Below are 144,179 nucleotides of genomic sequence, written 5' to 3' on the forward strand. Positions count from 1 at the left end.
TGATCAGTGCCTTCCACTTTCGAATCTCACACTACTTCTGCATATTCCCGTTCCGTAATGCAAGCAGATGCAAACATAAGTTCGCTTTCATATCCTTCCGCATAACCTATCTTCGGTCCCCGGTTCCTTGCACCTTCTAGGAAATTCACTTATGCCGAAACACCGCAACACGAGGCGAACGTGCCAGCATAGCGGTGTTAGGCGAAAAAATGCAAAACTATAATGAATGTATGGTGGTGTGACAGCCGATTCCTATTCCTCTTTTTTTTAATGAAGATGAGTGAATAGAACTGATTACATGCTCGCGCTGTGCCGCTGAGTCGCTGTTTCAAACCTTCTAATATGACGTTTAATGGGGCACAGTGTTGTTCGCTTCTGTTTTTAGTGTGCGAGTTTTGTTTGCATGCTTCTAATCATTCTGTTTTTTTTTTCTCGTATGGGATCATTTAGGTTGGCGGTCTGCCTTGCAGACGACGAGGCACTGCACGTTATCTTTCCTTTAACTATTTTGCAGAGACCCATCGTTCACCTTAAACGGCTTCGCAGAATGCTCGCGTGGTGCTCGCGGGTAAAAAAACTTCGTGGATGTCTGCGTAGTACCATTGATTAGTTCAGTTTTGAAGGAAAACAAGTGATTGACTTAAAGCAGCTTCTCTCAGACTGGTTGACGAAATGATACCCAGAATTCTGTTGAGGCGTATGAGTACTAGGCGGTTTTTTTCCCCGGGGTGAGAAGGGGGCTCGGAAAAAGATTTCGCTGCGGGGAAATTTTAGCGGAGAGCCATGGTGATCTTTACAGAGAGAGCGGTTCACGCTGCCTACTCTCGGCCATTTGTTTTGACCCGTGTGATTTTAATAGTTGGCACAGTGTTGAAGACGTAATCTATAGCCCTTTCTTTCAAAATGCCGTGGGTTCACCGTGTCACCGGAGAATTCCCAGAATTTCGAAACTATTACCATCGCCCCCTGGAGGGAAGTGGCGGAAACAGGGGAGGGTCTTGACCTCCCAGGAACATCAACAACATCATTCTTAATTATTAGCGGCAGGTATTCCTATTTTACCATACAATCATTGTATTCGGTTGCTGGGCAATGTACAACATTTAATCAATATGCTGGCAACTTTCAATTTGGTAGCGGTATATCAGACTCCCCCAGGCTCATAAGGATACACTGTTAGCATCATCATCATCGCCATCACCTCGAGAGTCAAAGGCATGTGTCGTTGCATGATCTTTGCAGTACGTCATACATGAGAACTGGCGCGTTTACCTGCTGAACAATCGGAATGTCATTAATGTGGACCGGGTTGTGGGCACTCTTTGTTATGCGTCATGCGCGCATGTGTAGTAATGTGGGATCCATATGGATCCATATGGATTAAACCGTTGTCACGTGAGTAGGTGTGATGTCATATTGCAGCGTCGTCACGTGACTAGGTTTGATGACACATTACATTGCTGTCATGTGACCTGGTATGACGTCACACTCACATGATGTCATCACTAATTAGAGTAATTAGGCGTAGCATTACTGAACTGCATTAATAGCATTGATTAATTAGGTGACGTCATCGTCTTCGTCGCGTGACTCGTCGGCTCATGGCGTCGCATGCTGCCGTTTCTTGCGGACACTTTTTTGCTGGATATGACCTTGAAAGTGAGCCATCTAATGCTTTCGTATTAACAAAAGAAGCCGCTCGCTTCTGCACAGGCATAAATAAAACGTGGCTCTGTTGGTGCACTGCTGTCGCAGCTCGTTAAGTGTTTTCGAAGGCAGCATACAGAGGACTGAAAAGAGCATTCTCGCTATGCCGGATGGAGCTGGAAAATCGAAATATACTGATATGCGTCTGCATAACCGTCGCATTGGAAAGTACATCGGCGACCAGTTTCTCTATATTCGGTAACTACTCTAAAGCCTGAAAAGAGCATCGTGAAAACCTCCCCCCTCCTCTCAATTTCTGGCAGATGTTGTATAAGGGCTCTGTTCGTCAATCGCCGGTTCGTGCGTGAATGAGCGAGATGCTTCCAATACGAACTAGTATACGGGAAGCAGGTTGCCAAATATTGGCACATATAAGGCACTCACCGACGTACTGGTGGTAACCCTGCCCGCAGGCCATATACTCTCTGGGTGTTCATCCCAGATTATAAGCTTCTCCTATTGCGTGCACATCAATAGTGTCTTTACGCACCTAATTAAATAATACCATCATAATTTTGGCTTTCCTGTCTCACAGGATTCTCAGAATTGTTTTTAACTGAAAAAATTCTTAATCGCTTTTTGTTTTGTTTTTCGTTTGTTTTCTGAGGTTGAGCAGCCGCCAACCTCAACCTCACAATTTGAGGTTGAGGGGAGGTTGAGTGAGGTCAGCATTGGCCTCAGGAAAAGTGAGGTGAAAGCGTCTAAGGAGACCTCAACCTCAACTGATGAGGTTTAGGTTGAGTGAGGTCGGCAAATTCTTTTTGATGTTCAGGTGAGGTCCAGATTTTTGAGGTTAAATGCCCACCTCTGCTGTTGACTTCTTTCTCATCTCTTACACTTACCTGTTTATACGTAGGAAAAGGGAGTTTTGGAACGTTAAACCTCCACACACCATATCCCCACCACCCTCACAAGATTCTACCTTCTTTCACGAGATATGTTGCGACAATCTCCTTTTACAGCGGTAGTTGTGTTAGGGACTGTGCCCGGTGTAAACAACGTCGCCACTGTGCCTCGCAACCGAACACTCAGGATTAAGGCAGGGTCGTCCTCTGTCACCGCTGCTGTTCGTGGTATATGTGATAAATGTGGCAATAAAGCTACAAGAAAGTGATCTATAGGTTATAATCTATCATACAGAATAGGGGGAAAGGTTTATAGTTTATAGGGTTTAACGTCTCAAAGCTACTCAGGCTATGAAGGACGCTGTGGTGGAGGTCTCCGGAAAATTTCGACCACCTGGGGATATTTAACGTGCACTGACATCGCACAGTACACGAGCCTCTAACATTTCGCCTCTATTGAAATGCTTCTTTCCGGCCAGCAGCCGAGCACCATAACCACTGAGCCACCGCGGCGGCTTAATTAGGCGGAAGGGTCGTAGAGCAGCTACTCCCCCGTTTAATGTATGCGCACGATAATGTACTACTAGTGATGATGATGATGACGGATTTTTATGGCGCAAGGGCATCTATGGCCAAAGAGCGCCATGACACAAGGTATTTTCAAATTCTCAAGGTGGGGTCGAAGACCGATTTCCAGAGCATTTCACCCTAAAATACGCCGAGCACCAGACCAGGGGAAAGCTTGTACCCACTGTATCACCGGTGGGTACCCGGCGGTACTGGGGATCGAACCCCGCACCTCCCGCATGCGAGACGGATGCTGAACCACTTGGCCACCGCTGCGGTATTGTACTATTAGTGATAGCCATCGAAGATTTGCAGACTCTGGTTATTTCTTGTGGATATGAAGCATACGCTCTAGGCTTCACTTCTAGCGCACTTAAGTCAGGTCTGGTAATTTTCAACGATTCCACTGATCAGGTGCTTGCGATACAAGGCCGTGAATTACCCATACTGGCGGAATACAGATACCTCTAGGTACGGGTAAGCGAAGGACAGATCGTGGTTGAATAACAATATTGGGTGACAAATTCGTAATTATTTTTTTCTATGTTCTTAGCTTTGTCATTTCGTACATGAATATTCTTTAGGCCCGTGTACTGTGCGATGTCAGTGCACGTTAAAGAACCCCAGGTGGTCGAAATTATTCCGGAGCCCTTGACTACGGCGTCTCTCATAGCCTGAGTCGCTTTGGGACGTTAAACCCCCATAAACCAAACCATAAACCAAGATATATGGCACGAACAGACTATCTGGCAAAAGGGCGAATAGATGCCGCGATAATGAAACATAGGGAATTTGAGGGGCACAACAAGTACGCAGTACTGAGAGATCTTTTGAAAGGAATAATGGTGCCAGGGCTTACTTTTGGGAATGTGGTTTTGTGAATAAGTGCACAAGTTCAGTCGGATTTAGAAATAAATCAAAGAGCTGTTGGAAGATAAGCGCTATAGGTGCCCACAGGAAAACCACCAACGAGGCAGTACAGGGGGATATGGGCTGGGCATCGGGATATGGGCTGGGCAGAGTAAAATTCTATATGAAGAACGCCTTAGGAAATTGGACGATAACAGGTGGGCAGCTAAGGTGTTTAAATACTTATACAGAAAAAGCGTTGGCTCAGAGTGGCGGAAAAGGGCTAGGAAACTAACCAGTAAGAATGCAGGAAACAGAGGCGGAAAAATAAAGACCTCTAAGCTACATGTAAAACAGGCAGAAGGCCAAAACTGGATTAATTGGAAAAGAAGCAGATTGTAGAACTATATATAGATTGGAAAAGATAAGTCAGGAAGGAATCGTTCTATAATAACTCGAGAGGCAGTGACCACTTTGAAGCGAGATCAGCTAGGATGTCTTGCGAAGCTACAGAAAGAAATTTAACCAAGAAGATGACACATGTGCAATGTGTGGTGAATCTGTAGAGACAATGAAACATATCTTACTAGATGGTGGTATCCATCCAGATGTGGATACAGGCCGAGTAACTCTCTCCGAGGCTCAAGGGTTTAGAGATAACAAAGGTAATTAACGCAAATTAATCTGCGCTAGATATCAGCAAAAGGGATTAGAAGATATTTGGCTCGAAAGCCGGGCGGTGACGTAAGTATACAAGAGCAGGATTAAAAATTGGTCATACGAAAAAGTCAATAAAATTTATATTAAAAAATCGCGAGTTTATAGATTATACCTCTAAATTTGGCAGATTGGTAAGATAATTATACAGAAAAGATACACCGGGCGTGGATGCACCTGAAACTGCCCCGTTTCAAAGGGGACACTCCTAACATCATTCATTTGTCCATGCAGCCAAAAACATCCTTGCTAAAAATTGATTTGAATGTTTTTCACAGCAAGTTCAGTGGCCTTCCTTTTGCAACTATTGTTGCTCCTAGAACGTTCTAAATTCAAGGTCTTCCACCGCTTGAAGGGTCCGATAATCTTTTCAAGGCCATTATCACATGACTTACGCCCCAGAGCCTTCAGATTACAGCGAAAATGAAACTCTTATGTTGGTCAGTACGGAATACAAGAAGGATATGGCGAATGCGTTTCTTTATTAAAATGTCCCGGCAATTCAACAAATTGTCAACGCGTAAACGAAAACACGATTGGCAAAAGTGGCCCCTCTGAAAGCAAAACACAAAAAAAACAAGCACGAAGAAAGTATTTCACTGCCTTAAAAAATTCGAAAGCGATATCTAGGTCACTCCGACTTCCTCAGACCATAATAATTATTCACAAGAAAGCCAAACAATCTCGGTCATGAAAGCTTTAAAGATCAGCTCCCTTCCCCCTTTTCTTTCTTTTCTGAGATTTCTCGAAGTTTTCACAACTATAAATTCTGAGTTTTAACGTCCCGAAGCAACACATGAGCAATGAGGGGCGCCGTAGTGGAGGACTCCGGATTAGTTTGGAACGCCTGGGTTTTTTTTTTAACGTGCACTGACATCGCATAGCGCATGGGCGTTTTTGTATTTCGCCTCCATCTAAATGCGGTCACAGCGGCCGGGATCGAAACCGCGAATTTGGGATCAGCAGCCGAACGCTAAAGCCACCGAGCCACCTCGCCGGCGCATAATTTGCAAAATGGTCACACTTTTGCGCCAACAGAGCAACATCATTCTAGTACGCAAAAACATCACGATGTTGTGGCAGATGTTACGTGTAATAAGGTAATATCGAGTGTATGTTGACTCTGTTGTCAAAGGCTCTACAAGCTGTTTGATTTTGTGCCCGAGAACTTGCTTGCACACCTTGAACACTACTAGAACACTTTTAAATTTACCGCGCAGCGAGCGCGCCACCTATTTTGGCTAAAACACGTACGCTATGAACTGAAAGTTTTATTGAAGAAAAGTAACAAAAGAACTAAAAATGCTTTTAAGAAATAAAATTTACATGCGCACGTTTGAGACCTTGGTGGTACGACACTATGGCGTGTTCGAATCAAAACAAAAACTCTTGGAGAACGAAGCTTGCCGCGGCATTTCGTGAACAAGCCGTACACTGCGTTGAGGCTTTGCACGAGCTCAGTGTAGCTGGCTAAATTTATTTATAAGGTTTCCTAATCACCTTGTGTAATCGGTACAAATTTTGAAGCAGCCAGCGGCCTGAGAATGACTTCAAATCGCGGATTTGCTTTTCCGAAATTTGAAATTGAAGGGACACACTGCGGGTTGACTGACGTCAACAGAGCCATCCAATGAACTCGCTCCTCCGCCGTGAGCAGCGAACGGGGCGCCTCCGCTGCCGTCCCGAGCCGCGATTGGTCCTCTCAGTCTGCGCGCAAAATTATGCGCAATGCAGCATGCAAACAGGAGTTTGTTGTTTACGCCATTTGTGGCCGTCGTAGTGTTGTGTGATCTTTCTTTATCGCAGTGATATACTTGTCATCCGTATGTGTTTCGTGTAACGTGAACACCTAGGATTATTAACATGTCGGCGAATAACGCGAAAATACCAACGACGGAACGTGTCGTAAAAAGTAAGTCGTTTTTATCTACCCTACTCACGGGCGTCCATGGTCTCGGCCGAGGATTTTTGCAGAGTCCGGCGCCATTTTTGTCGGGTCCAGCTCTTTAAATATGCACTGCGTATCCGATTGACCGTTCAGTGATCGAATTCGTGAACCTTCTGGACGAATTTGATCCGGACGCATGATCTGTGCGCACGGAATACGTCCGGAAGGGCGCTTTGCGAATGCAGGCCGGTCGTCGGGCATTTAAGCCTAACGTTCCCGGTCTCGACCCTTTAAACAAGCTCAGCTGATCGAAAGCCGCAGCCGCCGTAGCGCTGTTTTTGCACCGACATTCGCGTCCGACTCGGTCCACATTGTTGCCTGTTGCCCCCTCGCCGTGCCGCGCCCTAGATCCGCCCGTGCGGCGGCCTTTGGCGGAGGGCTGTCCGTGTTTGGGATCGCGCTACGTCAGTTTCTGGTGACCATCGCCAGGGCATCTTCGCTGTCCTCGGCCTCTCGGCTTGTCACATAGCTGGTTTCATGTCGCGGCTTCGGGTGCGATTCTATTTAGGCCGGCACTGAGGTGTCTGCTTGTAGTATGTGTACTTACAGCGGCATTGGATTTGGGTGTCGGGAGCGCTTCGGAGTCGGCTTGAGCTGGCCGTACGCGTCGGCTGCCTGTGCTCTCCGCGAGGTGCCCCGAAGAAGCGCTTTGCTAGCGTCTGCCTTCCGAACGCATCTCGCGCTCTTGAGAGAAGCTTGGGTTTCCCCTGAGCCTGAGCTTCTCTCAAGCGGCGTCGTTTCGCAGCCAGAGGGGCTCAAGCGCAGTGCCTCATGGGTCGACCTCGGGCGTTTTTAGCAACCGGTCCCAGTTCAGGCTGCAATTGGACGTCGCGGTCATGTTTTCCGTCGCGACCTCCATTGTCCGCTCGCCGCAGGAACACAATGCCGCGTTTTCGCCTGCTTTCCGAGATCTCTTCGGGGGGAGTCTCTCGACGGGGGTTTGGCCGAACGAAGGGGGAGGGGATGACGATGGGTTGCCATTTTGGACCCGTGCTACCGCGATCGTCGTCGATGTGTGCTACAAACGTCGCCGGGGCCGGGTCGTTAGTACGAAACAAGGAAAAAGAGCGTTCAAGGTCGTTGTCGGCGCATTGCGCGCGCGATTTCGCCGCCGGCCGTGCCTGTACAGATGAGCAGATCCTCGGTCGGTATGTTCGTGCGACTAGACCAGTGGGAGCGCACATCCACAGACCCGATCGGGCGAACATTTTCCCAGCGACGGCAGCGCTCGCGGCGGCCTAAGTGTGGCATACGATCGCCTAAAACTGCGCCTTACTGAGGTTTTAATATTCAGTTACATTTACGTGTACTTTAGTTACATTTACGTGTACTTTACGGGTGTGCCCTATTTAACCAGAGACATCACCAGTGCAATGGTGGCTTGTGTGAAGCCATGTCAAAACCAACATGGCCTCGCACATACGCCACGCCGGTAGCTCAGAGCTCGCACATTTTTTTTTACGCCAACCAGAAAGAGTTATTGATTATAGGGTGGCCGTTATTGAGCACAATTCAATTGAGACGCGATGCGAGCCTCTCACTTGTGTTGGAAGTAAGAGTGGCTTATCGCAAAGAATGCGCACATTCGCTCGTTGCATGTCAGTCAAGAAGTTCACGATAGATGTGGCGTTGAACAGCTGTGATGATGTGTTACAGACGGTAGCTGTTCACAAATCGACAAGGAATGCTTTATTGATCCCTCCGGGCCGTATGTACTCGTTGTTTGATATTTCAGTTCTTCCTAGTGGCCCACGAGAAGCGGGACTCGTTCCGCAAGATTTGCATACCGAACGCATCGAGTTACGCTCCGCGCGGTGCGAATAAACTGCATGGGGTTCTGCTCGAACTGTCGCTTGATAGCTGCTAACCATCTGCGCAGCAGGATGCTGCTGCGGTGTGGCTCCGGGCTAGAACTGTCATCGACTGTGAACCCTCCGCTGCCGCCCGATACTCGGTGATCAAATCCGATTGCGCGCACATCTACGCGTGCTGGCAATGCTCGGGCTCTCTTTCGGCGGCCACTGACGATTCCGGCCCCAGCCGGTGCACCGGCTCGGGCGACTGAGTTGTGGTCGTTGGCTGGGCCGCAGTTTCACCTCGGGCAGCACACAGACAAGCCGGCTTGTGTGTGCACTTGCTACTGCTTGCCACGGTGGCGCTCTTGTCGGCCGCGAGACTCCACTTCAGCCCGCGGCCTGGCCCCAGCGACTGAAGGGAGTCTGGCGGCTTAGAGCCTTCCTTGCCCGGTCGATGACGCTGCGGCGCCTCGCTTTTGCCGCGTGTGCTATAAAGTACGCCTACGGGGTGCGTGGGAAAGCGCGTGGTTATGAAGCCATGGGAATGCGCCGTTTCCCCACCAGTCGTGCGGCGTGGGCAGCGCACAGCTGGTGTCGCGGCCAGACTAGGCATTCCGATCGGCCGTGCAGAGGCGCACGATGGAGGACAGATGGTGCCCAATGGCCCGCGCCGTGCATCATTCGCAGCACGGGCAGTGCAGGACTGTGCATACCTTAAGTGGACTTGTTTCTACTAGCATAGCTGGACTGCTTGGTCTGGTTTTCCACAATAAATAAGAAAAAAAAAGGATTCAGAAGTTGCATTTGTAGTCTACAGTGTAGGACAAGCACAGTAATGAGTAGATTGAATAAAATACAGAGTAGATCACACTTGTCTAGAGCGCTCGTGCAGTGTGCTGCGGAGTAGATGAAGTGAAATGTTTTCGCAGCTGCTTTGCTAGCGGTAAGGTGCTGGTGCCTGTGCAGTTCACGTGTCTATTCTGCTGCTCTCCAGCGCAACCATTATCAGTGAAGGTCAATACCTGCTTTCGAATTCCACTTTATTTCCCCCGGATGGCACCTCTCAAGCACTCTAGGCAAGTGTGATGGAGTCTGTACGCATACTTTGGGAGCTATGAGCGATAATTGGGATTGAAGCCGATGATGACATGTTTCTACAAATTGCTTTCTTTTCAATTAATTTTCTCAAGCAAAAGCGTTAAGCTTAGCAGTATCATGTAGCTGTAAATTTGTCAATTTATGGGCACATCACGCACCAGCAGTTTCAGAACTTATCAGGCTGCATTATCACGTAGACCCTTTCGGGCTTCATTTGACAAAGTATAGAGGAGAGGCTGACGTTCCTAAGAGGTGCTGGTACTGTAAACATTATCCATAACTGTAAAAGGCAGGATCTGAAATAAAGAGGGCTATTTGTTTGTCTTCAGATGTTAATAAAAAAAATTAAGACGTGGGCCACTTCATACTTCTCATTCACCAGCATGTTTTCCATCAGATCTATGAGTTACAGCAGAATCAAAAAAAAAATATGTGGAACTCGTGAGTGCTTTAACGGGTATATACTAGTCAGAACTGTAAATGCCTACTTGTGCGGTAGTTCAGGACTAGGCCATGAAAAAAAAATCCGAGGGCAGGGTGTATACTGGGAAGGGCCATGTAAGCTGCATAGTAGAATTTCACAGGCTGCCTGTTCAAGATTCCTGGCTTGCATAGTGACTGCAGTTTACACTGCACAAGTAAAGTATGCTGCCTGCATTAAAGCTGGGCAGCTGTGTGAATGCAAGCAGGAGTGTGCTATAATGCTATACAAAACTGTTCTACAATAATTGCATAGCTTATTCTTTGTCACAATAGTTGTTTGGTTTGCTTTGCACACGTGAAGGATTTGGGTCAAATATGTCGCTGAAAACCGTGCCAGGAAAGCGTTATGGCCAGGCTAAGTGGTAGCCGAAAGAATTCGTACGTACTGCCTCTTATAGTGAAAACTGTGGAAACAATGAAAACTTGACAAAGGTTTATGGTTCTCATTGTTTTCCAGTGAACAGAGCCACAATGAAGACTAAAGCAGGTGTATTATTGCTATCTTTGTTTTTATTTCCTCAGGGTTTCAGCTGGCACGGGCACATGAGTTTTGGATAGGCATATCTTGCTAATGTTAGTGGCAGTGTTCGTGTTCCTTAGCACAGCTCCATTGGCAAGTGTAATTTTGCTTAGGCCGTGATGTTTATAAAAGGCTGATCTTGCGTTTCTTCCTTTAATTCAGATGCCATCTGTACAGTCGAGCAGTTGTGTTGGCAGTGGTTGCAGCACCTGCTTGGTCAGCTCTGGCCAAACAGAGCCTCAACTTTAATACGTGTGGTGCATGAATATCAATTTAAATTACCTTTGCTGTAGACTTCTCTCTTGGCTTAAACTTTGGTTGAGTAGTGTGTGCAGGGACTATGTGCAGCTGTCTCTCAGTGCTGGGCACACCTGCACACCTCGGGGCTTTGTTTGAAGTGCAAGGAATCTTGCGCTCATCCCGTGTGCTTCTTCTCTCTTGTCCCGTGCTTTTGCGCACTCCTTGTTTTTTATAATCTGCATACCTTGTCAGTTTCAATTTTTCGGAATGATTGCACAGTCAAGAGAAGTTTACACAATGTAGATTCAAGTGAAGTAATTTATTTCTGCATTGTTTCTCCAGCCAATCGGCTGCTATTCAGAGGGAGCACACCTGTCCTCTCATTCTTCTTGCTTTTCATGGACTTGCTTTGCTCAGCCATGCAGAAAAAAAAAAGGAATTCTTTCCGCAAACCCACATCCCATAAAGTTTTGTCCATGACCGTACATTCTTTTTGCAGGCACATCCAAGCTACTCAGTTTAGTACTGTGCCACATGATGGGTCCTGTTTTTAGCAGCCTTGAACTCTTGAACTTCGGAGGGGTGACAACAGTTTCTCTTACCGTTGAAAAATTGGGAGCTCTGGTGGTGCAAAGTGAGGCACAATGCCGGGTCAGAAAGCAAACCTGGTGGCCTGTGACAGCTGAGATGACTAGTCATAAAATTCGTCACTTTTTTTTTTTTAATGCAGCGCACAGCGTCAGTAACATGCTGTATTATTCACCAATGCGTTGTGCAGTTTAGTACCATGTAGCTTCTGCATAGTGCTATTGGTTTTAATTTCTGCTAGCTGTGGTCACAGTAACATGTCATTGCTTGGGAAAACACAACAGGGCTGCTTTTGCTTTCGCATCAAAGTGGCCTCTTTATGTGCTGCGCCACACCGTCTGCATCTGTATGGTACCAGGTATATTTTTGGACCCCTTTCTTGAATCAGGTTGATGCCACTTGCATTAGGTTCTAAAGGTCTATCACTCTCAGTCCTGCTTACTTCAGCATCAAAATCAAATATATTTTATGCATAGCTTGCCTTTGGTACTTTCCTGTGTATCTATCTCTTGATATGCATAAAAAGCCTTCAGCAACCTTTTTGTCTTTAAAAGTTGGTGTCTACTTCTTGAAATGACAGTATAGCAAAAGAACTGTGAAAGTCTCCTTTCATTTATAGTCCACAAAAACCCTGTGCATGGCCCTTGTAGACTGGCATGACAGGCATGCCATTCGGTGGATGTGGGGAGAATTGAAGGGGGGCCTATGCCACACATAGAAGATTTGCTCATTGTGATGCAAAAGACTGGCAGTAGCTCGTACATTGGTACCCAGGATACAGCACTGCCTAGTGATGGTGGTGATGGTTGCACATTAGCACGTTCACTGCATTGTTGGTCCCCAGCATGTCACGTCTTTTTTTTTATGCTGTGCAGCCCTGAATACTGGGTTGTGTCATGAAGCCATGGGTCAGATCTTAATTGTGAGGTCTAATGAGGAGGGCCTTGCTATAAAATCTGCCCCACAGCTTCTTTGTGGGCCCCAATATTTGTGGCCGCACAGCATAAAAAAAAATGTGATCCACCAGTGACCCACTACGCACCAGATATGTTAAATGAAAGAGCTGCTTTCATATGCCACCAAATTGTTCCTTGGCTTGTTGATGAGGGAATGCTTAGTGCTGCCATAGAAAGGGTGGAGTGGCTGCACGAAATTGATGCTGTGCTGAATTTTATGCCATCCTTTTTTTTTCTTCATTACTGGCATAACTTGAGTTAAAATCTGTAATGTCTAAAATCCCAACCATTACAACCTTTGTTCTTGTTCAGGTCTGAAAAACACACACACTGGTGTAGAATGATTGCTATATATGTAGGCAGGATGGGGGAGATACAGCCCTTGTAGTCACTATTACCAGTTTTCTTTAGTTGCAATTATACTGTGCGATGTCAGTGCACGTTAAAGAACCCCAGGTGGTCGAAATTCCCGGAGCCCTTCCTACGGCGTCTCTCATAGCCTGAGTCGCTTTAGCACGTTAAACCCCCATAAACCATTTAGTTGCAATTAGGCTGTGATGTGACTTCGATGTGGATATTATGGATGTATCGAAATAGCTATTTTGCTGTTCTTGTTCAGGAAATTAGTGGTAACTGTCAGCAGTGGACTGTCATGGGGCACAGTGGTACCTTTCCTTGGATATTTGTGTCCTAAATAAAGTTACTTACTACTGCTACTACTGCTGCTTTGCCTTGCTTTGGCTTCAACAGGAACACCAGTGTTGTTAACTAGTAAACCTGGTTTCAAGAACGCATCATTACTGTTGCTCCTTTGCTGCCGAGAGCAGTTTCATCTCTCGCCTGTTTCTCTTCTCATCTCACCCACCCATATAATTAAAAAAAAAAAAAAGGCTGCTAAAATAAAGTTTTCATTGGTGGGAGGTGCAAAATTTGGTGATAATGCTTGTAGTTTTATATGGATGGGGAATCTCTACTTAAGAAACACTAGCTTGTCTGTTCTTTGCTCGTGTGGCACACTGTTCTGATTAAGGTTCTGGTTCTTACCCATTTGTGTTTCTTATGGCATTTTCCAGTCTTCGATCTGGAGCAGCTCTCCGAATCCGCGAAGGAGCAAAATATCTGTCGCAGTCCAGCAAGAACTCTGGATCTGAATCCAAACTGCCCATTGAAACGTGGTCTAGCGGTGGCCTAGTGGTTTGAGCATCCGCCTCGCATGCGGGAGGTGCGGGGTTCGATCCCTAGTGCCGCCAGGTACCCACGGGTGATACAATGGGTACAAGCTTTCCCCTGCCTGGTGCTCGGCTTCTTTAGGGTGAATAGCTTGGGAAATGGGTCTCTGACCCCACCTTGTGCAATGAAAAAACTACCTTGTGCCATGGCATTCTCTGGGCAAAGCTGCTCTTGTGCCATAAAAATTCTCATTCATCATCAAAAGTGGTCTTCACTTTTGCAGAGCAAGAAAACTTGTTCCAGATTGCCGATTGGAATGTGCCATATGCATCCTTTTCATCCCTTTTGCTCTGTTCATGTTCAGTAAGGAGGTTTTGAAAGTGTAGGAAGGGTAAGGTTTTCCTTTTTGAGTTGCAAAACGAGTGTTGATGTTCTGACCTCCTTCAGCTTCCTTTTGCAACTTCTTTGGGGCTTGGCCAGTGGCCCGCTGTGTGTAACTTTACAGCTATGCTTGCTTATGAAATCAATGCAATAGGGGCACTTTTCATTTTAGATCACAGGAAAAGCATTTGTAATAGATGAGTTCCGCATTAAGTAATGGCTGGGATTGGGCCTCAAAGAGCATAGGTAAAGTGAACTATGAAGACTATCACAGCCTATAGTGTATCCAGGGGAAGCAACCATGAAATGATTTCATACATCCGCTGCATTGCATGCACGTTTCATTGCACTCATGTTATGTACTGATTGGCATAATCTTCTTACTCTTGCACAGTCCAAGCATTTTCTTTGTACTTAGGCAAGCACCACCTGCTACCCCAGCTAGGTCATCCCATTGCATGCTGGTGTCTGGCTTGTGGCCTATGTCAGCAGGAGGCCACTAGCAGTGACAGAAGACCGGAAGGAAGGAAAACAATGTTACAAAATGTGGCCCCCTGATATTTTTCTCAGTTAAGGCCAGCATCTGTCCTGTTTATTTAAATCGCAGGCACTTTACAGTGATACTGATTTGGAAAAGTCTCTACTCATGACTGCTGCATCCTAGACGGAGGTTCTTTACTGCGTACGATGGGTGTTCAAGTCAGTCTTTTAGTCTTTTGCAACAGTAAAACGTTTTTAGATGCGAGAAATGGGTTTTATTTCTTGATGTATTCCCTAGCTACGCTGATACTTCTAGCGTTTTACCGCTGCTCCGATGCCAGCAGTGTAGAATAGAAAGCTTTGTCAATGCAGCTTCACCTCGTCATCAGAGCTGAAATGCCGGTCCCCGAGGAACTCTTTCGGTCACCCAAAATTTGGAAATCACTTGAGGCGAGGTCTGATCTGTAATGGGCCATAAGGGGGGTGGGGGGGGGGGGGGGGGTGCGGCGATATCTCCCATTCTAGTTCCCGTAATGTGCATGTTGTGTGATGCACATTATGCGGGTGAACAGGACTCCCTTGCTAAAGTCCAGCTGCTGTTTCTTCAGCTTTTATGCACGTCTCTGAGGGGCCTGGCAATAGCAGGTACTGGTGATCTTCACAGCAGTCGGCAGAAAAACCACACGAACTGTGCAAGCACTCTCTCAGAAAAATGTGGCCATGATTTTTCCAGCTGACAGAATGCTTCGCTTCTTTTTAGGAGGTGGCGAGTTGACATGCGTCCGTTGTTTTATGCATGTTTCGACTCTGAGGTGAAATGATGCTCTGCTTCATTGCATGTGATTGTCGGATCAAGGAATGGCTGGCCTTCAGTGTTGAAACAGTCATTTAGCTCTTGGGAGGTATGCAGTTTTCTGAGCTGGTTGAACACAGAGCTGCCTCGGCACACAACGAGCACTGACTTTCTGGAACTGAAGGTGTTCATGAATGATAGTGTTCAAAGGTCCCAGAGAAAGATCAGTCTTATGAGTAAGTTTGCAGCATGTAATAGTAAGCCTGTTTTCTAGGATCAGGTGCTCCACGCATTCAGTGCTCTTGGTAACAGTGGCACTGGGCTCCAAGCCGCTGCTGCCATGGTCGTCCTGCAGCTACGTACAACCCCCTGAATTGTCTGCACCATTAAAATGTTTTGCTGCGGCAGAGCATATCTGGGCTATACTGAACCTGAAGCGTTCACACAATTTCACACCTTCGTTCACAAGAAATTTCATCATAACTACCTGTTTGAAGTGCATGCTCACCGTCTGCTCTACTGTCTTGTTCAGCACACGACTTCAGTTTCAAACAGACTTTGTTTGGGCCACCATGCTGTGAGAGTGAATACATGTCCATGTGTAAGTGATGAACAATAAGTGGCAGAATCCCTTTTAACGTTGAAAAGGAAGAAAAGTCCTGGTTTGACTTGAATGTCCCTTGTATATATAATGGGCATAGGCCATACGCAGCCAGAGTAGGTTACTATGAATAGACTGAGCAGTTTTAGGGGAACTGTTTCCTGGCATTTCTATTAAAGTGAGGTGAAGCCATATCATGTTAATGAAATGTGAGCATTGGGAAGTGCTACTTTTAGCTAAATTATTTTGCAAATTAATTAAGGGAAAGTGTGAAACATTACATATTCATGCATAAAATCATAACAATTTGCTGTTACTTGCGCAACGAACCCTGGGCACCTAATTACAGCTGGCATCAAAAGTACATATTGACTTCTAAGGAAGTCGAGGCTAAGCAGCTGGATAAAAAAATGGCTGGCGGTTTAGCATTGCTAAGCATAAAATATTGTGCAAAAGCATGGTTTTTTGCACAAGGACACTACTGCCGCATACCTCAAAGTGTGATTCAGATGTCCATTGACCCAGGGAGCCACATATGCGCCTTTCCTTTCCTTAAAATCAACTGACTCTAAACATTCCGCTGGTTTTGCCAAAAGGAGAAGTGTACAACTGCCTGAATTTGTAGGTGAATGCTACCACCTACTCACAGCACGATTGAGGTGTCCACTGACCTAGTGAGCCAGATACACTTGCTACTCAGCTCTACACGCATATGCAGACACACACCACTGAAACCCGGGCAGTGCGCCTAGAAGTGCTTTCACACTGTCTTGCTTGCACTAAGCCTCCAGCTTAGCATGGGAAAAATATTCAAAAGCTCAAAAGTATTGAGGAAACGTTTTGCTTAGCCAAAATCTGCTGCTCGTAAGGTTGGAGCTCACTCGCAGATGTAACTTGGCATGGGGAAGAAATTTGAATGGTGGAAGCATCCATGCTTCTGAGCTAGCTAGGTGTTAGTGAGGTGCAACAGTTCTGCTTAAGTTAGTGATGGTTATGTTGTTTTTAGTCTCCCTTTGTTCTCGATAAAATTAGAATACTTCAGGTTTCTGCTTTCATCTTACACCCTAGACTATGTATGTTATGGAATGATACATGTTGATGGCCTAGGGATTGCATTTTGCTTGAAGTGCAGTAAATTTTGGATAGCGCTTTCATTTATGGCAATACTTTTAGCTAGCTGCCTGCCGAGGTGGTGGAGTGACTGTCACAACTTGTCTTCACTACTGTGGAAGCTGCGAATATGTGAGAACAGCTCACTTTTAGATGATGGTCGGTGACATGCTTTTGCTGGCCCAATGAGACCTTGTAAGTTTTTTGAATAAGTGTGATGTTGCAAGTTATTTCAAGTGAATATAGTCAGTCATGTGGTAGCTGCTTAACCTCAGTTTAGAGATGCTGTAGTAGCCCTCGTGCACTCTTCAGTGATCAGTTGGCTGATGTTTTTGTGTAACTGGCGGCATTGATATTCTTCAAGGCACTTAAATGGGCTAGTTGGATCTTCAACAAGGTTAGCGCAGAGACAATGGGACAAAAGAAAGTGCCAGTGTTGTATAAAATGTTGCTTTCTTTTGTCCCATTATGTTTGCGCTAACCTTGATAAAAAATTGATATTCTGCTTGCTAGAGTGGTTTTGTAGCTGGGCTACTTTTTATTTTCGCAAAATAGGATATATTCTTAAGTTCGGCAGTTTTTCAGAAATTGTTTACTCAGATTTTCTCGACACGTAGCTGTGACCACTCCATGTTTGCTGGTGTGCACTGCTGTCACTTGAGAGCGCTTGAAATCTCGATAGTGCTCTTTACTATGGTGCTCTCGGTAGTCTACTCGGTGGCCATTGAAGCTGCGTGTAGGCTGCCGTGGTGGCTCGGTGGTTATGGTGCTCGGCTGCTGACCTGAAAGACCTGGGTTCGATCCCAGCCACGGTGGTCACATTTCAGTGGTGAAATGCTGGAGGCCCGTGTACTGGCAATGTCAGTGCATGTTAAAGTTCCCGGGGTGGTTGAAATTATCCGGAGCTCTGCACTGCGGCTTCTCTCATAGCCTGAGTCGCTTTGGGACATTAAGCACTGTAAACCAAAACCAATTCTTCACTGTTGTGTGGTTATTTTGAAACGTTTATTTTGTTTTTGGTGGGAGACTTGGAAAACATGCGCAAGGCTGTTTGGGCCACGTATTTACACATATTTGCTACAGATAGTGATGCCTATTGCATGCTATGTTCGAAAGACTGCGGCACTGCGGACTAAAGTCAAATGATGAATGAGCCTTTTGTATGTGAATACTTGTCCAGATCAGTTTGTTCTTCATGCCAAGTCTGTTTTCCACCGACTAGCACGGCTGCAACTTCTCAATAGGTGTCTCCACAAACGAACCCAAAATGCCTGCAAGTCATTTAAGCATGTAGCTTGGAAGCACACGCCAAAGAAGTGCATTCGAAGGAAGGCATTCTCTGTTCTTAGACACAGCACTCAAATTCAGTGATTGCAGAATGGTCATAGTTAACAGGCTTTGATATTCTTAATGACATTCCAAGGCATTTGGCATTTTGCCGGGATGCTACATCGTGATACGATTGTGTGTGGTGGACCGTCATCAAAAGAACTCTGAGTGATGTGCAGAACATATCTGAGGCTACAGTAGCAAACTGAGAAGTAAAGGAGCGTAAAATTCACACTAGGTACTGACTACATGGCTAGTGGCTACTAATAAGTTTTGGTGCATGCTGTTCCTGCCAAAAAAATTCAAGTAAATATTTTTTTTTGTCTTTTGCCCTATATATCTCAAGTCATCATTATTTGTTACGTTTGACACATTCTCGGAAAAACCAGGGAAGATAAAAGGCTGATCTTTTCTCCAGTTTGATCTTCACAGTGATGAAAAGCTACTGAATTAGAATGGTACATATCTATGCAGTAGGCCTTTTTCTAGGAGCTTTATTATATGAAAAGACACAAGAAATGTGTGCTTTTAAAAAAGAAATTTCAAAGAGGTAAATATTTGCTGCAAAACAATTGTTCAAGTTACTGTGACAACTTTCCTGTGGAAAATGCACATTATCTTTTGTGGAATCTTGAAGTGATAAAAAATATGAACGGTGATAGTATATTGCTTGGTATTGATAAACTGACATGTGCATTTCTGCATGCTCTATGGTGGCTCTTTACAAGTGCTTGACCGAATATAGTGTACTGTAGTAGACATATAGTAGGCTATAGTAGACATTTGGGGGCTCAAGCCTGGATGGGCACCGTTGTAATGGTCCATTTTCTTTCGTGTCCCAGGTGGCTCTACTGTTGCAAGGATTTGCTTTATGTTCTTATCATGGAAGGTTCTTGCATTAGGCCTGCATGGGATGGTGGGCATGGTTTTTTTTCTCAGGATTTAGTGTACCAACTATCTGCTGTCAGTTGTAAGCACTTTCAGGGCATGTAATAATGACCGAAAAGGGTGTGCATGTGCTGATCAGAAGTGGAAAGTACGTAGGCGTTTAACTGTTTTCTTCAGATCAAGCAGTGAGCTTGCACTTGGTTTACAATGAAATTCAAGGAGTGCATACATTGTTGCCACTTAATCGTGAACTAGGAGCTGGCTCTGGAGCCACTGCTCATATCTGTAACACACTGCAACCTTTGAGCTTTAAATTAAAATTCATAAAATTTCGGATTGGGCAGTGGTGCAAAATGGTTGGTAAGCCTGGTGCGTATGGGGCGCAGACCTTTGGTGCTGAGCACGAGCCCTGACCAGTGCTTCTGTTTGGACACTTGCAGGTGTGCCGTTTCCGCCGAGCCACAAGCTGACTCTGAGCGAGGTGTTTGAAGCAAAGAGTGGCAAGCCACGGATCGAGGCCCTGAAGCAACACTTTGTGCTCGAGGGGCGCATTGAGGAAGCAGCCGCCTTGCGCATCATCAATGAAGGGGCTGCGCTTCTGCGCCAGGAGAAGACCATGATCGACATTGAAGCCCCCGTTACGGGTATGGCCTCTGCGGCTGCTGCCATTTCTGTTCATGCCTGCTTGCTCAGTGGAGACATTGCGAGCAGTTAGCAACTAGTGGACAGTCAGTGGTACAGTGTTGTAGTTTGGCAGCTTCTTCCACATCCAAAGGTACAAGAACAGCTTCATATTCTTAGCACTTTTTGTTTGCGTGCTTTCTTTTTTGGCGTAACTAGTGCTTAATGTGGAGGCTCATTTTTGTGGCTTTTTATTGGAACGGCAGCAATGAAATGAACTGCTGTGCAGGGATGTTTTGGTATGCATGGTAGAGTAAACCACCATGTAAATGTACAAACGCCAGAATGCTTTCCTATCCAAAGGTTAGTATTTGAAATTATTGTATGTGTCAAACAGTGCATGTCCTTTCAAAAGTGTAACTGGAAAGTGTACGAGTGTTGCACACTCCTGCACATTTATACTAATTCACAGAATACTGATGCGTTGAGAAGCATGCCACACTACACCCTCACAAAGTGGACTCTTTTTAAACTGTGGTGTTTTGTCATTTTTGGATGCTTTAGTTGTCTTTTCATGTTTTCTCATGTGTTAGGAGCTGTCTTTTTACTTAATTTAATTTTCAAAATGTTTATTGATGCGAAAACTATCTTTAACAAGCTTATTTATTGTTTTAATATTTCAACACTTACCGGAAACCAGTCAACAGTTCATATACTCTAAGAAAACGTGATAGAAATATTGAAATCAATTGAATAATAGTTGGCCAGTGCTGCATTCGATACAGAACTTCAACTTGTACTGCACCATTCGTTTACTTCTAGTACATTGAGTGGTTTCAGATTTGTATTACAGATTGTGTGAGTTGTGGACAGCACACTTGCTGAGAAGATTTATTGAAAGCTATAGGCTCAGAAGATGACATGAATGTTGAAAACAACACGTGATTTGCTTTATACTTTTCCTAATTTTATAACGTAGAGAGAAAGATTTCCTCTCTACCACGCTTCCCGTTGCAGTCGCCTTCCATATATATAGGCGTATGTGTGAAATTAAATTGCTCCTAGTGGCAATTTCACTGCCTTCTTATAGCAGAACTTACAGGCCTTCAACCATAGTGCATATTGGCACTGTGTTAATGTGATCATAGTCCTAACCTGTTCACATTTTTTTCAGTAAAGGAAAAGCATTGTTCTTGTGGTTTTGGTTTTGCATAGTCCCAGCATGTGCCGAATTCACCAAATAGACCACAGTGTCAACTTAGGAGCAGACTCTACTTTCCCTTATGATTGCTTCTCATCCTAATGGCTGTGAGAAAAATCAAGTAGCAGCGAAGCAGGCAGCATCTGGAGCACATTGTCTGTGTAGCTTGGTGTAGTTTAGTCCATCAGCTCTGTCACATGTTGGTGTAATGTTTGACTAACTTTGAAAATATATGAAATAATTATTTCCTTTAATTTTGCTTTTAATTAAAACATTGCAGTTTGTGCATCTCTAATGCTTACAAAGACATGTTTTCAAGTCATGTCTGTCACATGCTGCTGCACTTTAGAAAACATACATCAGTCTTATCTTTCTTTGGGGCACATATTGAGTACGAACCAAATACTTTGAGTATTTGATTCGAATTCGATCGAGCCCCTTGAAAATTTGGGCTCTTTCTTAAGTTACCGTTTGCACACCTCTTAGTCATGTGCTTAATTTTGAGCCATTGTAGAGTGGCTTTCTGGTGGTGCATTTTGTGTCTGTTTTTGTTGATGGCTTGGGAAAAAAAGGCAGTGATCTGTGCTCCTGCTAACAGTGACTGTTGTCTGTGGGCAGAATTGCTACTTAAGGGGGGAGAGGGGTGTGCCTGTAACAGTGGTTAACTTCTGAATCATTTGGCATTCCAATTAGGAGTGAATAGCAAGTGCAGCCCACCTTCATCCCGAGCCTGAAGCCCTGGAACTTTTGTTTTAGCTCTGTCTTGGCTGATTCATATTCGCAGTACTACTGGCTGCCATCGCCATGATTGATGAGCGTGTCTTGTGTGGATAACAAAGCAGGAGCGCATACACGCAGAGCTGCCCTTGTCACTCCTAGGGCTCTTGAGCCGTCCTGTCTAGTCGGGGGTCGTGACGCATCCAGTGAATCACTGACTCGGATGCCTGCAGTTGCGTGGCTAAGGGGGTGTGTGTTATGGGCAGTGTCAGTGCAAAAATGAATGTACTAGGGGGCGCCTTGGAGCTTCTCTTAAAGGTTAATGCTTTAACAAAAATTGCCCATCTTCTGAGCAGTGCAGTCAACATGTTTGGCTTACCTGGGGTAGATACAGGGTTGAGAGATCAAATAGGTCTGCTGGGACAAACCTGTGTTTCCGTAGTCTCTAGTTGTACAAACTTTCTCTGTCTTAATGCATCTTTTTGCTTTGATGTCCTGTTCATCAGGCAGCTTTCTCTGAAATTATGGATTTTTTTCAGGCTAATCATGACCAATTGTGAGCCTTGCTCGATCAAGCCATACTTGTTTTCGTGAGGCTGCTTGACTGCCCTTCTGAGCACTGGAGGTCTTGGGCTTCACTTGTAGGCACTCTACCCTTATTTGTTTGCAAAGCACATTACATTACTGATATTGCTCAAGGTTTCCTTTATTTTTCATGTTTGACTAAATTGGCCCTGGTTCATTGAAAAGAGCAGTACTGTATTTGTGTGTGGAAGCCAAACGTGGATGTGTGGTGTTAATCCTTTTTGGTCATCTGTCAGGCCTCGTCCGGCAGAAGAAAAGTGTGCGTCCAGTCAATTCTTGGCAACGGCCCGACACAGCTTTTTGCCTGCAATTTCTGTAGGGAAAACTGCGTGCCATATGGTTGAAGTTATTGTAGCCTGCAAATTGGTTATTTGGCTTTCCTTCCGTGGATAGCAGCACCATACTGATGCAAAAATGTTTTTTGATCATATACTTTTAGAAAATTGCAGCATGACTTCCATTCCAGCAGGAGCGCGTTATGGAAAGTTCTCTAATGACTTTGTAGAAATTGAAGATGACTTCAGTGACGAAGACAGCTAGGTGCCTCCTTCGACAAGGGTTGCGCGCTGTTTGCAGTGACAGAATGATAAAAGGGAAATGTATTTTTTTTTTTGCAAGACATGCGAGAGGAAGCCTGGCCTCCATTCAGGAGAGTGCTTCGAGAGGTACCACACTCTTAAGAAGTTCCGCTGAGGCCGTAGCAAAGCTGAAAAAAAAAATGCTTTAAATAAGTGTTTATAATAAAATCATGATGTGGCACCCCCCCCCCCCCCCCCCCCCCCCCTTTTTTTTTGCGAGGGGCAAGAAGGCCTTAAGGAATGCTGACTGGTGCACTAGTCACTAAGGAAAGTACGCCTGACTGGAAAGGGTTAAGGGGGGACCCAGCCCAACTTTTATATTAATTGCATGCATGCAGTTGCCCCACATGAATAATTGCCGCAATCAGATCGATAAGGTTTCTTGGAACTTATTTACCACATACTGGAAAGTGAGAGCTAAGGATCACGGCATGCTATAGCTTACTGGTAGGGTGGATTTTCTTTGCCGGCCACTTGAAGTTGCGTTTCTGTTGAGTTTGATGTGAGTATTACTGAATACTTGTTCACTCCATGGCTGGTGAATTGCTTATTCCTTCATTTGCATTAATTATGACCTTATCTAGTTGTGTAAGGCGTCTGTGAAAGACCTGGAGTCAATTGCTGCATGCGTTTTGTCAAGTTATGCGCGTTTCTTAAGCTGTTGCTTTCTTGTTGTTCTTCAGTTAGTAGTTAAGCATGCCGTGAAAGCAGGAAGGCCCTAGGGAACAATATGTGGAAAGTACTATTCTCGGGGCATATAGGTTGCTGCCGAGCTGGGCTGCAAACCATTGCAAAAATGACTTCTGTCAGAGAGCATCGAGATTAGCTTAGGCACTTGAATTGTTTGTCTATAATTTAACAATGGCTGTTTTCATTCTGGGGTGCAGTTGCTATGCTGCTCATTGTTTGAAAAAGTATTTAACATGGCTACAGGACTACACAGCAACAACTTCAGAGAACAGCTGCACAATCTTCAAAAATGAACAGCCTTCAATGGCTCAGTGGTTTGGGTGCTCGGCTACCGAGCCGGAGTTCCCGGATTTGAACCTGGTCGCAGCGGCTGCGTTTCGATGGAGGCGGAATACGAAAGGTGCCCGTGTGCTGTGTGATGTCAGTGCACATTGAAGATCCCCGGGTGGTCAGAATTATTCTGGAGCCTTCCACTATGGCACCTCTTTCTCTCTCTTCTTCCACTGTCGCCTTCCTTCTCTTTAGCACGGTTCAGGTGTCTGCCAAGACAATTACTGCGCTGTTTACTTTCCTCAGTAACCAATTTTCCAACTTTCCCAGCTTCCCATCCCAATACGATATTTGTTGTTTGAGGTCCAGTTCACAGTTGAGAAAATTTATTGCGTTCACCTTTTTGTATCCTATTTCATACCCATACTTTTAACAGCGATGCAGAAGTGTGAGTGAACTGGCATGAAGCATGCAGAAAACAATGTTTTTTTTTTCCTCGACAGTAGTCGGGTGGCAGGTACGTAGACCTCAAGCATGAGATTTTTTTTAAGGGTGCAGGCAAGGAAAGTCCCGTAAAGCCTAAGATTGGGAGTGGTAGAAATGGTCAGAGGTTTATTTTTTTTTTAACCATTTCCTGCTTTATGCAAGCATCTTATACCTTTGTAAGTGCATCAGTGAAACGTAAGGCTGTCTGTCACAGCGGTTTGTTCTATACATGGGCAGATACCAGGTGTCATGTTGGATTTGCTTTTGTAAATGATGCTAGCTGGCTCAAAATCGATGCAAAAGCTTTCAGACGAAAAATATGCTGTTTTGCCAGTAGGAAGGCAAACTGCGGGCTGGATGTGTTTGTTTTCAGAGCTGTCTGGCACTCACTGGCAGTAAGCAGAATTTCGGATTTGTAGCTTTAATTTAAAGGCTTGGGATGCTGTCAGGCAAAACTTGGAAAAGGTGCCCATGTTATGTGAAGGGAGATCAGCAGGATGTATTTATATTGTCTGCCCTTGGGACCTGCCTTGTCCTTCAGTGAATATTTGATAGTCTGAAAGTCAATCTGTATGGTGTGTCCATGACAGCTATGGCTGGGCATTGTGGCATCTTCCATTGCTGCATGAGTTTTGAGGTACAAAAAAAAAAGCCAAGGTTATCGTCAGCAACTGCCTCTAAAGTACATTATCACTGGCATAATGTTTTGCTTAATATGTTTGCTGTTTTAGGGCAGTAACATCATGGGTGCATCAGGGTGGGTGTTTGTTTGCGAAGCAGTTGACACCCAGCACAGGGCTTGGCGAGCTTCCAAATGAGCGTGTCTGATAAAGGGGCACGTTGGCATGGCCTAGAAGCATCGGGCCACCATGAGCGTGCGGTGCCCAGAGCCTATTTCTGACCTGGCAGTCTGTGGAGGCACCCAAAATCTGCAACCACGACAGCAGTCTGCCGGGCATCAGTTTAACTTGTTGCCTGTGGAGTCTTACACTGTGGGGGCATAGGGTTCAAGGGAAGTGCCGATGGTGTGTGCATTTTGGGTATTCCATTTCAGACCTCACCCAAACACTAGTTGCAGGCGTAATTTTTGTCGTGGGTTTATTCATATTGTTGCTGTTACATTTTGTGCCGTTGAAAGCTTAGTCGGAGGGAATAAATGGTGCCTAAGGCATCATTTAGGTGTTGGAGGTGCTGCTCTGCTTATATGGACAACCATAATGTTAAATTTATTACTAAGTTCGTTATATGTAGGGGTCGGACTTTTCGGTTTGAACAAAAAAAAAAAATATAAAAGTATGCTGTATTCAGTTTCCGAAATTCTGTTTTAACCAAAAAAGGTTAGTATTTTTGGCTTGCAAGGCATAGCTATGTGGCTGCAGAATGCGAGACACTCACTTAAAGTTGAAAATTAACTAAGTAGGAAAGCCAGGGGCATGATGCGACGATGGCATTGTAGGATAAGCAGCGCTGTTGTGCGATTTGAGCTATTGCTCCGCTAGCTTACATGCCTCTGCAGACCAGGAAGCATCATCTCTTCACCGTCTTCTAGCTAAGCACTGTTTCTTCACTATCATCACCTGCTTAGAGCAGTTGGTTGGTTAATTAGATTAATCAAATGCATGTAGGACATTCACACGAAACCGCAAGGGGTGTCACGAAAAAGTATGTTTTGGCTATCGCGATGACTGAGTGGCAGTTGCATCACTGCCATCAACACACACACACCACGTGATGCCCCACCCTCGCGCTCAATGAAGTGTGACAACTATGTGATAAGCCAATGATAACCTAGTTCTTAGAAGTAAACTTCCACTTCCATTTTTTTTCTGCCAGCTATCTCATTTAACTTGAGTTGCTTTTTTAATGAGGTTAGCAATTTTTTCAAGCACAGTTCTATGTATTACCATTTGCATGCTAATTACTGGTAAATAGTTCAGTATAACAAAAATACCGAGATAGACTTTAAATGACTTTTGACCACACAGAATTGCTACATTAGTTACCGAAAAAAGTCGGTTCTTCAGTCGTCGAAAATAATATTCCCCCGAAAAAAAAAAGAACGAAAGTAGCCAAAAAATCCAAACGCTAGTTATAGGGAACTGCAGTCTGTTCTGCGAGGCATGATTTTTTGTGCCATTAAAGGTGCTTGGTATTGAAGTTGTCAGAGGGGCAGCTTATATGGCCAGAGGCTAAATGACTAGATGAATAAACCAAATAATTTGAGTGCGCTCTCTTTTAGTGCCTGTGAGTGCTGCTGCCATCTTGCTGTCATTATCAGCTAACAAAACGTGGCCTAGGCACGGTGGCCAAAAAGTGCATCTAAGATAAAGGGAAAAGCTTGGTTAGATGTTCACACAGCTTGTGTGCATGACCTTCTACAGCATAGAAGCTTGCTTGTGTTGTGAAAGCTGTGATGCTATTATGAGTTGGCTATGTGCTACAATGCTCTCAAAACACTTCTTTGAAGGACAGTCAGGAATATTGGGAATGGATGTTTAGTGCCTGTTTTGTTCAACAAGCTGCTCCTATTTTTTGCTAAAACTTTGGAGCAAATGGAATTGAGCCCAATAGCAAATGGAAATGAGCCCAGCATTGATAACTGTTGCCAGAATAATAGAGTACACTTTGGCAATCAAACTGCTCTCATGCATTGAGTAGTGAAAATTGAGGGGTGTTCGATACTTATCTAGTAAATGCTGCTTGTACAGAAATTTAGCAAGTGTGGTCTGTATTATTCTGGGAACAGCAGTACCCAGAATACAAATTGCGCCCAAAAGTTTTGTGGTTGGCTCTGGTAGTTGGCCGTTTTCACAAATTGTTACATTCCTTGGTGTGCACCAGCAAAAAACTGCAGCAAACAGTATTCCTGAATGCAGGAAAAGGAAAAAAGTTCAATAACCAGTTTATTGTGTTGCCCTCAATTATTATTAGGCATTTTCTGTATTCACTGGAATTAGTAAAAAAAATCCTTAGAAAAATTAGGGATGCTGATCAGGTACTTTGTAATTATGGGAGTGGTTTTTCTTCTGCATTCCATCTGCTTGACAATAGCCATACTATTGCTGGGTATCATGGCATCTATACAATACTTCCAATGCCTGCCTTTCGCATTTTGCCCGAAAGGTGGGCTCACCTTAGCTCGGATTTTGTTAAATGGCATGGTGAAATCTGTTCTTTTTAAGGCAATTGACACTTGCTTTAATCTCGTTTTTTGCTTTTTAATTGGCCAGGCAAGATACATTCCTTTTGCGGTGGCGGCTGTCATACCTTCTGCCGACAGGCCCAACATGTGCGAACTGCTCATAAAAATGTCAGCGGCATTCAAGTAATCCTTTTTGGCTTTCAGTAAGCTTTGGTATAGTCTTAGTGGAAATAGGAAATGTAGATTGTGCTGTGGGCTTTTGCAACATGGCTTGCTGCTCTGCACTTGCAGTTTGAGGTACATGATGAGTGCTTGCAGTGGTCATATTTTTTGCCTCGGGGATGAAAATTGACTTTGAAAAGAGACCTGCAAGGCCTGAGTGTATGTGGCTTCATTTGTTGTATATTACACTGGAGCTTAGTATTATGAGGCTGTGCCATTTACTTCAGTCAACCATGAATATTACTAGTCCGCGGATATGGTGTACTACCATTGAGTGTAGTTTGTTGTCTGTATTGTTAGGCTGTTTTACAAGTGAGCATGTAAATGATATTCCTGTTGAAATTATACGAGTGGTTAGATGGCTATGCTGCTTCAGCTCTTCTGTGTCTTAAATGAAACTAAACAGGGACTCCTAGCGCTAATGTACGATGGATTATTTCTAGCAAACACCTTCGGTCCGCACCTTATTTGCTTGTTATCATTGAGTCATGATTACCATTACTGTGGCCATATGAGGATCTTTCATTTTCATCTTTTTTTGCTGAATTTTTTTGGAGGAAAATTCGGCTTTGGAAGGAACAATTTCATAGTATGGATTTTTCAGGTTATCTTTGACAATGGTAACAATTTACTGGTAGTGGTCATTGTGATATGGTGCCTAAATGTTCTACTTTAGCTTATTTTTATAAGTAATAAGTAGCAGCTACTTTCTGCCAAAAACCTGTTTGCCAAATGAGATGTGTTCTTATTTGTTATAACTGTTGCATGAGATACATTATTGGCCTATGCACAAACATCTGCAAATACTGCGGAAACATCAAACATTGCAGTGGCCATTTGAAGCAAACAACAGCATCTGAACAGGGCATCATTAGTATGGGTAACACTTCATACAATGATGCAAATAAGATGCCAGGCTATTACTTGCATTCTGGTCACTCGCTCCTAATGCCTACTGCTCAGTCTTATCCCGAGTTGAAGCCATGCTTTGGATAAGAAGTGGGAAAAGAGGTTTAAAAGCAGCAACAAATGGTAATAGGAAACATCATTCTAGATTAGGTTCGACATACTCACTGGTGTCCGTGCAGTGCCTTTAGCTTTTTAACGTGGCCAAGTACACTTTCTTCGCAACTTTTCAGGTAGAATTTGGGTTAAAGGGATACATTTGAAATCTGCTTGGTGTTTGAAGTCAGGTTCAGTTGGGCTTTACCCATAAAAATGTAGGGCTCTGGTACTAGTCTAATCTCAGCTGAGACCTGGCTGCCATTTACGAGCCATAAGGGCTTAGCCTGTAAATGTACTTTATTCAGTTTCAGAGTAAAAAAAAAAAACCTATGTATGTAATGCTGGCAGAAGATTGTGAAACCATTCATTTGAGAAATGCTTGAAGACTCTTTGAAGGCAGTTAACATTTTCAAATTTGCATAATTTGTACAGTGACTAACTTGTGCCTCATAATCACTTGTGGTATTTTGAAGGACATTATCACATTGACATCTACATTCTTCTGCAAAAGGGGTTGTTGTGTTTGTATATAATGTACTTCAGCAGTGTTACTTCCATTTTTATGTTCCCACATTGCATGTCCAATTCTTCTGTACAAAAGGTAGTGCACTACTGGAGTTCATTACACCCCTCTCAAATGTGCAAGTTCAACACACACATTGGGAGTTCACTGCAGCACCCCAGGTGATGCTTCAGACTACCCGGTGCTGAACGGGGAAGTAGAGTGTCATTCAAAGCAACAAAAATGGTGGCTGACAACCAGCAAAAGTAGATGGACAAGCAAGACCTTCTGAAAATTGATTGACTTTGTAACACAGGTAAAGCAAACTTAAATAATTAACAAAAAATAAAAGAAAAGCCGGGCCGAGCCAAGATGAGTTCCTAGCCTGTCCAGAATTCTGACATGGTGACGTGTAGAGGAGTTGCATTTGATCTCATTCCTTTGTTGCGTTGGTTTTGTTTGTTGCTATAACAATGATCTTTTAGAAACAGTGTTTGAAAAGGTAAAATAAACTTGTGAGTGCTTTTTTTTTTATTCATGACATTTTCTGCCTCTTGAGTCTGCTGGCAAGGCTACACACTCGGCCAACGAAGTGTGTTCCGTGGGCGCACTCGACTTGGAATGCACTCTTCTGCCAGTGGCACTCACTTGCGGTCTTTGGCTTTGCCAGCTTTTGTAGTGAGTGACACTCCCCATAAGTGCACTTAACACTTGCTAGGGGTATAAGCAATATTATTCTTAGTTCCAGAGGCTTTTACTAAGGAGGTGCAGAAGCTGCCCTACAAGACTTTCTTAAACATGAACAGGAATTCTGTTATGTGAAGTGACAGAAATGATGCTTTAAATATGGACAAGTGCTGTTTCTGTCGCTTAACATCGTGCACCAACTAGGCTGCCCTATTGGAACAGGAATTCTAATTGTTAACTTGTAGTCCGTGGTATTGGTGCTTACTTCACATGGTTAGCATTGCAGGGTGCTTTGTCACATTCTGCCGTATTCCAGGACAGTATGGTATCTTGGATTTTTGATCAGAAGGTACCTGAAGCTAGATATAAAAGTTTTCGATTTTGAGGAAGAACTTGTTGCAAAAAAGTCTTCAACAGTGGTGCAGTACAATTACAAAGGAAGAGATCACCTATGAATTCTATTTTTTTTTTGTCGTCATCCGATAACATTTGGTTGATCTCACACCTGAAACCAAGGCTTGTAGACTTCATCTAAACATAAAAATGGTTGTGTCATCTGGGTCAAGTCTCCAGTTACTACTATAACAGCTGTGATCTGCAAGAAACTGTGCAGTACAGTGCAGTGTAATCTTCTGCATATATGGTAATTCTCATGTGATATATTTGAGGCTTTTTGCTTGTCTAGGAAAAGGAATTTGCATGCAGTGTGGCCATCCAATGCATCAAGTGATAAAAAGCTTGCTTATCAAAGCAGTATATGTAAAAAATTCATTTCGTTTTTTAAACCTGGATAAGTGTGTCCTGTGTTTGCTTCCCTGTAAGTTTTTTTTACTCTTGTCCTCTTTTTAAAAACATTTGTGGTTTGGCTTTTGGTGTGTAGCTCCATGAGGTGGATTTATATATATACTTTCTGGAAAGGTTTAGCTGCAAGAAAGTCCCTATTGTGGGCTTCTTGTAGTATAGTTATTGTCTGCATTTCAGAAATGAAAGCAATATGTAGGGAAGTATATGTGCCAGCATGACCATGTTGTTCATTGAAGAGAGACTTCTGTCTTATCTTCAAATTGATTTCAGCTGAAAATGGGGAAGCTTGTGTGAGATAGATATGTGTCATGTGGTTCTCTGGGTGTTCGTGGTCATTTCAGAGTTCTGTAGGTAGGACAACTTTAGACTGGCAGGGCAAAAAGAACCATGAACTGGTGTCTTGTTAGATTATGATTTTGTGTGTCGTGTTTATGCATGTTGACAGTGTGTGGCGACATCCATGGCCAGTTCTACGACCTGATGAAACTGTTCGAGGTGGGTGGACCACCTGCCACCACCAAGTACCTCTTCCTCGGGGACTATGTGGATCGGGGGTACTTCAGCATTGAGGCAAGTAGCTGCTAGCCTTTGTACTACTGCATCACTCATTCTGGGCACATATGCAAGGAAAATAAAGTGCCTTACCACTACCGCTGTGCAATGGTATTGCTGCCTGTGGCTACAAATGTGGGGGCCTTCTGATAGGTTCTGTTGCGTTGGTGCATGATGATTTGATTTTAATGTTGCAAGGGCAGCTTACACCATGGCTAAAACATTGATGCAGAATGCAAGCGTAGAAAATAAAATGCACTGAAATTGGTTCCCTGACTATTTCTGCAAATAATTGCTGTTGTGTAAGTACTATAGCTGACAAATGGACAAGTAACAAGGCTGAAAATTGAGCGAGTTGGTACACATTCATAATGGAAAATTCAAGCACTACAAGCACTCCCCCTATGTGTCGTTCTTGTAGCGCTTGAATTTTCCACTATAAATGGGCAAGTAGCATATCTGATCTGAATATGATTGTATTCTTCAGTTTCTCAATGCCCTTTTCGGAAGGTTTCACTGCACATTGGGTTCCTTAAGGGTTCATTGTTTCCATTAAGTTTCATTTCCTGGTCACCTCCAATTCCCTGACAAAACCTCCAATTTTATTATCTGAATACAAAGGGATTGCATAAATTTATGAGGAAACCAGTGAGCTTTCTAAAAGCATATGAAGGAGCTTTCGAGTGGAACCTGGATTATACGACACTCCTTCATGTGACTCATAATTAGTACAGTCCTGGCAAACTCTTTTTTAGAGGTAATGCATCAAAAGTCTGCATTACATGGCATGCAATTGTACATGTTCCACCTCTTACAACACTCCATAGTTACGAAGTGCCCGTCTAAGCAGCTTTTTAGTAACAAACCGAATGCGACGAGACCCCTTATCCTCTGTTTTGAAGAAATTTTCCAGGAATTGGGTATTCTGGACACATTACCTGATGTCACCCAGAGACCCGAACCACTGCCACCTTGGTACACCTTTCCCGCTGTAGGGGACTACACAATGACACAATTTGAGAAAAAAGCAAACTTCACGTGAATACATACAAGAATTTTTGGCACTAGAGGAAAAGTACAAAGAACACACAGCATTTTATACAGACGGTTCTAAAACATCACTTTACGTCGGAAGTGCTGTGGTGCAAGACAAATGGGAAAAGGTAGTTCAGTTACCTCAGTGCGCGTCAATTTTCTCAGCTGAATGTTATGCCATTTCGGTGGCTGTATCAAAAATAGTCGAAAAGAACATTCAAAACAGCATTATCTACACGGACTCGCTGAGTGCAATCACAGCACTGAAAAGCAGAAACGTAAGGGAACCTTTAATGGGAAATATAATACATGACATAATAACTGCTGAAACACAAGGACATGAAATTAAGCTCTGTTGGATACCAAGCGATCTCGGAATTCGTGGCAATGAGAGAGCTGACACGTGCGCTGCTCAAGCTCGCCATAAGGAAGTCCAGACTGTAAATATACCCTATGCAGATTGCATGAAGTTAGTAAAAAATAAACTTACAGAAAAATGGCAGTGTACATGGAATAGTGAAGAAAATAACAAACTACATTTAGTAAAACCTATTCTGGGAGAATGGAGATCATGCAGGCATCAGGAACGTTTTATAGAAATAATTTTATGCCGCCTGCGCATCGGACACACACACCTAACACACAGCGTTCTACTGACAAAACAAGACAAACCCTTATGTGAGAAATGTGGAGATGAGCTGACAGTTAATCACATTTTATTCTCGTGCTCACAACTTGAACGGCTAAGAAAAAATATTTTATTGTTTTTTACGATGAATGCATTCCCTTCCACCCCAATTTACTTTTAGGAGATAATCCACTTGTAAGAACTTCATCTGTTTTTAATTTTCTGAAAGACGCGGCCATCTTAAACAAAATATGATATCAAATATCGCAGAACTATTAACTCTAAAAATTTTTTACCCCGTGCTTTCGCGCATTTTATGACGCACCTCATCCTTTTTCTCAGTCCTGAGAAGACGGCTGATGTCTGCATTCGATTTGATGGGCTCCTCAGTGTCCTTGTCTGGACAAGGACTTTCGCTGAGGACACCCAATTTTTGAAATAAATTATACCATGTGTTTGGCGCATGACAGCCTAAGTTGCTTATGCGCCATAAAACCCAATACAGTACAATACAATATTCAGAAGAAAACATCTTAGTAAAAGACTATATTGGCAGACTTCATGTCACCCCAGGTTATTCCTAATCAGAATTAAGGCAGGGATGTGTGCATGCCAGTGTGCTACTACGTACAGCTGACCACAGTGACTGTTAGCCGACGGTTCAGAGCGACATTCCACGGCTGTCGTTAGAAGGTGGCTCTCGCCTGGTTGCCTTTCACTGGCTTTGCTGCTTTCAGACATGCAAATCAGTTGCGCCTTTACTTTAATGGGGCATTATTGCTTTCATCATTTAAACTGGCTGCAAAATTAGATTTTACGTGATGAGGTTTACCCAATTCCAAAGTACCTTGCACTGTGGCTGCGATGCAAAGCACGCTAAGCCCTAGCGGCGCCGAGCAAACTGCGCACCACCAGTCTTCTGCCACCTGTCATGCTTGTGGGTGGCAAGTCGCTGTGAACAAGTAGGCCATTGGTGGGAGTATGCCTCAGTCTCACTTTTGTGTACCAGGAGAGTGTTATTAACATGCTGTTGTCCTTTCTAGTGCAAATTTCTAGCTCATAGCTAAACAGCATACCTGCCAACTCTTGCGATTCTTAGTAAAATGTGCAAAATTCGACCCGTATTACGATTTTACGAATCTTGCCTGAAATATTACGGAATCTAAAATTTATTTGCGATAAACGTTTAAAATTCTGTAAAAAAAAAAAAACTCTGTTGCCGGTGGTAACCTTCCGCTGCCACGAGAGAGGGATATGTATACCATCTGTGAAATGAGCACCTGGAATACTGTAGAGTAAAACTTCATCAATTCGAATTAAATAACCATTTATCCCTACTCCTCAACCTCCGTTAATTCAGATAATCTGCCGTCACAGTCCTGCCAAACGTCTCTAAGACTGTGGCGACGGGGGCTCGTTTATTCGGACGCCCAGGGGCTGGCATCGGTCAATACTGACAGGCTCCCAAAAAGTGGTGCCATGTCATGCTGTGATGACATGCACGACTAACCGATCACCCAAACATTTGTCCCCAGGCCTGAACTGCATGTTACATTTCTTATTGGCACCCCTCTGACATGCGCACAACTGCAGGTGTGTTCAGGATCAGCAGGCCCCCGCCGGTAGGCTGATAGTCTGGCCGCGTAGTTTCGTTTTTGGAGCTTCGCCGCCAGCCCTAAGCGTCGGCAGCTATCGGCTCCGCTTATCAGTCAGCCGAGCTATGCGTCATTTAGAACGACAATTGCATTGTCGCGGACATTTTTGTATGCTTACTTGTTTGTCGAAAGCATCTTAATGGCCGCTGCGGGAAGACTGAAACAGCTGCGAACGGCCCTCAATTCAGTCCGCGTGATACTTGCGTTCTTCCAGTGTGCTGAAATTCCGCGCTCGTCACGTGCTGTTCGCAGTTTGTGTGTTCCCTCACGTGCGACGCCACGTGTGAAGAAGCTTTAGCGCTGTCGCGTCGTGGACTGGCGACGAAACGCGACGTTTAAGAAAAAAATGTGTGCTGGCTTGGCTACACCCCCCCCTGGTCACCAGGGTTTTGCGAATTTGAAAGCCTTGAGGTGGGCAGGTATGAAACAGTGATGGAGCTCTGCTGCCCATTTTCGTGATGCTTCGTCGAAAGCATCAGGTTTTGACACTCATGATCCTTGCTTAATATGCTGTAACGTGTGTGCATGCATACCTCATTCACACCAAAACCCCGCCTTGCTGGTCAATTTCAGCATGAATCCTTGCAGGACAAATGCAGGGGTGCATTTATTATGTGAGGGGGAAATAAGTGCACAATTTGGCGGCTAGAATAGTAGGTGTGTTCATTACGCAAGTGTCCATCACATGGGTAAAGTAGAATTAGTTTTCCTATTACAGTCATAGCTCATTATAGGGAACAGGTTGAAATCCTACAGTAGTTCGATATAGCCGAAATTTATAATGTAAAACTTCGTCAAAAATGCATGCAAGTCTAGTGCAGTTCAGGTGGTGAAGGGACGGCAACTGAGGGGATCGTCACCAGAGAAACGGGGAGACCTTTTCCGAAGGTTTAGTGACTTACTAGTGTAAGATGACCAACTACTCCTTTGCATATGGCATTTGTCATGGCCAGGTTGATGCTTCGGGACTTTAGACTTGCTGGCCTGGGTTCAACTCATACGTTGCTTTTGTGCGCAAGTCTCGATGTTGCCGTTATTTTCTTTTTGTAGAATTGCTGGTAATTTTTCTTGGTTTTTATCTTTCTTCCCCTGTGCAGTGTGTATTATACCTCTGGGCTCTAAAGATCTGCTACTCCAACACACTTTTCCTGCTACGTGGCAATCACGAGTGTAGGCACTTAACGGAGTACTTCACTTTCAAGACTGAGTGCAAGATAAAGTATTCAGAGCGTGTGTACGATGCCTGCATGGAAGCCTTTGACTGCTTGCCCCTGGCTGCCCTCATGAACCAGCAGTTTCTCTGCGTCCACGGGGGGCTCTCCCCAGAGATCCACAACCTCGACGACATTAAGAAGGTGCGTGCTGTCATGATTTGATCAGTGGTCCACATTCTTTGCGCTGACCAGGTGTCCTCTAGCTTCATTCATTCAGTGAAGGGAGTTTGGGTGCGTTTAAAGGTTTGCGCTGCTGTGTGTCTATACATCGAGCATCTATGAGTGATGGAATCTATGCCACTGGTAGTTGCCAAAGGACACAACGAGTGCATGTATAACTTGAAATTTGTATTGAAAACACGGGTGTGATTGTCGTGTTTACCTGATAGAGTGGGGCACTTGCCTCAATTATAAAACACAAGCTCAGCATGGTCTTCGCTGCTTCAGTAGAAGGGCTGTGAGTGGGACTGACTGTGAAAGATAGTGTATGACGTGTGAGGGGCTTCTCCTACATGCTCTTGCATTCTGATGGGCATGCACAAGTACAAAAAGTGCAGCATATCTTACATTGATGTTAAGCCTGTAGGGCTCTGACATGCACAGCCACAACATGTTGAGGTGAAGAACTTGGTGCGTTGCATTAACTTACACTGAAAATGGGCTCTGTCTCTTCGGAATGGTCACGTGACCATGGTACTTTACTTGCAGTGGTGGTACCTACTTCGCTGGATCTTTACTGAAAAGATGTGGTGGTAGAACGGGCAGATTGTGCTTCTCTTTCTGCCACTGCGTTTTGTTGCCTTTGCGGTTTTTTCCCATGCAGTTAGTCTCTGGTAATTTAAAGACACTGCAGGCTTGTGGTTTCATTCATGCAGGCAAGGGTGCGAACATTTATGTGGTAAATGCTCTTTGCAGCATTGTTTGACTTGTAGTCGTATACATGTTTGTCCGAGACTGGTTTCATGCCCATGGCTGTTTGAGTGTGACACTGTGCTATTGCCCAGAAACGTAGTGGTATGGTTCAGCAGGCTTTTTCCTGGCACTCAACTGTTAGCTGTGCCTGAGCCCAGTGTAGGTAGGTTTGATTTTATATTGTACTAGCAGCCCTGGTAATATTGGTGTTACGTCTTGATGCAGCACTTGTTAAAGTTTATGCCCTTGTGCATTTGCACCACTAATCAAGTATTGCAGTGATGTGTGACATAGGAAAAGGAAGTTTTTCATATTTGCTATTTATTGTTACTGGTGTTACTGGAGCCTAATGATCCCCCCCCCCCTGCACATTACTGCTTTTATGCATGTGTACATTACACAGCTGGAACCACATAGCTGCTCTTTTATTTTTCTAGTATTGCAAGGGGGAAGATATGTGTCATCATCTCAGAATCCCTGCCACTTTTGCTGGACAAAGACCACCAATACTGAAAGCATTCCTGGAAGGTGTGGCAATATATTTATGTAGTTTTACCTCATTTTCCTAAAGGATGCAGGAAAACAAGTCTGGGAAAAGATGGTTCAGAGCTACTACTATTCAACAAACATGTGGCTCACAAATGAAGTACAAAGCATTGACTTTTATTTGCTAAAAATGGTGGCCAGCATTTGTTGAAGCTAGGCCTGGAGAGCTCCTTCTCTAGTGCTTGCAGGCTTGTGTCTGCATTTGTATAGCCCTTAGTGTGAAAGAAACTTTGCTCTACGTCCGGTCCAGTGATGGCAAGGACGAAAGTAGCCAGGGACTCCTTTTGTCATTGCTGTCGGTTTTGCCTGCCTTCCTGCTTAGGTTGCTTGTGTTTTAGTGCACCATTGTTGTTTTTGGATGCTTTGCCTACTTGTGTGCACGCACTCCAGAAAAGCTGCCGTGGCAACTGACTGCCACTGTGCTCCTGCTTTTCATGTTGCGTGTGCCCAGGCTTGACCTATGCATATGTTAGTGCATCTTGGGATGGTAGCTATTGCACAGATAGAATTTGGGGAAAATACGAGCGTATTAGCTGGAAGAAAAAGTGCAACACTGTGTGGCATTTTTATCTCTCACAATTTTGAGCAAATGAACCAGAATTTGAACTTGCTTTTCAACTTCCTCTGCTACTTGTAAAGACTTCAAGCAGCGCATAATTGTAATTGTCCTTACTCTTTGTGGTTGCGTGCTGGTTTCTAGTGGCATGAATTGGAAGAGGATGAAAAGGAGTCCAAGGCAAAAACAATTAAAGAACAACAGGCAACGCAGGTTCTGGGCAAGCGCTTTGTTTGTATGCCAGACATAGCTGATCCCAGGCATCGCGAAGTAGTGCCATATATTGAAAATTCGATATGTAAAAAAATGGCAATAGATAAGCTTGTCTGTAACTTAGAAGCAAGAATATTGCGCACCCATGCTAGTGATGGACTTCTTGCAGTGACATGTCTCTCGCCGACGTATTGACAGCGCATTGCTCTCTAGGAGTGGCTAGGCCTAGCCTGCTTCACATCAAACCGCGCAAGTTGTGCACTGAATGCTGCCTTTCCCTGCATGACAGCAGTGTCGCACGAAAAGTAAATAAGTACGAGAGACCAAATAGACTGAAAGCCACCCTCATGCACTTCCCATGTTAACCTCATCACTCTGCTTTACAGCGCTAGTGCTGCCAGTAGGTTCTGAATGCTGTGCAGTTGACCCGTTTCCACATGCGAATACAGTAAAAGCTCGTTACTTCGAACTCGAAGGGGACTGGAAAATTGTTCGAATTGAGCAAAGTTCGAGTTATTGAATGGGCGCTAGAATGAGCGGTGCCGCGTGGGCAGAACCCAAAGCGGTCCCATCTAGACCCCTTATCGCGAGCTAGTCGCTGCTACACGTTTGTGGCGGGCACATTCTGAGAATTAAATTCATCCGGTCCTAGTGGGAAATGAAAAAACTGATCGGGCATCTATGTGCCGGAAACAAGTATTGGAATGCATTCGCGTTAGCAAGGTTTAGTGGTGGAATATATGATGCTATTTATGCTCCAAAACATGTTTATTTATGGGGTAGGGTTGTCAAAATTAAAAGCAATGATCGCAGTGCATTTCCTTGCGTTTCTGCTGCCGAGACTCCATCAGCATCATCTGCAGCTTGCATATGTTAGTGCATCTTGTGATGCACTAACATATGCGAGCTGCAACATCAAGCGCCGACGCTACTTCATGTGTGCTTGGCGCTGGCATAGTCTCGTCACAGCCGTCTGGCTGATCACTGCTGGCGGTTCTCGCTGCAGGTGAGCCCTGCGATGTCTGCTGGGAGCATGCAGCTTCAATTAAATCAGCGTCACTAAAAAGGGCTCCAACGTCTCCAAGCTGCTGTCCACGTAGCTAGCGCTCGTGGCAGCAACAAAAGCTGCCATTGCTCTAACCGCCATTCTACGTTGTTTAAACCACGTGATCATGACCCAGCGACTGTGACACGACGAAAACCTGGAATGCCTCGCGCCGAACCGTCGGTGGCGCGGGCGAGTGCTCCGGCAGCGAAAACCTGCTACGGCATGGACCAGAACGCGGGCTCCACGAGACTTGTGCATTCGGCTTTTTTTTTTCTTTTCCATTGTTTTGCATCACTGGTAAATTTGGAGCGTGTTTTACTCGCTATGGGTCAACTTCTATCTATCAGGAGTGGTGTCAGCCTGTGGCTCCTAGTTCAAATTAACCGTAGCGGATGCTGACATGTTCGAATTATCGGGAGTTTTCCCCCATTGAAATACATAGGGCTGTGCCGTGACCCGGGCGTTAGTTTGAATTAACCGTAAGTTTGAATTAACGAGCTTTTACTGTAGGGTCCGAATAGGGCCGTTAAGAGAAGCGGCATTTTCAGGGTCTCTGCATGCCATTTGATACATTGGATGTTCCGCTGAATGCAAGTTTGAGAAACGCGAGGAATAGCACTATAGTTTTGCATAGGATTTTCACGGTTTGTTAGGAACAGTTTGTTAGGAACAATTCCATATACCCAGGCTTGACTGTACGCCTGTACACCTGTACACAAACACATTCATATTTCATTTACTCCCATGATTGTAATGCTGCATGAACAGCTGCATTTAATTCAGTGCCGGTTCACAGCACCAATCCTGAAAAAGTGCTGCTGCTGCTAGTGCGGCACAGAACCAGTTTCGTGGTGCAGGTGCAGCATGTCAGCAGCACGTCAGCAGCGCCACACCTCATAAGTACGGCAATTTTCATTTGAGTGCGTACAGGCACAGGCTTTGCCGTCTGCTCGCCCTGAAGGCGTTCAATTCTGGCATGTATTTTTTTCGTGGCCATTGTTGGCCTAACGAGACTTGACTCAGCCATGGACTTGGCCATGGACGAGGACGACATCGCATAGTTCCTTGTTATGGAGTTCTACTCTTCCGACAGTGCAGATGAGGAAACTGAGCTTGCTTGGTTTGGACAGATCGCAGTCGAATTCCGAAGCACTTTGAAAGCGTGGTTGCAAGATACTTCAATCGAGGCTTTTCAGACTCTCTAGAGAGACGTTCGAAGAATTTTCGGTGTGCTTCAAGGCCTCTGCATATTTTCCGATGCCTCGATGAGGGCGCACACAAATCCCCACCGAGAATCCGCCTAGCTCATTTAGCTCTTCTTAAAGGTGCACTAAAAAGGAATCTGAACTCGTCTGTTTACCATGGGAACTGTATCTAGACGTTCCAGGCATTCTTAGAAATTTCAAATTATTGTCCTGTGCGGCCGATTGCCGTAATTAAATCAGATTAAACGTCCCAGCTCCCGCCTTTTTTTGAACTCAACGCGGTAGGTAGGCAGAGTCAACCAACGCGTGGAGTGCCTTTCAGGCAGTCCAGTGGCGGCTCCGCTTTCGCTTTCATTTTGTTTTTTAGGATTCTGTGAATAAACAGTTTCAGTCACAGACAATATAGCCGCAAATTAGGCCCACGGAAATAAAAATACATGTGCACTCTTTGATTTACGTATCACTCCGCCGATGGCAGAGCGGCAAGCCACCACAGGACTCGCTGATGCGTTGGTTGACTCTTCGTACCTACCACGTTGAGTTGAAAAAAGGCGGGAACCGGGATGTTTAATCCGATTTAATTAGGACAATCGGCCGCACAGGACAATAATTCGAAGTTTCTAAGAATGCCCGGAAAGTGTAGATAGAGTTCCCGCGGTAAAAAGACGAGTTCAGATTCCTTTTTAGTGCACCTTTAAGTATTGATGAAGAAAAGTGTCCTCTGCCAGCTCCACAGGGCTGCATACTTAGCGCAGCAGGCAAAGGTACTGGCATCAGTTGTGTCACACCGCCGCGGTGGCTGAGTGGTTATGCCGCTCGGCTGCGGACCCGAAAGACGCGGGTTCGATCCCTGCCGCAGCGGTCATATTTCGATGGAGGCGAATTCTAGACACCTGTGTACTGTGCGATGTCAGTGCTCGTTAAAGAACCCCAGGTGGTCGAAATTTCCGGAGCCCTTCACTACGGCGTCCCTCATAGCCTGAGTCGCTTTGGGACGTTGCACCCCCATAAACAAACAATAAACCAGTTGTGTCAAAACACGCTCAGATTCGCCCTGTTCACAGTTTGCCAACTGCACACACACTGTCGTTGCACTGTCTGAAAAGAAAAGTTTTGTGTGAACTCACACGCACAAGAATGGCATGTTGCAACACAATACCAAGTTACCTGCTGTCATGTAGATTTCAGCGCCATTTTCTCGCAAAATGACGCCAGCCCCATTACCGACAGGGAAGACCTCCCTCAATTCACTGCGTCGTCTGTGCGTTGTCTACTGAAAGTCGTCTGCACATGCACAACTTTTTTGCACCTCCTTTTTTTTTTTGCACCAACACACTCATATAGCAACCGCTATGGGATGTGAGAATAAAGGTGGTGAAAAAAAGAAACTGAGACCAGCGCCATTTTTGAATAGGATAACGTGAGCTTGTTTTACGGACTTCAGCTTACCTCATGCATACTGCAGTAAACGCTCTTTTTGCAATTATCCTCTCTCTGAAAAGCTGGTTTGTTCGTTGTTTTCATGTAACATATTTGGGCATACCTAGCGTGCTCGCATATCCTTTTCAGGGGCGCTGCTGTTAAGACTAGCTTCTGGTAAGGTGAACAAATTTTGTGGTCTTTCAAGTTACTCTTAAAGGGAATCTGTTGTATAATAGTTTGAAAAGTTGGAAGCGCCATTACGGTAACTGTGCTTCCATCACCTTATGTCCACAACCGTAATTTGACTGCAAGCAGTGCTGCTAATGGTGACACCACTTGGCAAAATGCTCTTGTGGATATCTGTGGTAAATATCACCAGTCCTCTTCTAGTGATGTAATTTCTTTTAAGTTACCTTAGTGTTTAACCTACAGTTCTGTGATGGAGTATTTATCTCTGTTATTGCCACGCTCCTCATTGCCTTGGCCGCCGCGGTGGCTCAGTAGTTATGGTGCTCGGCTGGTGACCCGAAAGACTCTAGTTCGATCCTGGCCGCGGTGGACAAATTTCAGTGGAGGCGAAATTCTAGAAGCCCATGTACTGTGCGATGTCAGTGCACGTTAAAGAACCCCAGGTGGGGGAAATTTCCAGAGTTCTCTATGGTGTCCCTCATAGCCTGAGTCGCTTTGGGACATTAAAACCCGCATAAACCATCCTCGTTACCTTGGCGGAGGGCAGTCTCTGTCATGTCTCTACAGTCCCCGACCGATTTTTCAGACTCAAAGGGACCCGAAAAATGGTCAGAATAATCGAACAGTCCAAAAAATCCGTGAAGTACAAAAAAATCACTTTATTGAGATGAAATCGACTTAAAAATGTCACTGATTTTACCTTGCGGAAATTTCTCTTGCCGGTGATGTTTTGCGCCTGTATTTGCGCCAAAGTTGGGCTTTCACTGTACACGCTAGACAGCAAGGTCACCGCATTTAGTTGGAATACTTCCCACACTTCTTTGACGGACCCGATGGGGCCATGTTGTCCACAACCCGAGTGTGCACCACACCACTCGTCAAACACACGCAAAGATAAGGCACTTATCATTCAAAGCAATCGCTGGACGCAATCACAAAACGGCGAACGGATGTAACTTCATGAAGACTGAGCGCCACACGGTCATAGCGGTCAGAGAAATCCAAGTGACGAAACGGCGAATGGCGAACGCACGAGACCCGCCGCGGTGGCTCAGTGGTTAGGGTGCTCGGCTACTGATCCGGAGTACCCAGGTTGGAACCCGACCGCAGTGACCGCGTTTCGATGGAGGCGAAACGCAAAGGCGCCCGTGTGCTGTGCAATGTCACTGCACGTTAAAAATCCCCAGGTGGTCGAAATTATTCCGGAGCCCTCCACTACGGCACCTTTTCCTCTTTCTTCCCTTCTTCTCTCAGTGCCTCCTTTATCCCTTCCCGCCAAGATGTGAGATAGCTCCAGCACAATTTCCTTCCCCCAACAACCAATTTTCAACGTATGGGACAAGTGATAACTACCCGCGACAACGTCGGCGACAACAGCAAGTTGACAGCGATGACAATCCGGCTGCCACCTCAAAGTGTCAGATTGCAGGGACCTCCACTGGCAACAATGAGGTACCGAAAGTATGTCAAGCCAATCCAACTGCAGCGTAAATCTACCTCAATCCAAGATGGCGCCCTTTGCGCCGGCGAGAAGCTGATTTTGGCCTGCAGACGACTGAAATTAGTCCGAAAAATCTAACTTTCGGACTTTTGAAGTCCTAAATATCCGTCGCAAATATGTATGCGCTTCTATGGAGTGACTGACGGTGCCTCATCGAGGTCCGAAATATCCTACAAGTCCGAATTATTGGAGTCCGAATATGTCGGCTACTGTAATTACAGGTTTTGCAGATGCCACCTGCCAAACAAAAGTTAATTTCCCATTTCAAGAAATTGTATTTTAAAATGTGCTGTTGTACCTTAGCTGCGTGTACCTCACCTTAGTACCTCAGCTGGTTGTATTTGGCCAAGGAGCTGTTGATTGCCACAAAAAAAATATGGTTGGTAAAATGTGGTAGACTGACCTTTTAAATTAAGGGGCTAAAATATCAGCCCGTTGGACCTGGAGATTTCAGCCTCGGTTCTGGACAAACTTTAACCATAGTATCTCTCATTGTAGCGGCAAATAATTCCTTGGTGTCCAGTAAAGCAGTAGTTTGCTTTTAATGAGGTGGCCCTAGAAGCTGGGCCTAGAGGAGGGCCTAGAAAAAAAGACAAAATAGCTGAAAATAAAGACAAAAAATTTCTCCATCATGAGTCGGCTCTTTTTGCTGGAGCTTTTGACTTATTCCCAATTTCTTTTGCTTGAAATCACTTTCACCTCTTTTTTTTTTCTTATTGGGCCCATAATTTTTTCTAATCTTTTCGTCTACTGGACCGCGGGAGAGAAAAGTGTGACATTGCGGCCTGCAAAGTGATGCTAGTTTGAGACACATTTCAATAGTGCAGAAAGCCACTTGTGCTCCCCATGAAGTCTAAAAATAAGCTGCATTCCAGAGAGGTCTTTTTTTTTATGTATATAGTCTTTAGCAGGTAAATGGAATGGTGAAGTTTGATGTTATGAAAGTGGTTTGTGAATGAGTAAAGTTCCTCTCAGTGGTAGGTTTAGGTCGCATAATGCAGTAAATTGACATAGATCAAAGGATCCTTCTGCTAGCTCCTCTTCACTAGTTAGAACTTTCTCTTTTGTCAGAGTTGAATTCTCATCTTTCATGTTGGCTTCATTAGGAAATATGACATACCATATTTACTTGTGTAATTCACGCAGTTTTTTTCCTTTAAATTAAGGTGTCAAAAAGGGGTGTGCAAATCACACAAATATTTTGTGAACATGTCCTAAAACACTCTACAAAGGTCATGACCTGTAATATATTTATAGGTTTCGTTTTCGGGTTGTAGTTTTTCCAGAATTCGGGGGGTAAAAATAGGGCGATATTTTTCGATATCAGATTCAGGTTCAAGTGGGGTTATCCAGAAATAATTTCCTTAGTTCATGTTTTTTGCAGCACAAGACAGTTTACTACAACAGTTTGTTTTTCTGCTAGACACAATATACCGTATATTTTGCTCATTATTTCATAAACGTGGAAATTGCAGGTTCCACTGAAAAATTGCTTACCATTTACGATTTCTTTTAATCTATAATAAATATTTCATCACTTATTTTATCAATTTGCTTTAAAGCACTCCCGCATCTGAGCAAGACCAGCCTGCCTTTATTTGTACAGTGCAGAAATACCGTATTTATTCGAATCTAGGAAGATAGATTTTTTCAAATAATGATATTCCAAACTCTAGGGTCGGCTTAGATTCGAGGATATTAAAAAACGCACCAGTTTTTCATTGAAACTGCTAAATATGGTGCATAGCTAGCGCCATTTAGAAAAGTCAGTATCGCAGCCGCTACTAGCCGTGCCAGTAACCAACCATGCACAAGCGAGGTCGCCATTTTGACCCGTGTTGTGTCGGCTGTATCGGTGTGCGGCGTGATGTCATCGCGATGGCACCAAGCAGGAGATGCCACTACAGCGCCGCTTTCAAGCGAAAAGTTGTGATAGCCGCAGAGGCATCGTCGAACCTTCAAGCCGGGCGGGACTTCGGCGTCGACGAGAAAAACGTTTGCATTGGAGGGGATAAGGACGGCAGCTTTTTGCGTGCGCCGCAACGAGGATGGCATTTAGCGGACCAAAGAAAGGCCGTCACCACGAAGTGGAGACAGTTTTGGCCGACTTTGTTTGGACGCAGAGAACAGCTGCCCTTCCAGTGACAACAGAAGTGCTCCAAGCGAAAGCTAGGAAACTTTCGAGAGAGCAAGGCCTAATGCCAAAGGATTTCAAAGCCAGCCGGCTGGCTTCAGAAATTCATGAAGCGCTTTGGCTTCAGCCTCCGACGTTGCACTTCAATCACCGAGAAGCTGCCAAGCGATTTCGAAGAAAAGCTGATAGCTTTTCAGCGCTACGTGCTGCGAAAGAGAGAAGCGGCAGGCTACAACCTTGGGCAAATCGGCAACACCGACCAGACGGCTGTGTATTTTGATATGCCAAACAGCGTGAATGAAAAGGGTGCCAAGGAGGTGAAGGTGTGCTCTGCGGGCTATGAGAAGCAGCGCGTAACTGTGATGCTGTGCTGCACAGCTGATGGACATAAACTCCCTCCTTATATGATATTTAAAAGGAAGACACTGCCTGCTCGAGAAACTTTCCCAAGAAATGTCATTGTGCATGCAAATGAGAACGGGTGGATGATGGGTGCGATGGTGAAAGAGTGGGTTAAGATATTATAGCGACGGCGTCCAGGAGCCCTTTTGACAAAGAACTCGCTCCTTGTCGTCGACTCTTACCGTGGGCACTTGACCGACAACGTGAATTGAAGGCTGCGCTCGTCCAAGGGAACACGGACCTCGCTGTCATACCAGGCGGCTTGACGGGCCAGTCGCAGCCACTTGATGTCTGCATCAACAGACCTTTCAAGGATCGCCTGCGGAAATATTACAGGCACTGGTTGATTGACGATGACCACATGCGAACGGAAATGGGCTGCATCAAGCGTGCATCGCTATCGCAGCTGGCGGGCTGGGTAGCTGCAGCATGGGACGACATCTCAGGTACTATGATCGTGCGCGCCTTTAAAAAGTGCAGCATATCTAATGCGCTTGACGGTACCGAAGATAGTGCACTGTTTGAAGGTGGCAGTGACAAGGAACACAGTGACGAGTCTAGCAGCGACGACGATGTTGAATGAGCTCTGCACGTTCACATTTAATAAATGCTGTTTGCATTTTGTGAACGCTGTCCTCGCTTTTTTTGTTCGGCCTACACTCGAGGTAATATATTTTTTTTTTGCTGGTTTCGGACTTTAGGGGGTCGGCTTAGAATCAGGGTCGGCCTAGATTCAAGTAAATAAGTTATTCAACACCACAGTGACCATTCTGAACGCACAAGATCCTTGGATCACGATGTCGTTGCCATGGGTAGCACTTACTACAGTGAATCCTATAAGCCATCTGGTCAGTAGCCTGGTCTCTGACATCTAAATGACTCTTTCCGAAATTATCGCCAAATTCATCTGCCTCATGAAATTGATGGTTAAAGAGGCTCAAGTAAGATCCCCAGTTGACTGAATGCACTTCTCTGGAATAAGCACTAGATATCCACAAATAGTTTGAGGTGTCTTCAGGTTTGTGAACTGGAAAACCAACATCGTTTAGGAGGCACATTTTCATAGAGAAATCGGGTTTAACCCGATTTTTAAGAAATGTGTATGGGGTGCAAGAATGGAGTAAAATTGGGTTTTGCCTGAAAACAGTGTTCTAAATATATACTGCAAATTGCCACTTACACATCAACCGCCCTTATTTCGCACCCCTCCTTGGCCAAAAAAAAAGTTGACTTGGAATATTTCATCCCGTCCCACTTTGCATAATTCCCTGCGGGGTGGCATGGCGGCGTGTGAGCAGCTCAAAGCAATAAACGCTCAATGATACAGTCGCGAAGCTAGCAGTCGGAGGCAGATGGAGATGAATGACGATGAAATGGTGCCCTTGAGTGCTGCCCAACTGACTACTAGCGGCTAACCAAGTGGTTCTGTAGTTTCAGCAGTGTCCAGTTGGTAGTTTAGGATTCCTGCGTGAGCTGGAGGTCACCAAAAGTTTGCTGTCGCAGTTGTTCATCCGGTAAAGCAACCGTCGGTGTGAGCGAGCCAGGTAAACTGCGTGCAATTCGACTCCTCGCCATTCAGACTTTTCGCAGCTGCACACTATGACGCAGCCACCCTGATTTTTCCAAGTTGTCTTGCACGCAGCCACGTGCATGCTGGTGGTCCGATGCCGCAGGGAGCATAAAATATACAAGTAAGTTTTGTTTCCACAAACCGGGCTAATAAATTAAGAATTCACAAATTACACGAGTAAATACGGTAGTCACTGTAGCAGGGGATGCCAAGCAGCTTCTGGTTCTAGAAGAGCATTGTGGTGAAACCATTAGAGCAGTGCATACTGTTTGTGCACATGGAACATTCTGCATTTTTTTGCATTCAATGGAGCATGCTGGAAGAAACAAAATCTGTGAGAATGATCTTAGTAGTTAGTAAGCTCCTTTTCCTATGCTGTGACCACCTACGTGAAGCCAACAGGAGGGCTAGTTGTTACAAAATACCATGCATTTCAGGGAAGACCTCCACTAATTTTTAAAAATACGCTTTTGGATGTAAAATAATGACTTTTGGCAAAGTAATACGAGTGTTGGCAGATATCAGGAAACAGGTGTATCGTGTTTACCAGCAAGCTGGTTTACTAAATTCTAATATTTAGCTTTTTAACTACTACAGATAGCCACCTGGTTGCAATTAGAGGTTTGTAGCTGACCATTAGTAATAGCCGTATCTCTTTTTAGAACTTTGAAAATGCATTTAACGTTGGCACTGTGCCTCAACGAATTTTGACCATTTCTTGCAAAGTATAAAAATTGCACACTGGCTGTATGCGCACAGCGACGTCCATTAAATCGCGCCACTCTGCGGTGCACATGTCATGTGACGTTCTCTGTCCAGCCTGCGCCACCTGTGCTGTGCTGCACGCTTCTCCTCACTGCTTCTGCAAAGGCAGGGACGAGAAGGTTGTGTGGCACGTGCGCCGTTGAGTGACTTTGTGTGCAACTTTGGAATCGCGCGAGAAATAGCCAAAATTTGTTGAGCCACAGCGCTGAGAATAATTTCTCTTTCGAAATCGTAAAAAAAGATGTCAATTACTAATGGTCAGCTACAAATCTCTAATTGCAGCCAGGTTCTTATTTCTAATAGTTCAAAAGTTAACTAAACTAGAACATCTCTATAGTAAAGTTGCTCAGACCAGCAACAATCTTTACTATATCAGTGTCATTACTTTATCAATTGTTGTTAATAGCATGGCTCTGAGGATGCTGTCTGGTAATTCGGCTACTTACTAAACGCAGTGATGGTTTAGAAAAAGAACTTAAAAATACCTTCCATCCTGCTTTTGTCATCTCTTTATGTACGAACTAAATATTTTCAGTTGTCGCATTTTATGTTATCACGTTTTCGATTTCGTCTGTCTTGTGGAAGTCTGCATTTGTGCAAATATAATTTGTGGGGAAATTTTGATTTCATATGAAAACCAAAGCTTTGCATGAATACAGCTTTTGTGGTGTTTAGTTAAGAAACACGCCATACAATTGTATGCAGCAAAACCACCCACGCAGTGTCGCCGCACCCCCACTTCTTGCTTCCTCTGCTTCGTGCCGCCCAGTGCTGTGAACGATCACTCCATTTTTTACTTTCCTTCTTCGCTCTGCACTTTTACTGTTCTTCCTTTCTCAGTGGCCCACACCGCTTTCTTTTGAGGTCTACAGCCAACTTTTTTTTTTTCCCATGTGCGCCGCACACTTTGCCTCATTCCCAAGGCCTTCAAAAAGTTAGCTTCTCCTTGCTGCTCGTGAGCCATGTGGTTCAGCGGTCTTGAAAAGTGCCTATTCATCATTTAAAGTTGATATCCATTTGCATCCGACTGATGGCCTTGCAATCACACTGTAACATTATTTGTTTTGACTCTGAGATATCCTGGACTATGTACATGCTGCAATGTCGCCACTGCATGGGAAATATGTTGCCATAACCGTTTATTAAAGATTTCTTTGCTATACATGAAAAACAATGTGCATTCTATGGAGGGCAAAATGGCAGTGCAGTTTCACTTTACTCTGTCAGAGTTCACTGTAGTGGCATTTTACTGTATTAGAATTCAGTTAATCGGCTTAGTAACACAATTCACCGGTTTTCTGATGTCGACCAACACTAGTACAGTGGAACCCCGTTCATACGTTTTTCACCGGACCGCGAAAAAAAAACGTAACAGCCGGAAAAACGCAACAGTGAGGAAAGGTCCGAAAATTAATGAAAACAGTGCAGCTTTGCCTTGAAACAATTTATTTCGACATGAAGTGAGCTTAAGTCTTAAAAAATTGAGAATGGTCAATTGCCGTTTTTTCCGCTCGCTGGAAAACACCACGCGTTTCTCGATGGTCTGGAAAGCCGCATTGCTCTCAGCGTCGCTTTGAGGTGCGACGTACCTAGGGAGGAGGTCCAGAACCACGACGGCTTCTCCAAAGCACGGGTCCGCCAACTCCCCGGAATCATGCGACTCGTGCTCCTCGTCGTCATCAGTCTGAGGCTTCACTCGCAACTGAGTCTGCAACGATCTCGGCGATACTCTGACACTCGGACGTCACGACAGCAGCATCCACGGCGACGTAGTCGTCATACATGACTCCCGTGGCACCCAGCGCATTCAAAGTTTCACTCAGCTCTTGATCATGAGAGGCTGCTTCCGTCTCTTCAGCTTCCGTGGCAGTTTCCTCTCCGCCGTCCATGCGAAAGCCACACCGCGCGAAGCAGTGCTGTGCAGTTGACGCGCTCACTGCAGTCCACGCTGAAGCGGCATTCCCTTGTATCTCGGCACGCTTCGAGACGATGCTGTTAAGCGTCGAGGGTGGCAGACCAAGATCCTTGGCGATGTCGACTCTTTTCCGCGCTGGCTGCCTGTCGACTGCATTGAGAACATCCAGCTTTTCCTCGAGGGAAAGCGCCTTGTGCTTGCGCAACGCCATCAAAGGACGACAAATCGCTCGCGGTGTTAGCGAGGCCCAATGAGGCGTAGGCAGCGTAGGTGTTGACGGGAGGACACGGACAACTTGGATGGGTTGAACCGCACAAACAAGAAAGACTGGATTAGCGAGGCCTGATGAGGCGTAGGCAGCGTAGCTGTTGACGGAAGGACACGGACGACTCGGATGGGTTGAACCGCACAAACAAGAAAGACTGGATTGCTGCGGGCCTGCGGGTGTTACTCGCTTCGGCTGACAAGGCAGTGGCCATCAGTGGCAATCTCTCCAACTCGCGTGCGGCTTTTTATGGCCTCCGAGGTTACCCACGCGCATGCAAGGGGGTGACCTCGGAGTTCATGGTCTTGTAGCCAATTCCGTAGCCAAGCCTGGCCAAGACTCGTCAAAATGGCGGTTGGTGCACGTTGCCCGGCCGGGTTCGGGGTGCCAGGTTGCGACATATCATGCGGGAACGTTTTCACAGCTACAACGTAACAGCAGGGTACCCAATACATTGGATCCTATGGGAGCTATGCCGGGACCGGACGAAAACGACGTAACAGCCAGGAAAACGCAGCAATGAGGAACGTAACAGCGGGGTTCTACTGTATTACTGTCTCCAAAAAGCCTGTTTTTTTAATTAGTGATGGGCTAACCTGAAACACCTGGTGTAGCCCCTGTTCTCTCCTTTTTCTGTCTATTGTCATGGTGGTAATGGTGGCCAGTGTCGTGGTTGTATGTGTTGGCCATCTGCTTCCTTTCAAATTTTTCCTCAGCTGCATGGTCTTCTCCAGTCACAAAATTTGGAAAGTTTTGTTGTGTTTTTGCCATCATTTGAACGTGTGTGCTTGCCTGTCGTGAAGCCCATTTCAGTATGCAAGTTTATTCCCATTTTGGAAAACGTAGGGAAGGGACAGGACCTCAAGGGAGGAGTGCAGCTTGGTATTAAAGCACTTGGCCAGGCACTAAACTTTGGTGTCGCAGCCATGAATGAAAGGTGCTCCTGTTCCAAGAGCTGTGGATATTTTGGTATACAGTCGAACCCGGATATATCGAATTCGACGGGGATCGGAAAATAGTTCGATATGGCGAAAATTCGATATACAGATATAGGCCAAAAAAGCACTCATAAAAAATTGTGGCTTACCAATTGGAACAGCCGCGAATCACATAGCATGTGCACACAATATGAAAGCGCTTTATTTCACGGAAAAAAAATCACTAATTTTGGGCTGCTTTTTCCTCTGGGAAATGAAGTTTAAAACACTAGTTTCAATCTTCTCGAGACTGTCTAGGTGCGAGAGCCCAGTGCCTTCCATTTCGCTGCAACAGCGCCGAATCAGGCTGAACGCTGACGCCAGTTCAGTGGCTGTGCACGGACGCGTTTCTTCGAAAACACAGTTGCCCTCGTTGTCGCTGGAATCACTGTCTTGAACGCCAGCTATTCCGGCCACAATGTCCTCATCAGCGAGGTCGGCTACCGCTTGAACTTCGCTGTCAGCGTTAATGAAGTCATCAACAGTAACTTCGGGTGGGACGGTGCCGGAAAAATTGGACAAGTCGCGGAACGCGTCCTCCAAGCACTCATCGTCATCTAAAGCTTCCGGACATTCATCTCTAGCCACTTCAAGGCCTGCCTTGCCAAAACAGTTGGCTACTGTGGCCTGCTTCACGTCGCCCCAAGCGCCGGTAATCATCTGGATCGCGCCAAGCAGGTCAATCTTGAGATTGGTTCCCATGCGGAGGTTTATGAGGAGCCGTTGAATAAGTCGCTTCCGATAGCCTACCTTGAATGCCTTTGTGATACCCTGGTCGAGGGGCTGCAGTCTCGCTGTGGTGTTCGGCGGGAGAAACTTCAATTCAATGTGCTGCAGCTTGCAAGTTGTTTGATGGGCCGAACAGTTGTCTACCAGAAGGCAAACTCGGCGGCCCGACTTGCCCAACTCAGCGTCCCAAGCCTGCAGCCATTCAACAAAAAGTTGACGTGTCATCCAGGCCTTCCTATTACAGCCGTAGCAGACGGGAAGCTGTTTACAGTTCTTGAAGCAGCGCGGTGACTTGCTCTTCCCGATCACGAATGGCCGTAGCTTGCACGAGCCGTCCATGTTGGCTGCAAGCAGCACCGACACACGCACTTTGCTCATTTTACCACCGTGGCATGTGGTTCCACGAAGAGTGAGTGTCTTATTCGGCAACATTTGCCAAAAGAGACCAGTTTCGTCTGCATTGAAGATTTCTGCAGGCGAAAACTTCTCAGTGATCTTCGGCCACTCCTCAGAAAGCCACTGCTGCATCTCCTGGCTACTGACAGCCCCACTTTTGCCTGAAATGGCCTTTCCTACAATGCCGTGGCGATTTTTAAACCGTTGCAGCCATCCAGTGCCACCGCAAAAGTTCTCTTCGCCAAGAGCCGTAGCAAACCATTTGGCCTTTTCGATTAAGGTCGGGCCATCCACGGGAATATTTTTCGCTCGGATTTCAAGAAACCACATGTAGAGTGCCTTCTCCACTTTGTCAAAAGCAGCAGGGCGCACACGACACGCTCCCGAGCGACTTTCCTCACCTGCTTTAAGCTTGATGTCCTGCTTGTTCTTTAACAACGTACTTAAAGTACTCCGCGGAATGCCGAATGCGTCTGCCACGGAGGACTTCTCTCCATTCTCGACACGCCGGATTACTTCAAGCTTTCTTGCAAATTCCAGATTCTTCCTCTTTTTTATGTCCGCGGATGCCATAGCTCACCAGATGACTGCAATCACACATGCTACACACGGCACGTTGAAACAGAGGTACGCACAACAACACGCACGATGTGCAGATGGAGCAGTCCGAGCTAAGCCTGTTCAAGCGACAGTCAACGGGGCTGCGAAGGAACGACAAAGGGAAAAGAAAGAAGAGAGCGGGGAAAAAGATCGGCGGAATATGCCGTCGAAGGCGCTATGTTCGTTTTTTGAGCCCTCTCTGGCTCATTCGTCTCCCCTGGCCCACGAGCGACCGTGCCGACCCTTCACTCTCTCTCTCTCTCTCCCGTTTCCCAGGAAGCGTGGCTTGGAAACGTCGCTGCGTCTCCATGCCGCGCACTCTCTTCGATGAGCTCCAATGCCCTTGCCCAATGCCCTTGCCCAATGCACACGCCGGCGGTAGAGGAGGAGCGAGAGAGCTCGCGCCGGTGGGGCGCAAGAACGGGGGAAAGGCTCTGCGTCTCCGTCGCTAGGCGAGGCCGCGCATGCGCAGAGGAGGAGCCTGCTGACTGACTCTGCGGAAAAGTTCACCTCTGAGGACCGGACACGAATGTCTTTGGGAAAAGCGCACCTTCCAGGGGCGCGGCGCAACGCGCCGTTCGATATATCGAATGTCCAACGAAAATGGAATTCGATATACTACGCAATTGTCCTATACTTTTACATAGTATTTTCAAGGGGGTAATCTGTGTGTTCGATATAGCCAATAATTCGAAATATGCGGGTTCGATATATCCGGGTTCGACTGTAGTATGATGCAACGCTGAAGCTATGTAAAGAAACGAATAAATTTCCTCTGTCTGCGCCACTAAGTATAGCGGATTCAGGATATTTTGGTAGGATGAGAGGGGACTTGGTCAACATACCTGTGATTGTAGTTATGAAATGCGGAATAGTGCACATTTGCTTGTGCTGAAGAAATACTACTCAAGACTTTCAGAGATGTAAACTATTAGGCAGGCATTGTTGTTTGCATCTAAAATGGCTGCCATAAAGAACTGCAAAGTCTCCTTTCCACTGTTCATTATATTGTGCAAGACTGCCTACTCACTGTACCTGTTGTTGGCAGTTTTTTTTTTTCTGTTTCAGTGAAAGAAGTCATTGCAGGTGTTGGAAACCTAATGCTGTAATTAACACGGCACATTCTGCGTGCCTGTTTTTTTTCCTGCAGTCTGAATAGAGCATCCAAAAATTAGTGTTGATTGCATCAGTACTTGCTTCCAATATCCCGCACTTGATGGCAGTGCAGTCTCTGCTGTCACACACTCAGTGTGCAATTGGCCGCATCTGCAGGAAGTGAATTTCCCCGGCCTACAGTGGTCTTCGTGAATCGCTTAGGCCTTGTTCAGAGCATGAAAAAAGAAATGCTCAGAGTAAGCTACTTTTTCTGGCTGTATGATTTAAACTGTGTTTATGCCCGTTCCTCCAAAAGTGATCTTTGGTTATTAAAAAGTAAAAAATGCCGTTCTGCACATGTGATGGTCCTCATTAGTACTGCTATAAGGGCTCCAGAAGGGGTGTTTGAGCTTAGCTTTAAAATGCTTGCACTACGTAGAGTACAAGCCACCGAGCGTCCAGGCCGCGTACGAGACCTCAAAAGCGAGCGGGAAATTTACAATACATTTTTAAAAATTCCCGCTTTCGCACCTCGTGGTGACGCGCGGTGCTGGGATTCCGCATGAAACCTGGCATACGATGTCACGTCATGCAAGTGACGTCAGCAGCCGGGGGTTTTCATTGGTTCACAGCGCCAAGCTCTTTCAGGCGTCGCCCGCTACCATGGCCGCGTGCACTCCGCGCCACAACCGGCGGAGATAGGGGAGGGGCCGAGTGGGTGGGGCCGGCGGAGGAGCTCCACCGTTTTGGCATGCGAGAGGAGAGGGAAAGGCGCGAAGATGCGGGAGTTCAAATTTTGACTGCATATAACTCAGCTTCGACAAAACGCATTAAAATAATTCTTGCTGGAGGATAATTATGAAGCGGCGTCTCTTTTAACATCCCAGACATATCGCAACTTTATTGAGAGCCCCTTTCTGGGGCCCTTTAAATTTTTTTCTCCTGGTATACCTCTACTCTTCTTAAACCTTTGTTTATGTTACTCAAAGCCCAGCGTTTTTACTGCTGTATGCACTTGTACTAGTGGGGACAAAAGTCTCGGGACCGTCCCGCACGGTTGCGGAGCAGCACGGAGCGCACTGCTGCACACTCTCATGGTGATGTGCATGGTGACGAAACCGGCGCTCGGCGCATGTGCGTCCTACCTTATCTGCAAGCATGGCGATTTTCTCCCTCTGAGCCGCCGCTGATCGGTTGTCGGGGTTGTGCCGCTAGGCCCCGTTGCTGCTGCTGCTCGCTGCTGACTCATTCGGGGCTGGCAGGCACCTCTCGCTTGCTTTCCCAGGCACATGCCCTCGGTTCTGATAAAGCTCGTTGCTTGTATTCGCCGCTTTTAAGAGCAGTGTGCTAGAAGGCCACACTGAAGAAATAAAGTGACGAATACAATGCTGCGAGAAACGCATTTCCAGAGTGCCAGCCGTGCGCTGCTGCCTCTTTCATTCGAATGGTTGGACAAGACTGTAAACTTGAGCGTGCACTGAGGAGCGCCTACATAGAATGCGGAGACAATAAATGAGTCAACTGGCAAATTTCCCTCTGAGGGACCGCTTCTACAAAAACACAATGCAATGTTTTCTTATTGCGAAACATTCTGCTCCATAATGCTCACTGACACCCGACCTAGGTGCAGCCCAAGCGATTCAGGCATTCACAGCCAGCGCGGCAGTAACCAAGAAACAAAAATGGGCTGCAGTATATATAAATAATAATAAATAAATCAACAGTGATTCCACTTCGAGTTACTGATCAATTCGCTATCGCCCTGCCATATGCTAGCTGTTCCGGTCAGAACATACTTTCAGTGTAATAAATACCTTGTTTAAAAAAAAGTCCCCTGTTAGCACATTTGGTGCAGCCCCTGCTCCAGTAAAGCGGTGGTCCAGAGTGCGAACCTGGACCAGAACATCTTTCTTTTAACTACAATGCTTCTGTGGAAGCTGTATTGTTCTCCTCTGTAGCCGTATGACAGTGCTTGGGTGGATGCCAGTGAGTAATTACACCTTTATTAGAAATCTACTCCGCCTTGGAGGGTTCCCCTATGAAGATTTGACCATACACTGAATGACTTTTTCATAGCCCGCACAGATGTGATCAATGCCAGCGCAGCTAACTGCTTATATTTTTCACCGCTCCACAATATTACTCATTCATTGTCTACTCATTCTATGTAGGCGCTCCTGAGTGCTTGCTCAAGTTTACAGCGTCTTGTCTGACCATTCGAATGAGAGGCAGCAGCGCACTACTGGCCCTCTGGAAATGCGTTGCATGCGGCGTTGCATTCGTCGCTTTATTTCTTCAATATGACCTTCTAGTGCGCTGCTCCAAAAAGCGGCGAATACGAGCGACGCGCTTTATCATAACCGAGGGCATGTGCCTGGGAAAGCAAGCGAGAGGTGCCTGTCAGCCCCGAATGAGTCAGCAGCGAGCAGGAGCCGCAACGGCGCCTAACGGCACATCCCCGACAACTGATGAGCGGCGGCTTGCAGTTAAGGAAGGACGCGCATGCGCCGAGTGCCGGTCTCGTCACCAGGCGCATCACCACGAGAGCGCGCAACAATCCGCTCCGGGCTGCTCCACAACCACGCGGGACGGTCCAGAGACTTTTGTCCCAGATAGTACCTGCTTCCTGCTTGGAAAAGAGGTAGGGCTGCTTCTCTTCTTGCCTTTGGTGGCACACTTTGTCAGCTCCTGTATGCAACTTTCTCTTGCCCATCTCGGATACGTTTCAATTAAGGAATAGTAACTGCACATGGAGCTTCCATTGGCATTGAGTGTTCTTGTAACCTGAAGCTCTCAGGTTCAATTGCTGGCTGAAGAGAATTATCCAGGTGGTCTGTGGTCTACACAGTGGTCATGTGGTCTCATTAAAGCTGGTGTGATCGTGTGATTCTCATGGGGGTGGGAGAATGGGGAGAGAGGTGAGATAGCTGTCACTGCCACGTTCCCCCCCCTCCTAGGGTGAGGCATAAGTTGTGCAAGATTTTATTTGGCTTTTACATTCTTGGGAAAACGTTGGAGAGGGGAATTTTATTGATGTAAATTGCTTATTGGCATGAAAACCTGGCATTGCCCAAAACATGGTAGTGTTACAGTACTCAGAATTTGTTGAAATGGTGTGATGGCGTTAAAGCAGGAAAATAAAATATTCTAACCGGTAATGGTCAGTACTGGTACTTAAAGGAGTATAGACACCTAATTTTAGTGGCATGTTTCGTTCTCTAAAGGGATGCGGAAGACACTACTATTCCTGACTGACCAGGTGGTATTCATCTATGGCTGCTAAACAATTTATAATCGTATTTTTCCTGTCATGCTGTTTGTTTCAACAGCCAAATGATGGCTGTGATGTCAGAGTGCTTTTATGCCATGTGAAGCATGGGAAAACGTCAGTATAATAGCTGTTTCATCGTTTTTTTAATTCACTACAGTTCTGAAGCTATCATTCTTCAAGAGCTGGATTGACAACGAATGTGGAAGCAGCGATGATATTGCAATTTTTTCATGCCTCTTGTGACCTACAACCACACTTTGACGTCAGTGCTCATTCGGCTGTTGAAATCGTAACCGAAACAGTACAAGAAAGAAGTGTGATTATAAATTATTTAGCGATCATAGGAGAATACCAGGTGGTAATCCATGTATAATAATGTCTTACGCATCATTGGAAAACAAGAAAACACGCACCCAAAAGTTAGGTGTCTATATACTCCTTTAAAAGTGCAACTACAAAGGAATGACTACAATTGAATTAAAATTGCAATAGAAATGGAATGCTTTTTCATTACTCGCGCACAAGTTCCTTACGTGCCTGTGGTAACTTTTAAGTTCTATGCTCATTTGCAGCGAAAAAAAAAAGAGCGTTGAGTGGTTTCATTTTACACAGGGTAGGTACCTTTGTGAAAGGGAACATGCTTGTGCTGTGCCATGATCATTATTCACTGAGCTTCTCATATGCCACTTTGTCTACTGCTGCTTCCAAGCAGACCTAAGCCGTAGGCTGTATAGTATAAAATTGTTCGTTGAGTGGAAAGAATTTCTGTTTGTCTCTTGCTTTGGTGAGCTAGCTTCGTTTGCACCTGCATCCAAATATGGAGCCAGGAGCAGCAGCAGACAGTGTGCCGTAGCTCCTTTCAACTCATGCTCTTCTGTGTACGTGCATCAAGCTTTCCCAGTCATTGACATCTGGTAATGGGAGAGTTCGGCTCAGCTAACATGGTTACATGCTCTTTTGTGTACCATGCACTTGTGTAACAAAACATGAACTTGAAAACTTGAAAACAAAACTTTATTAAAGTAGTCATAATTATGAAATCTTCACGGAACATGCATTCTTGCACGCTGATTCTAAATATGTCATTTAATTTCATGTAAAACAATTTCTTGAGCACTTATGTAACTTTTGTGCAAGTATTTTGCAAAGAGCTTTGAAGAAATTATGCTATGGGAAACTTGCTGAAATGTATGCCACTGGGTTCTCTTGATACCAAGGAATGCAATAAGGGTAAAATTATCATCCTGGCTATCATAAAACTTGAGTTATAGTGTAATGAAGCAGCCTCTTCAGAAACGGGAATACACACTCGCATTTCTGAAGCGACAACTTCCAAACCCTATAACTTATGCTCTATGATAGGCAGAAAGATAATTTTACCCTTATTGCATTCCTTGGTATCAACAGAACCCAATGGCATACATATCAGCAAGTTTCCTGCAGCAGATTTTTTTTAAAGCTCTTCACAAAATACATGCATAAAAATGACATAAGTGATCAAAGGATTGTTTTACATGAAATTAAATGACATCTTTAGAATCGGCACATAAAAATACATGTTCCCTGAAGATTTCTTACCTGTGACTTCATTACTAAAATTTTTTTTTTGAAGACCAGGCTCCCCCCTTAAATCTGCCATGCCTTGAGTCATGAGTTCAAGCCCTGCCTATCCAATTGTACTTTTTTGGCAGTGAGGAATGCCATATCTTAACAGAAGCAAAGTGTAGCTGAAATATTAGCGCTCCCAGCGGTTGTTGAGTAGATAGAGAGCCTTGAGTACTGAACCTTCGTAGCATGATGCGTACTGCATGCTTTGGTCTTGTGGTTTAGCTTTGAGAGCAGTTTTCACAGAAGTAGCTGCTCATTATGTAATGTGTTGGCCAGTGAAGTCAGTGTAGAGTGGTGTGCTGTGTAGTTGGCCTGATTCAAGCTGCTGAGTGCATTTGACTGTGACGAGATGCCCTGGCTAGTGCCCCTGCAGCGTCTGACCTCTTGCTTTGGCACATGCAGCTGGACAGGTTCAAGGAGCCGCCTGCTTTTGGTCCCATGTGCGACCTGCTATGGTCGGATCCACTTGAAGACTTCGGCAATGAGAAGAATGCGGAGCATTTTAGTCACAATAGCGTCCGTGGATGCTCATATTTCTATAGGTGGGAACTCCTCCTCCCTCTGCTTGCTTTTCAAAAAAGAATGAGAAAATTGCGTGGTTATAATCAGCCATAGCTGTTCAGTTTCAGAAGGCACTCCTTTGCAGAACCTCCGTTGTAGCATGCTTCCTGTGAAAGCTGCACTTCTAGAGAATATTTTCTTCAGAGTTCTATGTTAAATTTAGTTTTCAGTGGGAATGTGAGAACAGAGACATGGAGGCACAACTAGCCACTACTCAGTGAGAAAGTACCAAAAACGTTTATCGTGCATTAAGTTGCATGGGCATGGCTAATGTCTCCATGCTTTTTTTCTCGCTGCTCTGTTTTGCTGTGTGGTGTTCCTTCTGAGTGTACAGCAAAGCATTCATATCGCATTTGTCCTCCTGTTCCTTGTCATTTTGGCTTTTTTATGGGAATAATGCCTCCGTCACATAGCACTCCTCGAAGCCCTTTCCAGAAAAGGTGCTTCTTTTTACCAAAGGAGTAGCGAGCTTAGAAGTTTATTTCAAGCATACTTCCTCTGTAAAATGGGTACCGACAGCTTCTCTCATCAGCAGCCGCAAGTTTTGTTTGTCACCTTAGCCACCACGGGCACTGTGTGTGGCGGCCGGTTGCTGCAGCCTGAGATCTGAGTGTAAAATATCAACACCTGACCAAAAAGTAAAACTAGGCAAACCTTTTTTATATTTGTGAGACGTTTGCAAGCATTGTTCGCTGCTTTGTTTGTTTGTTTTTTTCTCTCATATACTGGATGGCACTGTGATAACAGTTTCTTGACTGCTGCTCCTTCGGGCACCAAAGGTCTCGGAGAAGCGCTTTCGCTTCTAAGACCCTCAGCGGCAAAAGCACAACACTTGTGCCATGTAGCTGTGCAATGTGCACCTTTGAACATAAGGACCTGGTTCTCAAAGGTGTTTATGGTGCTGTGTGACAAGGGTACAAAAGATGTAGCTTATCACGTTTCTCAGTGTGAGTAAGCTTGCATTACTTGCATTAGAAAAAAAAAAGTGGTGGGCTGTGACAACCTTATACCATGCTGCAGCTGACGAGTTGTGTGATTACATTTCGAGTGTGAAACCAGGCATGTAAACAAGTTGATGGGTTTAAGCTGTCTACTTCGTTAGTTAACTCGCTTCAGATAGCATACTTTTGTGATGAAAACAGTGAAAACATTTCATGTCATTTTCTTGGAGTGTGAAATCTAAGTCATTATTATTTGGGCTTCTGAGTGCGAGGAGACAGTGATGTGGAAACAGTTTGAACTGGCATAGGTTGCAGAAGCGTATGCGCTGTGGTGTCTGCTTTTTTTATGTCCCTGCACTTTTGTGCTGTTCCTAGTATTGCCAAAAGTTACTTCGGTGAATGCAAGTTGTGCTACAGGGAAGAACCACATCAATGTTTTTCAGCTAAGGTTTGCATTCAGTTGATGTCTTCTTTATAGCAATAAGGAGTGAAAGAGGGGGCAGCAGCAACAAATCTTGTGGTGCATGTCACAGATGTGTTTGGAGAGTGGATTGAAGTGACAGTACAATGTCATCTTTTTCACAGCTATGCAGCATGTTGCGAGTTTCTCCAGCAGAACAACCTCCTCTCTATCATTCGGGCTCATGAGGCTCAGGATGCTGGGTGAGTCATTGCCATTGGAATGCAGTCGCCGTTGCTATCTTGTGTAGATTGTTCAAAGCAGGAGCAAACTTCTATCTATTGCAACTCAAACATGCAAGTTTGAGAACTTGCATGTTCCACTGCATGTATGTTGGCTGCTCGATGTGGAGCATTACAGGGGTGTATGGAAACATGGCCAGAGTTCTGCGGAATTTATGTCAGGTACGCTCTAAACCATGCCACTGATGGTGATGGCAGCAGCAGTGGTATTAAAGGCAGCAGTGGTGTTAAGAGCAGGCAAAATTATTCTTGCATTGATGTCGGCATTTGCTCAGCTTGTGTCTCATAGGGTCTCATAGGCTAAACGAAATGCATCACCTACTGCCCTGGAAAGCCTAGGTTCTCTAAGAATTTAGTTAGTAGCCTTGCTACAGTGTGTCTCTTAGATTGTGGACTTCCTGTGCAAACAGTGCTGTCCAGTTACTTATTCCATGTCCTCAGGTTGTACAGTAATGCCTTGCACTCATTGCGAGGCATCGTGTGGTGACCACGAGTGGCATGGGCCTACTGTGCCTGTGCCACCTATATCTGACTGTGGTTGCTGTGGTTGAAATGCGAGGCTTCAGAGAAAGCTCTGCTGTGCATACCTTGCTGTTCTGCTGCTCTTAGTTGTCAGTGCAGATGCTGTCTGCTACCCACAGCACCTTTTTGACATTGCAGTGGGGGGTTACACACTATTGGAATGTAGTGTACACATGTAGAAGGGTAGCAGGCTTGCCACATTCAACTAAAATGAATGATATATGAGAGGACATCAGGTCAGTAAAAGTAAAGGTATGTGTTTACAGATTGAAGGAGTGAAGGTACTTGTTTACAGATTGAAGAAGTGGTAACTGTAGGATCACGCTTTCATGTCACTGGAATACATAAATAAATCGAAAGCCATACGAGCATCAATGAGCTGAAAGTGCAAATGCAAACAAAGATAACACAGTGACAGGTGTTTGTAGTATATCATGGATCTGCCATGACAAAGTTAGAACATTTAACATTGAGTGCATCAACGCTGCTATACACAGCTGAAATTTGCTTCTGGCACAGCAAGAAAGCGGCAGGGCTTACAATCGAAACGAAAACGTGGAACTATAAGTAAAGGCGATACAAACGAGATATCGGGCATGCTACAGCGTGGTTGCATTTTTGCTGCGCAGCTCTGTCGCATCGCTCTTGGTGCTGGCCTTGAGCAGCTCCTATGTCAACTCGCAGAACTGGCATCCCCTTCCTCCGCGGGCGGCTGCCGATGGCGGCTATCGATAAGCAGCAAACTGGCACCCCACACTCCCCACACGTGGCTGCAGACAGCGGCTGCTGAAAAGCGTCGGTGACCCGATAACGCACTTGCGTTCTACGGGAAGCTCAAGCATCCAACACGTTTTCTTTTTACTTTAAAATGTGCTCTCGGCGCTCAAGGGAGCATTGATAGTTGATGGAAGGGCTGCTGTTCCAATCGAGGTGGCACGCCCACTCAGAACGGCAGCAACGCCTGGGAGTGCCGGTAGCCGACGGAAGAGCCGACGTTATTCACGCGTAGTTTCTCTTTAGCTCTGATGCATTTGACTGCTGCCGGCCGCGCTTCACAATTTTTAATGTAATGCTTCGTCAGTCATTTGTGCTCCATGTCCGGTAAGCGACCGGCGTTCATTCACGGCTACATTCAAGATGGCTGGCATTCTTTACGCCGAAGAAACGAACAACTGTGCGCCGGGCCACAAGTTCGACGTTCGCAGCGGGTAATACAGGCGTGGCAGCTGCAGCGAGGAAAATTTTCAGCTGTTCCACGCGATGTCGTGATGTGGCTGTTTGCAAAGTGCGGGATTTCGCTGGACGACGATGTTAGAACGACGAGCTGTGGGACCGCAGCAGCATCATGATGGCAGCACTAGTGAGGACGATGGCGCAAGTGTGAGCGAGTAGTCCAGTGACTAACACATTCTCGTTTTGGAATGTGCCCATGGGCATGGCCGCGCACTGCAGCCGATAGCGGCTGGCGATAAACGGCGGCCGCTGGATAATGCTGTCGCGTTCAGCTATTCAAGGCCAAGCTTAAAGGGGGAAGACTGCTTCTGGAGGAAAATTATTTCTCCACCAAACTTAATGAAATTGCATATCCTTCACCAGCTCCTCCTGCTGATTTCAAAAATGCAATTACTTTATTGGTAGGGTAATTAGTTCTCAAGATATAATTAATGAACCCACCATTGCTCACCAGAACATTGAGAGAAAAGTAAAGCATAAAAGCTCAAAAACGGCACATTGTTAGACTCCAGAAAGAAGATGGAATGCAATGTTGGAGACAGTTTTCTAATTTTACCATCATTAGTGATTTCACAGTACAATGAAATTCATGCAATAAACTGTGGCTAACATGGAATCAGGGACTAGATCATTAAAAAATTTTCTGAGGCTTAATTGAAAAATCTGCTTTTAAAATCGCATTCTCAGATCACCTAGCTACACACTAAAAAAATATTATGGTTCTGTCAGCTATAGATGCTGAGATATGCCACTTAGAAATTTGCTCAGAGACCAAAATTAGCATTCTGAGAAAAAATGAGAAAAACAATCAGAGTGCTGTTAATTGAAAAAAAATTCAAAATTATTGGTCCAGTGGCCTTGGGCAATTCTAATAAGCCTCCCGGAATGTAGTCCGATTGCTTGCTATCATTGAAGTGGCGCTTTTTCAGCATGCGCTGCACATTTTCTACCAATTTGTGCTTTTGTGCACATGCAGCTTTCCTTTGCTTGTCTTTCTCTTGCATGCGCTTGGTTGCCTGGGGGCTGGAGGTCAGGTTCAGCTCTTTCAGAATGCATGCGGCAGTTTTTTCATTTCCTCCATTAAACTTCATTACAGCCTCAGGCACAGCAGCCTGAACGGTAAAAAGTGAGGCGTGGCGCTCCTTTCGGGCAAGTGCCCATATCATTGAGTGTAAGGATTCATTATTATTCTGAGTTTTGCCTCGTTGGACGCGCTCAAGAAGCCCCTTGTTAGAAAGTCTTTCATATGCAGGCATGAGGAGGCAGGTTGTGTCGGTGATGTGGCATGGTCTCACCTCGGGCCTCTGCAGGATTCTGTCTGCACCAAGACTCGGGGCCTGTTGGACAGAAGCTGTGGTTGGCGGTGACGTCATTAGAAGTGACATGATGATAGGTGGCCATCACAGCCCTATATGTGGCCTCCACATCACCAATGTGTGATTTCAGAGCCCATGCATAGTATGAACTCAATTTAGAAATTAAATCTTACATTCAAGTCAACTTACAATTGTGTAAATACGGTATATTATAGTCTTTTTTTTTTTTCATATCTCATGTGACGTAAAGCCATATTTGACATCACAACCAGTGTTTGGTTGATGAAACCAAAACCGAGACAGCATGAGGAAAGAAATTCAGTTATAAATTATTTAGTGGTCGTAGGCACATACCACATGGTAATCTGTGCATTCTAACTTAGGGTCTATGAATATTCAAATACTATTTGCTATTCGATTCACACTGCACTTTCTCTATTCGAACCTCCTAAACTTTCAGAAATTATGAATTTCTTGTTAATCTAAACTTGAGGCTAAACACAGTGGGAAACGGCAGTATCTTGCACTTGTCATATGAGTCAACTTGTCCTTTCCTCACAGAATCGACTGCCAGCATGGGGCAAAAACCCACGAATGATTAATGTTAAGCCTCTTATAAAATAAGTGCGCTAATGGCCAATGAGTACCAGTGCGAGCTCGTAGGTCGGAAAACGGATGTGCAACACCAGGCAGCACGTCATTGTGTTGTGCCACGATGCAGTCAACGACAAGTTGCGGATCTGACTGGCAGCAATCCTTGTTTTAGATCACTACAATAAAAGATGTGGCATGCATGGAAGTGGCCCAGCCTGTGGAGGATAGTGTAAGGGACGAAGTTGCGGGCCGCGTCTGCTGCTGTGGTTGTTCTGTGATGACCGCTTTGATCGTTCCCAGTTAGTTTGATTGCTCTACAAAGCATAGTTGCTTTTGCAGCTATGCTCACTCATAATCATCATACATCAAACCCTGGGGAATACCGTCGGCTTTCTCCAGATTTGCTGTTTGCTGTGGAGTGCACAGGAAAGTTTGGTATGCTGCATACAGCGGATTGTTGGGTTCACAATGGCTGTACAGTTAGTAGGATTGCAGCTTTACAGTGTAAAACGATGTGTCAACCCGTTCATGCATTTCACGCAAGGTGAACACCTCCTTCAGCTTGAGAACTAATGGATGGATTGTTTTTTTTTTTTTCGTATAGGTCACGTAAACCAGTGCAGCAGATTGAACTGGTAGTTGTTAGGCAGATGGCACTCATCTAGGCAGTGCTTTTGAGAAGAATTAGCCAGGGATACCTCAGCTATGAAACTGTGATGCAATTCTGCTTTGGGCCGTTCAGACACTAGTTTTGTGAGCAGCTAAGCAGGCAAGCTGTTGCTGGTGAACAACCCCTTGCTGTTGAAAAACTCTTATGGCCGTATCGGTAGGGAGCATCCCCCTTGACCCTTCTTTTCTCAGGTATCGGATGTACAGGAAGAGTCAGACCACAGGGTTTCCATCGCTCATCACCATATTCTCCGCACCAAACTACCTGGACGTCTACAACAACAAAGGTAAGCACCGCCCTCTACAGAGCGTCATTGTGCTTGGTGTGGCTGGACGACAGTATGGTGAACCACAACTCAACAAAACTTGCAACATTGTCTCCTAGAAAACGCCATACTTTTTGTTCGTTTTAGTCAAGTAACTTGCCACTGCAGTTTTGATTTAGTGAAGTTTTTGGACATCACATGCGACGGGGAGCCTTCACGACAAGAAAAACAACAACAAAAACATTGGCCTTTTGGCATAATAAGGACTCAAGCCCAAAACCATAGTAACCTATTCATTACATTCGACTGCACATCAGTTCCTTATCTTCCTCCTGACACTTCATTTTTCGTTCTTTTTATATTCCCACAATTATTTTTGTCTCACTACTGATGCCCCTGATCCTCATCTTGGACACAATCCCGTACAGCCAAGTCCTGCTCAAGAACCCATGTATGCAACATTAACAAACAGCTAGATTCGTAAAAGCATATGCTGAGGTGTTCATTGTGCGAGTTGGCAAAGGCTTCAGCATATTGCTGCAACAAAAGGGCACTGATCTGGCTCATAATGGTCTTTCTTGCACCTCTGCACTGCAAACCCTGATGACAGGTCACACTCGTCCGGCCCGAAGTTTCGCTGCTCGCACCGCCAAAGACTAGTTGCATTGGTTGCAGTCATTTTTGGCAAAAATCACCAAAAAAATGGCATATTTTGGTACATTTTTCGGGAATTAATTTGGCGTTAAAGGGTTGTGCACAACGGCTAAAAGTGGAAAATTCCGCAGCCTGGGCCGAAAGTGGTCGAACTCTCTATGGCGTCCCTCACAGCCAGAGTCACTTTGAGACACTAAACCCTCATAAATCAGATATTTGGACTGCTTGGAAGTTTTTCAAAGACTGGTCTGTAGGTTAAAGGTCGAACAATATGCTTTCTGTAAAAATTTGAGGAGTACTGGAGAAGGTGAGCTTTAAAAGAACTTTGATCATTGGTTTCACATGCTCTTGTCACTACAGATTACTTGCAGCCTTGCTGTTTTGACCATTTGTAAGTTATCTGCAGTTTGTTGCCTTTTCAGTGTTTCTTTTTGGAAGGCGAGAGAGTTTGTATTCTGTGTATATGTTTGCACGGTGCATTGGGGTTTGCTGTACCTGGTAACAGCTGAGAAATTGGGCCCACATGAGTTAGTTGATTTGTGTATTTCCCCTGGGGTGTAATGTGCAGCGGCGGTGCTCAAGTACGAGAACAATGTGATGAACATCCGGCAGTTCAACTGCTCACCTCACCCGTACTGGCTGCCCAACTTTATGGACGTCTTTACGTGGTCTCTGCCTTTCGTAGGCGAGAAGGGTACGTGTATCTGCACTCTTCTTGGATGTGCGTGTTGTGTGTTGTGTGTTGTGCTTGAGTGAATGTGTGTTTGAAGGTGCGAATTGCACAGTTTGCTGCATGTATTGAGAGGGGTATGTTATGCACTGCTCTCTCTGCTAGGTTATTTATTTATTTTTTTATTTATACAGAATACCCCTAAAGGCCCTCAAGAGGGTATTACATAGGGGGGGGGGGGGCACAGGCAAATGAACAGAATAAAACAAAACCACAAATATAAAACAACAAAAGCAAAAATAAGACACTTCGCATGACATAAGTAAGCAAAAGAATCAAAAGAATGGCAGCGCGGCAAAGAATGAAGATTACTGCAGTATTAAAATTATACAAACAGAACACTAATGCAATGAATCATTTAATAACATACCCTGCAATAACATACCCTGTAAAGGAAGCCATGAAAAAATAACAATGTATGCGAAGAGTTAAGCAGTAGTTATTGAAGGTATAAGATTAAAATATTTATGAGGATCAGTGGTGGTTGCGATATGTGAAGGCAGAGTGTTCCAGTCAGATATTGTGTGTGGTAAGAATGAATGCGCATAGTTAAATGTTCTGCACGTGAAACGCCTAACTTTAAAGGGATGATCGCGGCGGTCAAAAATCGAAGGAGGAAAAGAAAAGAAGTCGTTATGAAGTGATGGATGATGATAAGGTTTATGAAAAAGTGATAGTCGTGCAATTTTGCGGCGGAGACATAAATCCTGGAGACCTGCGCGTTTCTTTAAGGCTGTGATGCTTGTGTTACGTGGATAATCTGAGTAAATAAAACGAACGGCGCGGTTCTGCAATGATTCAATGTTATTTATTAGGTAAGATTGCTAAGGGTCCCAAATAGCCGAGGCATATTCGATTTTAGGTCGAATTAGAGTGGTGACCTGGAGGGATTTAAATTTATTGCAGTTTGTGGGGAATTTTATTAAGGGTTGCGCCAGAAGTTCAGAGCTGTGCTTGCCTCTACATATGTTTGTGTGAGTTGCACCAAACGTACACTGAACTTGGCTCTGTGATCTAATTTTGCTTATGCCTGGGGTATTGAAAATTTAAGGGCGCATCATTGAAATGCTTGCACTTGAGCAGGGCATGCCTTGTAAGTTCCCCAGGGTTGGTAGTGAGCGCACTTTCAGATCAAACCTTGTACCATTTATTTCTGAGGATTATTTCTAAGGCACTAGAAATGTTCTATACGTAGGGAAGGCAATTGTATGTTGGGTAAGTGCTCTTCGAGTAAACACTCTGTGGCATGTTTCATAGAGGTGTGTCATCTTAAATTATACAGCATGTGACAGGTCCTCTGTTCGTTGTACCGTGAAGGACAAACATAATCATGCAGCACACCATTATGTCACGCTCTTTTTCCAGCATTGTTTACCAACCCATGAGATTTGGAAACTAAACTGAATACTCCATTCTTTTATTCTGTTGCTGGAACCACTGGAAACTAAAAACTGCATGCTCCAGAGTTTCTGAATCGGTGTTTCATTGCTCCAAAATGTTCCAGATTGGAAATTTTAATGTTAAACGGTGCTCCTAAATTGGCATTCCTCTGCTCCAACATGCTCCTAATTGCAAATATTCAGTGCTTCGAAAATTGCTCAAAATTGCAATTTATTGGTCGCATCACTGGTATTGAGGAACCAAGGTCGAATGCATGCATAAAGGAGCATCCGTGTACTGGTATGAAAACACCACATTGCCCTGAAATGCAAGGAGGTGGTCTCCGCGCTGTGTGTGCATATTGTGTGTTGTATGTACCCAGAGAGTACTTTTGGTGGTTTTCACTGAGTGCATTCATTCCACACTCTATCTGTTACTAATTAACGAGTTTCACGAGTGCTCTCTGCTGGCATTCATATGCTCATCCTGTAATGCTGTTTTTTTTTGTTTACTGCTATTTTGCACCATGCTGTTTTTTTTGTGTGTGTGGGCTGTTCTTTGGCGTGCTCTTGCATTGTGTGCTGTTTCGTCATTGTACAGGTGTGGCCAAAATATTACTGAGCATGCTTCAGCATTTGAAATTTCCTCACACGTTCCGTAGAGGAGTTATGATGGTGTCTTGGGTTCATACACAAGCACATCAGGGGCATGTGCTAACACATGTATAAAGTACTTACCGTATTTACTCGAGTGTAACGCGAGTTTTTTCCGGGATTTTTTCCCCTTGAAGTCTACCCTCGCGTTATAATCGAATACCGCACTTCGATTGGCCTAAGGCAGTGTCGCGGTGCAGCCATTTCAAAGCAATGAGCTTGGTTTCGGTGTCCGCAGTTTTGCGGTCTTATGCTGGCAACATGGGTACCACGGAAGCCCAATCCTCATCCAAAGTCAAAGCGTTGTTCTCTGTCATTTTTTTTGTGTTTGTTGCGACATCGGGCTCAACGCATCGTCGCGTCGTGTTCTTGTGGCGTCGCTCGCGGTATATTGATTCAGTGCACACGATGCCAACGCGTCGTGCTGAGTGCAACACTCATTTTAAGAGAAAAGCGATCCTGTTAGCTGAAGAGGTCGGGAATTCTGCGGCAGCTTAAAGACTTGACCTCAACGAGTCAACCATCTGCGGATGGCGGCTGCAGTGGGAGGGGCTTCTTAAATGTGAGCCCGACCACAAAGGATTTCGTGAGCCTCGCCACGGCCATCTCGTCCAGCTGGAGAAAAAAGTAGCGGACTTTGTTATCGAGCAGCGCAGCCGTCTGACCCGTTGGAAAGTTAGAGACATTGCTCGGGAGATGGGAAGTTCAGAGCACCTCGTGGGTGGGCCCAAACGTTCATGAAGAGGAATGGATTCTCTCTGCGGCGAACAACATCGATACGGCAGAAGTTACCGGGAGAGTTCGATAGAGAAAAGGAGGACTCCGTTTCTGAGAGCTCAGTGGTTAGGGCGCTCGGCTACTGATCCGGAGTTCCCGGGTTCGAACCCGATCGCAGCGGCTGGGTTTTTATGGAGGCGAAACGCCCGTGTGCTGTGCGATGTTAGTGCACATTAAAGACCCCCAGGTGGTCGAAATTATTCCGGAGCCCTCCACTACGGCACCTCTTTCTTCCTTTCTTCTTTCACTCCCTCCTTTATCCCTTCCCTTACAGCGCTTTTCAGGTGTCCAACGATATGCGAGACAGATACTGTGCCATTTCCTTTCAGCAAAAACCAATTATTATTATTATTACTCCGAAAGCGAGGAAGATGAGTAAACACGTTGGCCACGTTGTCTATTAAAGGTACTTTGTTTTGCGTCTCTAAGCATCGCATTGCATTTGTGGTTTTTTTTCCCACTGGGCAGCATGTAAAGTCACCCCTCATGTTAAATTCGCGGTTGTGTTACATTCGAGTAAATACGGTAATTTTTGCAAGGCAAGGCGTGACAAGAGTTTTGTTGCTGAAGTGTGCTCTGTAATATTACAGCCGGGACTGTATATACGAAGTTCTGCAGCACTCAGTATAGCAAACCCACCAGTGTGATTACACAGGCTCCACCAAGAATGGTGTCACATGGAGGCTTTGCCTGCATGGAGCAGCATCTCGGCACTGCTTAACTCTTTCGCTGCTGCAAAAAAATGACCAGTTTTGAGTGTTCTAAAATAAAAAATTATTTCTTCAAGAAAGGCGCAAGTGCATTGCGCATCTTAATATATCAAACTGTATGTTATTGGTTATGCTTCCAATTTGAAAAAATGCCAAGTTGTGTGTGCAAAATTTTTAAAAAATTGATTATATATGCTGGTAACGTGCAAAATAATACATGCAAAACAAAATAAGCCACTGCAGTGACCCAGAAGTTGATTACAAAAAAAAATTAATATATACAAGATGTTGCACATGCCCTTAGCTACCAGTCTTGTCATTTTCAGCTTAGTACATAGTACACTGCACTCTCTCTGGCCTTTCAAGTTGGGGAGTATTGCTGCTGCTGTGCTACGAGAGAGCAGTCGCGTGAAGATGTGAAGTGGAGGTAGATCTGGAATGTGCTGCACAGTACACTTGTTCCGAGTCCTGATCTTGTTATTTGATAACAGAGCTTGCAGGTCCTCCTTCTCTTTTTTTTTTTTTGGTTGGTAGCAATGGGTTTTGTGGGTGAGAAGAGGCATGGCTTTTCTTTACATCATCATAATCAAAAAATTTGCTGGCGCATTTGGTAAAATATCTTGATAGTATGATGCAGAGACCCTAAAGCACCAAATAAAACCACTCTCACCATTTACAAATTAAGCGCACTGCATAAAATACAACACGAATGGTAAAACGAAACAGATGCAAGCACATGCTGATATCCCGGGCTCCTGAGTCTCTGTCGGAACTGAAATCCAACCATTCCACATCGTTGTCTAACTCACCACTGCTGCTCTAAAGAAAAAAAAATCATGGCATCAGAACCAGCTAAGGTGCTTGGTGTAGCCTTTCGCCTTTGAGGGGTGTGTGGTGAAACTGATGCCATGATTGTGGACAAAAAAGTATGGCGGGGCTGCCAGAAAAAGAATGTAAACCAATAGGCATGATCGTGGACAGGTGGACTACCGTATTTACTCGAATCTAGGCTGACCCCCTAAAGTCTGAAGCCAAAAAAAAAAAAACATTACCTCGAATGTAGGCCGAACAAAAAAAGTGACGACAGCGTTCACAAAATGCAAACAGTATTTATTGAATCTGAACGCGCAGAGCTCATTCAACATCGTCGTCGCTGCTAGACTCGTCTCTGTGTTCCTTGTCACTGTCACCTTCAAACAGTGCACTATTTTCGGTACCGTCAAGCGCATTAGATATGCTGCACTTTTTAAAGGCGCGCACGATCAAAGTACCTGGGTTGTCGTCCCACGCTGCAGCTACCCAGCCCACCAGCTGCGATAGCGATGCACGTGTGATGCGGCCCGTTGCCGTTAGCATGTGGTCTTCGTCAGTCAACCAGTCCGTGTAATATTTCTTGGACGATCCTTGAAAGGTTTGTTGATGCAGACATTAAGTGGCTGCAACTGGCCCGTCATGCCGCCTGGTATGACAGCGAGGTCTGTGTTCGCTTGGGCGAGCGCAGCCTTCACGTTTTCGGTCAAGTGCCCACAGTAAGAGTCGATGACAAGGAGCGAGTTCTTTGTCAAAAGGGCTCCTGGACGCCGTCGCCACACAATCTTAACCCACTCTTCCACCATCGCACCCGTCATCCACCTGTTCTCATTTGCATGCACAATGACATTTCTTGGGAAAGTTTCTCGAGCAGGCAGTGTCTTCCTTTTAAATATCATATAAGGAGGGAGTTTATGTCCATCAGCTGTGCAGCACAGCATCACAGTTACGCGCTGCTTCTCATAGCCCGCAGAGCACACCTTCACCTCCTTGGCACCCTTTTCATTCACGCTGTACGGCATATCAAAATACACAGCCGTCTGGTCGGTGTTGCCGATTTGCCCAAGGTTGTAGCCTGCCGCTTCTCTCTTTCGCAGCACGTAGCGCTGAAAAGCTATCAGCTTTTCTTCGAAATTGCTTGGCAGCTTCTGGGTGATTGAAGCCAGCCCCGGCTGGCTTTGAAATCCTTTGGCGTTAGGCCTCACTCCCTCGAAATTTCCCTAGCCTTCGCTTGGAGTACTTCTGTTGTCACTGGAAGGGCAGCTGCTCTCTGCGTCTGAACAAAGTCTGCCAAAACTGTCTCCACTTCGTGGTGACGGCCTTTCTTTGGTCCGCTAAATGCCATCCTCGTTGCGGCGCACACAAAAAGCTGCTGTCATTGGCCCCTCCAACGATAGACGTTTTTCTCTTCGACATAGATGTCCCACCTGGCTTGGAGGTTCGACGATGCCTTTGCGGCTTTCACAACTTTTCGCTTGAAAGCGGCACTGTAGTGGCATCTCCTGCTTGGTGCCATCGCGATGACATCACGCCGCACTCTGATACGGCCCACACGACACGGGTCAAAATAGCAACCTCACTTGTGTATGGTTGGCTACTGGCACGGCTAGTAGCGGCTGCTATACTTACTTTTCTAGATGGCGTTAGCTATGCACCATGTTTAGCAGTTTCAATCAAAAACTGGCGCGTTTTTTAGAATCATTGAATATAAGCCGACCCTAGAGCTTGGAATATGATTATTTGAAAAAAAACTGCCTAGATTCGAATAAATACGGTATGTCTGGTCTAAGTTTTAACTTTTCATGTAGCCTCCTCCTGTTAAAAAATGAAAAAAAAAAAAAACAACTGAAACCAAAGAGTTGGTGTTATAGAGGCAAACTAGATGGCGTAGTTTGTCCAGGCGCTCCAACTTGAATTTCTGGCGGCGTGCTCAAAATGTCTGTCATATATGTCCGATGGTCTGTGGCGCGGTAGCGAGTGTTAACTCATTTGTGTGCTTGGCGTTCATGTCAGAAACAGTGAAGCATACGTTACCACAACTCTTGCCTGCTAATCTAATCAGCGCAAGAGCAAGATAAGGGTGCCTAGTATTTGGCCTCCTGCAGATATGTGCTTCCCACGGGCACACAGGGTGATGGGAGACTGCTAGCACCCTGTTTGTTCAGTGTTGCCAGGCTTAGGCTGCTTTGCTTCAGAGCTGCAGGAGGAAATACTTTGGAAATAGTTACCACTTATAATGAAAGATTTAATCTTGTCAACACAGTAATCTCGCCTTGAAATAAAGGTATAGCTGGTTTTGGTGAAGCCTTTGGCAGGGAAGTGGTCAGTCAAGCAGGCAAGGCGAGATCTGACTTCCTTGCACCAATGATCAGAGTTCATGCACAGAGTACCAATCCGAACTATTGGCCGAACCGTTGTTGTAATGAGTTGTGAGTGGGATTGCACTGTTATATATACGTCTCGGCCTTGATTCGGTATAGCTTGGGGTGAAGCAAGGTCTGACAGTAAAATTGTTTTGTCAGCCTGCTTTTTCTAATTCTCACTGTTAGGCAGTTTATTAGTTGGAATTTCTGACACAATGAATGCAGCCACTGCATTTTTGTAATCTTTTGAGTAAAGGGTGCAGGGCACTTACTGTGCGAGTACATATAGTATATGTGTCAGTAAATGTGTACATTAGGTAATGTACTCAGCCTGAGTTGCGTTAAAAGAATCTGGCCTGTGACCAAAATGGCATGATGTTTAGCACATCTGGTTCCCAACCCAGCGGTCAGGAGTTACATTTTTCGCTTGTGTGTCACTTTTTCTTGGCACTGTGGCTTGGTGTGTTGTGCTGGACAAAAAGCACTGTAAACCCTGCAGATTTCCCATCATACAGCCATCACTGCAGGAACTTTGCTGGGTGGCTGGTGTGTCAGTATGTGGTCTTTAGTATGAAACTCTATTCTTGCCTCTGGCTTGTGGCTGGAGGTGCACATACATGAATCATTGTTTTGCGTCTTGGACCTGTCATCATGCTTTGACTCCCAATTTTTGTTTTTTATGGTTTGGGCTACACAATGCTTGCACTCAGCTAGGTGATGTCCAAAAGACTTGTGGCTTTTCCATTCTGCGGCATACAAAAGGCAATACGATGGGTTCGTTGACTTGCTAGCCTGATGCAGAGAAGGCTGCAGGTAGGAACGGGTGGGTGCTACAGCTTATGTGAGATAATCCCGGGAAGTCCACTTGGAAACATGGCCAGCCTGGTATCTGGTAGCAGAGAAGAGAGCAAGGATGGGGGCTTCATAGTGCGTCGCACTCTCTACTTATTTATTCATTTATTTATTTATTGCGGTAAGTGCGGCAGTTATGACAAAAAATGGTTTTCGATGGCAGTCTTAAATTGTCGAAGATCTGTTAAAGAAGCAATGTGGCTGGGAAGGACGTTCTAGTCCAGGGCAGTATAGAGAAAAAATGATTTTTGGAATGTTGTGGTATGGGTGCGCTGGGGGTAGACGGCTTTGGAATGGCCATGACGGGATAAACGATGGGCTGGACGGATGAACACATTGTCGGGTGGCAAGCTGTGAAAAACTTATCGTAAAGAGAAAGGCGAGCTAGTTTGCGGCGGGATGCTAGAGTATGACATTCAAGTTGGTATTTCAGTTGGGTTCCACTGGTGCAATAAGAGTATTTGGAAAGAATGAATCGTGAAGCACAATTCTGAATAGATTCCAGGTTAGTTTGGTGAGGATCGAATATAGAATGTGCTTACGCAAGTTTAGGTCTGACGAGCAATACGTAAGCGATTAGCTTGACAGGAGGGGGTCATATGGCAATGTTGCGTCGTCTGAGTAACCCAAGACGAGCAAGGAAGAACGGGATTTTCATGAGGGAATGCCTGTAGGGCCGTCACCACTCACCTGTCATGGGAATAGGGCGTGAAAGCAGTGTATCACACGGTCAACATGAGTCTGTGCATGACAGTCACCTGCTGAAGATGGCAGTCCTCAGGGTCACGTTCATATGGCCATGCCAAGCCGCATGTGAACAGGGGTTCTAAGGATCTCCACATGCTTTATTAATTGCTCATTTTTTTCATCTGAATAAGCTGTTCAGTCAGTGCCATGTGTTGCATGCGTCTTCACTCATCTCATTTTTCTCGTGGTGATTGCATAACCTAGACAAATCTAAGCAGATATACCGTAAAAACCGGACTGTAGGTCGGACCGGAATATAGGTTGACCCCCTAACTAACCAATTCTAAAAATGAAAGAAGTCTTTTTCATTTCAGTGGAAAAAGTACCGAAAGACAAATGCGACTCAACAGGGTGCACAATGGTGACAGTATTTATTTTCATTTCAATGCTGCTCGTGTGTACACCTGGCCAATTTTGTAACAGTATCGCGTGCCCATCGACCGGCGTGTTGTTTCTGGCACGCAGAAGTATGGCGCCATAGAGCAAAGCCCTTCTTCTTCCCTTCTTCTGCCCTTCTTCATGAATCGCCGCACCCAGGATGGCGAGCCCTTGAATTGCACCCTCGTGAGTGTAGGGGCACGCGCGATCTCTACCGCATTCACGCGGATGCATTCAGCAGTCACAGGCAGCGATCTTGTACGCAGCGCAACCTTTCCTTCCAATTCTGGGTACGCTGCGATCCGCCCACGAAATGACATTTTCTTCTGCTTGCTGCAAGTTATAATACGCAGCTTCTGCCTCTGCCAGTACTGAATGCTCTTTTCGGGTGCTCCAAATTCGTGCTGTGCCGCCAGGTTGCTGTGAGCTTCCACGTACTCAATCGCGTTTTTCTTGAATGTGGCAGTGAATTGCCATCGGCTTCTGCTCATTTTGAAACAAAATGTGAGAAAGCAGCCTTTAACCAAAATAGCTTTGCAACAATGAAAACGCAAAATGGCAGTGCAAGAACGTCGCTAACGTCGCTAACGTCGCCAACGTCGCCACGCCACGCTGCTGCTGATGGTGATGGAGGCTGTTGACTTCAGCCGCTCATTGTTGCAAGACTTCCGTATTTTTTCCGCCAATGACCGGTATATAAGACGGGGGTCGACGTTATGGTTTTTTGAAAAAAAGTTCAACCTATATTCCTGTTTTTATAGTAGCATTGAGTTGGGGCAGCTAGATTTTCACCTTGCTACTGCTGCAGCTGTTAAGGCAGCGTGTGCATTATAAGCAGTCTTTACACGGCTGAGGGTCTTTGCCACTGAAAACTTCAGTGTATTGCCATAAATGATTGTTGGAAAGAATGGCACTAGTCAAAAAAGAAAACTGGAGGTGATGTGTGCTCCTTCTCAAGTGTTGAGCCTTCTCGTGCACCTTTTTTTAATTTGTTTTATGTGCTACTGAGAACTTGAGAACTCCAATAATCATTTCCCCCTTGCCATCTCTTGTGCAGTGACGGAAATGTTGGTGAATGTCCTGAACATCTGCTCAGATGATGAGCTCATGACAGAAGGGGACGACACGTTCGAAGGTAGGCACGGGCTTCATCAGGTGCTCATTGTTTGGACCAAAATGTTTTTGTTGCAGGCTTGTGGCTATCATGCATTTTGACAGTTGTGTGACCTGTTGTTGATCTAAATAGCTCATGTAGAGGTGTGATCTTTACATTAACTGTTTTACATTTATCGTAGCTTTACATTGAAGGCCAACTGCAGCAAAATTTCTTGCCTTGTAAGAATTTTTTTTCTAGTCATATGTCAAGAAACAGTACTAAGAGCAAGAGGCAGCATTCATAATAGAAGTAAGCGCATCAGGAATTGCTCACAAAAGCCATCGCTTTTCATACCGAAACTGTAAAAAGGCTGGCCATTACCAAGTGCCGGAAATGACTTAAGAACTGACTTCTCGAGACTACCTGGGCGTTGTAGTTGTAGTTGAGCATTGGGCTGCTGGTCGTAGAAACCACAGCCAGCAGGCATGTTAAGTGTGTACTGTGAATGACACGAATTTCGATCACATGAAATTGCAGCACTGCAAACAAACGCTCACGAACAGAGATCACTTCTGGTTTCATGCCGTCTGCTTTCGTCCTTTAAGCACTGATGAGAGATAATACTGCTGGTACAGCTTTTGCGAAAACTCTGGTTTCTGGTGAGAATAGCCATATCCGACGCGGGCTTTAGATTACTTCTGACCAAACCAGGCAAGGACCCACCCGAACGCTACATGAAATGAAAGATTGCCGTATTCTGCACTACGCTTCAGAAACGCATGCAGCGTGCACGTTCTTGTCCAGCACATGTTCGTGCCCCTGATGGCTACACAGCAATCCGGCATGGTAATTAAGCCTGAAATTCATGAACTTGCCACAGTACCAAATCTAGGACTGCCAGACCACATTTCAGCCTCTAGTCTTTTACTTTATGCCATCCATAACTCCTACCTAATCATATCCATTAAGTTGCCTAATTATGCGACATACTGCCAGGTGCACGTGTCTGCTGCAGTGCTTTTTAAACGCTAGGAACAAGTGTACCAGTTTTCTAACAAGCGGGGAATTACCGACAGGTAATTCGGACTTGTAGGATATTTCGGACCTCGATGAGGCACCGTCAGTCACCCCATAGAAGCGCATACATATTCGCGATGGATATTTCGGACTTCAAAAGTCTGAAAGTTCGATTTTTTGGAGTAATTTCAGTTGCCTGCAGGCCAAAATCAGCCGTCTTATCGGTTTTTCGCCAGCGCAAGAGGCGCCATCTTGGATTGAGGTGGATTTACGCTGCAGATGGATTGGCTTGACATATTTTCGGTACCTCATTTTTGCCAGTAGAGGTCCCTGCGATCTCTGACACTTCGAGGTGGCAGCCGCATTGTCATCGCCGTCAACTTGCTTTTGTCGCCGACGTTGTTATCGCTTGTCCCATACGTTGAAAATCGGTTGTTGAGGGAAGGAAATGGTGCAGTAGCCATCTCTCATCTCGGCGGACATCTGAACTGCGCATTAAGGGAAGGGATAAAGGAGGGTCTGAGAGAAGAAAGAAAAAGGTGCCGTAGTGGAGGGCTCCGGAATAATTTTGACCACCTGGGGATCTTTAACGTGCACTGACATCGCACAGCACATGGGCGCCTTTGCGTTTCGCCTTCATCGAAACGCGGCCACTGCGGTCGGGTTCGAACCCGGGTACTCCGGATCAGTAGCCGAGCGCCCTAACCACTGAGCCACCGCGGTGGCTCTCATACGTTCGCCATTCGCCGTTTCGTCCCTTGGGTTTCTCTGACCGCGTCGACCGAGTGGCGCTCAGTCTTCACGAAGTTACATCCGTTCGCCGTTTTGTGACTGCGTCTGGCGGTTCCGTCGCTTTGAATGAAAAGTGCCTTGTCTTTGCGTGTGTTTGACGAGCGGTGTGGTGAGCACTCGGGTTGTGGACAACATGGCCCCACCGGGTCCGTCAAAGAAGCGTGGGAAGTATTCCACCTAAATGCGGTGACCTTGCTGTCTAGCGTGTACAGTGAAAGCACAACTTTGGCGCAAATACAGGCGCAAATACAGGCGCAAATTGTCGCCAGCAAGAGAAATTTGCTGCATGGTAAAATCAGTGACATTTTTAAGCCGATTTCTTCTCAATGAAGTGATTTTTTTGTAGTTCACGGATTTTTCGGGCTGTTCGATTATTCGGACCATTTTTCGGGTCCGAAAAATAGGTCGGCCATTGTATTAGTTCTATGGCATACATGGCATACCAAGCATATTTAAGAGGCATTGTAGCCAAAGTAATATTTTGTTTCAGTTGGCCTTTAATGTTGATGTGATGTTGGGTGCTTTAACGTGAATTGCACCTGTAGAAATAGTGTGAGAGTTGAAAATTGCATTTCAGTTCAGTTCTGTGAATGAATGAATAATTGTAGGGTAAGTTGACTTATGGTTGACTAGATAAGCAAACATGATGTACACAGTCCTGCAATTTTTCTTTAGATAAAGACAGTTAAACGGCACTTATTATTTGACACTCGTGTTTGCTTAGCACCTTCTGCGAGTTGCATGGGCACTATGTTGATGATGTTAAATGAATAATCTACAGGGTATCTTTTTTTATTTTGAACAACTCTAGAAGCAGAGCCTTTGGCAGCTGAATGAGTCCTCTCCATTCACTTGTGTTATGTGACAATGCAGCCATTAACTAGTCAATGAAGTAGTAGTAATCAGATGCAGCAATCAGTTTAACGCTGTTGCTATTGTTAGCTTATTTTGGCCTTTACGTCAGTTATGTCAAGTTAGAAGAAGTGTTGGCGTAGTTATGTTTACTTCATGAAACTTTGGAAATTGTGGTGATGATGAACTACATGCCGAAGAGTTGTATGTAGCTAATGTGGCATTTGCTTTTTTTTTTTGCTAGCTTGGTAGGTTTTTGCAGGTTTCTTTTTTCCTCGTACTTTTTATGCCATATTGTGGTATATCACACAACGTTGGCTTGCCCTTTTATGTTACGTTCACTGAAACAAACAATATATCTGATAGCATAGACATGTGAATTCAGGGCTAGCTCTGGTGGATGTTAGAAAGCATATGCTCATTGCAAGAGTTTGACAGCGTAGTCTTGCAGAATGGCTGACTGCCTTTAACGTGATTGAAGAATAAGCGTCAGGTAACGTGATTGAAGAATAAGCGTCAGGTTAAGTTTTCCTTTAGATTGACACACTGCAGCAATGCATGTCTTAACAAAATACGATCATTGCAAAGCCTCGCAGGGTAGCCTTTTTTAGTGATGCTGTATCGAATTCACTGTAACCATTATGCAATGTGTTTCAGTTTTGATTAACATTTATTGAGAGTAAAATACATACTTTCAAGAGCTGAATGTAAACATATCTGTCACCAAATAGCAACGAAGTGCCCATCTAGAACACTCTTTAACAACAAACCACAGACTACTAGGACACTGCTGTTGCGTTTTGAAGAAATGTGCCAAAACCTCAGCCTACTGGACACATTACCTGACATTGCTCGATGACTCGATCCACTGCCTCCATGGTATCATTTTCCTACATTCTGCGATTTTACTCTTACGCCGTTCTGTAAAAAACAAACCCCACAGAAACATACTCTGCAAGAATTTCTTGCACTCGAGGAAAAATACAGTACCTTCAGAGCTTTTTACACAGATGGCTCAAAAACAGATGCTTACGTTGGAAGTAGAGTGGTACAAGGGAATTGCAATCAGGTAGTAAGGCTTCCACAGTGTGCGTCAATCTTCACTGCCGAATGTTACGTCGTCTATATAGCCATTAAACAAATAGTAAAGGAGAACCTCAAAAACAGTGTTATTTACACAGACTCGCTAAGTTTACTTACAGCTCTCCACTCTAGAAATGCAGTCACTCCAATACTTGGTGATATCATACACAACATAGTAATAGCCGCAGCTAAAGGACAAAACATAAAACTCTGCTGGGTACCAAGCCATATCGGAATTAAAGGCAACGAGAGAGCAGACTTACGCGCTGCTCAAGCGTGTGACATCCTCGCAGGGGGTGTCTGCAGCTTGCAGACGTTGATGAGTGGCGACACCACGGATTCCCGAGCATCCGCAGGGACATCCCCGCAAGGGGATGATGGTGAACAGTGCATCACCACGGACATGAGCACCCGCGCTTAGCCGTGCGTGGCATCGCCGTGTCCGAGGAAAAGGGGTTCCTGGTGGTTGAGCCAATGCCGAGCATTTGGACCTTTAAGGCCCCTTGGCGGAGGCAACACACCGCTTCCTGTAGACGGCACCTCCGGCCTGACCCGACGGGGGGAAATCGGCAGTCGCCTTTTCCTATCCTACCCTCCATCTTTAACCTTCCTATCATTCTCTATTCTATCTATTTTCTCATTCCTTAAAAAAGGGCTGAGGTTTTTTATTTTGATTGGTTGGGGGCCTCCAGGCCTTGCCCAGCCAAGGACGGCTGATGAGGGTACCCAGCCTCCTTTGAAACCTTTAATATTGGCCATTTGTGAATTTTGTTTTGCTCTCAATACTGGGCAGAAGGGTATAACCTTTTAGGCATTCTGCACCGCCATATTTTTATACCTTTGTAAAAATCTACAGAAAGCAATTTCTTTACCTTGAGCTTGGCGCATGATAGCCTTAGTTGCTTATGTGCCACTAAACTCAACACAACACTCAAGCGCGTGACAAGCAAATTAAGAAAGAAAATATTCCCTTAAAAGATTGCATTAACTTAATTCATCGTAGCATAAGGCAGAAATGGCAGTCCGCATGGAACTACGAAGTAAAAAACAAACTACACAATGTGAAACCAGTTATAAGTGAATTGAAGTCCTGCACCCACCAGTGATTATCTGTCTTCTTCGTATAGGACACACGCACCTCACACACAGTTTTCTTCTGAAAAAACAAGATCAACCTGTATGCGAAGAATGCGGGGACGAAGTTACGATTAACCACATTTTATTTTCTTGTCCGAAACTAGAAAAACCAAGGAAAAAGTACTAAATTCTACACCGAATGCATTCTTTTTCATCCTGCACTGCTTTTAGGAGATGATGCAATTATTGATATATCATGTGTTTTTAGCTTTCTTAAAGAAACCGGACTTCTCAAGAGGCTCTAAAATTTTTTACCCACTGGTCTGTTTGTATTTTAGTACACCTCAACCACTTTCTCACTCCGGAGAAAAGGGCTGAGGTTGCTTTTGTTTTGATTGGTTGGGGGCCTCCAGTCCTTGCCCAGCCAAGGACTGCTGATGAGGTCACCCGACCTCCTTTGCGACTTTTAATGTTAGCTTTTTATAAATCTTGTTTTTGCTCTGAATACTAGGTAGAAGGAAATACCTTTTCAAGCTTTCTACACCGCCATAATTTTTTATCTTTGTAAAAATCTGCAGAAAAAAATTCCTTATAACTTGAGCTTGGTGCAGGATAGCCTTAGATGCTTATGCGCCATTAAACCCAACACAACACAACACACAAGAGCTGAATGGAAAAAACATTCACTTAATAAGTTCGTATGAAAAATGCGCATTTCTGCGCATTTTGCCTTTGAAGAAACAAGAGGCAAACTTTGAATGTTTTGTTAATGAGGAGATTTACCAGTTCTGAAGTAACAAAGCTTTTGGAACTGATTCTTGCATATGGCTTAGTCATCTTCAGTTATTTCTCATCAAAATTTGCTGAGGAGCAATTCCCAGTGTGTAGCAGTCAGCCTGGCTTTAAATGAACAGCTTGTTGGTTTTTTAAGACATAGTTTCTTTCCTGGGCTCATAATAAAGATTGATTTGTCCTGATCGTTCAGCAGTCAGATATACCGTATTTACTCGCGTAATCCTCGCACTTTTTTTCCCTGAAAATCAACGCGAAGTTTGGGGGTGCGATAATTATGCGGGGAAAATTTTCAAGCAAATGTTTCGGAGTGTTAAATGCAAAGATGAATGGGTACAAGATCAGGATTGTCAGGTCCGCAATTGTAAATATAACGAAAACATTACTTTCAAGCGTAACTTACCTTCGTTATGATAGTACAGGGTGAACGTAAGCTCAAGCTGCTAAAGCACTTTATTTGCTGCGCGCAACCTCCCCGTCACTACTCGCATTGCGTACATCCTGCAGGCAATTCTACTCTTCATCAGAGTCCGTGTCGACACTGGAATCGATGGTTTCTTCATCTTCCGATGCTTCTTCGTCGTCCCACACCAGATGGTCCTCGGTCGCATCCAGGGCGTTCGAAATTCCTCTTTTCTTGAAGCTTCTGGCCACCATGTTTACATCAATCATCCCCCATGCCTCTGATACCCAGCTGCACAGCAGCTCCACGGGCGGTCTTTTGATCTTGCTGCCCGGCGTCAGAGCATGTTCACCTTCGGCCATCCATTCTGCGTACAGCCTCCGGACGTTATCTTTAAATGGCTTGTTCAAAGATACGTCAAGAGGCTGTAGCATTGATGTGAGGCCGCCGGGTATAACAGCCAGGTCCGTGCGCAGTTCCTTGAACTTCGCCCGAACCGACTCTTGAAGATGGCCCCGAAAGCTATCAAGCACGAGGAGCGACGGAAAAAGAAGCGCTCCTGGTCGCCACCCCCCACACAGTCTTCACCCAGTCCACCATAAGGTCCACGGTCATCCACCCCTTTTCTTGGACGCGCACGTGTATACCAGGGGGGAGCTTTCCTTTCGGGAGGGCCTTCCGCTTGAAAATGACGTACGGTGGGAGCTTCCGCCGTCACGCCTAGCATGACCGTGCACCTCTGTTTTTCGGCACCTGTAGTCCTGACGTGCACAGTCCGAGCGCCTGTCTGTTCGACTGTCCTGCTGCTGGGCATATCGAAATTCAGCGGAGTTTGGTCCGCGTTCCCTATCTGGGAGAGCAAGAAGTTTTTCTCCTGCCGGATCCTGATAACGAATCGATGGAAGTCCACTATTTTCTCTTCATAGGCTGCGGGCAGGCGCTGGCAAAGCGTCGTTCGCCTCTTGAGCGACAGCCCATTGCGCCGCATAAATCGTGTGGCCCAGCCGTTACTAGCGCGGAAGTCTTGCACCGGGATGCCCTCCTTTCTTGCGATTACGAGCGTCTGGTTCCGTATCAAATCAATCGACACAGCACACCCATTCGCTCGTCGAGCCTTGATATATTCCAGTACAGAGGATTCAATGGCAGGAAATTTCCCAGTCTTCGGTCCACGGAAGGCCCGGCGCGTCTTACCAGTCGTCTTGAGTTCGTCGTGCTGCCGTCTCCAATACTGGACGCAAAACTCGTTGACGCCGAAGTGTCTGCTGGCGGCGCGGTTGCCATGTTCCAACGCATACTCAATAGCTTTTAGCTTAAAAGCAGCTGTGTAGCTTGCGTGGCGTCCCATGGCGAAGCGGCACAAAGAGCACGGTGCAACACGCAAACAAGGCAAACGAGCCCTACGAGACACCGGAGAGCTGGAGACATCTTCGCAAAATGGCGTAGCGGTGGTGAGTGGATGAGCGGTAGCGGCGGTGGCAGCGGATGATAGCACAGTACCGCCGCCTAGTAGCACGCGCGCCCAACCATGGCAGTTAGTTGTGGCCGCAGTCAATAGATGGCGATCGCTACGACAAGCAGACGGCTCGCGGCAGTAATTTTGGGGATGCGATGATTATGCGGGGAAAAAAAATTTTTCCAATTTTTGATAGCCAATGTGGGGGGTGCGAGCATTACGTGAGTGCGAGCATTACGCGAGTGCAAGCATTATGCGAGTAAATATGGTAAAATTTGAAGGAAAATTATAATAAGAAAGCATAATCCAAATTTAAGTGTAAAACTGCCACCTGTTTTGAGTTAAGTAACTTCAGAGGCTTGTTATTGTTGTACAGGCTTGGCTGGAATAATTTCAGTGTACAGAAGCGTCAGCTAGACATGATTTGTGCACTACTCATTTACTAACTTAAGCTCATCGGCACCCCTGCAAATGCTTGCTCGCTGTCGAGCTCCCTTGTGTATTTCCTATGCAGTTAGGTTGAAGCTATTAGAATTCTCTCTCTGCAAGTATTGCAACATTTGTAGACCTTTTTGTAAGCAGTGCATCATTGTTGATGATGCTTGTAATGAGAGGATTGAATACCATAAAAACCCGCATATAATATGAGGTGTGCGTCCCATATAGCCTGAGTCGCTTTGGGACGTTAAGCCCCCATAACCCGTATAATATGAGGTGTAATTTGGGGATAGAAAAACAAAAGTTTTCATCCATGTATAATGTGAGTGATGAAAGCTCGCCAAATGCATTTATTTGCACTTAATTTCGCACTTGACTCAGTGGCTCAGTGGACACTTGCGAGGTGTACGCGCCGTGCGCTTGTGTGTCCAGCACCCCGCGCCAAGCATCTGATCCAGCACCCCACACCAAGCGTCGGAAAACGTCAGCTTGCTCCCCGTTTTGAGCAGACACGCTTGATCAGAGAATTTCACACTGTTAAAAAATGAGCACCTCAGACTTAACCCGGCGCTCATGGGAGCCACACGGTCCTCCGATTGTTGTAAACCAGTGTGCCGCTTCAGGCATGTGCGCAGGACTGCAGTGTGGTACAGAGTGTCGTGCTGGCCATGCTCATGTCTTGCACTTCACGCATGCGCAGGCCGGCTCCAGCGTACACACGTGCACAGGCGGGCGACATGTGCGGCAGGCCGGCTCCAACGTACACACGTGCACATGCGGGTGACATGTGCGCGCAGTAAATTTCCTCGCAGTAGGGGCTTTAGTGATAGTTGTTACCATCTTCCGAGACACTCTTGTCAGAGATATCTTTCCATAAAAACTCTTCTTCGGTACTGCTGAGCGCATTCGATATGCCGCATTTCTTGAAAGCGCGATCAATGGGCTCCTAATGAACGCTGGCCCAAACATCCATGATCCAACTGCAGAGCGTGTGTGGCTGGAGAGGCCTATTTCAGCTGTCCGGTGCCAGTAACTGCTGGCTCTTACTGCCTCAATCAGTTCATGTAGCAGCGCTTGACGAGGTGCCGATGCTTACAGCTGGTACAATTAAGCTACGATTACTTTCCTTTTAAAAACAGGTACGGGTATTGCTTTCGCAGTCCCAGGTGTGACTGTCCTGCTTCCGATAACGTGGGTAGCATGGAAGTTGCGGCCGGGTTCAGCATGGTGAAATGGTTTTGAAACCGAAACCATCGAATCGGAAGACACCACTGCTAAATAGCGGCTCCTGTCGCTTGAAACCTGATGGTGATAGCGCAGAATAATAGCAAGTTCGGAACCGTGAATGTGGGCTGAAAATTGTTTGGATCTGAATGTAATGCAAGGCAGAAAGTTGACATGCTAAAATCCGGAAAAAACACCTTGAATTATATGCAGGTTTTTATGTTAAGTAGAGGCTACCGCAGGCAGCTAGCTGTCATTTGCAGTAGTGCTGATAGGTTGAACACTAGTACAGTTTAGTACCCTCCATGTTCTGCGATATTCTGGCTGAGAACAAGCTGTTTTCATGGAAACTGCAAGGTTCTAGTTGTAATCACTTGATCTTATTTTTTTGTTGCCTTGTGTATGCCTTGTTAAAGAGTAAAAATGGTTAATATGGCTTCAATGTATTTTTCAAGGAATTGGTTTGAAATAAAAAAGGACACCCTGTATATGAAAAAGATACTGGCAATGCTGACATGTGCCATAAACAGTGTGAATGGCAGCTCTATCACATTTTTCAGCACTAAAGTGCATAAAGAGACACACACACACCTTTAATATTTTCGCCGTTGTAGCATGGTATAAATCTTGATTTCTGAGCAGCAAAAGGATTTGAGAAAGTTCGCACTATGCTTTGGGAAGATACGACACGCACCCCATGCTTTGTGCCTGCATTGTGTGTCTGTGCGTATGTCTTTTTTCTTCTGGTGGTGGTGGTGGTTCTCTCTGCTGCCTGGAGTTTTCCCTTTCTACCTATCTTTTATTTTTTGCTGTTTTCTTGGCACCCCGGCGGATTACTCTGATTGTCCCACACTTGTTGGAAGCATTGGGAGCCTGTCTAAGTGCATTTTTCATTTTAACTGGGTTAGTCCATGCTTGCATTATTTTCTCCAAGAGCAGACTGCTCCAAAATTTGTTCCCTTGAACCGTCTTGAGAACATCTGCAAGGGTAGCTGTACAAGAGCTGCACCAAGAATGTGTCATGCTTGCATTAAATCTGTGTTTTTGCAGCTGCAGTGGAGAGTTTTGGTGGATGTTCTTATAGATGGTGTTCGTGGAGAGTGCATTTTTGACACCCAAATCTTTCATTTGATGTTGGGTTTCCTTTTTAAATTTTTTTGTAGTGTTACGTGAATCTACAGTAGCTGACTGATTTTTCGGACTTTGTTGAGGAACAGTCACACACCTGCCTGCTAGAAATGTGTACATATTGACAGCAGATATTTCCGAGTGTGGAGTCTAAAAATTCAATATTTTGGACTAAAATAGACATTAGTTTTTTTTTTACTAAGTTTGTATCTTCTACCAAATATACATGTTCACAACCAGCCAGTTATCTGCTGCCGTGCAAAAGGTCATCTGGGATTTAAATGGAGTCAATTGGAGCCGAGGCGTACAAAAAGTGGGGAGGGGGGGGGGTGCTGGCCGGGGCACGCGACTGTATTGAAAATGGGCCAGTTGCAGCAACATCTGCTATGGCTTAGCTGACACTGCCTGCGGTGTGTGGCAGATAAGGGGGTGCTGAGGGTGGAATTGGAGACACTCGCTTCTGCTTGCTTCTTTCTGTGGGTTTCCTTTCTCGGTCCTCGTGACCATCATTACCAATGGAAACAGTCTATTCTTGCTTTGTGTGACAAATGCATAGTTCACGGATTTTGCGGACTGTTAGATTATTTGGGCCATTTTTCGGATCCCGCCAAGTCCAAAAAATCTGTTGGCAGCGGGTACCGAAGTTAGCAGTAAAAGTTCTGCCCTATTGTCTCACTCAGCCTTTTTTTTGTATTTTTCTCATCTTACCATTAATTGATAGCTTTTCTTTTTTTCTTTTTTGCTGAGGAATTTGGCAGGTCCCAAGATTTACATGAATGGGGTAATGTGTGACAGTGGAAGTTTTTCACAATTCCACAAGAAATGCGGAAGGCCGCCGGGGTGCCCCTCCTTTCTTTATTCTTTGTCTCTCGCTGTACCGTTCACTTGTTCTTGTGTTGTGGTGGCGTTGGTCTGTGCTAAGACCCCGGTGTGCATTCTACCTCTAGCCGCCTATTTACTGTCCCTAGGTCTGTCCTCGGGAACCGAATCTCAGGAGGATAGTGAGTAAACCCTTTGTGCACGCCCGTGTGTGTGCCGTAGATGCAGGAACGTGCCTTTGTCCCCTGCCCCCTCTTTTCCTCTTGCTGCTATGTTGATGCGATTGTAGGCACCTTGAGAAATTGCCTGAGAAATATCTTTTACTTCTAGAGAAGTCGGGAAGGTTAGTGTAAAGGTTGGTGGAAGTACTTTTTGTGCTTGGGAGATTCATTTTTCAGCTTTGTTGAAAGTGTACATTAAATTTGTTCAGACTAAATGAGCTGGACCCTTTTGGCTCCAAGTCTGTATTCTATTGGTCCTTGTAGCCTTTTTCCACACGGTTGAGTTATGCAATGAGGGGTAAACAGTTGGATATTCCCCTTTTCTTTGTTATTAGGGGATAATTCATTTTGTAATAATGTGCACCTTAGCTTTTTTATGGATGAAATTCGATTGTTGTGCAGAAGGCAGTTTATTGCAAACATCATGCTGTTGTGCTGCTCAGGTTAAATGATAAGACAGCTTTGTTGGTCACACATAGTATGATTTTTAAAGATAAAACGCGAATGCAGCAACACGTGGACAATACGGGTGTCTCCAGATGGCTCTTGCCTGGTCAGTAACGAAAGTGTGCGAGCGTTTTCAAACCACTTTTGAAGGCTTTAGAGGCGTATTCGATTCCAGCAGGTTTTTCTGCCACCATATGCAAGATGTACTTTGGATCTCTGACCATTGTAGTTTCCCCTCGTGCAAAAGTAATTTACTCCTGCATGGATTGTGGAATTGTTCCTATAGTGGATTTAAGATGAGTGGCACAAGCTACAAGGTCTTGCAACCCTTGTTATTGTTATGAGGTGTAGTGGAGGGCTCGGCCACGAGGTGTTACAAGTGCTTCGAAAGCTTAGAACTCAAGTGATCTCGCAGTATACCCTTGTAGAAATGGAGGCATTAGGGGCAGGTGTAGAGTCTGTAACTTTGTTCTGAGCAGCTATACAACCAACTGGACCAATGAGAAATTACAGTAGTCACTGAGCCAGCCACATTGAAGAAGAGTCGTGTGCACACTATCCAGGGTGTGGGAGAAGGGGGGGGGGATAAAATAATTGGAAAACCTGAGGTGGCAGTGAGTAGTGCCTAGAATACAGTCGCATTAATATGGTGTTTTTTTTTTTTTTTCTGCATTGTGTTGCGGTCTCTGGACTCAGTCCTGGGGCTGAGGCATGTTTCGCTGCGAGGCCTGGGGTGCCCCCCCTCTCTCTCTCTCCTCCCTCTCCCTCTCTGCTGAACTTTTTGCGGGCACTGATTGTGTCTTGGCTTCTCTCATGTCTGCTGTGTTCTCATTCTTTTCCTCGCGAAGGGAGAAATGCTTTATGACTGGCGACTTAAGCGCTGCTCTGCTGCTTATTGCTTGCCGCTCTGAATGGAGTGAGTGCCTGTGGCGGTGGGCCTTAGTCACCGAAGCACAAGCTGGTGCCTTATTTTGCAAATAGAATGAGCAGTGGGCTGGTTCTCTACACCGCTTGTGTCAAGCTCGTGGCGATTTCCATGGAGTCAAGCTGGTTCTCATTCTGCCACAAGGTTGCACTACCTGTGCTGACAGCTTGGTTTGCATTGACAGCACGTTTATCTAGGCTCCTGTTGTAAATCGCCATTTTTCTCTGTTTGCTTCTGGCACGATGGTTTCTAAAGTTCACAATTTTATATTGAAAATGAGAAAATGACAGAACGATGTGTAGTGCACTTTAAGGCAGGAAATGCAGATACTGTGTACTTCATTATTTATGGATTAGTCGTAGTTTTTTTTTTCCTGCATGTCATTTCGCTTTTTTGTAGAAATTTTGAATTGAAGTGTTTCTGTGTGCTGGAAGTAGAGGCAGCCATTTTCTGTGCTGCAAATATAGACACTGTTTGCTGTGTTTTGTCTTGTGAACAAAATATTGTTAAGTGTGCTTGGGGAGGACAGGAGTTTCAGTACTAGGCAAGCAGTGATATGTTCGATCTGAGCCTTTTACTCTGTTGGGCTGTATGTGCAGTGCAGGACATGCCAGCTGAAATTTCCAAAGTGCAAGTCAGTAATTGTTGCTCTGGAAATGTGAACAGAAACAGTTTATGCGGAGGATCTTTGTTTTTATCAGTGCAGCCAGTGTTGTCTTTCAGTGTTGTTACAACTCCAGACCGAAACGACAGCTGCCTCTCGGAGGAGCCCTCCAGCCAATAGCATCGACCGATTGTCCTTCTTGACCAAGTGTCCCCCTCTCCTCCTTTACTGATCCCCTACTTGCTAGCATGAAGTCTCAGGGGGTGGCAGATGAATGGGGAATAACCATAGCTTAATTGGATTAATTGCAGCGTCATGAAAATCTGTTGACGTCATTGGCTGGAGTGCCTCCTTTGAGGGGCATCTGCCGTTACGTTTTTGAGTTCTATCTTACTGTAGACAAGCGTCGGGCCGTGATGTCAAGGAGATGTGGCAGCGCTAGCCTCAGTAGTGACTTTTGTTGTGTAGGCAAAAGGCTGTACCGTGCGCCTTGAGTGTGCCACGCTAGCATTTTTTTTTTTTTTACATAATTCGCACTATCCCGCCGAGTTGTGGTGCGGTTGGTCGAACCAGGGGTGAAAGCGATGGGCACTGGCCGTGGAGTGGGATAAGTTCGGCGACGGATTGGCTGCACGGCTAGTATTGCATTTCTGCATCTAATTCTGATAGTTTGCATCTCTTAATCCGCATGGTTGCTCTTCAGTCGCGCATCGAAGAGTGCAAGAATCAACACCTACAACTCGTTCGCATTCTGTCGGGCTCTCATGAGAAGTTTACACACGATATTCCTTGTGCTTGTGATAGTAAGTTGAACACTGGGGGCCCTTTCAAATGGCAATCACACACACTATGTCCCGGGCATCTCTACGCGCAAAAGAAAAACAAAACAGCTGCTGCCAGTGTCCTTCAGTGTTCATAGGAGCCACTAAGTGCAACATTTGAAGCAGCACTGTGTACGACTTAGTTTTTCTTTATTTTCATTTTTGCGAGCTTGAACAAGTGTCTTTTCAACACTGGTCGTAGAAAATGTTTAAATGTCACTAGGATATGGGCAAATTCATGGAGTGTAATTTCCCAGATTACCTGAATTTTACCATTTCAAGGTCAGATCATAGCGAAAACAGCAAATACTGCACTAAAAGCCACTCTGATCAAGCAGAGTAAGGCACGCACTTGAATGCAACTTTTAAAATAAGCAGAATGACTTAAAATATTTAGCTGTGCAGGGCAAATGTAAATTTGATTAGAAGCTTGAAAAAAACGTGTATGCGCTTGTGCAACTCTGCCGAAGCGAAGAGAACAAAAAGAGCACTCTTGCGGACAGTGCCAGTGAATCGAGACCTCGACTCCTACCAGAAATGTCTGTTTCATCAAACAGAATTAAACATTTAAGTTCGCTGCGCACTCGACAAAGTTCCAAAGAACAGAGAGATCGCATTTGCATGCCTTATTCAAAGTAGCTTATTCATGGTTGTTCTGCATACTCCGGAGTGAAGTGGCTCGGTGAAAACAGGGAGCCCACCACAATTGAGGCTCGTCATATGAAAACACTGCTTTGTGTCGTGCATTCCATCGTACTACTTTTTGCACTTAGCAATGGGGTATGCTGTATCGGTCCAGAAGTTAAGACTGCAGACGATTAGTTTCCCTGTATACCTCGTGCTTTCTCGGTTTAATATAATAAGCCATCCGTAGTCGCCCGCTGTAGCCATGCTGTTGCTGCCAACTAGGAGCGGAGAAGGAAGCTGATGCAGTGCTCCACCAGGTGATTCCGTCTGGCAGGCAGGTTGAAAAAGTGCAGTACTACTCTTCAGGTATCAACAAAAATGTTTCAAACCAGAAGAGAGACGCGCATGCTTTGAAATATTCATGTACGTGAGTTGGTTTCGAAGGCAGCATCGCTTGGTGCAGTGTAGGCACGCTGCATTTTTGCCTACACCCAGCATCACTGGCGACCACAGCCCCACCTTTGTTTACAAACATGACACTTGTCTATAGCAGCGCACTTCTTGCAGCAACACGCAATCCGCCGGTGTGCTGGCAGCCATATGCCCACTAGGCATCACTCGGCCTAACCTGCATAGTAATGAAGCCGCAGCAGACATTGCTTTGGAACTAGCCACTGCCTATCATAAGATGTCTAATCCTGCTACCAGTGCACCATAAATAGAATAATCTCATTAAAATTGAGGTACAGTTAGTTTCCCCAGTGCCTTCGGCAGCAAAGCGTGACAGGCCAGGGCCACCGCGAGGCTTAAGTTGGCTTCACCACAAAACTGCAACGTGGCATGGAAAACTAGTATGAGACCGAAGGCCACCGTTAAGCGCGTCCCCTACATTCACCTTGCAACACTGTTTCGCACTGCGAAAGTGATTGCTGAAAAGCCATTAGGTGAAGTGCCACTTGCAGGGGCACGATGCGCAGTTCTATATATCAAATTTCTAGTGAAATCGGAGCTTGCTGTACTGTGCGACCTTTCTATACTTTTACGCAGTATTTTCGGAGGTAGACTGTCTGCTTGATGTAGCTAACAATTCAAAATATCCAGGTTCAATAAACCATATAAGCGTGTGTAAGGGCATCGCTTTTTTTTCCCCCAGATTTGAGGACCAATTTTTGGGGTGCGGCCCATGTGTGCAATGTGTGAAAAAAAAATTTTTTCAATTAAAAACAGCACACCAATCAGGAAATGAGCGGCATTTATTCTGCTCTCAATCGTCATCACTCGCCAAGTCTTCAGACTCCGAACTGGCGCTGTGCTCTGGTACATGCACATTCCACAGGAAGTCGTCTTCAGTGCCGTTCAGACTGTTTGAGCTCCCGATCTCTTGAACCTGCGGGATACAATGTCCGTAGACGTGAAGTTCCACACAAACAATATCCAGCCATGCACACTCGTGAGCGGTGCCTTTTTGAGCCGCCCAGTCGGCGTCTGCTGGTGCTAATATAACAACGTGCTAAAACTCTAACGCTATGCAGCAGTTCAAGGGTGGGCTCACAAAAGCCACAATACACGTGTCGTTGACAGCCACAGAAAGCTGGAGCTGGTGATACTGATGCCGATATGAATAGTGGCAGTTTGCAGAGGAGGAAAAAATGTTGACGATGGAAATGATGGGCCGTGGCCTCACGTGCCATCCGTGGGAGGCACCTGGAAGCACCTGTGCTTGCTCATTTGGAAGGTTATTCCTGCATGGATGAGTTCTGGAAAGGTTGGATGCGGCCCTTACAAGGATCTTTTTTTTTTAATACTTCCTTTGAGGAAACAAGTTGCGGCCTGTACATAGGTGCCCTTACATGCATTTATATGGTGTCGAGGCTCTGTTGTATTGTACCTTAATGTTCTCAGCATGTGCGAATAGATTTTTCATGTGTGAATGCAGAGTTAAACTGTGGGCTGTGAATGCATGGCCCACTCGTGTAAAATTTCAAGGTGTTGAGTTTGCATACCATGCTCCTGCTCTCCTGTGGAGTTTACATCAAAAGTCCTTTCGGCTAATTCTCCCAAACTTCAGTTGCATTCAAATTTTGATACTGAAGAGTTGTGGCTGGTTCTCAGGTTGTGTGCCAACACAAGGCTGATTGGAAACGTGTGCACTTTTCATCAGCGCTGTTGTGAGTTCTTGATACGGCTGCTTTAATACTGCTTCTGCAGCACATTGACAAGGCGTTAGGTGGGGTAAAGTGTGCACCTGTGAAGCTTTTTTGCCATGGCCAAGCAAGTTTTGCCCTAAGTTTTTTTTTCTTAACCTAATTTGGTTTGTGTGCGTGAGTGGTAATTTCTTTTAACATGTGAATGGAGCGTGCGTTTTTTCATTTCTGACTGGTTTTTATTTGTTTTTTCTTTTCATCTTATGTTTTGCCCTGCTCCCTCCCTCCATTGCGCGATAACCCCAAATAACCATGACACGTAAGTGCACATTTTTTTGTTTTGTCTAGCTGTATGTCTGTCTCGTCTCGTCCTTGTCTGGTGGTCTGGCAGTAGTTTGCGTGTGTCCTCGTGGTCGAGCTCCGGTGCTCGCGCTGGGCGTGCACGAGTGTGTGCAGTGAAGCTGTTGTTGAGACCTCCCCGCTTGGCTGTGGCGCGTCATTAGCCAATGGGCATGAGATGTCTTTCGTAAAACCCAATCCAGGGTGGCATTCTGCTTATTTGGAATGCAGGAAAGAAGGAAGGCTTGCATATGCTCCCGTTTGTGTCTTGGGTGCGTCGTGCCATGATTTCGCGCAGGATTTCTTAATGTGCCTAGGGCAGGCCGTTGCCAAAGTTTGTAGTGTGGCTTGGCGTCATCCTCTTTGACCAGTCCAGGAAACATTCAAGGCAAGCTTCAGAGCACATTCAGTGCACAATTTTGAATTTGTTTGGAATGGAAACAAAGTATTCAGCTGCCTTCTAAATTAATGGTACAGAGTCTGATGGCTATGTATGGGCCTGAGTGCGTGCTGGCTCTTAGCTAATGCTGTGTTTCCACTGAAAGACCTGTTCAGTGTTGTATGAGCTTCAGGCTACCCAACCTTCAGGGGAAAGCAAGCACTTGATGCATCGAAGCCTTGTTCCTGCATTCTAAATGTGACCACACTGCCACTCTGCCAGTCCCTGTCCATTGCCTAGCTGTGCTTCTTGGAGCAACAAGCTATGTGGAAACTGTTGTGGGGAAATCCTCTTTGCCACTGTTGTTTCAGTGAAACAGTTGGTAAAGTGGGGCCGCTGCACAGTTCAGTGTGGCAAGATCTTTGTGGGGGGCACTCATTGTTCATCGCAGTTTGTGTGCATTGTGACTACCAGTATTGAAGTATAGTTTCTTTTGGTTGGCAGTTATGGCCAGCACTAATCTGGCGGTTAGTTCTTGGAGGACTTCAGCTCTCTGTCTGGCCAGTAAAATGTGGTTGCCTAGCTGTTGCATCTGACTCCAAGCCAGACATTGGCCAGCATGTCACTATTAGGCATCAGTTATGAACGTCTTGTAATCCTGAGCTTTTTGAGGTTACTAGTGTTCCTGATTGAATAGTCTTCATGCTAAAAATTCAGGGTGGCTTATAGATGAGGCTTTCATGGACGGTTTTAATTGGATTTGCTGTACTCCAGGCCGCACTGTCCTTCAGGAGTAAAAGTGGTGTGGATCACTGCATGCAGGAATTACATGCACATGGTGATCCTTGAGTGGTTCACATTCTGCTGCACTCGAAGGCAGCCTGAAAAATTGATAGACACATGGTGGAACCCTAGGCTGCACCTTGATAAAACCGGCAGTGGGTATGGTGCTTGTGTTAATGTCTGTGAAGGCTTCCCACTCAGGCACATATTTCCCTCCTTTTTCCATTGCTTAAAATAACTACTGCAGTGCACCATGTTGCCCAGACAAGGCATCCCCGGATGTTGTGAGCATGGCTTCAGTGCTACTGTTGTCAGCATTCAGGAATGGTTGTGCTGTGCCTTGTCTTTGGTTTTTCATCAAGAATGAAAGAATTCGAGTACCTTTTGAAGCAGAGTTCTACACAGTATGATGGTCGTTGCTGTCTAGTGCCTCATTAAAAAAAATGTCAACATCATTAGTGCTTAAGGTGTTTTCCTGTCATGCCATCAGATTGGCTTTCTGGTCTAGTGGTACAAGGAGCCCATTATTTTTACCCTGGACGCTGTTGTGCTAATTTATCTAATTGTGCAGTCTCATAGCTCAGTGGGGGGTATGTTCTAAACCACCTCACTTGAATGCACATTTGTGCAGTTCAGCAAGTCTGGAAAGCCATTGTGTTTGCTCTGCACCTGCAGTATTTGTGCACAAACTGTCCCATGTCTTGTGCCAGCCCTTTTGCCATTTTGTCGTGGCTGGCTTCGAAGTTTGCAGGCCCCATAGTTTGCCACTAGCTGTTTGCGGTGGTTTTATCACACAGCTTGTTCCTCCAGAGGTGTAGTGCTGTCTGTCGTAGGAGGCATGTATCCCCTGTCTAGAGAGATGGCTGCAATTGTGGCCCCAATCTGATGGCTGCTCCTTCCTTTCTCCCCTTTCGTCCCTTTATCTAGGTGGTGCAGCGAGCGCTCGAAAAGAAGTTATTAGAAATAAAATCCGAGCTATTGGCAAGATGGCCCGCGTCTTCTCTGTGCTGAGGTGAGTTTCATGTATTGTCGGCTTGGATCTGCCATGTCAGTGCCAAATATGGCCACTCTTGCTTAAAGAAAGAATAATGAACAAGTTGAAGGTCACTGACCATGTCAAGATTACAGTTTGTCACAAGCAGGCTCAACTGTAATATAGGGAAGAGCATATAAAGCATCAAAACAAAAGCACCACAATGCTGTCGCCACACGACTGACAGAATCATGGTGCACAATTTAGTAATGCCGAGTATTGCATGATGTCTTGTGTGCAGCTCATTGAGCCACTGTGCTGTAAAACGTATGTTCATTTGTGACAGGTTTTTGCGCTAAACAAATGCAAAGGTTCAATCCTTCAACTGCACTAAAATGAAATGCTCAGTTGAGTCTAAAGAACCTTTAAAGGACAACTGGAGGTGTTTTTTTTTTCGACGCTTTGAGTTTATTGCATTGTCTTTCACAAAGCCCTCTTTTTTTATTTGTGCAAGAAATTATTGCTTAAACCCGCGGTGGCGGTCAGCCACTGATCCCAAGATTGTGGGTTCAGTATCGGCCATGGCGGCCATTTTCAGTCAAGGCGATATACAAAAATGTCGGTGTGCACTGCGATGCCAGCGCACGTTAAAGAAACCTAGGTTGTCTAAGTTAACCGAAAGCCCTCCAGTACGGCGTCTCTCATAGCCCATCTGTTGCTTCAGGCATTAAACCCCAATTTACAATTTACATATCAGTAAAAGTATTGAATTAAATTTTTGAATTACTGAAAGCAGAAAAACTGATGCCAGAACTGATCATTATGACAGATAGCTAAGCTTTGCTTGATATACATCAGTAGCGCCACAAACAGTAGGAGCTACTGTTATGCATGTGTTGAATAGCTGAAGTGATGACTGTGGTGGCCCTGTGAAATGCCTGAAATGACTAGAAACAACCCCTGACATATTTTTGTTTATCAAGCACGTAGTGGGCATCAGTGGCAGGCTGTAATTTATGGCATAGCAAGCACATGGTTGCATACTGGAAAACCTGCAATAAAGGTTCCACAAAATGTGATCCATTCTTTTTTTGCATCATGTTGCAAAACAGATACTGAATGTTTACAACAATGTGAAGCTGTCTTGGGACAGGTGTTTAAGAGATCTTTTCTTAAGTGGCACTAGAAGTAGGGGATACCTTAGGGGTCACTGATAGAGTGAGTCATTTTGTCATGTTGTGGCTGGGCGCTTCATAGATTTCATTGAGAGCTAAGTGGTGTCGTGCACACGGTGACAGCTGTTTTGTTTATTTTGCTTCTAGGGAAGAAAGCGAAAGCGTTCTTCAGCTTAAAGGACTCACACCCACTGGGACTCTGCCGTTGGGAGCCCTCTCTGGAGGCAAAACTTCTCTGCGCAATGGTGAGAGCTGTGTGCTTGTGTGCTTGCAGCTACTGTATGTGCATGTGCGTAGCAGCATGTGTCGTGCATGTAGGAAGGTGCTTATTGGCCACTGGTGGTGCAGTGGTGTAGAAGCGATTTTGACATGTTAAAGGGGCTCTGAAAACACCTTCTGATGAGAGTACAGTAGCCGACGGGTAATTCGGACTCCAATAATTCGGACTTGTAGGATATTTCGGACCACAATGAGGCATCGTTAGTCACCCCATAGAAGCACATACATATTCGCGACGGATATTTCGGACTTCAAAAGTCCGAAAGTTCGATTTTTCGGACTAATTTCAGTCGCCTGTGGCCCAAAATCGGCCATCTTATCGGCTTTTCGCCGGCGTAAAAGGCGGCATCTTGGATTCAGGTGGATTTACGCTGCAGTTGGATTGGCTTGACATACTTCCGGTACCTCATTGTTGCGAGTAGAGGTCCCTGCGATCTCCGACACTTCGAGGTGGCAGCCGGATTGTCATCGCCGACAACTTGCTTTTGTTGCCGACGTTGTCGCGGGCAGTTATCACTTGTCCCATACGTTGAAAATTGGTTGTCCGGGGAAGGGAATTGTGCAGGAGCTATCTCACGTCTCGGCGGGAAGGGATAAAGGAGGAACTGAGAGAAGAAAGGAAGAAAGAGGTGCCGTAATGGAGGGCTCCGGAATAATATCGACCACCTGGGGATCTTTAACGTGCACTGACATCGCACAGCACACGGGCGCCTTTGCGTTTCGCCTCGACTGAAACTCAGCTACCACGGTCGGGTTCCAACCCGGGTACTCCGGATCAGTAGCCGAGCACCCTAACCATTGAGCCACCGCGGCGGGTCTCTTACATTCGCCATTCGCCGTTTCGTCACTTGGGTTTCTCTGACCACGTCAACCGAGTGGCGCTCAGTCTTTACGAACTTACATCCGTTCGCCGTTTTGTGACTGCGTCCAGCGGTTCCGTCGCTTTGAATGAAAAGTGCCTTGTCTTTGCGTGTGTTTGACGAGCGGTGTGGTGAGCACTCGGGTTGTGGACAACATGGCCCCGCCGGGTCCGCCAAAGAAGCGTGGGAAGTATTCCAACTAAATCCGGTGACCTTGCTTTCTAAGAAAGCGTGTACAGTGAAAGCACAGCTTTGGCGCAAATACAGGCGCAAATCATCGCCAGAAGAGAAATTTTCCGCGAGGTAAAATCAATGACATTTTTAAGCCGATTTCATCTCAATAAAGTGATTTTTTTGTACTTCACGGATTTTTCGAACTGTTCGATTATTCGGACCATTTTTCAGGTCCCTTCGAGTCTGAAAAATCGGTCTGCGACTGTATATAAACTTGCTCAATCACTACATTCTGTTGTCGTGAACACCTGAGCCAAACAGTACACTTCTACGCGTAGCAGAGAACCCACCATCACGCGCAAAAGTTGGAGAGTCCTTTTCAGCGGCTTTTTCGCACTCGCACGCTCCTGTGTAGTTCTGTTCAGAGATGGCACAGGACAGATCCTTTCAGGTGGCCAGTCAGCAGCATTGCTCCAGCAGGTCTGGAGGCTCTGCCCCCCCTCTTCCACGAGGAGAGGGAAAAGCGCGAAGATGCTTCAGTTCAAATTTTGGCTACAGATAACTCAGCCTCTACAAAGCGCATAGAACATTCTTACTGGAAGATATTTCTGAAGTGGCGTCCTTCAACATCCCAGGAAAACCACACCTTTGTTGAGAGCCTCTATCAGAGCCCCTTTCAGAGTCCCTTTAAATACATTGGCAGTTTGCTTAGGCTTGGGTGCACTTGTTAACGCTAGTTCAGCAAAATCTTATTGAGTTCTTGGTTAACTTGCAGTCTTGTGGTGGTCCCAAAATTTGCCATGCAAATTGTACCGTACAGTTTAGTCAGCCAGTGCATGCTGACCAGATAATTTGACAACTTTGGTTGCGGCCTCTAGACTCTCAACATGAGGGGACGCTGTGCATTCTGTGCAGTCCACAAATTGGCAACTGCATATGACATTCGTATTTGTGGTTTGTGCATGGATTTGCCAGTTTTCGCTGCTTCAGATTTCGCCAGGCTAGCTTTCCTTGCGTTAGCTGTGGTGAAGTGCAGCACGGATATTTTTTTATTCTTATGGGAAACTTTAGGCGACGTGTGCGGTGTTTGCAACGTATTTGTAAATGCTGCAGTTGAGTTTCACATCTGTCATTGAATTCATTATTCAGGGCTCTATGTGCCGTCATGCGGACGGCAGGAATCTTTAGGATGAGGTTTGCTGGCCATTGGGTTGGATGAAAGGAAGTGTGGAATTGTTTTCTGTGGGCAGTCAAAATGGGATAGCCAAAATTCTGGCCATCGGAAATGACAGTGACCATGACAAGACCTCTTGAGTGCAGCTCTCTTGAGTGCAGTGGAGGCAGCTGTAAAGTACTGCACATGGCTCAACAAATGTTTCTTGCTTGCTTCTTCCAGTTTGCTTTGTTTGGACAATTAGAAAACCTGCTTAATTTGACTGTTTTCCATGGTCTGACAGGCTCGAAATTGCAAAGGTTTTGCTCTATGTTCCGAATGAATTTGGCTTTCAACAGTGGTCGACCTGCATGCTCATCTAGTACAGGTGTCGGGGTATTCTGTGGCTAGTATGTAGTAGTACATCTGTGCTATACTGGTAACTACATACTTGCCACAGCATGCCACTGTTGTTGTCAATTTTGTGTAGGCACCATTAGTGTGTGTTAGGCACTGCTAGAGGCTATTAATTAATATTTCAGTGGTTCCCCCCCTCTCTTTTTTTTGCTGCTTTGCACAGGCTGTTGCTTTCTTAGCATTTTCACTAAATTTTACAGTGCACTGTCTGTGTCGCCAAAATGTAAGCAACTAAGGGTACTGAACGCCCAAACGGAGGTGGAGAAACACAGTGCTTGCACTCCTGCTCCAAACGAGATTTGCTCCTCCATCCTGATACAAATGGCCAAAATTGCTCTAAAGCGCTCCAAAAGGAATGTCTTTCGAAATGATGATAGTGCCAGGTCTCTGAGGGCTCGGAAGCTGAGCCTGTGGATCAGCTGTGGGCCAGAGTAAGTGGGAGATGCGTCTGGTGCCACCTATCACTACTGAATGCAACCTCCTATTGAGCTGTTCCAGAAAAAAATAAAGTGTCTTCCTTAACTGCTGCCACGAACATGGCGCTGGTAGCTTTCGCATCCTTTCCTCTCTCCATGAGCATCCCTTGGGTTACGTAGTTTTGTTCATGCTGGTCAGAGTTGGTTCAAGCCGCACAGTGGCTCAGTTTATTCAGTGCCATATATGCTTTGTGCCGTTTGTTACAAACATGAAAGTTGTTGCTCCTTGAAGACGCAAAAAAAAGCTGTATCTGTGCTTACAAAGTACAAAGTTGAAACAAGTTGTACCCTGTATAACTAGGCAGCTGTAGCTGTATAATAGGCTTCTTGTTGTAAATAAAGTGTATCATGTATATACAGGGGCTCATTGTAGTATTTTTGATTGGATGAATACTTTAGAATCACTGGTATAAATAATAATGCATGTAATGCTCACTTCTTTCTGCAGAGCCGTCTTTCTGCAGAGCTGCTTCAAATAATGATAAAGAGGCCAGCAGCAAGATAGCCATAATTTGACTTTGTTCACAATATAGTTATGCTCTAAAATTGCCTGCTTCGTGTGCACTGCACTTCTAGAAACGGTGCACAGCTGCTCTGAACTGCACCAAATTGCCTACCAAGCTGCTCAGAAGTCCTTCACAGTCTATTTTTTTTGATCCCCAAAAATTGCTGAAAAATCATGGTTTGGCAGAAGCGACACTAAGAACATAAAACTGGACACAATATGATGTCTCACTGTCGCTAGAATATTCGCCGTAGATTTACATGTGCGCCGGCCCAAACTGCGCTGGCTGTTCGAATTACCCGAATCAACGGGGGTCGAATATATTGGCTTTAGGCCTGCCATAGTGACTGTTTTCATTTTGTGAACTAAACTGTTTTATGAGCTGTCTATTGCTATATGCTGAGATTTCTGGAGAATGTGCTGGAAAAATTCTGGGCCTTGTGTCTTGTTCGTGCATTGTGATTGCTCAGCCATAATGCTAGTGTAAATATCAATGGCGCAATGAAGGTAGTTAGTGTTGCACAGAAGTTGTTGGGTTTTGTTGAAGAGGGGTATCCCTTTGCAAGGCTAGTTTCTCAGCTTGACACTTAGCCCACTGCATTTGTTTCGCATTTCTGACGATGGCCTTTTGGTGCAGCACTGGCAGGTTTCTCGCCGCACCACAAGATCACCAGCTTCGAGGAGGCCAAGGGTCTCGACAAGATCAACGAGCGCATGCCACCGCGCAAGGATGCACCGCTGCCGCATGGCGGACCCTCATCGCCGCAGGAGGAGCATGGCGGCAGCAACTCTGCTGGCTCCTGAAGGGGGTCTCCTCTTCCCGCCACTCTCCCCCTCCTCCTGCCGTCGGCCCAGTTCCTTTCTCGTCGTCCTTGGTTTCCTCCTTCCTCGTTAAGTGCCTCGCTCCTCCCACTTCCCATCTCATCATCCCTTGTTGTGCGCTGATGATACCACAGCGCGGAGTGTGTGCTGCATGTGCGACGAGGAGACTGCTTGCCGCGTGGCTCTTTCCTGGGAGGGTGGGCAGGCAGGCGGGTGGCTCCCACGTCTCCGTCTTCCTCCTGCTGGTCCTCTTTATAATTTTTTTTACGAAAGCACGTTCCCTTCCCTGCCATGACTTTTCTCAGTGTATGGCGCCACCGCCAATTTTTTTTCTTTTCTCCCCAATATTCAGGTTCACATCTGCCCTACTGTTGCTCTTGTGCATTTTTATTTCCTTCTGCTAACTTATTATGAGCCAGTGAGTGATCACGGGCAGTTGCGAACTTTTATCTGCCCCCTCTCTCCCTTCCCGTTTCTCTGGAGTGCAAGTTCCGAGTGCCCTCACGATGCTCCGCAAAGCACTGATGTGTCTGGGTCTGGCCGTGGGGGCAGACAGTGTTCTCTCTCTACCCTTTGTTGTCGCTGTTGTCAGCTTTTTGACTTGTTATTCTGTGCCCGGTTGGCAGCGTCACATGGGCAGCGCATGCACACATATGGGATGCTGAATTGCTGTGCTGCTGCTCTGCACTGCGTGATCGTCTTTGTATCCTTTCTTTTACACGTGTGAGTCCTTTCTTATTCTGTCCTTTTTTATGTGTAGCAAGGGGCTTTTGTTTGCTGCAGCTTTCCTCCTTCCCCTCCTCCTTGCTGTGACTGCCCTCGTGTTCAACACCTTGCAAATTGTGCGCGTGTGTGTGTGTTCAGTGGAAAAAGAAACGGAATGCAGCCACCAATTGAGGGGAGGGGGTTGCTGGGTGGGGAAGGGGAGTCCCAAGTCATGTCATCAGACGGGCAGAGCTCTCTTGCAGCGTCATGCGCTGCATCCCTTGGCACTGGTGACGCCAACGGTGACTGCTGCCTCAATGCTCAGAGAGCATGGTCAGTGGTTTGCAAGCTGTGGTTGGGAGTGTGTGTGTGGGCCGGCCGTGGACCGCTCACAGCGGGCCCTGCAGTCAATGATGTGGTTGTGGGGAGAAGGGTGTGCACATCTGGCGAAACATGAGGGCAACTCTATACATACACGAGTGTACATAAGAGTAAAAAAAAAAAGAACAGGCCTGACACAGGGGTCGCTGGGCTACGATGCAATTTTCACATCGGGAAATTGCCGTGCAATGTCTCTCTCTCTGTCTCGCTTCCTTGTTTTCCTCCTCGTATTTTTCACGTCTTGGGCATGCCCCCTTTTCTTTCTTTTCTTTCACACATCCCTGTATATGTGTCTATATATATGTATATATACATATATAAATATATATATATATATTCTTGTGTATATATATGAATATGTGTATATGTATGTATATACAGAAGGTCTCCACCACATGGAGTACTGTTTGATTTCTCATGCGCGTCCATTCCCGATGGCTGGTGGCAATTTGTGAAAGAGCTAATATATATATATAATACATATAATATTCATATACATATTATACATACTGCACTTGCAAATGCTTTGCTTTTATTTTTTCTTCCTCGCCCCCTCCTCGTCCTTCCACTCCCTGATAAAGTCGTCTGTTTCCGTTTCGTGATGCGGCTTTCCTTTCTGTCGCTAACCTGCCTCTCTTTCTGCCTGTTCTTTGCAACTTCAGAGGGTCGACTTTAAGGGGCAGAACTCTGCCTCGTTCGTTGCGTCAGGTCTCAACTTCAGCCTCCTCCCTGCCTCACCCCTCCACTGCTGCCATTGCTGCGGGAGGGCTGCCTTACAGGCATGTGTGTACGCACCATATGGCCTGTGCACTTGGTGACACTGCTCACCTTTGCCCCCAGATGTATGTTCTCTGGATGTACTGTGCATCCTGAGAATCAAAAGTGCAATGCATACATAGAAGGCATGGTAAACAACACGCAGATTGTATGGGCTACGTACGGTCTGGGTGTTGGTTTTTCTGATGAGGAATTCAAAGGGAGGTTGAGACAGCTCTTTGCCTCTTATTTAATTTTGTTGTTTTCTTTTCGTGAGCATCTTCAGTGTTGCCTGAAATATACATGGTTTGGCAGCAAATATAACAGCTCTGAGCTGGTTGTGATGGTTCATCACCCTGGAGCTCCAACTTGAAGCATGGAACTGAGCTAGGGAATATGAGATGCTAGTCTTAAATCTCATGTTTCTTCATCTCTGTTTTCCTGGTTTTGAGCTCCAAATGCCTTTTAGCATGTCATTGTGGAAGAAGGCATTTAACATGTTTTACTGTGGCACCAGCGATGTCACTATTATGTCATATTGAAGGCTGTTTTGAAGGAAGCTTTGTGCCATTTGGCCACTCCCCTTGGTACTGGAGAAGAACAAGGCACCAATAAAAAAGCACTTTTGAAGTTGGGGACTATATGGTTTTAAAATGGCGTGGGCAGATTTTTTGGGCATTATTTGCTCTTATAGCTGTGAGGTCGAGCTTGTCGACCATGGGTATATGCTCTTTTGAGTACTGACGTCTTAAAGGGGCCCCGAAACACATTTTCAGTGCATTGTTTTGCCCGTTGGTTGCATAGAATGAGTTATAGTGATGCTATTAGCATCAGTCGTAACGCGTATACTCCTGTTTTTAATATTTTAATTAGCTCGCAAAAACAAATTCATGGCGCTGACGGTGTCACCATACAGTGGCGGTTTTGAGAATCCGACATGACATCACTTTGCGCGAGCTTGATGATTGGACAAAGAGTAAATATACTGCAAATTGTGTTAATAACTAGAGATACGTTTTGTCAAGTTTTTGTGTTCTATATTACATTAACAAAACCAACTTGTTCGCCCTAGATAAAAGCACTGTAAAGCAAGTAAAACAAAAATACACCACTAGAGGCTCTGGCTACTTTTTGCATCGACGGACTGTGCGCCTCTCTGTAAACATCCTACGACCTAGCACTAACACTTATGGGTACTCTCTATGTATCTAAGAGCGGCTTTGCAGAGTTGACCCGATCAAGCCATTGCACTCTATAAGCGTTCGTTTCGGTCCCAAGGAATGATGCGTTCAGTTCACATTTAGCAGACAGTGCGCATCGTCAGCTTGTGGAGGATCACCGGGCGGTGGCGCCAGATGGCGCCACGTTCCCGTCAACAGCGCGCGCTCCTTGCTCGCCGTGACCAACCAGCGCGCTAGGGGCGATGGTTGGCGGTAAGCAGTAGTGGTACGCGTTATGCTAAATGTGTCTGATATCTTGCGCAGGCCGTCACACCGTTGCAGTATCTCGCGCTCGAGTTGGGATCCCTAAGTAAGGGAACGTCACTGATCAGTGTTCCCTTCTGCGCCGTCGAGGTGACGATGAAACATTGCTGGGTCAGCTGGGCGTTCACATGGTTGTTGTAACCATGCAAACGGTGCCGCCAGCCTTGGCATTAACGAGTTACAGAGAACAGGCAACCATGGAGTGTATAAACTTCCGCCACGTGCTAAGATAGGCTGTTTTGATTGGTCGCACGGTGTGTCGTCATTGGGAGAGTGAAATGGGAATGGGAAGCTGCGCTAAAATAGAGTTGAGGGCAGCATTTTGTTTGCTTGTATTTTGAAATTTCTTCATTGAATAACTCCCGCTCTTCTGCATCGATTCTCGTGCAATTCTTTTTGAGTCAGCATCTGTGTGACTTAAAGAATCCATCTGAAGTGTAACCGGCGTTCGTTCAAGCGGTGTTTCGCAGCCCCTTTAAGTTGCCACAAATTTTCAGGGTCTTGTTAATGAAAGCTGTTTAGAAATGGACAACTGTGAAGAAAACCTGCTCACAATTATGGAATGGGAAAAACATGTCTAAAGCCTTATGCATCCAAAAAATGCTCGACTGAATGTCACATTTCCTGACTTAAAAGGCAAACTTTCTGTGTACAGATCTCTAAGCCTTCCTATGCTCCAGACAAGTGGTGTCTTTTCTGTTACTTTATGGCTATCAAGGAACAGCAACAAACCATTTTGGTGCTGAACTTAGTCATGGACATTGCGGCCCTGTTAGTAATGATTCCAGTGACAAGACCAGTGCTGTCATGGGCTGAAAACCTTTCGGTTGGTACCTTGTTAACAATAAAACTTGGAAGTTTGTGGCAAAGCATTGGTCGATGTGTGTGGCAATGGATAATCTGTGCAGGGCTGTCTGCAAGCTAGGCTGCGTTGAGTGGAGGGGCGTGGCACGGGTTTGGGTACTCTTGCTGACGGGGAAAAAAAAAAAGTTCTGCTCTACGCGTGTGAAGAAATACACACATTCATGTTTAAAGAAAAAAATCTTTTCTTCTTGATATTTCCGAAAGCTCTCTGGCGAACTGTCTTATCGAATTCCCTCAGGAGCGATGGCCTCGTTTTCAGCAGTGCGGAAGACAGAGGTGCGCTTATGCGGGTGTTTAATAACCCATCTGTTGTGCAATAGTTGTACACAAACACACACAAGAAAATTGTATCTGTTGTAAAAATGACTGATTTATGTTGAATAAAAACTGGAGCTATGAACTTCACAATATAGTATCTCTTTCTCTTGTGTGGAATTGGAACTTTTTTTTTTGTGCGTGGGCATATGCACACTTGCAATGCTGCTAAACTTGTTGATCCAAGGCCCTCCCAGGAGTTGCACGTATTGCGCTATTCATTAACTGAGCAATCCTATGCCAGCCTGTGGGGACAACGATGCATGCGGTCATGCTTTCAGTGGTTTTTAAGTCTGTTTTTGTTTAAAAGTTGCAGTACATTTGGCCTGCTATCCTACATCACTCTGCTCTGTTAATTTGAGAGGTGTTCAGTCAGGGCTCGACTGTGGAAGCCCAGTGGATGCTGCAGAGACATGCAATAAATTTGCTATTGCTCACACGGTGTTGGTGCAGTGTTTCAGTGTTCTGTTTTAATCCAAGACATTCAAAATTTCTATAATACAGGACCCAAAGTTGGGAGTTCTCTCCCTTTTTCTGCACAGGAAAAAATGTTTCAGAATGGAGCTGGTTGCATTTGGATATTTAGCAGCTCACAGCGCCATTTCGAGTAAAAATGAAGTGCTTAATCATGTAAGCATGACTGTCTAGATTGGCCAATTGATGAATATGCTCCAACCATTCCAGGCTACCTTAGAACGTGCAAATGCATAGGGGTGTGGCCACTCCCCTTGCTGCACCGCAGTACATGTGGCCCACTCGTCGCTCCGCCTGCTTCAGCTTAGCACAAGACTATTTTTGGCAGCTTCAGAGTTTCGCTTGGCAAATTGAAACTGCTGAAAGTTGTAATGAACACAAGGGCATCCAGAGTCCTGTTGCATTGTTCATTTTGTCATGTGGCCGCCGCGGTGGCTCAGTGGTTATGGCGCTCGGTTGCTGACCCGAAAAATGCGGGTTCGATCCCGGCCGCGGCGGTCGAATTTCGATGGAGGCGAAATTGTAGAGGCCCGTGTACTGTGACATGTTGGTCCATGTTAAAGAACCCCCAGGGGGTCGAAATTATCCAGAACCCTCCACTGTGGTGTTCCTCATAGCCTGAGTCACATTGAGACATAAGCTGCATAAACCAATTATTTTGTCATGTTCCAGCCTACACCAAAGCGTTGACAGCCAAAAGCAAGTTCCTTGCCACTTGAGCTAATTCCCCGCTCTCCACAGAAAGGTGCTGCTTTTGCAACCATAAAAACTTTAGAATGAAATTTGTGTACCTGTACCACATCCCATGCTGTTGTGCTGAATAGCAGCAGCACACATTATTGTGACAGGAGTCACATTCTTGAAGCAATGTGACGTGATATGTTTTTGAAGACGTGATACGTTTTTGAAACAAAGGAGACTGCTTTAAAAACGAGAAGCATGGTGAAGATAAAGCACAGGGAAAGTGTTTGTATCTCTGAGAATGTGCATTATCCCACACCAAAAAGTTGGAATCCTGGTCTAATCGTGGCTATACATACTTTGTGTTTGGCAGGCTTATTCACTGCGATCGAAGGGAGGAAGATATCCGACAGCAGTGACAGCTTGTTTCAGGTACACACAGACTCGCGCGTTATTTGGTTCAGCGGCTGCACTCTTCTTCTCTGCTTGCATGTCGAACGTGATACAGACGCCCACTACATCTCCGCCTTTTATACGCAATCCTGCGCATGCGACGCGGATTTCGGGTAGCGGCGCAGCAGTGGCGTCTCTCTGGTTACCATGGTATCAGCGCATGCGCAACTGCTCATCTGCGTGACGTCACGCTCGGCTTTGACGGTGGAGCGGGTGCACAGCAACGGCAAAGCGTACGCCACTCTTTGCTCCTCTTCGGTTTCCATGGTAATGGCGCATGCGCACAACTGGCCTCTCCCATGTATACCGCGAAATGCTCGACTGGTAGCCTAGCGTAGCTCCCGCTACAAAAAATACTCTTCAGAAGGATACTGTCTGCTGTGGTGGGCATCAGTAATTGTGAAAATCATGCTTATCAGCTCACTAATTAAAATTGACCAATTGGCTTTCTGATTAGCAATGTTTGGTAGTTCTTTATCAATAGCGAGTTTGTAGCCACGCAGGATACTATGCCATAGCAGTTTTTAAAACGAAATAAATTTCTCTAAAGCCCTACAGCACTGGAAAATAGTTTTTTTTTCTGCTCGAAACCGAAACCCGGTGCTCCAATGCATTGGAGCACCGGAAGTCTAGTGCAATACTCCGCTTTGCAATACTCCGCTTAGCTAGTTCTTGGCACAGTGTAAGTTGTGTAATCTTATAATCTTGCACCATGGTCCCTGGCAGTCTTTGTTTTGCTTCGCCGCTCGGCGCAAGGAGGGTTATGATCGCCAACAATGCGATCAATTTTCAGAACCATAATAGGCGATGGCCTGGCTCTGTCTGCAGTTACCTCCAGATGCAGTCTTTTTTTTTCCTTTCTTGTTACGCTAGTGTTGTTAAAGGAATACAGCAATGCTTCTGTGACAGCGTGCAGAGCTCTGTTTAGCGATGCTAATATCTTGATGCGCATTGCGTAATTGCGGTGTTTAATTCTTTTACGTGGTATAGGCTTGGCATCTAAAATAAACGAGCCTGATTTTGCAGCTGAAAACTTCTTTGTCATTGTAGCACGACATTGCTCTGTACCAACTGCATTGATACCGTTGCTGTATGCGGGAGCAGGCAATTCTCTTTTATTGTAAGCAGTTGTAGTCCATGATTAGGAAATATTGACCTCAAATCTCTAGCAGTTTCAGAGTTGTATTAGAAGCATGAATGAACAATATTTGCATACTTCATTGTGTCAGTTGCAGCCCCATTCGGGTACTTCATGAAGGAACTATCATTTGGGACAGCAACACAATTTTTACATGTGCTTAAATTGCTTTCCATCCATTGAGCATCTATGTAGGAATGTTTTCAAGTGATATTCTTAACTGTTCCTTCAGATATTCAAGGTTGGCCTCTTCGAACAAATCCCTGGAGGAAAAAATCCAAAGGTGATAAATGGGCCAGGCTGTGGTTCCACCATGCCCAATCAAATGGGAAAGAACTCTTCCATGAATTGCCCATTCAATGAAAAGTGCAGAGGAGCTTCGTCATGCTGGAGCCACATTTAAGTTTCCATTAATGAAGTAAGGACAAGCAGCCGTCATAAATGCAACAAAAAACATTTGCTGACCACCTTACGTGGTGCTTATGTTGGCATAGCCATTGTATGTGCTGATCATGCCAATAATGGCCGTTGTGCACAAACTGACCTTCAGATCCCTGCAAAATTGGGCCTTGTCAGTCAAAAGCACTCTGTGGACATATCCTCATTCTTTGTTGCATTGAAGCAGGCACGAGTTCCAAAAATCAAGCTAGTCTAAAGTCATTCGGTGTCGGTTCCTGGTGAAGAGAGACACATTTTGTGGGTGGTAGTGTCTTGAAAATGACCTCCAGACTGAAGCCGGGCTGGCTTCATATGTGCTGGCAATTTCCCTGATGCTTCCGGCCTGGCAGAGACAGGCCAGGACATCGGGTGTCAAAATCATTGGTTGCACTGGCTGGGCACTTTCTCTTCTGAATGTGGACTGATCCAGTGGTCCTAAATGAAGTATTCATAAATATGAGGAATGAGTAGGCAAGCCAGGGTGTTGGGCAGCATGCAGTCTAAATGCCATCACTGGAGGGTAGTGGTGGGTAAGGAGAGAAGGGAGATTGTATGGCAACTGGACATGTGTAGAGGCAATGTACCGGCCTGGTTTGCGTAAGGACCAGATGCAGCCAAGGTAGCTCAGAGGCGATGTAGGTGGGACCGGGCGGGGGTATGTAATACGCTTAGCTGCATTTTTCGGAGTATGCGGAGTGAGGGTGTTGGTAGCGCTGGGTGGGGGGAAGGCAGGGTCGGGAGGGCCTCCCCGACGTTGTCATAGTGTTTATATTATGCTTGTAGTCAAGGCTATCTTGTCATGTCGGTTGCAAAGGCCAGGGGATTGCAGGTGCGCAGTGTCGCGGGCGAGCTGGTGGACCAGCTCGTTTCCTGCAATTCCAACTTGGCCAGGGGCCCACCGGAGCATGACAGTGCGAGGTCATAGGTATTCTTGCGATCTAAGACAATCTAATGCAACAGATGGCTGCACGGGAAGTGCATTAAAAATCTTTGCTCAGCTGGGCGCACCTATAACTCGATGACGCATTACGTCGTGCGCTTCGGCTTTTGGCGCATGCTTCTTCGAACGGTGTTTATTAAATGACTGGCGCAGTACACTGATACGCAGCATTATGCCTAATTAGGGCGAAGTTATTATAGTCGGTTCAGCTGCTGCTGTGCGCCAGTAGCACGAAATCCCACGTGGTTATATCCCTGCACCTCAGGCAAGGAGTTTGGACGCATTAAACATCAGTACAGTCTGATGTTAACTCGTCCGTTGGCGCGAAAGCTATCTGCCGGTATGAACGCAGGCTTTTCTGCAAGCTTGCATGGTCGGGAACCGGTTGGCTCCCATCAGACATGCGCGTCCCTTGCGTCCAGTGGTCATGGACGCCATGCTGATGCAGCGGAACGGCGTCGTCTGCCGCGTCCTGTGTGCGAAGTAAAGGCCCAGACGCTGAGCCTCGCAGGAGGTCGAGTTTGGGGCACTGCACGTGGAGGCTTTCGCTGCTGTGCAGTTGCTCCTGCACTCCTGAGGAGTGGTGAACAGCTGGCCGTCGTGCGAAGGACATCGATCGGGCCGAGACAGCCACCGGCGGCATCGCTTTCCGTCGAAGTACCAGCGGGGGGTGTCGATATGGTCTTGGCTGCGGAGCACAAAAAACGCAAACTTGGCACCGCTTCCTTTATTGCGCCTCGAGGGGGAAAAACGGACAGTCTCGACAGGGATATGTGCAGTCGGGAAAAATGTCTGGACCGCGCGTTCCGTAAACAAAGCGCATAGTTCTGTTATTAAACCGCCGGCTGGAGATCACATTTATGGGGGTGAAAGTCAAAATTTTGTTCTTTCACCTCCACAGGTGCGGTATCCACGCCACCGGCTGTAGATGTAACGGCTTCGTTTGCGAAACACGTTGTCCAGATACTTTTGTGCCCGACTGTACGCACACAATGGGCGTTAACGGACGATGAAGGTGGTCAGGATATAGAGGACGTACGGAGTTATCGCTACGCTTGAGGCGCAGGTATACCCGATGTAAAGTGGAGAAAGGCCACAAGAGGAGACTATTACGTGAGAGGAACGACCGCTTAATTGTAGTGCTTCAGCTGCAGTAAAAGAAAACCCATTTATAAATACCTTCTTGGCATCGTTTTACCGCTTGCCTGTACTAATATCTACTTGTCTCGGATCCTCGTCTGGACTATGGTGTCAAATTGTTCATCACATCTGTTCGGATGAGAGTTTTCGAGTCATCCGATCATCACTGCCTTGATTTATTTCTTCGGAAGTATAATATACAACTGCAGCATAGAAAACTAAAGGTACAAATAAAAAACAGCATGTAGCCGCTTTGCTTTCTTTGCCCTCGTGGGAATAAAGTTGCTTGTCTGTGCCCAGCATCCCAGGGTCCAGACGGCTCAGCTATAGACCATTTTATCATGGGCGCCGCCGATGGATGGATGGATAAGGCTAAATCCTTTAATTCAGGCGGTGGTTCAAGCCACCTAGCCATGTCTTGTGAAATTTTACTCCTGTCTTGCTTTTAGCCACCAATCAGATAACCTTCGCTTGGTTACTTCTAACCTCTTAATATCCACTTTCCCTTCACTATCCCTAAACCCCAATGCCTTGGGTAAGTCAGCCCCGTTGCCTTCCACTGTAGGGTGAAGCCCTTTACAGAAAAGTATCAAGTGTTCAGCCGTTTCCTCCTCCTCTCCGCACGCAATGCACAAAGTGTCTATCTCCTGGTACCTGACTCTATACTTCTTAGTCCGCAAAACTCCAGTCCTGGCCTCAAACAACAAAGAACTTCCCCCACAATTATCATAGATATTTTCTTTGGCAATTTCCTGCTTACAGATCCTGTATGTTCCCAGTGCCGTTTATGTCAGCATCCCTGTTTTCCACAAAGCTCTCTCGGTTTCTTTAACCTTTTTCTTAACCGGTATTTGCTGATTTGCACCCCTACTGCTGTCCAGATTGTCAATTTTCTAGTTCGCTTTCTCCATTTCGTGTCAGCATTTCTTATATACAGGTATCTGAAAACTTGCCTAGCCCACTGGTTTTCCCCATTTTTCTTAATCGCCCCTCAAATGCTATCTTACGGCTAAATTCTCTGCTCTCGAACGACGGCCATCCCTTATCCCCCTGTGCCCCCTGATTTGGTGTAATGCCATGTGCTCCCAAAGCTAGCCTCCCTACGCTGCGTTGTTTGATTTCTAACCTTGCTTGAACACCTGGTCTTATGCACAGGACCACATTGCCGAAAGTCAGACCAGGAACCATCACCTCTTTCCAGATCACTCTTACCACTTCATACCTATTGTAATTCCACAGTGCCCTATTTTTCATGACAGCTGCATTTCTACTAGCTTTATTCATTATTTTTCATGCTCTGTCAGATACTCAGCACCGTTATTTATCCGCACCCAAAGATACTTGCACTGATCCACTACTTCTAGCGTGAACTCCTGTATTCTATGCTCGCCGCACTCATCATTAAATATCATGACTGCGGATTTTTACACACTAAACTTGAAACCTAATCTGTCTCCCTCTGTACCACAAATGTCTATCAACTTCGGTAAATCTTCCTTGTTGTCAGCCATTAACACTATATCATCCATGCACATTAGTCCCGGCAATGAGTGTTTAATCCATTCTCTTTGCTTGAAAAAAGAAAGGTTGAAGCCTAGTTCGCTCCTCTCTAGCTTGGTCTCTAATCCTTGCAGGTACAACATGAACAAAGGAGACAGAGGACATCCTTGCCTAAGCCCTCGCTGTATCTCTGTAGGCTCTGATACATTTTTTTTCCCATTTTATAAGCACTCTGGTACCTTTATATATATATATATATATATATATATATATATATATATATATATATATATATATATATATATATTCATCTTCCACATCCAATGTGCCCAGTATGTCCCACAAATCCTCCTGAATAACGTTTTCAGCTCCCCTGATATCCAGAAATGCTAGCCATAGGGGCTTGTGTTCCTTTTCAGCACACTCTATACACTGCGTCAATGAAAACAGATTGTCCTCCAACCTCCTTTGTTTCCGGAACCCATTTTGTAGCTCCCCTAGCACCCCTCGTTCTCCGCCCAAGCCTGCAGTCTGTCCCTCATAATCTGCATCACCACCCTGTGAACCACAGATGTCACTGTTATGGGACGGTAGTTGCTTATGTCAGCTTTGTCCCCTTATATCATGTTACTTAATCGCCATCTTGGGATGCTGGCGCCCTGTAGTTTCTAGTCTAGTTTCTAGCCATGCTGGTATGTGCATGCGATCGCATTCGCGGTGCGCATACCAAACAGGACGCAGATGGCACAAATCGGCATTTCGGAGCTTTCGCATTCGCTTTTCGCGTTCTAAAACTGCGCACGGATAGAAAACGCTTTTCAAGCAGCAGTGAGATCGTTCCGTCAAGAAGTGGCCGGAACACCAGCGGATTATGGCGCCGCAGGCGCTTCCACCGTCGTGATCACGACTGACATAGGTAAAAATAAATGTGACGAGTTTGGTGTAACCTGTGTGGTGAAAAACGGCGTGGGCGTAGCGTTGGTTGCGAAGGCGGTCGAGGGAGCGATACAGGGCAACTTTCGAGCAACTTTCCGAGATATTTGAGTTTGAGAGATAGATAAGGGTAACCAGCTAGGAATATTGCTGGTAGCTAGCGAAACTAGTCACTTCTTAACGACAGTTTTAAGTGTGATGTTAGTCGTATTTTATTTGTTAAGTAACTCTACTATGTGTATACACTCGGTTACCGTCCGAAAAGCTAACGGTCACGGACAAGTTTGTTTTGTGAAGGCTGACGTGGATATCTGAGAAGCGAATTTTTCGCTTTTGCCATCACTCTTACAATGGAACATCTTGCGGTCACGAATCGATTGTCGAGCCGAATAACGGAAGTTTAGACCTAGGCTTTAGGCAGGGAATACAACTGTGCTCTTTAGAATGTATCAGCGACTGACAATGCGGGGCAGTGAGCTCCGGTCCAGTGGTTTTGTGATCTCAACACTGTGGCACAATTTTAAAGTGACGAAAAAGCGCACCGAAACCTTTCATGCAAATCCTCATTATGAAAACGACGCCGACGACGCCTTCAGATACGAAAAACAAAATGAGATCAGGGCATATCTCCTTCCTTTTTTTCTCCGCATGTAGTCAGCTCTCACGGTACGCATCCTGCAAATTTTTATTTGTGTGAAAGTATACCTTTATGCACGGTGATTTACAGCGCATTTGATGCGGACAAATTCCCGTGTGCGAACGAATGATTTTTTTAGATATCCGCATGCGCACGTATGTACTATCGGCAGCAGAAATGAACGGGGTGGGTGTTCTCGTAAAAAGCAAATGTTCTATCGCCGCCTTGCGACCAAGTCCCCTTGTGTTATTAACAGAGGTGGAGCACGCTTTTTTTCATACATTCATAGATTTCAGGAAATTGCTTATATACGTGACTGCACCGAAATTTTTCCCGCTCACCCTCTTCTCGTAAACTACTGCTGCCAATTGTATACTTTCGGTGCAATTACGTTCTTGACCATCCCCTCTCACCAACAAAGCGTCGAGAGCACGCATGAGACGCGACCGAAAGGATGAAACCCGTTTGGTTGATGCTTGCAATCAAAAACGCCCCTCATCTGCGAAGCGGTGCAAATGAAACAGCGTGCGCCCACACGCATACCGCGGCTGTCTACGGTCTTCCCACTCTTCTGGAGGTCATTTTTCACGCTTCCGATAGTCGTTGCTACAGCCGACAACAACACGGGGGTAGCCAGACGACCTTGGGACTTGATTTGTGGCGATATCCAGACGCAAAACGCTTTTCAACTCCTTCGTTGCGCAAAAGACCGCGGCGCACACTCGTGCACCACGCCTTCGTGCCCCTGCCGCCAGCACACACCAGATAGGAGGAGCGGCGCTGCAAGCGCCGAGTTCGAGGCTATCTTCCTCCTCGCCGCTTAAACGGCCTGTACAAAACAACACTCCGTGACTGTGCAGTCACGTTTACATGCTAGTAAAAAAACAAAAAAAAACAGGAACCTTTTGTAAGATGACGACGCCTGTCTGATTTTCTACAGGCTGTACTGCTGCGAGCAGCACTGTCGCGTCGAGTCAGGCTTCCTGCATACCAGCTTGCCGCACAACGGTGGTCGTGCTTCCCTGCAACCAAGAGCTGATCTCTGCGGAGCGCTTCAGCCTATATATTCGCCGTTGTCTCACCTGGAGCACTGAACAGCGCTGACTGGGCGGAAGCAGTGCTTGTCCGGCCGCTGGGTTTCCACGCACTTCAGGCGACAGCTGTCTTCCGACGAAAACCTATTGGGACCGCGATTGCAAAGCTGGAGCAGCTTCCGCGTTGCCACGCAGTCACCCGTTACATTTTCGTAGTAGAACTCTGGCCGGGTGGCATGGCAGTACGTGAAGACGGAAGGGCCGCAGGCATGCCTCCTCTGGAAAGGCGGGATTCGTCGGCGTCAACGTAGAATGACGCAAAAGCTCAGCGTCTTGCGATTCTACACCAAAACTTTTTTTTCACTCAGGTCTTACGCTAAATGCATGTAATGAGCACTTCGTAATGTACTGTCACGACGCAGGCACGCGCCGTGGAAGAGGAAAAGGGAATGAGCTGAAAGAAAGAAAAAGGCATTGTTAAGGCTAGTGTAAAAAGCCAAGTAAACACCGCTAAAGAGAGGGCCCAGCCGAAGGAGGAACAAGTGTTTTCGGGGTCCGCTTACTGGCCAGCCGGAGGACCGGAAGTCAACGTTGTATGGCTTATCTATGGCTCCCTCGAACGAGTGTTGTTTTACATTTTTTTAAAGCGAAAGCTTTACTGGCCACGAACTTGCGATTTCGCTGTGGCGGTGCTCCGAGGAGGCAGAGACAGACTTTCAGCCGTTGCCTAGCAACCGCCGCAGCTGGGCGGAAGCCGCGCGCTCTCGGCGCCATCTGGCATGACGTCACACCGCGTGCCTCACCGGGGAGCCGCCCTTACCCTTACCCCGGTGGCGGCAACTATGGGAACTTTTAGCTTATACTGCTTAGACTTTTTACTACCACTCGACTGTGCCCGGCAGCGCTCAAACATTTCGACACTTCTTTCCCTGGCCTCTGCTCTTTCTGTGGGGAGTTGGCTGACACGTTCCACATGGTCTGGGCATGTCAACACAATCCTTCTCTTCCGCCCCTAACCCCTTCCCCTACCCGTGAGGACTGGGAGGCGGCCCTGCTCAGCTGCCTGGACCTACCGGCCCAACAAACCCTAGTTCAGCGAGCTCGAGTGGCGGCCCAGACCAATTGGGTCCCTGAATAAGGGACTCCACCTAGTACTGTAAGCGGAGCGGCCCACTAGGGATTGCTCCCCACGCAACCTCTCTGCAATTTTCAAATAAATTCTTTCACCACCACCACCATCATCTATGGGAGCCACTGAAGCCGCCGCACACTCACTGAATAAAAAAACAAAATAGCTGTGTCGAGGCTGGGAATCGAGCCACGGCCTCTAGCGTTTGAGGCGGAGACGCTACCACTCCGCCACGACGGCGCAAGGTTTTATCATGAATAAAGGCACATCTAGTGAATGTACTCTTCCGATCCAGAAGTCTCCGCGCTTTCGCTACGTATATCCTGGCCTAACAGAGCTAGGCCATCAGCAATCTGTCGCGGTTAAGAGCGTGTTAGGTGCTCCTTGCGTTCGATGTGTGCCTTTTTGAAAGCTCTAATATTTTAGTTAGAGCCAGACATAGGGAATACAACGGCGGAGTCGATGTCACAGTCACGCGTATAACGCGCGTTTCACGTGGAAAGAAGGAAGCCCGGCTGCGGCACCGGAAGTTTCACAGTGTAAACCCTCCGTTGGCCTTGAGAAAAGGCAAGGCGTGTAACTGCCACACTTTGTAGGTGGACAACACCGGCACCTCGCAGTATTACTCAGATGTCCAGTGAGCCAGATAGGCACGTTTCCTTTCCTTAAAATCAGCGGTCTAAACCCTCCGTAGGTTTTGAGGAAAGGAAAGGCACGTAACTGCCTTACTTGTAGGTGGACACCACCGCCACCTCACAGCGTGACTGAGGTGTCCACTGAATCAGTGAGCTACTTATGCGCCTTTACTCTCCTCAAAACCAGGGGAGAGAGTAGGCTGCGAATAAAACAACACCGAGAACTAGACTGTCTAATTTGTTTAGAAGGGGGTCCTGGAGTCCGTGAGGTGTGCCGAGAATTCAATCGAGCCGAAGACTGCAAGTGGAATAAGGCCGAGGACGCACGTGGACGTAGATAAGCACGCCAAAACGAGCCTATGAGACGCCCAATCGGGCGTCTCCTGTGAAACGTCAAAACGGACCAGCCACTCCAGAGTTCCAGGCCGCTGATATGACAATCAGCTTTCGCTGATTATGATGCACGAAGCCGGTTAGCTTAGATCTATAATTTGTCGCATACAAGAGGAAACGCCACAGCTGATACCTTTCACATAAGCTAAGAACAGTGAGTCCAGAACCGACTGCTATAATGATCTGCATGGATTCATCTGTTTTGTGCGATTGTTTTCAGTTTATGAACAACTGATGTCGCCTCAGGTTCATGTTCTTTTAGTCCACTGAATAGATGAAGCATTTATATTATATAATAGCTGATCAACAGCTCCTTAAATCTAGGAACTCAAATCAGCATTAATCTACTTGCCCAACGCGCCTACCTGCTACCTCATGAATTAGTCCTCTCACTTCGGCGAAGCAAGAGAAGCCAGAGCGATGACAGTGCTGCCAAAATCGGAAAATTTGTTTATAATATTGATCTAAAACACGTACTTAGAGCTTTAAAAACTACACTTAATATTAGCACTGGACGTTAATCGTCAATAATTACCGTGAAGTATAGTTTAGTTCCAGTGCAACTTGTTAAAAAATTTTCGGAGTGATCAATCAGATTGTGGTGGTAGAAATGCGACAGCATTTTTCTTTCACTCGTCAATCCATTACAACTCTTGATCCTACTGCAATGTTGAAATATGGTATTCCAATTCTTTTTCTCACTGTTGAATCAGTCGTCATTTTCCTCTCGCCTTCAAGTGGAGAGGGTAGACGGGAGAGGAGGACGGTTGGCAGGTGGTAGGTGTGAGAGCCGGTTTGGCGTGGCTTGCGAGACCCAGCTAGGTTGCTCTTCCCGACTCCTCCCGTAAACCACCTGCCACGGTTGGCAGGCGGATGCCTCACACAGATGAACCTGGTCTGGTGGCATCACTGCCGGTCTGTTGACGTCCCTTCTGGGTTGGTCTGGCAGTGACGTCACCAATATAGATGTCCATCAGTGTGACGACGCCGGTCGCCGGGTTTTCGCTCCAATTAGGCTTCTATGCTATCGCATAATATACACGAATCTCTTAGCCAGACTTACCTTCGCTCTGCGCGGTGCGTGCAGTGTGTCGCTTCTCATTTGGCGCACCTTTCCGAAGACCTCTTGCTGCCCCGAGCTGATTGTAGGCTGAACCGGCGTAGCACTCGTTGCTGAAAGTTCCGTAGATTCTGCCGGGGTCTCATCGTGTAAAGCAAAACAGTGCGTATCCCCACCCGAACAAGCCGTAGCCTTTCCAGGGCCTACTGAGGCTTGCGGCGGCTCCTTGATGTCGCTCAGCGTGATCTGCGGCAGAGGCATTGATTTTTGGTGTTCGTCAGGATCTTCAGCGCCTATGGTGACAGCTTCTTCAAGCTGCCGGCTTTCAATGTTGCCACCGCCATTTCTACGGCTTTCGCGGAGCATTAGCGAGATTACGAAAACGAGTGCGAGACCACCGAGAAGCCCCATCAGCGTCTGCAAGGGGAGCGATGATCGCCAGGGGACATCTTCGAACAGCGGTGACGGAGACGATTCGTCGTCTTGTTCAGTGTCCCCGCTTTCCTGGGCCCGACGGTGTGGCGTTCCATTCCCGGACTTGTCTCGGTCGTTTCTGCCTGCCATGAGACGCGTGATGCCATCCGGGAACCAGCCGTGTAGTGCCATTCTACGGCCTCCCAGCCGTCGGACCATCTGCGTTGTCGGCGTGATGACCACCCCTGCTGCCGGCGCTGAGGCAGCTCTTTTCTTCTGTGGGGGAACCAGCCGCTCTGGGCTGTCCAAAGAGACGCTGCTCTGAAAGGGTGAAGACGACGTGCTTGAAGTGCTGCTCTCGCTCAGGCTTTCCTGGATGCTTTCCGACATGGTCGAAGATATCTCCACTTTCTCGTGCACGTCCCTATTTTCCTCAAGCTTGCCCTGACTCGGTATAGCAGGCTGGGCGCCAGCTCCACTGGCCGGCGTCTCTAACGTCGGCGTTGGTGGGGCCAGCAGTGCCGCTGGCTGTGATTGCACGGGCTGGTCCATCTTAAATCTGAGGGTCTTCGTGGATGGTTCCTTCTGAGGTTGGAATAAACTTGGAGGCGACTTCAGAATTCCTGGGCGCGCCGTTTTCGTCGGCAGTTCCGGTGGCAACTGGGGTGGCTGGCTGCCAGCGGGTTGCTTGAGCGTTTCTTCAGGGGCCCGATGGTCCATTGCAGTAGGGAACGGGGTAGGTGCCGATTGCTGTCTCCTTTTGGGTGCTGAACGAAAACTGTTTGCTGCCGCGATGTGGGCTCATGCAACGCAGATGCAAAGCACGACGCTCTCTTCGTCTTCCATTCTGGAACAGCACATGCCCGTGGTGCGCCATTGTCAGTGCGCCCAATGCACTTTCAAGGAACCGAAACCTTCGCTCAGCTCAATATATATATATGAAAATTTAAGTTTTGGCCTCTCAAAACCAACATTTGACTTTGCCCAATTTTATTATTCAAATAAAATGAAGTGCAGTGAGGAGAAGGTAATCTGAAAGAGAACCGAACATGGATCTCTCAAATGATAGTTGACGATAAAAAAAAGAAAGCCAGCCCGTGAACTCCAGCTTTCTTGGGCATCACTTTTAATTGTGGGGCAGCTGTGGAATATTTTAAGATGCTGTTACGGAAACACTGATGTTCCCGGAAGGGTCTGATCTTCCGACGCGTCGCAGAATCATGCCTTCAAATTTTGTCCTCCGCTCGCACCGTGTAAAGACTTGCATAGAAAACCAATGGGGCGTGTTTTTGATAAGTATAGCAGAAAACTATACTGTCGTCCCGACTCGGATCGGCGGGTATATTGATTGTTATGGTACAATATTTTATGTTACGGTACAACGATATGCGAAAAATTGCGCTCACAATCAACTTCCCGTTGAAAAATTCGCTTTTCCAACATTTCCGGGTATGTGAGGCTAGGACTAGCTAAACGGTAAGCAAAAAACAAAAGGCGGCTATCTTGCACATGGAAGTTAAACTGTGCATGTCATACCTACAGACGGGCAGTGCTCTTAAATGAGCAGTCGGCACCCATTGTGCGCACCGCGTGCCCATCGGAACTATGTCGTCGTTGTTTTGACTGCCATCTCCGAGAATTTTCTTCTTCCTGGGAAACGCACCAGGCCTGCCCTACGGCAGCAACATTGCCTCCCTCATTGTCTTTCTTACTGCTAATACTGCGATCTATAGGTGCACGATCAGTTGCACAGAAAGAAAGCACAGCTGCCAAGCTTTCAAGGCTCCGAAAACGCACTATTACTCTTCCACAGTCCCTTACAATTGCTTCACGCGTGAAGAAGACGGTATAGCGCCTTCGGGCTAAGCGGGGTAAAAACTGAATAAAGAAGAATAATATTCAAAAATGCGCTTTCTTAAGATAAAATGGTTATCCTTTCGCCTTCATCGCGACGGAATCGGCGATCATGATAAAAACTGTGAGATAAGTCAATTACTAGGGCAGTTAAGTAAAACATGCTAATTAACATTTTAATGACACTTAATATTTTAAAATGAGAGCAGGCTCGGCGTCTCAACAGAAATGGACCGCCCTAAGTGCCAGCGCTTCTTCGTTACGCAGGTAATGAGCCATCACAGCCTTTAGGCCAAACGCTCCAGTAACCGCTGTCTGTTTGTGCTGCCGGGCCCATGGTGATCCATAGCCATGTTTTACGAGTGTTCCCAGATGTTGCTGAAACTACTAGGTCTGTCCTGTTGGTTTCTTCCTCGTCCCTTGTCTTTTTTGCGCGGTTTCAAGATGTACTCTCGTTTATCTAGTGTATCAAACATGAAAGCCTCTTTGAACATTCCACTTCTTTCGCTACAAAGAAACGTGTCTCGCTTATCCCTATTGTCTTATGAACGCATATTTCCACTCATTTATTCCCAAGACAAGCAATGAATGGAACCACCTGCCCATCTCAATTGCCACAATTACTGACTCTGTTTTGTTCAAATCTGCTCTCGAAGAATATGTATACTCCCACTAATCTTCATTTTACCGCATTATTTGTTGCTGTTCCTGTTTTTTTCCTCTGTATTGCCGCAATTCTTGTGTTATAATTACATACATATGATATTTTTCATGCATTCCAGTCCCTTCCGTAATGCCTCCAGGGGCTTTGAAGGTATTGAAATAAGTAAATAAATAAATAAATAAACGCTCTTTCATGACACGCTCAATTCGCTAATCTCATTTTACCCCAGCACCTCCATTTTCGCTTTTCGGCGATTTCAACTTTCCGTCTGTAGATCGGAATGATATGCCCACACCCTAACAAAAAGTCAGGGATCCAGTGAATTCACGCACATGTCTAACTTTCGGCCTGTCTAAAATTGTTTCTGAGCCCACACACACGACCGACCATTCATCTAACATTCTTGACCTTGTTTTGACTACTCACCGTGACGAATTCTGTGTTCCTTCGTACATTACGGGCCTCAGTGGCCACGTTGTAGTTCACACTACTTCCTCTACCAACATTAGTAAAAGTCCTAAATCCAAAAAAGTATTAATGCTATACGACAAAGGAGACTACATTTAGCATGAATCGTTATCTTCTTGCATTCTGTAATGATTTTGCTTCTGCCTATCACCTACGTTCTACTGAGTCGAACTAGCCTCTCTTCAAATTTAGATTTCTGCGCTTGATACGATTTTACATACCAACTGCTACATCGGAATGACGTCACGCCAGATTACGGCAACAGTTATCGCCGCAGTCCTCCTCCTCACACTCCTTCTCTAACCGTTTCGCACAACACCTATATTAACACACACCAAGGCAATAAACGTTGTCTTGGCTCAGCCACCGCTGTGTACGGTGCGGATTCTTCACCAACCATCAGCATAACAGAGCGAACACGTTCTCCATGGTTTAACGTCACGCTAAAACGTTTGCATAACAAGAAAAGCTCCTTTTCCATTCGCCAAGTTATCTAACACCAAATGCGCATGGAACAAACACGACATCATTGGCAAGCAATATTGTGATCTCGCTACCGAAACTAGACGCATTTTCTTTTTCACTATATTCCCTGAAATGTCACAAACAAATCCAAAGCGTTTCTGGAAAACAATCAGCCCTGATGTAAATAATACTATTTCACTCTTTGACAGCACCGGCTCACCAGTAGGCGTATCCGACGTACCCCATGTCTTGTACAACACATTCTGTGCAGTTTTTACTAGAGAACCAACTCATGATGCTCCTGATCTTCCGCCATTGTCACATCCACCAATGGACGACATCACCTTCAACCCGCATGTTAATATTATTGACTGCCTAAAATGTTCATCTTCCTGCGGTATCGATGGAATTAATTCCAAAGTTTAAAAAACACCCTAAGCATGTTTGCAGTATTGTTATTTCTCTCATTTTTCAGCAGTCGTCAGATACTGGCTCCGTTCTACATGACTGGCGAATTGGTAATACCATTGCAGTTTTCAAGAAAGGTGACAGATCATCCCCAGGTAACTACCGGCCCATTTCGCTAAATAGTGTAAGCTCTAAGATCATGGAACACGTCATTTACTCTAATGTTGCTACATTTCTAACATCGGTGAACTTTCGTCCCTACCAACACGGATTCCGGAAAGGCCACTTATGTGAAACCCAGTTAGCTTTGTTCCTGCATGACATTCACTCCAACCTTGACCGTAATATCCCAACAGATGCACTATTCCTAGATTTCGAGAAAACTTTCGACAAGGTACACCATTCCGCCCTGTTACTTAAGCTGTCTCTGTTAAACCTTCATCCGCGTGTCTTGACGTTAATGGCTTCGCATTGTCTTACATGCTCTTTCAGGACTACCCCAAGCAGGCACGTATCAGGGGGGGGGGGCAAATCGTGCTCACCCCCCCCCCCCAGGCTTCTCCCTGTACAACTGCCTCGGGCTCTCCCGACAAACATTTTATGACAGACCGCTTTTGTCTGCATGCGATGTCATGTTGCAGCTAAAAGAACAGATCATATACAATTTATTCTTTATTTGTACAGCCGCCGCGGTGGCTCAGTAGTTATGGCGCTCGGCTGCTGGCCCGAAAGACGCGGGCTTGATCCCGGCTGCGGGGGCCGAATTTCGATGGAGGCGAAATTCTAGAGGCCCGTGTGCTGTGCGAAGTCAGTGCACGTTAAATAACCACAGGTGGTCGAAATTTCTGAAGCCCTCCACTACGGCGTCCCTCATAGCCTGAGACACTTTGGGACGTTAAACCCCCATATACCATCTTTATTTGTACATACTGTAGTCCCTACAGGGGCTATCGCAGGAATAGATATATACATCAAAAACTGAAGAAATGGCAGCAAAAATTTATAACATGAAAGTTGAATACATAGGAAAAATTGCACAAATTGGGAGCATGCATGGGTACAATAAACAAAGAGATTCCGAATCACTTATGGCCTGTATAAATTTGTCTATAGGTAGAGAACGCACTGGACCAGGCAGTGTATTCCAGTGTTCGATGGTGCGCGGAAAGACACTGTATTTAAACACATTAGTGCGAGCAAAGTAAGGTGAAAAATTAAGATTATGATAACTTCTTGTTGACGATGGTATGGCACTCGTGATGTACCTGTCAGAGTCGATAGTGCGAATTAACGACACAGTGCAGAAATTTTAACGATTCTTGTTGCCGGCGAGTCGCGAGGGTAGTGAATTGTAATGATTCAGGGCAGATGAGGGTGAAAAATCACTGCGATATTTGTTACATATGAAGAGAACTGATTTCCTTTGGATGGCCTCAATTTTCATAATCTCTGTTACGTTGTAAGGATTCCACACGAAACAAGCATAGTCAAGAATTGGACGGATTAGGGATATATACTTTAGTAACCTGATATCTTTTGGAGCCTGGGCTAATGTTCGTCTAAGATACCCCAATTTTTTTAGGGCTCTACTGCAGATGAAGTCAATATGTTTGGACCATGATAAGTTGGAAGTAAAAATAATTCCTAGATACTTGTATTCGGGCACCCTTTCAAGGGGTATGTTATGAAAAGAGTAATCGAAAACCGATGAAGAGGAACTGTTGCTGAATGTCATGAAAACAATTTTACGAAAGTTAATATTCATCTGCCAACTCTCCGACCACCAACAGAAGCTAGAAAATGATTCATTAATGCGAGAATGATCATCTGAAGAGTGAATGATGTTATATAAAACGTAGTCATCAGCGTACATGCGAATGTTCGAGGTGATGTTACAAGGAAGGTCATTTATATATGAGGTCATTTTCCTTCCATAATTTGGTCTGATCTTGCATCCAATCTCTCAAAAAATAATCTTGATAGCGAATTTGTTCAGACCTGCCTTACTTTTGGGTTAGAACAAATAATAGATCATCCAACTAGAATAACAAATCATTCTGCTAACATTTTGGACTTTGTGCTGACATCCCAACCTGGTAGTTTTTCACCTATAACTTATCTAGAAGGGCTTAGCGATAACCTAGCTGGCTATTCATGCTACTTTCTCATGTCATCTGCAGAATAACAAAAATAAAAAGAAAACACTTACCCTATATGATAAAGGTGATTACAACAGTTTTAACCGCGACCGCGCTGCTTTCCTCGATAACTTTACCCCTGATTTTCAAGTTCATTCACTGGAATCTAACTGGTTACTTTTCAAGTCCGAAATGCAACGTCTTATCAGTATACACATTCCTACTATCACAATAACAGAGCGACCTAGTTCCCCATGGTATAATAAAACACTTAAAAGATTAAACAACAAAAGGAAACGATTATTTCGTACAGCTAAAGCTACTAACATGGCGCACGATTGGAACAAATATTTCACTGCCTCCGCTAACTATGACGCCGAAGTGGCCAAAGCTAAGGGTAACTTCTTTTCTTACACTTTGCCTAATATGCTGCATAATAACTTAAAGCGCTTCTGGCAAACTATTACCGCTTCTACGTCTAGCGCAATTTCATTAACTGATCATTCTGGACTCAAATATTCTGATTTAGATGTTCCAAATATCTTAAATGATCAGTTTTGCTCTGTATTTACTGATGAACCTCTCGATAACCTCCCTGAAGTCAACTGTCTTAATGATTCTCCTGGCGCGTTCACACTCTGTCATTCGGCGGCGAGAGCGAGCGGAATCCGCTGCCGCGGCAGAGATTACGCCGAAATACCCAGCGGAAAGGCCGATCGGGGACCATTTCGGAAAGTTGCACGCGCCCCCTACGCGACCGCCGCAAAGCAGGCTGGGAATTGTGAGCGAGGTTGCCGAGCAGGATCCGCCGGAGCAGTGGTACGCTATGGACGCCGCGCAACAGCAGGTAAAAAAAAAAAGTTTTTTGGAGTGCTATAGTAATATTATAGTAATACTTTTGTTGCATATTTGCGCCGCACAAGTGATCTTTACATTGCCGTACAACTTTTCTGTGGTTATGCAGCCGACGCTACGAGCGCGAAGCGAGTATTTTCGCACGTGAGCGCACGAGAAGCGCACACATGTGCCAGTGTCGCGCGCTCGAAGCTTGCGTTGCATAGCAATACCGTTGTCAGCGTTTTATGTATTGCCACCGATAAACCGTCAAAGCACTCAAAACCAGGTTTAATTAGACGTGCTACGCGTCCAGGGCAGCAGTGCTGCCAACCTCGAAAGCCACTTCACCCCCAAATTTTCACTCAAACTTCCCTAGATTTCTCTAGATCCGAAAAAAAATATTCAGGCATGGAAAAAAGGTGCGTAGTTGAATTGTGAACTCCTTTATTTCGCAGAGACCCTCTTACCACACTTTGGTAGCAAATTTGAATACAATAACACATTGATTTCCCATGCAAACTCGCGTACCACGTGATCACGGGTAAAGAAAACATGTTAATATCACAGCCTAATAAATCCTGGCCTAAGCCCTGAAATGAACGAAAATCTCGCAGTGAATACTTACGCTCACCGGCTGCAGTCAAAGAGCGAGGGAAAATCCAGTTTGTGCCCAAATGTTGGTGTGAACAAACAAACGCTAAAACATAGGACACGTCATTCGGGTGGCATCCCGATTGAGTTTCACTCCTGCATATACATTTCTTTTTTCATGAGGTCAATTAAGCGTTCTTTCACTGCAAAGTCATAACAGTTGGCCCCTCCTAGAACCCGCTTGGCGTGAAGCGTAGCTGCCAGGGTTTGCGTCACCAAGCTGTTTCTGGTCTTTGTTTTCATCAGGTTGATCTGAGAGAAAACTCTCTCCACTGTTGCACTGGAGTGCAACACGAGAGGGAACATTGGGCTCCCGTCTCCTTGCCTGGCGTCTCTCACTCGTTTCCAAAAGCGTTGAACGCTCGCATCTGCAGGCAGGTCTATTTCTCTATTGCGGAGCAGTCTCCATTCTGCGTCAATTTTGTTCATTTCTCTTTCTGGCACCAGAGAAGGGAATGATGTGGCAAGTGGGGCTATTGAAGAAATCCGCTTTTCGATGACAACTTGCGGGTCGATTGCCTCCAGTATGTTCATCTGGACGTTGTCCAATGGGATTCTGGTTAATATCTGGCTTGCCGCTTCAATATAAAATTCCAAACATCTGAGGCGGAAGTTATGAGTAATGGTTCGGTCTATGCCGTGAGGTTCCGACAGTGCCGACATCACTTTTCCGCCGAGGTATATCTCTTCAAGAGGTATGAAGTTCTTTGGGTCTCTGTACGGTACACGCTCCAACGGTACATCCCGCAAACAGATCGGCTTTATGTCACGCTGAGTCGAGGGCATCTCCTTTGTGACCGAGACCGCTACCCCCACACGCTCTAAGGGTGTCTGGGAGTGCACGCAAAAGTGCGCGAAGTGGTGACACACGCCTGCGAGACTTCATATGAAGTCGCCTAAGCTGTTGTGAAAGAGCAACGACTCTTTCTGCTTGCATCCGGGTCGAGTTGGTCCTCAAAAAGACTAACCACTTCACCTTCAACTGGCGAGTCACGGGGACTGGTTCTAAGGAGACTCGTCACGAATTTTTCTACGGAATTTCACCGGAACCCAGCCAAGAGAGTCCAACCTAGACCAGCCCTTCCAACAAGCAGCTCACCCTTAGTTTGAAGTGCTGAAACAATTCGTTTGTAATTTCCTCTCTCTGCTCGATTGAATTTTTTAACTGTTCTAATTGTGTTCTCATTTGATGGTACTGCTTGTATCGTTGTCCTAATTGCCCTCTTTGTATGTTTAAATATGTTTTACTAGATCTGTTCTTTTGAACCTCTTTCCATGGCTTTGTTCTTGTATTTTCCTATGTACGAAGCCCTCCCCTCCTTACGTAATACCCTGAGAAGGGGCGGGGCCTTAAGGGAAAAATAAATGGTGATGATGATGATGACGTGGTGACAAAGAATGTGCGGTGCAGAATGACTGGAGTAGCAAAGTCAATCTGCTCCTCTGAAGTTGAGAAAAAAGCCGAATCCACCGTTCTCGCTGGCCTACAGAAGAATGGCTACACACGTGGCTTTATTCAGCGCGTTGGTCGCCAGTCAAGCTCAGAGGACAGGGGGACCAGCTAACAATGAGACAACGAAACGCGCGCGTTGTGCTTCTGTATGTGAGGGGAACCAGCGAGGCACTCGCACGCATTCCGAGAAAACATGGAATCTACATAGGCTCACGAACCTGTTTCGACAACAAGCCGCTTCTTGCCACGACCGAAAAACCGCGTCCCAGAGAAAAACAACCAGGTGTCGTTTACAAAATCTTATGCTCAAAGTGCCCGGCACTATATATTTGCGAAACAAAAAACCTCCACCAAAGAATAAGGCAACACAAAAATGACATCCGGCAAATGAATTCAGAATCTAACTCCCTCGCCGAACACTGCGAGCGCGCCGACCACAGGATAGCCTTCGAGGAGGTGAGCGTCTTGGCCGTGGAGCCAAACCGGTTGAAGAGGCGACTGCGGAGTCATGGCACATCCGGCTCACAAAGGTGTCGATGAATAGCACTCCAGCAACACTCTCCTCCGCGTACGTTAGTGCATGGACTGCGCCACGCGCTAACAAACGGAGAACGAAGGCAGCAACCCGCTGCTTCTGGCACACTTTAGTCACCCCTGAAGAAGAGACCGCGTTGGTCCAGAAACCTTGGCTAAAGTTAAAAATATTGGTTGGCGTCAGTTTCCTCTAAACACACCCAACTACCTTCAGCCGTGATTTCGAGGAATCGTGCTTCTTGGACAGCGTGCTTCTGGTACTGCTAAAGCTAGACTGTTCCAGGAACCGACCAGGAAATTCGAAGCAAAGGAAGCGTCCCAACTTTTGCCTGGGCAGATGCGCCATCGACTCTGTTCAAGGGCGGTGGCCAGACTTGTTTATTAACGGGTAAAGAAGGCGGGAACCGGAGGCAAACCCTATTTCAGGGCGCCCCTCCGCCTTGCCCATCGAGTCTCTACCAGCGCTTCCCTCATCATCTCTGTACAGTCCGTGCATTTCCTTCACCATGTAAATAGAATGTCTTGTCCCCCCAAAGTCTCCCTGAGTCCCGTCATCCTCGTACCTCCTCCCGGCCCGACCACGCCATCTCGATCCCAACAACGCTTTCCCCTCGTGCACATGGCGCATAGCCACATTCTCAAAATCAAGGTGGTGAAGAAACAGTGAATAAGGAACCGATTCACATCGAAAAATAAAAAAGACCCATGCGGAAGGTAAAATTTCCCTAGATTACAACAATAATCTCTTTTCCCCTAAACAAAGTTTAAATTCCCTAGATCTAGGGGAAAATCCCTAGGGTTGGCAGCACTGCAGGGCAGCAGGGAGCTCGAGCGAGGAAGACGAAAACCTCTAGCTCCTCGAGAGCGCAAGGCATGGCAAGTCCCATCTAAAACAGTTCGGCCGCGGTATGGCGCCACTGGATTGATTAGGACTGTGGCATTACTCCCCCTCTCTGAAGGGCAACGACTCGGTGCCGCAACAAGGAGAAGCACGAAGGCAAGGGACGGCGCATGTGTCCGGCGGCTGGTGTGGACAGGCCTGAAGTGCTAGCGGGCGTGGTACGGCTTCATCCGTGCGACATGGACGACTTCAGGCGTCGGCCGTCTAGAGGAGCGAACTGTACCCTGGGGAAGAACTTCATAGTTCACCCCACTGACTTGGCGGAGTACCTCGTAGGGGCCAAAATATCGGCGTAGAAGCTTTTCGGAGCGCCCACGCATGCGTATTGGGCTCCAAACCCAGACTTGTTCGCCGGGCTGGTAACTAACAGCTCGGTGGCGGAGGTTATAGCAGCGAGCGTCGAGGGCTTGCTGGTGCCGGATGCGCTGTCGGGCGAGTTGGCGGGCGGCCTCGGCGTGACGAACGAATTGGGCAGCACCCATAACAGATGAGGTACTACTAGTCGGGAGCAACATGGCGTCCAGCATGGTTGTGGCTTCGCGACCAGGCACCAAACGAAATGGAGTGAAGCGTGTCGTTTCTTGTAGAGCAGTGTTATAGGCAAATATGACGTAAGGGAGTATGGCGTCCCAGTTGCGGTGGTCTGCGTCAACATACATGAAAATCATGTCGGCGATCGCCTTGTTGAGCCGTTCGGTGAGGCCGTTAGTTTGAGGGTGGTAAGCGGTTTTCTTGCGGTGACTGGTGCCGCTCAGGCGCATAACCTCCTGCGTAAGGGCCGAGGTGATGGCCGTTCCTCTGTCAGTTAAAACGATGGCGGGTGCACCGTGACGAAGAACAATATTTTGAACGAAAAAGTTCGCAATTTCGTCAGCGGTACCACGAGGGAGAGCTTTAGTTTCACAGTACCGGCTGAGGTAGTCGGTGGCGACCACAATGTAGCGGTTACCCAGCGAGGACTCCGGAAATGGGCCCAGTGAGTCCATGCCGACTTGGTGGAAGGGGACTTGTGGCGGATTAATAGGCTGCAGTAGTCCGGCTGGCTTAGTCGGCGGCGTCTTGCGACGTTGGCACTCACGGCAAGTTCTGACGTAACGCTGGACAATTGAAGCAACCCTGGGCCAGTAATACTTTTGGCGTATCCGCGCCAAAGTGCGAGAAAACCCATGTGACCAGAATATGGGTCATCATGGCACGCCTGCAGGACTTCATCGCGCAAGGCCGCAGGTACGACGAGCAGATAGGCAGCTTCCTTCGGGTTGTAGTTTTCCTTATACAGAACGCCATCGCGCAAACAGAAAGACGACAGTCCACGTGAGAAAATTCGTGGGGGGTTACGCAGCGCTTCCTTCAAGATAATCAATGAGAGGCCGTAGTTCACTGTCGTCCCTTTGGTGTTGAGTGAGGAGGGACGTGGAGATGGCGCCGAGAAAAATAGAATCGTCGTCGGGATCAGCTCGGTTGTCCTCGATAGAAGCACGAGACAGACAGTCGGCATAACTGTGCTTCCTTCCGGACTTATAAACGATGGTGACATCGAACTCTTGAAGGCGAAGGCTCCAGCGTGCAAGCCGTCCCGAGGGATCTTTGAGGTTCGCCAGCCAACACAGCGAGTGGTGGTCACTGACGACCCTGAAAGGGCGGCCATATAAGTACGGGCGAAATCTGGTCACTGCCCACACAACGGCCAGGCATTCTTTTTCGGTGATGGAATAGTTTGCCTCAGAACGTGAAAAGGTGCGGCTCGCGTATGCGGTTACGCGTTCGAGACCATCCTGCCACTGCACAAGGACCGCACCGAGGCCGATGTTGCTGGCGTCTGTGTGCAGTTCAGTAGCGGCTGACTCGTCGAAGTGTCCAAGGATGGGCGTACTTAGGAGACGAGTTCGGAGGTCGTCAAAAGCCTTCTGTTGTTCCAGGCCCCAGAAGAACGGTTCGGAATCTTTCGTGAGGCGGGTGAGGGGCTCAGCGATCTGGGAGAAGTTCTGCACAAAACGCCGATAATAGGCGCAGACACCCAGAAAGCGGCGCACGCTTCGCTTATCGGTGGGAACAGAAAAAGCAGCCACGGCGGCTGTATTATCGGGGTCGGGGCTAACCCCTTTAGCACTCACGATGTGGCCCAAAAGCTTCAACGAAGTGGCACTTGTCGGGCTTGAGGGAAAGTCCGGCCGACCGAATTGCTTCGAACACAGCGCACAGGCGTCTCAGGTGCTCTTCAAACGTATCAGAGAAGATGACAACGTCATCCAAGTACACGAGACAGGACTGCCATTTCAGATCGGCAAGAACGGTATCCATCATCCGCTGGAAGGTTGCAGGAGCCGAGCACAGGCCGAAAGGGAGCCCCCGGAATTCGTACAGACCGTCCGGTGTAATAAAGGCGGTCTTTTCCCGGTCGCGTTCGTCCACCTCGATTTGCCAATAGCCGCTGCGTAAATCTAGCGATGAGAAGTACTTGGCGTGGAGCAGCCAATCCAGGGAGTCATCAATGCGCGGCAGAGGATAAACATTCTTTTTTGTGACTGTTTAAACGTCGGTATTCAACGCAGAACCGTAGGGTTCCATCTTTCTTTGCTACTAGAACAACAGGCGACGCCCATGGGCTCCTCGACGGCTGTGTCACGTCGTCCTGGAGCATTTCTTGAACTTGGCGGCGAATGGCATCACGCTCCTTTGAAGAGATGCGGTAGGGCGGCTGACATAACGGCCGCTGGTTGGCGTCGACTATAATTCGGTGCTTAGTGAGCGGTGTCTGCCTAACCTTAGAGGTCGAGGCGAAGCAGTCACAGAAAGACTGGATAACGCTTTCGAGGCAGCGTTTCTGATTAGACGGGAGGTTCGGGTTCACGTCAGTTTTTATGGGAGTGGTCGGTGCCTCCACTGATGCCGAGGCTTCGGACAAAGCGTGCTGTCCCGCGAATTCGCCGAGTTCTTCGAAATACGCAATAACTGTTCTGCCAGGCAAACACTGAGGTTCACAGACAAAATTGGTTACCAAGAGCTCGGTTTGGCCATTGTTCAGCTCGACAATTCCGCGAGCAACGCAGACTTGCCGACCAAGGAGCAGCGATATGTTGGTTTCAGCGATGCCACGCGCACCAGTGATGTTGTCGCAATCTACGGTAACAAACATGCTAGCTCTTGACGGGACCACGTCCGGTATAGCAGCGACGCTGACCTGTGGAGCTTCGAAGCGAAGTTTCTCGAGTTCTTCGCGCACCAGGCTCCTTACAAGCTCTCGAAGCTCCTCACGACGTGGTTGTGCAGTGGTGAGCGGCTGCTACACTAGCCTGACGGCCGTAGTGCGCGCCCCGTTCATGCAGAGAACGCTCCATGCTTGTTGCCTCCTTGGCAAAGTCGGCCACCGTTCTTGGCGGGTCACGTACCAGTCCGGCAAACAATTGCTCTTTGACGCCGCGCATTAGGTTGCGTACCTTATTGTCCTCGGGCATATCAGGGTCGGCGCGATTGAAGAGTCGCGTCATGTCCTCGATGAACATGACGACGCTCTCGTTCGGCTGCTGCGACCTCGATTGCAAGGCGATTTCAGCCTTCTCCTTTCGTTCGCTGGTGTTGAACGTGGCTAAGGGCTCTCGGCGAAAGATCCCCAGTTAGTGAAGGAAGCTTCGTGGTTCTCATACCACGTCTTGTCAGAGTCCTGTAGTGCGAAGTACACGTTCCGCAATTTGCGCTCGCCGTCCCATTCATTGAAGCCCGCCACACGGTCAAAGCTGGCCAACCAGTCTTCGACGTCCTCAAACCTCTCACCGTGGAATGATGGGGGCGACCGAGGCGTGTGAAGGACGAACGGCGGGGCATTCCCGGAATGCTGACTTGTCTGGCTAGCCGTAGCGGACGTCATGGCCCTTGCTGGTCTTGCGAGTTGGTTGAACTCTGGTTGTAGGCCTCGCAGGCGGCGGCTCGCCTTGTGGACTGGTGTTGTAGCCACGCGTTGAGAACTGACGTCAAGAGTGTCCTCGAGGTCAGCGCACATAGATCGTACCCAGCACCTGCACCAAATGTCACCGATAAACGGTCAAAGCACTCAAAACCAGGTTTAATTAGACGTGCTACGCGCCCAGGGCAGCAGGGAGCTCGAGCGAGGAAGACGAAAACCTCTAGCCCCTCGAGAGCGCAAGGCATGGCAAGTCCCATCTAAAATAGTTCGGCCGCGGCATGGCGCCACTGGATTGATTGGGACTGTGGCAATATCTATGCTGCAGAAGGCACGAGCGCGATCCTACGGCTAGCAGGCGTGTTTTGCTGGTGAGCACGCGCTAACAGTGCATTTATTTACTGGTCGCCCGTCGCGAACCTTCCAAGTTTGTGCAGCTGTCCCGGCGGCAGGCGTAGTACGTAGCGTACAGTACATTCATGTTTGTTGCAACAGTGCGACACCCTCTTGCGAGAATGTATGCGCTGTATTTTAGCAAAATACGTCGTTATCGAGCACTGCCCATTCAGTCTTTTGGTTACAGCGTGCTATTTAATCTATATTTATTCTACAGATGACTCTGAAAACAAGTATATGGTCGAAAGAAACGGACAGAGCATACGTTAATAACGTACACCTTGCAAGAAGTAAGTAGTTGAGTTGGCGCTTAGCTTGTGCCAGTGCATTTTCTTGTCTGTAGTGTTGCTTGAATAGCTCGCAGCAAGTACGAAGCAGAACCAAGCTCTTGTGTTAGCACTGTTACAATCTGTATAGCTGAGCATAGCATCTCGATACAGATAGCAGTTGCTGTTTGTGCCATTTTCAACGAGTTTGACAGCTCATACCATCTCGGTCGCGGTCTCCATGTCTTACTACCATGGAGTGGAGATAGACGCAGCCAAAATATGAACGTGCCTCGGTGGCTACAAGTAACGCGAACGCGGTCGAAAACAAAAAACTGGGGCGGATGTTTTGACTAACCTGAAAAACATGGACGCGCCAGTACTTTGCACTAGGGCGGCCTCAGCTGTAGGTGCAGCTGGAGCTGCAGGTGTTTGTAAGTTAGCTAGATGTTTACCGAGCCCGTCCATGTGCAACATTCTTCACGGCCGCGCGTATTAAACGAAACGGGTTCAGCGTTGCTTTTCAAGCATGCTTGCCACAATTGAACAAAACACAATGTATGAATACTCTTTTATTTCAAGATCGCATTGGTGATCCCATGATCAGCTGTGATGCTTGCATGCTCTGTTTATATGTGGAGTGCCAAGGAAAACATTTTGACACTTGCTTATACCCATGGTGCAGGTACCACTACGAACCATTCATAATGCAATTCCTCTTCAAGAAAGGTTAGCGAAAGGACCATGGACAAAGCAGTTAAAAGACGTGCCGGATGGGTTCTCAGAGCAAGAAATCTTGGCACATCAGAATGCACATGGCGCTCAGAAACATACTGTAAGCGGATACAGGATGTTTAAATCAGAGAAGGTTCAAAATGTTTTTATTTGCAAGGCTGACAGGTCCACTTTTGTTAAAGCAACCGTGGAGGCATCGTTCTTTTTGGCAAAATCATATAACACCGCTGCTGTGCTCTCGTCAAATGGAACTGTGGTTGAAGGAACCTGCAACTGCCGGGCTGGAGCTGCAGGTGTTTGTAAACATGTAGTTGCATTATTATGGTTTGTACTAGACCTGAAGCGCTCTGGGGCAGCCTACGTGCGAGACACGCAGTCGTGTACAGACAAACCCAGAGCATGGGGTACTGGGGCTAAGAAGGCCAACGTGCACACACGCGAGTTCTCACAACTACGTTTTGTGAAACATATGCCAATGAAAGCTGGCAGGCATCTGACTCAAGAAACCACAGTTGCTCTGAGAGTGACAGAAGACCATATTAAGAGAATGCATCAGACACAGAAAAATACTCCAAACGCCATGCTATGCAAGACGCTGGAGGACAACCACTTTCTGCCCGTACCAGTGAAAAGAACACTTCACGAGGAGGCTCTTAGCCAGATGCCAATCAGGTTACCGGTGCAATCCCTGTGGGTTGAGCATGTGCCAGCTGGGTACAAGTTCGGCTCCTGTGAGCTTACTTTAGAAGACTCATGGGCACTTGAGCAAGCGACTAGGATGCAAAGCGGCTCTACAACATGGAAATTCGAGAGATCCAAGCGCCTGACTGCTTCACACTTCGGAGATGTGGTGTCACGGCAGAAGCCAGCTGACGAGAAGTTTTTCAAGAAGCTGTTCGGGTCTAACCAGATGCAGACCAAATACATGGCTGATGGTTTAAGGAATGAAGATGCAGCCGTGCAGCGTTACATAGGGAAGAGAACAGTGCCAGTTAGGAGTTACTGTTGTGGGTTGTGTGTCAACCCTGGTGTCCCTGTTCTTGGTGCAACGCCTGACCGTGTTGTAGAGGAGGGATGAGATTTTGGTCTCCTTGAAGTTAAGACCCTCTCAGCTGCCAAGGAACGGGGTGATGAATTAGAAAATGTTGTGAATACGGCATCCTACCTGAAGAATGGAGTTCTTAAACCAACGCACAAGTACTTTTACCAGGTCCAGGGGCAAATGGCTTTGACTGGACTCTCCTGGTGTGATTTTGTGGTTGATAATGGCACAGACTGCACTTTTCAGACGATCAATTTTGACATCTCGCTTTGGATTTGCAAAATGCTGTCATGTCTTCTGGAATGTTACAAGAACTACCAAGAGCGCTGTGCTTGTGTGTGAATTTCAATGATTTATTTCAGTTACATTGCTCTGCAGGACAAAGATGCTTTGACTCATGTACTTGCTTGGACGCTTTGGCATGTGTTCATACTTACATATATTTGGTTTTTAAATATCTTGTATGGCATTAGTCTCTATGAAGAAATGACGAAAGTGTTTTTCTGTGTAATATCATTATGACCATGTGCATGTGTTGCCACCACCTATTTAAATGTGTGTGCAACTAGCAACTAATCGGTGTGTAAAAAGTAAATGTCAAGCACCACACGTCTTGCTGCCCTGTCATTGAACACATACATAATGCACTCTTAGTCCCAGGAACCTGGGCAGCTACATACTTCAACATTTACTATACTTGATGATGATAGTGACCTCACATTGGTCTCTGTAAAGAAACCACATTGAAAGTTGCAAGCAAAATCTTTGCAAAGTGACAAGTGTATTCTCCGTAGTGTAGGTACTCTTTCACTCAATACGACTTGTAACATACATTGAGTGAACCAACGAAGGCTTATGCTTTACAGTAAATCAATGTTTAGTCAGAGAGCGCCCAAAGTGCACAGTCAGCATACTTTTAACTCTGCTCTGAGGGGTTAATGCACAAGTTCCGAGCAGCACTGGGCTCGCACTGCTTTGACGACCAAGCTCAAACCTGCCGCATCTAGAGTACTGCAGCTGATATTAAGTGCGATAGCATTGATTCATATAAGTTCGTTCTCAAGGTTTCCATGCAGGACATTACATAAGAGTTGGTAATAAAGCTCTCAAATTTCATTGGCATGAAATACTCGCATACATATACAAATATTTTACATATACAGTACACACATATACAAATATACAATACATATACATATCACAATTTTTGAAAAATAGGAGCACGTCACTAACACATGTAAAATGACAAAGTGAAATTCACTTTTCAGATTTCATTCCAAAAAGTTAGGAAAGACAATCTGTGGTAGAAAAGACAATGGCTACAAACATCAACTTTCCATCTTGTCTGTGTAGTTCAGCAATGAGACTGGTGATTTGGTTTCAAGTCATGACTCGGATATAGTACTGCCACATTCTATGCTCAAATCATTTGCACAACACTGACACAGAAATAAGACATTGCAGCCCTATGTAGCCTGTACAGTGACTTCAGACTTCAGCAGAGCAAGAAATGCTGCTCTAGTCTGCTGTGCATGAAGTAGTGTACTTTAACGCAAGTTCAATGCCTTACACTGCAGCAGGGATTCTCAAACTGCGTTTTGTGGAACTCTCTGGTTTCTTGGAGCACTTCCTAGATTCCCCATGCATGTCTTCATCTGCCTTAGCCAAGTATTTTGGCACTAATGCTGTAGCTGCTTACTGCTATCTTACTATACAGCCAGTCATAACTGAATTTAAGTATTTGTTCAGGTGCTGTGCAGTTTGCGTACCCCTTTTAAATATGTCGGCCAGCACCTTTTGAAGTCTCAGCCGCAGCGGTCGAATTTCGATGGAGGCAGAATTCTAGAGGCCCATGTACTGTGCAATGTCAGTGCATGTTAAAGAACCCAGGTGGTCGAAATCTCCTGAGCCGTTCTCTACGGGGTCCCTCATAGCCTCAGTCGCTTTGGGACGTTAAACCCCCCTAAAAGCAAATCTTTCCAAGTCAGGCTCCGTGACCGAAGCTGGCCAAAACATAAATGAAACTTGTTAGAAGCCGACTGCATTTTAGCCAAATAAAGTTGGTCTTTCTTCAACTGAGAAAGAAAAAGTTTGAGCACCCCTGCGTTACAGTAGACCATGCACAACATACAAAACATTAAAAACGCCACCATCGCTCATCGGTTTAGAATGGGCTTGTGCATGAAATTATTGAGATAACAACAAATTTTCCATATCTTGTTCAGCTTCTCTGCCATAACATTAGGAAAGACAGCACGGAGTATCCTGAAGTTTTTCACTTCCCTGATGACACGCTCAACATGGATTCGCAAACTGGCTATCTGCCGTGTTGCTAACTCATCTGCCAGTGACAACTGCGTGCGGCCATTCAACATGGGTGGCATGTTTAATTTGACTCCAAGCTGACGGAGGTCATCTTCAATGAGGAATCCTATATCCGCCATTACACTGTCCCCTTCCTCGAGCAACTCATACATGCCACTGTGTCTTGTGATTTCTCGATCAGAAAGTCTTCCAGGAGCAAGATTAGACACGAAAGAAACGGAGCCGTTTGGAGTGATGCCAATGAGCCCTTTTGCGGTGTTATGTCCTTTATACGAGCTGAAAGTGTCGCTTTGTGTTTTGTAGTCAGACGGGTTCTCGATAAAAATTTCTGTGCAGTCCAGTACAATGCGTGTAGATGGGTACAATTCTTTAAACTTGTCTGGCATGAACAGGTCCACTGTGTTACGTGATGGCCACATTGGTACCTGGATTAGCATTTCATACAAAAAATTAACCCAAAATGAGTACATAGCACTCACGGTCGCCACAGACACTTTCAGGCGATATGCCAAATCCTGCTCTAGCAAGCCAACTCTGAGCCTGCAAAGCACTGCAATAAGCTGTTCTGTCATTGTCAGTGCTGGTGGCCTGCCAGCACCCGTTTTCAGTGCCTGGTACATGCATTCAACATGTTCAACGAACGCATCAAATTTTTTGAAGGAGTTGAAGCCCGTATAAAACACGAGTCGTTTCTCATCTGAAACAAAATCGTGAACTTTTAGTTTCTCTTTGAGTGCCTCAACTTTCACATCGTGCAACTGAGGCTTCAGATCCTCGACCTCTTTCTGGAGCTCAGATTTGTCTTTGCGGAACAAGCTATTTTCATGCTCGAGTTTTTCGCAGTGTTCGTGAAGGTGGGCGACTTTTCTTAGTGTGGCAGCAGATGCTGCGTCTGGAGGCCCCATGGAGTATGAGTGGTCGGCACCTAAAAAAACATGAACTATATAATGATTTGCGAAGAGTTAGGCCCTGCTTTAATGTAGATTTCAGGTTTTGAAATAGTCACTTCAGCCCACAATGGGTGTTCTGAACCTTTGCTCTCGGCTTACATTGATATACAGACAACAAAGAACCAGGATGACGAAGCCACACAGCCCAACTCTCACTCCACTGATCCACCTGTGCAAGCAGCTTACCAACCAGCAAGCTCAGATCAATACTATCCAGTTATACTTCTAAACCTCATGAGCTGTTTGTTTCCCCCCCTGAGCATGCAGTTCGACGACGTTGCAGCTTGTGCTACCAGCGTACTGGTGTGGAATCGCCAATCATGCTGCATGGCCGTATCCGTAGTGAACCAAAATACATAAATACTAGGTTTCATGCACCCAGCAGGTCCGCCAAATTTGCACTACATTTGGATAGCCTGACTTTTGTGACATTTCTCCTAGCTGGGGTGAAGGGAATAATGTCGAGGAAAAAGAAATGAAATGGGTAAGTTTCACAATGCGTGCACTGGTGGAAGAGGTACCGCGTTTATAATAAAACTCGCTGAAGTAGTAACATATGCACGGTAGAAATCACTGATGAAATTTATGTCACAGAACACATGAGGTTCTGCCACTCCTAACATGCAACCTATCATGCAGACGTCCCATGGCTAGCTGCAAAAGCTCGCGGAAAACTGGCTTCGCGGGAGAAAGTTTTGTCAGTTTTCACTTGATGAAGAAGCCGCTCGCTATTAATATACCGGTTGCCACAACACCCGTGGACCCCGGTATCAGTGGGCGCGATAGGGGTCCGTTAAAAGCGAAAAATAAGTTTTCATAGTGGGATGCAGAAAGCGACAATTTTTAACCACCACTAACCTTCCGTTTCCGTGCTAGGCGAAGCCGGTGCACCGATGGTCAGCTGGGTGGGCTCCTTGGAAACTGCGTCGCTCTCTGCGTACAAAACGCTTTCATGAAAATGCGTACACACAAAGCCGAAGCATCAGAAAAAATATGGCACACTTAAAGCGTCGCTTACTTTGATCGCATTGGGGCACGTCAACTACGCGGCCGATCTTCAACTCGTTCAGAAGGAGCATCGGGCTGGCAGAGGCAGTTTTGGAGCTCGTCTTCTTGCGTTTCGCGACTAGAAAGGATTTGGAAGTTATGATAATATGCAATAACCGTCTGAATATATATACTTACCGGTATTAAAGGAAGGAGATAGTTGATTGATGACTTTATGGGGGAAAATTGTTGGCAGCCGGTCCATATAACCACGGCGTCCACTTGCGTTGAAGTGGGCTCCGCATATCCGGTGGTGCTTAGAAGGTTGCCACAAAGAGAAGCGACCAGCACTTCCCTGGCGGTTGATTCTCCTCACCCACTCCTTTTTTTCTTTTTCATTTGCAGGGGACGCATGAAATGAAACGTTCTAGTCTCTCAGCATGTTGTTTTCGCAACCAGGCACACAAGTCTGACCGCCGCCTAGGCACTTCGACGACATCGCGTGCAGTAGTGGCTGCGGATGCCATATTCATAGATTTTGAAAAAGCGTTTTATAATGTCCCTCATGCACGCCTCATTCTTAAACTTTCACGCCTAAACCTTCATCCTTTGGTTCTGGATTGGATCCGTGCTTTCTTAATAGACCGTTATCAATTCGTTCACGCTAATTCTCATTCGTCATCACTTTGTCCTGTTCTGTCTGGCGTTCCGCAAGGATCTGTCTTAGGCCCCCTTCTATTTTTATTTATATAAATGATTTGACCTCTAACATCATTTCTAACATACGGCTATTTGCTGACGATTGTGTCATCTATCGCCCAATAGTCAACCAGTCCGACATTACCATCCTCGAAAAAAGCCGGCTACGCGTACAAGAGTGGTGTAAAACCTTACTATTGTCATTAAATTCTGCTAAAACTTTCCTTCTTTAATTCCACCGCCGGCGCAACCACCAGGATGCAATTTATAGAATTAACCCTCCCATTAAATCAGTAGATTATCATAAATATCTCGGTATTCATTTAAGTAAAAATCTAACCTGGTCGCAACACGTTCACCATGTAACAAAGTCAACTAATCAAGTTTTAGGGTACCTGCGCCGTAATCTTGCCTTAGCATCGCGTTCCATAAAACTGCTTGCTTACTTAACATTTGTACGATCGAAATTGGAGTTTTCATGCTCCGCCTATGATCCTAACTTTGCTAACCTGATTGACACACTCGAATCAGTCCAGAATCGCGCTGCAAATTCGTTTGTTCTAATTTTTCATACCACACTAGCGTTTCCGCACTAAAGTCTCAGCTTAATCTCCCCACATTGGCCTGTCGTCGCAAGATCGCCCGTCTTTCCTTATATTATAAATTTTTCCATACCTTTAATCACGAAGTTATTCCTATCCAACGCGCTCATCGTATTTCCCGTAATTGTCACCCTAACGCCGTCTACCCTGTGAAAGCCCGCACCGAAATATATCACCAGTCTTTTTTTTTTCCTGAAAACAGCCCGAGTCTGGAATGACCTTCCATCCGAAGTGGCAACCATCATCGACTACAGCAGGTTCAAAACCGCCCTCGAACATCGTCTGTATTCATGCTAATTGTCTTCTCAGCCCACCCCTCATGTAATGTCCCTCGGGGGCCTTTGAGGAACAAATAAATAAATAGAAACAGTGAAGGTCCTAAGACAGAGCCTTGTGGCACACAAGATGTCACGAGGGCGACGAAAGACTGGGCTGAACTGTAGTTAACAAACTGTAAGCGCTCAGAGAGGAAATTAGAGGTCCAGGTCACTAAGGTTGAATTCTTCAATATAAGATATAATTTGAACATTAGCTTAGAATGAATAACGGTGTCAAATGCTTTTGAAAAATCAATGAAAAGAGCGTCCATTTGACAACCAGAGTAGCAATGTCGTGCACGAATCCCGTTAATTGGGTACATGTGCTAAAACCTCGCCTGAAGCCATGCTTAACATTAAATAAAATGTTATTCGACTCAAGAAATTGTACGATGTGCGCATGGACCACATGCTCAAGCATTTTACAAGATGACGACGTAAGCGAGATAGGCCTGTAGTTTTTAAGATGTTGCTTATTGCCTGACTTAAATAACAGCAGAACTTTTGCCAATTTCCAGGAGGAATGGCGGAGTGTCTAAATTGTCATGTTCAAAAACAGACTGAAAGAATGAGTTAAAAGCGTCTGAAATGGTCCTGGGATTCTGAATTAATTGGACGTTAACAATAAATGAATTCGATGGAGTATCCTTAGGAAGGATCATGGGCCAAAATTTTTTTAGGTTGCTGATCAGTAAATTTTGCAGTTGAACACGAAAATAAAAACCTTTAGCAGAATTTGTCACAACACGGAGCTCTTCTTTCGCTTTGTTAAACTGGGCAATGCTTTCAGGTTTAGAAGATGATCTCGATGATCTTAACCTTTTAATCCGACGTCACAGTTGCAAAATATCCCGGTTAATCCAGGGAGCGTTCAAGTTTTAGGCACCGTAGCCACCAACGTGATCGTTGGTCTCGACGTGTCGCAGAAAGAACAGCAACTGTCAGTATGGGGGAAGCCCGTTATACTTAGTATGCTATTTTTCGTTCTTTTTATCGTCCCACAATAATTTTTGTCCATATGGGGGGGGGGGGGGGACACAGAGGAGGGTATTCGACTCGGCAACGACGCCACACCGCAGGGATCGGTGGTGTCCCCGACCTTGTTTAATATTGCCATGCTTGGACTCCCCGCACAGCTGGCCGAAATCCCAGGGCTGCACCACACATTGTACGCAGGTGACCTAGCTGACATTGTGGATGTGCATGGGCAGTGACGGTCAAATTGAACAGACGCTCCAGCGAGCAATCGATGTTATATAAAGATACTTCGCTCCGATTGGGCTCAGATGCTCTGCCGAAAAACCGGAAGCGCTCTTTTTCGCGCCAATGCGATCACCCCAGCATTGACATGTAAAACACAACGGACCGTATAACCCGGGAATCACACTCAGGGCGAACGGTAACGTTATACCAACGGTGGCAAGCATTAGAGTTCTGGGATTACGAATTCAGACCAGCGGCAAGAACTTGGAAGCTATTCAGAGGCTAGAGGATATTCAGACTAGTAGACTCCTGAAACGGATTGCAAACAAACATGCGGGCATGAAAGAAGCTAACCTCCTTAGGCTAGTCCAATCTTTCATAATCAGCAGGATAATCTACGTGGCGCCGTATTTGCTGTTTCACAAGGCGGAAAAGCACAAACTCGACATTCTCATTGGTAAAGGGATCAAAACAGCACTAGGTTTACCACCTAATACATCGACGAACAGGATTCTGAAACTAGGGGCTTCCAATACCCTCGAAGAGCTCATTGAGGCTGCAATGACCTCGCAATACCAGAGATTTTTGCGCAGTCGTACTGGTCGCAGCATTCTGGGAAAACTGAAAAATGAGCCTCGAGCATGCTCCAGACGTACTGACAAGGTTACTAGACAGATTAGGGACAAATTAAAGACACCTCCACTCCCCTAAAAAATGCATCCCATCTACCATGAGAGCCGGAGA

At 46.0% G+C, this 144,179-nt stretch overlaps 4 protein-coding genes across 9 annotated transcripts; 2 read left to right on the top strand and 2 right to left on the bottom strand.

Moving 5' to 3' along the window:
* The first annotated feature begins 6,406 nt into the window (after positions 1-6,406).
* On the top strand, positions 6,407-106,736 carry LOC144115869 (serine/threonine-protein phosphatase 2B catalytic subunit 2-like). 6 transcript variants are annotated; one of them, XM_077650455.1, is made up of 13 exons: positions 6,407-6,597; positions 19,507-19,710; positions 31,022-31,146; positions 35,544-35,801; positions 59,382-59,521; positions 61,067-61,144; positions 65,710-65,804; positions 67,006-67,131; positions 76,895-76,972; positions 88,143-88,196; positions 96,232-96,316; positions 97,600-97,697; positions 101,954-106,736. In XM_077650455.1, the coding sequence occupies exons 1-13, from the start codon at positions 6,549-6,551 to the stop codon at positions 102,118-102,120; spliced, it is 1,557 nt and encodes a 518-aa protein (XP_077506581.1). In that variant the 5' UTR covers positions 6,407-6,548; the 3' UTR covers positions 102,121-106,736. The 6 variants fall into 6 exon arrangements, with proteins under 6 accessions (XP_077506581.1, XP_077506582.1, XP_077506583.1 ...); XM_077650456.1 differs by having other exon boundaries at positions 96,241-96,316; XM_077650457.1 differs by having other exon boundaries at positions 88,164-88,196.
* Positions 106,737-110,750: 4,014 nt separating this feature from the next.
* Positions 110,751-120,401, bottom strand: LOC144103747 (uncharacterized). The gene is made up of 3 exons (XM_077636405.1): positions 119,232-120,401; positions 116,060-116,289; positions 110,751-111,455 (listed from the first exon to the last, which is right to left on the bottom strand). The coding sequence occupies exons 1-3, from the start codon at positions 120,360-120,362 to the stop codon at positions 111,098-111,100; spliced, it is 1,719 nt and encodes a 572-aa protein (XP_077492531.1). The 5' UTR covers positions 120,363-120,401; the 3' UTR covers positions 110,751-111,097.
* A 14,843-nt stretch (positions 120,402-135,244) lies between these two features.
* Positions 135,245-137,017, top strand: LOC144103758 (uncharacterized). Its single transcript, XM_077636415.1, has one exon. It carries the CDS (start codon positions 135,252-135,254, stop codon positions 136,386-136,388), a length of 1,137 nt encoding a protein of 378 aa, XP_077492541.1. The 5' UTR covers positions 135,245-135,251; the 3' UTR covers positions 136,389-137,017.
* A 1,338-nt stretch (positions 137,018-138,355) lies between these two features.
* Positions 138,356-139,582, bottom strand: LOC144124886 (uncharacterized). Its single transcript, XM_077657826.1, has one exon. It carries the CDS (start codon positions 139,580-139,582, stop codon positions 138,509-138,511), a length of 1,074 nt encoding a protein of 357 aa, XP_077513952.1. The 3' UTR covers positions 138,356-138,508.
* Positions 139,583-144,179: the final 4,597 nt, after the last annotated feature.

The sequence above is a fragment of the Amblyomma americanum genome, chromosome 1 (assembly GCF_052857255.1).
Source record: "Amblyomma americanum isolate KBUSLIRL-KWMA chromosome 1, ASM5285725v1, whole genome shotgun sequence".
Lineage (NCBI taxonomy): Eukaryota > Metazoa > Arthropoda > Arachnida > Ixodida > Ixodidae > Amblyomma > Amblyomma americanum.

Bases quoted from the DNA above. Each gene is read 5' to 3' on its own strand.
- LOC144115869 (XM_077650455.1), top strand. From the start codon at position 6,549: ATGTCGGCGAATAACGCGAAAATACCAACGACGGAACGTGTCGTAAAA. The intron at 61,145-65,709 runs GTGAGTCATTGC...TTCTTTTCTCAG, and splicing joins CATGAGGCTCAGGATGCTGG to GTATCGGATGTACAGGAAGA. The intron at 97,698-101,953 runs GTGAGAGCTGTG...CTTTTGGTGCAG, and splicing joins CAAAACTTCTCTGCGCAATG to CACTGGCAGGTTTCTCGCCG.
- LOC144103747 (XM_077636405.1), bottom strand. From the start codon at position 120,362: ATGGACCATCGGGCCCCTGAAGAAACGCTCAAGCAACCCGCTGGCAGC. The intron at 116,290-119,231 runs GTAAGTCTGGCT...CCGCCTTTCCAG, and splicing joins ACGCACCGCGCAGAGCGAAG to AGGAGGCATGCCTGCGGCCC. The intron at 111,456-116,059 runs GTGAGACAACGG...TGTGCTCCGCAG, and splicing joins AGCGCTGTTCAGTGCTCCAG to CCAAGACCATATCGACACCC.
- LOC144103758 (XM_077636415.1), top strand. From the start codon at position 135,252: ATGGTGCAGGTACCACTACGAACCATTCATAATGCAATTCCTCTTCAA.
- LOC144124886 (XM_077657826.1), bottom strand. From the start codon at position 139,582: ATGGGGCCTCCAGACGCAGCATCTGCTGCCACACTAAGAAAAGTCGCC.